Genomic DNA, 144179 nt, shown 5'->3' with positions numbered 1-144179 from the left:
TTTAGGGGATTTCACAGGCTGAGAGGTCTTGGCCAGTGAATCCTGGGGCTTTAAAAGACCCCTACGAATAAGCTTATTCTTATGCACCTGCAGGACTCTTGGACTAAATGCATGGCAGATAGAACAAGTGCACAGCACCTAAACAATAGACGCAAGAAGTAGGCCCATCTGTCAGAGACATTTTCTGACAGCATGAGTCACACTTCTTGAATCCAGACACTTTGGATTCCTTTGACATCCTGAAAGAAGGAAACAACAAATACCAAAACAGCTACAAAGTAAAATACAGTCTACACAAAAAACACACAGTACTAACTATAGCTAAAGGATTTTTTTTTAATAGGAAAAGCCTCTAACTTAAACGGCTAACCTATGAAAGAAAGGTAGAAGGAAAGCCTCTAACCTAAATGGCTAACCTGACAAGAAGGATAGGGGAAGGGGCGGGGGAGAACTCTCTAAGTTAAACGAGTTCTACAAGAAGGAAGGGATACTACAACTAAATACTAGCTATCACAAAAAACAAAACTAAACGTAAACAATAAAACACTGAAAAAAAATATTTCTAGAGTAAAAGTTATACGAAAAAACTTTATACGAGTCTGAGCCAGAAAAACGACACCTCGCAGCTGAAGCGACAAACAATATCTGGGTAGCTATCACTAGGCATAATGGGATAAGAGGTAGCCTCAAGCCAGTAAACAGCTCTCGAGCTATAGAAGATGGCTGAGTTAGAGCCGAGGATCGGCTCCGATCCCAACCAGAAAGAAGGAAGGTGAGATAGACAACTTAACATCTTAATTCCAATTGGTGGGGGGGGGGGATCCAGGGGCACATTTTAAACATTGCTTGTATAATTTTGGAAAGTTGCTTGCATAAAATGTGTTACGACCATGCATTTCACTACCAAGTCTTGAACCCAAAACTCTGTGCACTATAGTCAGAGCAACAAACCACTAAGCTAAACCAGCAGTTTCTTGAACCAGGGACACATTTTAAACATTGTTTGTATAATTGTGGAAAGTGGCTTGCATAAAATGTGTTATGACCATGCATTTTACTACCAAGTCTTGAACCCTGATCTCTGTGCATTACAGTCAGAGCAACATACCACTAAGCTAAACCAGCAGTTTCTTGAAAGAAAGGAAGACAAACTTAAATAGCTATCATATCATTTAGTGAATTCAGTTCTCACTTCTCACCATAGCTTTCACCCTCTTAGCACAAAAATACAGAACACAGCCAATAATGGGGGAATACAGCCCCAAAATAGGGACACATTTAAAATACTGATTTTATAATCTTAGAAAATTGCTAGACTAAAAGGTTTTGTTTTACCACTCCTGAAAACCAGAGGAACAGAACATAAATGTGAGGCATAAATTCACAAGTGACGGTGGCTAGGGACTTTAGGCTCTTTTTACCTGTACCCAAGGTACAGAGTTTGAGCCTGAGTACCTCTAGCCACCAGATGTATCCTGTTGGGGGCATTCACACACACACACACACACACACACACACACACACACACACACACACACACACACACACACACTATTCATTCAGATGCCAGCTTTACTCACTCTGAAAAATGTCCAGATTCTGTTTCCAGACTCCATCTTCAGTCTTCGCAGGTAAAGACATCTGTCTGTTTCTCTTCGCAGTCTCCATCTTCAAGAAAACTGTCCATTTCTCCTCCCAGCATAAGATAATCAGAAACCGTCCATTTCAGTTCCCGCTCGCAAACCTTGAAATACGTGCTCCACGCGATGATGTCAGCATACAGTTGGGAGGTTGGATTGATCTACAAAAGTGGGGGGGCTCCCCTCCCCCCTCAATCAATGGTTCCAGCGCCCATGAGAGAGGGGCATCTCATATAGGAGGAAAGATAACAAATACACACAGTAAAGTGCAATTTCCCTTAAGAGCACACAGAGATCACAGTCAGTTGGAGCTGGTCGCTCCCTTGGTCTCCAATAAGACTCCCCACTGACCCAGTTATAGGGTCCAGATCTCAGCCTAGCTGGACAAGCTAAAACCTCCAGCACCCTCTCTGTCCAACCAGTGCTTCATGCCCAAGTAGCTGACACACACACACTCTGAGATAAGAGTTTATACAACCACAAAGACACTCCTGGGAAAGGCAGGCACAGGTTCTCCAGCTGTGCCCCTATTACCCAGACTGTATGGTAGTACCGCCTACTACCACCCAGCTAATATTTATGAGCTACTCAAAGGCCCTTAAAAGGGTGTCCAATTATTACTGTGCAATAGTATTATCCAATTGGTAAGTGTGACTAAAACAGTCAAGACTTATTTGGAGTGACTTGGACAGTAAACACTATAAATATGTAATGTACTTTAGAGCTTAAATTAGCTCTACACAAAACAGCCACTGTTGAAAGGTTTTAAAATATGTAATAATAAATAATAAAAACACAAGACAATACTTCTTACTACACAATGCTAGTGAATGGTTCAGAGATCACAGACAAATACTTAAAATAATTCAGTAGTACAGTTCTGACATCACAGAAAAACATGTAGTCTAATCTTTCTAGTTCCTAGCTATTTCTACGAAAGAACACAAGTCTAAGATAAACTTACATAAGAAAATAGGAAGAGTGCTGATGAGTTGGATGGTCAAGACAAAAATGCTTAATCCTCTCTGGTTCTCTCTGTTTAAATTGAAATTGCAGTTCTGATTTACATTACATCATTCTTTACACTTTCTTGAGGTTCCCAGGCTACACATTACATCATTCTTCACACTTCACTGGGTTCCCAGGCTAACAGAAACTGCATTTACATTATTAACATCACCTTTTGTTATATTGCAGCTGGTTAGGAGCAGAGCAATAAAAATACATTTGCATGTTTAAATCTAGCAATCTAACTCTTGTTTAAAACAATATAAATAATTTCTTCATCTAGACTTTTTGTCACCATTGTCTACATCAAAGGTCACCACATGCTTTACTTTGGTCAGTAGAGTGCACTGTTGTCACATTTATTTCCAGTTCCACATGTAACAGTATTTCTTTACATTTAAGACAACAAGCCTGTAGTTTACATTCATATTTACAAATGACAGAATTATCTGCAAAATTCTATCTGGCTAGGCTGGCAGCCTTCATCTATCTTTATCCATTCTTCACATATCTCCCCCCCTGGAGAACTCAAGCTAGGTTTGCAAGTGACCCTTGAGAAATGCTGCTTGAGAGGGTTAGGTCTAACTGAGTATACCTACCCCATTCTCTGTCCTGAAAGCCCATCTGCATTAGCATTGCTACTTCCACTGCAGTGCTGCACTGACATATCATATGCTTGCAAACCTAGGCTCCATCTTAGCAACTTGGCATTTTGCTGGCTGGCTCTGTTTAACCATGTTAGCGGGTTGTAATCTGTCATAACAGTGAATTTCCTTCCATACAGATAAGGCTGACGTTTCTGCAGTACCCACATTTTGGCTAGACATTCCTTTTCTACAGCTGCATAGCATTCCTCCCTGGGTTGGAGCCTATGACTGAGATAAACCACTGGGTACTCTTCTCCTTCTGAAGAAATCTGGCTAAGTACAGCCCCCACCCCCTGGTTCAAAGCATCCACCTGCACAACTAATTATTTGCTGTAATATGGACTGGCTAACAAGGGGGTCCTCCCAAAGCTTCTTTAAGTGTTTGTAATGCCTGCTCACTTGCTGGGGTCCATACTACCTTATCTGGCCTGTTCTTCCTTGTCAGGTCTGTGAGGGGAGCAGCTATGGTACTATAACTGGGGATGAACTTTCTGTAGTACCCTGCTGTCCCTAAAAATGCCCTCACCTGCTTTTTAGTAACAGGTGCAGGCCATTCCTGAATGGCTTCAACTTTGGTAGGTTCTGGCCTTATCTTACCACTCCCCACTCTATGTCCTAGGTAGGAGACCTCTGCCATACCCACCTGACATTTGCTTGGCTTAATGGTCAACCCTGCCCTCTGTAGTCTGCCCAGCACCCCCCTTACATGCTGAAGGTGCTCTTGCCAGGAATGGCTGAATATGGCAATATCATCTAGATAGGCAAGGACAAACCCTCCTGCTCCTACTAGGATATGATCTACCAGCCTCTGGAAAGTTGCTGGGACATTCTTCATCCCAAAGGGAATCTTTGTGAACTCATACAAGCCAAAAGGTGTCACAGAGGCTGAGTTCTCTCTAACACTGGGAGTCAAGGGCACCTGCCAGTAACCCTTGGTAAGCTCAGTGGTTGTAAGATACTTAGCCCCACCCAGCTGCTCTAGGGCCTCATCTGTCCTAGGCATAGGGTAAGCATCTGACTCTGTGTGACTATTTAATCTCCTGTAGTCCACACAGAACCTGGTGATGCCATCCTTCTTTGGCACCAGCACCACTTGGGAGGCCTAGGGACTGTTGGACTCTTGAATCACCCCTAGTTGCAACATCTCCTGTACCTCCTCCTTCAGAGTCTGTTTAACTCTCTCAGGCACTCTATAAGGGGCCTGCTTAATAGGCCTTTGGGGTTCTGTATCTAGCTGGTGCTACCTCAGGTGGGTGCATCCTGGTTTCCCAGTGAACATGTCCCCAAATTTCTCGAACCTGGGCAGGAGATAGCTGCTGGGACATTGCTACCCCTTCCACTGAGGTGTCAGCTCAAGCCTCACTGAGGAGATCAGTCCCCAGATCTTCCTCAGACCCCTCCTACAATCCACTGCAAATGCTCAGCACAAGGGCCTCCCTATCATGGTAAGGTTTCATCATGTTAACATGGTACAATTTGTGCCCTGGCCTTCTGCCTAGCAGTTCCACCATGTAATTAACATCACTTACCTTTCTTACCACCTTGTAGGGTCCCTCCCAAGCTACTTGCAGCTTGTTGTGTCTGACAGGAATGAGAACCATTACCTGCTGCCTCACAGCATACTCTCTAGCTCGAGCATTCCTGTCATACCACACCTTTTTCTGTTGTTGGGCTTCTGCCAGGTTCTCCTGGGCCAAGCCCATGAGTTCCCAGAGCCTTGTCCTGAGGTTTAGGATGTATGCCACAACAGACTCCTTGTGAGACTCGCACTCACCTTCCCACTCATCTTGAATTAAATCTAGAGGTCCCCTCACCCTATGTCCATACACAACTCAAAGGGTGAAAAACCTGTGGATTCCTGGGGAACATCTCTGTAAGCAAACAACAGATGGGGTAAATATTTGTCCCACTCCCTCTTAAACTGATCTGCAAATGCCCGTAGCATGGACTTGATTGTAGAGTTTAACCTCTTAACCAGACCATTATTCTGGGGATGGTGGGGGTGGTCTTCATGTGCTTCACCGCACAGGACTTCGACTAACAAGCCAGCAGGTCTGACATGAAATTGCCACCTCTGTCAGTCAGTATTTCTTTTGGGAAACCTACCCTGATGAAAATCTCTAACAAAGCATTTGCCACCTTCTCTGCCTCAGTGGAGGACAAAGCCACTGCCTTGGGGTATCATGTAGCATAATCCACTACCACTAGGATATACTTTTTTCCTGTGGAACTTGGGCTACTCAGAGGACCCCCAAAATCCATAGCTACCCTCTGAAATTTCTCCTTAATCACAGGCAAAGGCATCAAAGGAGCTCTCACCTTGTCTCCTGCCTTGCCTTCTTTTGGCACTGATCACAGGTCCTGCAGTACCCTGTTACATGTCTGGAAATTCCAGGCCAATAGAGGTTCTGCATAATATGCCTCTTTGTATGTTTTATGCCCATATAACCTGCAAAGGGAATATCATGGGCTATGGCTAGAAGTGCCAGATGGTAGGCTCTAGGCACTACAAACTGCTCTACTCTCTCACCTTCTAGCCCTCCCTCAGGGGTCCACTCTCTGTATAGTAACCCTTTGCCTCAGTATACAGATCCCCCTTTCCTTGAGAATCAGGTGCCTCCCTAGCTACCTGCCTCAGGCCTTGCAATGTAGGGTCTGAGAGCTGAGCCTGTCTCAATTCTCTCCTTGTAACCCTTCCAAGCTCCCCTCCATAAGAAGTCTTGCATCCTCTGACAGTAGTGCCTCACTGTCAGCCTGGGTACTACTACTCACCTCTACCTTTGCAGTCACACTGTCCAAGGGACCATCAGTACCCACAAGCAGCTGTGGCTCACTTTCAGTTTCACTGCTACAGAGTAGCTCCCTCCCTAATGTAACCACCTCACTAGTGCTGGCTGCAAGTATGCAGTCTGTCTTTGTCTCCCCAGGCTACTTGCTTGTCTTCTAGCCTGACCACGTGTAACTGCATAAGTACATGGTACAGCCTCATCCAAATCCTTCCCTATCAGGACATCTGCAGGATGGTAGTTTGGTACCCCATTGTCTTAAGACAACCTATGATTGGCATTTTATCTTTCTCACTTACTGGCTCCCTCATCTTTTGTTCCCCACCTTGTCTCCATGGACACCTGTATGCCACATGGCCCCACTGGTTGTATTCAAAACATTTAACTCTAGCTCCTGGATGTGTATCTGGACTAGTGGCTTCCCCTGCTACTAGCAGATTCTTTTGGGGCAGTCTGTGCTGCCCACCATGGGTTCCTTTCAACCCATGAGCAGTACTGGGGGTCCCTTTCCTGTGCAGGGCTGCCCTGCTTGCCAGGTATAGGTCTCCCTTCTTCCCCAACGTATCTGAAGTAGCACATTGTCTATCAGCTAACCAGATCCTCATGTCCTCAGGCAAAGTGCTAAGTGCTTGTTCCCTCACAAAAAGGTCTGACAGCCCATCAAAAGTGGTAACCTGACATCCACTCACCCACCTATGGAAATAAGTGCTCAGTTCAGCAGCATATTCACACACACTTTCATCTGCCTTGCGTCTGTGCTTACAAAACTTTTTCCTGTATGTTTCAGGTGTTAGCTTAAAAAACTCTAATAGACAATTTGTTTACAGCAGTATAATCAAAACATGCAATGTCAGACATTTTAGACAAAACATTTATGGCTTTACCATGGAGCAAGGGGGTCAGGAATCCTACCCAGAGCCTTTGGTCAACACTATACTGTTTGCATACCCTCTCAAACATATGAATGAAACTATCAAAAGTATCCCCCTCTTTAAACTGCGGAAGAAATTTACTGACCTGTTGTGCTTCTGGGGTCCAGTTACTCCCTTCCCCATTACCTTTATGACTCTTCTAAAGATTCAGCATTTCGCTCTCATGCTTCCTCTGCCTCTCCTTTTCCTCAGCTTCTATCTCTAAACACCTGGCCTCCAACTCAAGTCTCTTTAGCTCCAGATGGATTTTTAAGTCCTCTGTACAAAGGTTGAGCTGTCCATTCTCAGGGGATATTATATCTCCACTGCCAGTCTGATTGTCCTCCTGGTTACTGTTTTCTGATGCAGCTGTAACCAAGGCTGCAATCAAGTCTGCCTTAGTCAGGTTTCCATGCACCAGTCCCCTAGCCTGGCACATCTCTGCCAGCTGGCTCCTTGTCAGCTTTCCATACTCATCTGCTGACATGCTGCCTGTTAATGAAGCTAACAAAAGAAATAAAACAATTGTGATCTGAACTCTGAGTATTTACTGTGTGGCTGATTTAGAGTATAAAGCACCTTCAAAGATCAATATACACAAGCTACAGGATTCACTCTACCCACACCACTACAAGCCAATTAGTATTTGCCAACCAACTAATATGTGGTGTGGATATCCCACCTCTGCCAAACAATTAATATATGGCGTGGATATCCCATCACTGCCAAGCAATTAATATGTGATGCCCGTGCTCTGGCCCAGCAATCAAGGAGCCTCAATCCTCACCACTAACACCAGAGAGGGTGTCTCATATATGAAGAAAGGATAACAAGTACACACAGTAAAGTGCAATTTCCTTTAAATGCACACAGAAATCACAGTCATTTCAGGGCTGGTTGCTCCCTTGCTCGTCAAGTCCCCAATAAGACTTCCCACTGGCATAGCTATAGGGTCCAGATCTCAGCCTAGCTGGGCAAGCTAAAACCTCCAGCACCCTCTCTGTCCAACCAGTGCTTCGTGTCCCTGCCCGAGTAGCTGACACACACACACACACACACACACACACACACACACACACACACACACACACACACACACACACACACACACACACTTTGAGATAAGAGTTTATACAACCACACAGACACTCCTGGGAAAGGCTGGCACAGGTTCTCCAGCTGTGCCCCTATTACCCAGATTATATGGTAGTACCACCTGCCACCACCCAGCTAATATTTATCAGCTACTCAAAGGCCCTTAAAAGGGTGTCCAATTATTACTGTGCAATATTACTATCCAATTGGTAAGTGTGACTAAACAGTCAAGGCTTATTTGGAATGACTTGGACAGTAAACACTATAAATATGCAATGTGCTCTAGAGCTTAAATTATCTCTACACAAAACAGCCACTATTGAAAGGTTTTAAAAATATTTAATGATAAATAATAAAAACACAAGACAATACTTCTTACTACACAATGCCAGTCAAGAGTTCAGAGATTACAGAGAAATACTTAAAATAATTCAGTAGTACAGTCCTGACATCACAGAAAAACACTTAGTCTAATATTTCTAGTTCCTAGCTATTTCTAAGAGAGAACACAAGTCTAAGATAAACGTACATAAGAAAAGAGGCAGAGTGCTTTTGAGTTGGATGATCAAGACAAAAATGCTTAATCCTCTCTGGTTCTCTCTGTTTAAATTGAAAATGCAGTTCTGATTTACATTACATCATTCTTTACACTTTCCTGGGGCTACTAGGCTACACATTACATCATTCTTCACACTTTCTTGGGTTTTCAGGCTAAAAGGAACTGCATTTACATTCTTAACATCCCCTTTTGTTATCTTGCAACTGGTCAAGAGCAGAGCAATAAAAATACATTTGCATGTTTAAATCTAGCAATTTAACTCGTTTAAAACAATAGAAATAATTTCTGCATCTAGACTTTTTGGCACTGCTGTCTACATCAAAGGGTCACCACATGCTTTACTTTGGTCAGTAGAGTGCACTGTTGTCACATTTATTTCCAGTTCCACATGTAACAGTATTTCTTTACATTTAAGACAACAAGCCTGTAGCTGGCTAGGCTGGCAGCCTTCATCTATCTTTACCCACTCTTCACAATTTGCATCAGTGTCATATTTACCCATTATGAAGTCAGAAGTAAATAATTCAATTCAATTTGTCATTTAGTTCCAAAAAATTAAATTTTGATTTTTTTAAGTTTAACATTTTAGAGAATTAAAACAATATTCAGTGAAAGCACTGGGAAATAGTGTACAGAGTTAATTTTTCATTTCAGGAATTTTAAAAATAAATTTTCTAAATATGTTTAAACTGCTATGAATATAATTTATTCATCTTTTAGTAAAACACTTTTTTAATAAACATTTGAAGATATTTCCAGAAATTTGGATATGTTGTCTAGTTGTACTATTATTACTATTCAACCATCTAATCTCATGAAGCCTTTTCCTTATAGGTGAATAATTAGAATTTAACCACAAAGCTACAGTTATAATAACAGATGATAAAGCATACAATTCTATGTCTGGAAGCCCACTTTAAGTTTCTTCAGTCTCCCATATGATGCCCCAAAGCTAAACTAGATTTCCTTGTGTACCAAAATAATTTTAAAAGTACACTATTAAACTGTTTAATAAGGTTGTTAGGTGGGAGAAGGAAAGCTATTTGAATGATATGTAATATTTTGGTCATATAATAATTTTAATTAGTGTTACTCTTATCTTACATAGGAAAAAATATTCCATTTATTCATTAGCAATTTAATAGAGTCCAGGATATTATAAGAATTATCTGATGCTATTTCTTTGCAGTTATGTGACAAATAATTCCCAAGTATTTAATTTGCTTAGTAACCCAATTAAATTCACTGACCTTCTTTATTGACTCATTTAACAAATTATTAATTAAAAAATATTTGTCTTACTATTATTAAAACTAAATCCTGATATAGATTCATAAAATTGTAATGATTTCATTAAAAAGTTAGAGACAGATCAATATTTCTAATTGTTAATATTATGAAACCAGTAGAGTCAAATGTTTGAAGTATAAAAGTCTTTTATCTTAAAACCCATTATATCTGAAATTGATCTTATTAAATTAGCTAAAGGTTCAACTACTAAGGTGAATAATACAGGGGACAAGGGTCAACCTTGTTTTGTACCTTTACAAATTTTAACTGACTGAGAAACAAAATATCCTAATTTAATAAACTCACAAATTCTGATAAAGATATAAAGATATAAAGATGATTAATATGCTTTATGAAATTACTTGAAAAGTTGTAAGCTGTAGTACAGAAGATAAATAAAACCAATCAACAGACTCAAAGGCTTTATTTAGCTCTAAAGTACTTATTGATAATTCTGTTTTCATACTATTAGCATAATCAATTGCTATAGTTATTCTTTTAACATTATCATGTGATTGCCTATTTAGTATAAAGACAATGTGATCTTTGCTAATTAATAGTGGGAGAATATATTTCATTCTGTTAGCATAGACATAAGATTTTATAATCAATGTTTAAAAGAGAAATAGATCTATAAGAACATAAGGACATTATCTAAATTTAGTATCAAAGGAGTTATTGTTTACTCCCATGAAGGAGGGCTGTTTGATATATTTTAAACCTCTGTAAAAACTTTTAATAAAATAACTAGTGCCTCATGAGGTGATATTTTATGTAATTCTGGAAAAATTCCATCACTGCCAGGGGCTTTATTATCTTTCAACTTTTTAATTTCTTCTTTAATTTATATAATTGAAATAGGCTTTTATGTTTTTGTATTTGTTCTTGAGTTAATTTATTATGTATGTTACTATTAAACAACATATTTTAGTATTTTCTTTTGCTTTTCAATACTATTATAATTATAATATTTATTATAATAATTCCTAAAACAGTGTAAAATTTCTTCTATGTCTGTAACTATTCTATTACTACCTGGGATGGTATTCTCTTTGATATGGTTATTTTTGTATTATTTTCTTTAATATAATGGGTAATGTAAGTAAACTTTGGGGATTTAATTTGTAAGATTGTAATTTAAACTTTTCTAAGCTAATTGAAAATTTATGTTGTATAATTTCAAGATATTTTGTATTTAACTTTTTCATTTCAGTAAGTAGATCCTTATTACCTTTTTGTATACTAATTTTAACTTATCTATCTGAGCTTGTGATTTTAGTAAATCTTTATTTCATCATTTGCATTTATTAATTTATCATCATCATCTTTCCAAATAAACCAACTTGTAAAGAATCCCAAAGAATCACATTTGAAATCTCACCAATGTTATTAATAACAAAATCTACTGGAGCTCCTTAAGAAACAATTGCTTAAATTATTTTAGTCTTGTTATATACGCAGGTAGTCTGTTACAAGAAAGCAAACTCTTTTACTTAGAATTTCATATGTAATGGCATTATGATCCGATAAAGGGCATGAAATCACTTTTATATTTCCCAAACTGGAAAATTAATAATTTGAAATGTAAACCGTATCTACTCTAGAGTTGAAAATATGTACGAATAGTGGACATAAAATAACAAATCAGATTCAGAAAATAATTAATATGCTTAATATTAATTAATTCAATAAACTTTAGTAAAGCATTAGCTGTGGAAGAGATTCTGGGTCGAAGAGAAGCACCAGTACCTTTTCATTTAATAAGCAATTAAAATCACCAGCCATTATAAGGCTCCCTTTCATACATTTAAATTACAAGTTCTAAATACTTCTTAGCCCCAATTCCAAGAATCCAGTAAACATTAACTAAAATGTATAATCTCCCATGTAATTCAATTACTGCCATGCATAACATACCTTTGCTATCATTGTAATTATCAATAATTTTAGGCATCAGAATAGTGTTTCTCTAAACAATAGCACTGCCTCTTCTTTTATTTTTAAAGTTAGAGCTAACCAAAACTGTAAAATCTTTTGAATTTACTCTATTGCATCTTTTTTGATTAAATTGGGCATATTATACATATAACAAAATAACAGAAACAATTTTACTAAGTAAAAATATAAATTATATAAGTATATGGAGAATTACAAGTCATTCAGAGTTAGAAACAGTTCAATACTTGAAATAGATACAAAAGTTAGGGTGGTATACATAGTCACTATATGAACTTGTAAAGGCTATCAACACCACTTGTAGGTTTCTGCAGCAAAGATGCCATTCATAGAGGCCATTTACACTAAAGTATGATAGCCTTGAACAAACTTAAGCAAACGAAGAAATAATGAGATGTAAGCTGTTTGCGATTTATAGTCATAATTTGCACATATCAGCGTTGTCGCCTCACAGTTAGACGTTGCCCGTTTGATTCTCAGTTAGAGCGTCTTCTGTGTGGCGACATGCGTGAACGGGCATTCCTTCATTGAAGGTTGTGCATTAGGCCCGGCAAGCCAGCACGTAAAACTCTACTGCCAATCATTAGCGGACCGGAGTTCCGCTGTGGCGACCCCTAACCGGGAAAAGCCGAAAGACACAAACAAACAAGTGACATCTGCAGATTCAGTGTAAAAGGCAGAATTGAGCCTTTTCTATCTACTTTGCAACCTGCAATGATGCTTTCCCTTGCTGCTAGCCTTGCTAAGTCCCACTGTGAGCTGCTGGTCTTTACTGCAGGTGCCCAGCATCATTTCTAGCTAAAAAGGCAGAGAGATATAGGTAGAGAATTATTCATTACAATTTTGATAATCAGAGAATCTTACAGTTTCACAGTGAACACGGACATTGTGAGGGTCTTTGTGAGTATGTATGCCCCCCCCCCCACAGGAGCACTGGGACAGTGCATGGCCTTTGTATCCCTATGGATACTAAGGTATATATATTTGCCATAGAGACCTTACAGAGAGAGACTGAGGACATGTTTGATACCTCATGGATTTCTGCTCAGAGGATATTTCAGCAGTTCCTGGATGTACTCTTGGCACATGTGGATCAGTACATGCATTTCCTGGTGTCAATTCAGGACCAATCCTGGACTATGAGTGCCTTTTATGGGATGGAGCATTTCCCTGATATTCTCTGTATGACTGATTGCACCCATGTTGCAATAAGTGTGCCATGGGAGGAGCAGTACAGCAATGGGAAGGGCTACGATTCCATCAGTTGCCTGGTAGTGTGATCATAGGGGTGAATCACTAAAATGTCTACCCAGTATCCTGGCAGTGCACACAATTCCTATATCTGTCACAGCAGCTCACTTTAGTGCATCTTCCTGCACAGTAGGATGCCCAGTGGTTACCTTGTTGGTAAGTGGAAAAATATATGTATACTTTTTATTTAACTAGTTATTCAAGGTAAAATATATTGCTTACCACAAAACCACTTTTATGTTGTATTGTCTCCTCCTCTTTCTTTTTTCTTTCAGGTGATGCTGGGTATCCACTGAACTCATGGCTCATGACACTAGTAAGAAATCCAACTGGAGATGCTGAAGATAATTTTAATACAGCCCTTTTGCAAATCTGTATTGTCATTGAGAGGGTCTTTGGCATGTTGAAAAGTCAGTTTAAGTGCCTGGGTGGTCTGGGGGGGGGTGCCTTTTAGCATGAACCAGTTACTGCATGCAGGATATTTACAGCATGTTGTATTCTGCATAGCTGATCATGCTCCAATCTGGTGGCGAAATGAACCATACTATCACTGCTGCTTCCAGTTCCAGTCATACTATAACCAATGATGATAAGCTGGCGGCAGTAGTAGGGGACCCCATGCAACAGGCTACTGCATGGCATATGTTTGCACATGTAAAGAGGCAGCATTTAGTCTGGATCTGCAGACCATGACATTCAGGTGTTTCCTTTTTTTAAAAAAAAACATAGAATATAATTGGTATGTGCAGTGGTATCTATGGGCTATGCTGCGTGGTGCCTGGTCTATTGTTACTGCTCATCAGACAATTCCTCTTATCTTTATTAGTATTTTTTTTATTTTATAACAGGTACTCATATTGTTGTTTATAAAAGTCATGCCTGATGCCTGTGTTCACTGACACATGTTTAGTGATGCTGTAAGGCATCATGTAAGAATAATTGCATTTTTAAATGTTTTGAGCAAGAACTTCTGCTTAGGTGGTGCACTTAATATGCACATACTGAATCTCTTGAAGTGATACATTAAATAAAAAGCGTTATTTCAGTATTTTACTTGATTTTATACCTTGTACTTGAATGTAAAACGTATGACATGCTTTTTTTGTATTATGCAGTGTTTACTCAGTTTTAACTATTACATATTTGAAATGTATTATTGTTCTCTGTTAAAGTACTGCACATCAGATTTTTTTTTCATTTTGGCATACACAGTAAGTTGTGTCCTCAGTGATGTCATTACTGTTGCATTGCTGAGAGGGAAGTGGCATCAGTGCCAGTACAGATAAGATTCTATGTTAATCTTTTTTTTTTTTTTCTAAAGAGTGTTTCACTAAGTAGTGTGTAGTATTTGTTTTATGTTCTCAGCAATTGTCAGCTGTGACATTGAAAAATGGCTAGACCATCAATGGTGTAAATCAGTGCAATCTGAATGTTATGGTACACAGCTTTCTTTCCAGATATTTCCTTTAATAGTAAGCTATAAGATTATTGAAATTAAATGCATGCAAATGCAAAGTGTCTTAATACTGAGTTATATTCTACACTCAGATATTCTGCCCTTTTTATTTTTCATTTCTTCTTTTTTTTTTTTTGTTTGAGTTAAACTTTGACATCTGTGTGCTAAAAGTCAGATTGTAAGTACCTGAAATGTCTTGCCTGAATCATAGTTGGCCAAGGTCAAATGAGTTGTAGGCATCTTCTAAAGATGGGTTAGGTGAAGGTGCATGTGATCTTTAGGAAAGTTTGTCATTTGAGCTAGATGGTGACTTTTTCTGGTATCATGACCTACTTGATGCAGGTGATTCTACAGAAACTTATCTCACAGTGCTGAGGGACTGGGACCTTGATTGAGAGGTTCTGCTACATATAGGCGAACATTGACATGGCCAGAATGAAGCTGTTGCATTTGCTTTCCCCTATTTTCACTACTTTTTCAGATGCACTTGTAATGCCATGTGATATGCCCCTTGTGTCAGGACAGTACTACATCTCCTGCCCCTTCCAAAACTGACTGCTATTTGAGTCTGGTAAGTCATCACTAATGTATGAATAGAGGCATCCATGGATGCTTGATGTGCCACCATACTATGGATCAATGTGATCATGGCATTATCCATAGTGTCTGCCATTTACATATCATGCTGGAAATCCTCATGCACACCCTGGGGGACTCTGACCATTTCTATCTGAATCTCTGTGTTAGTGCAGCAAACCTTAGCAGTGTCATGGCACATTTGCTGTTGGCAGCCAATGCTGTACATGGTTTCTAGGATAACTGTGACATATGCCTGTGTCTAGAACCCCTTTATAATGGTGTCACTGAGGATACTGTTACCTTTGAATTTCTGACATTATCCAGAAGGTGTTCCTGTGGGTTTGGAGACACTGGTTTAGAGGTGAATGGGGTTTCTCCCTGTACAGCATGTAGTGTAATATCACCCTGTACTTATCTTTGTGATCCAGTGTCACTTTCCACAGAGTTACTAACATGTTGTGGGTTGTGAAATCCTGCCATTAAACTTGGTGACTGTGTGTCACTTTCCTCAGTCTGTCTCATAAATATAACTATGTTATCGTTGTCAATATCAACCATTCTGCTGCTGATATTCTGTAAATGTATTGGTATAGTGGAACTGTTTGTTCCTGTTGTTAACCCTGTAAATAAGTAATTGAATACATTACTAATCAAATATGGGCATACACTACTGTATGATGTGTAAGGAGGTGTGGAGGACATTTGCCATGCTACATTTTGTTCATTGTCATTATGTGCCAAAATGGAGGGTTCAATTATTAATAGTAATTAAGAGATGGTATACATAGAATTCTAGCTAAAACTTGCAAGAGAAAATTTTATAACCTCACACAAAAGAACTGTCAGCTCCAAAAATCACTCAGTAAAGACAAGACAAGAAAGACTGTGAAAGCAGACAAGGGGCAGCATCTTCATCATAGATACTGAGATATTACAGTAAAAAACTGAGGAGATTCTAAGGAATCAGAATTTCTGCACTAGAGTGGATACTGAACAAGTCACAAAAGCTTACAAGATCATTGACATCAAACTGGCTAAGCTTAAAGCAAGGGGACATCTTGACATTGATTTGTTCAGCTTTCTCACAGTCCCTCATACTACATTTTTTAGCATCCTAAAACCAGAAAAATGTGGATAACCCTTCATATCACCCTGTGGTAGCAGGAGGTGGTTCAACCACTGAGCCTTGCTCCATTTATATGGAATTTAAGATTAAAGAACTTGCTATGAGGGGTCTGTCCTTCATTTTGGGGTAACTCAATTTCTTGAAAAAAATCAAAGAAATAAAAGTACAGCCAGTGACATTACTAGTCACAATTGATGTGGAAGCCCTATGCACTCATCCCCCATAACTACTCCACTGAAGCTGTGAAAGAGCACGTGGGCTCAATGACAACATCAATAAAAGAGAAATTAAAGCTATTGGGAGTATGTTGTATATAATACTCATCAACATCTACTTTCACTTCAGTTAAAAATGGTACAAGCATACAAGGGTGATATTTATGGAAGCTGGTGTGGCCCACAGCCTAGCCAATATAGCTTTGGATAGATGGGAAGATAACACCATCTTTTCCACAGAATACTATCAATACATGGATTGTTACTATTGTTTTATTGACAATATCTTTATCACATGGACAGGCTCCCTGGACAAGCTGCACAGCTTCTTCTTCTGCTAGACTGAAAACACCACAGACCTTTCACAGTTCACCAACCACTACAGTTATAAGGTGGAATTCCTGGATATCACCATCTATAAGGACAGAAATGAGGAAAAGCTCAAGAATGACCTTTATAGAAAACCTATATGAGTAAATCTTCAACATGATAACAGCATGTATCCCAAAACTACTATGAAAAATGTCATCAAATCACGGAGAATGAGAATAGCCTGAGTATCCGGAGAGATGAACTGATTTCTTACCAACCTATATCAACTGCAGCAAGATTTTCTGTTAAGAGGATGCAATGAGAATTTGTTGGCCAACCTACTGGCGCCCATAAAACTCCTCAAACAAAATAATGATCCAGATCTGCTAAAGTCCCCCAGAAGGAAACCCGCATGTGCCATGCAACCAAGTATCAATGAAGGAAATGGCAAGCATAAAAGAAGTATGACCCTAACATATTCCAACTACAGTAGTGTAGCTAGACTGGGCGAGGGGGCAATCATCCTGCGTGTAAAGTGTTGGGGGGGAATGGATCAGTCAATCCCGATCACTCTTTAATGCAATACTGGCTTTTAAAAGCCACTATTGCATTTGCGGTTAAATGTGAGTGTTGTAGAGCATCATGTATAATCTAAACTGTAGCTACTTGCTACAGTTGTAAAAAAAATCTTTTTTTAACTAAACCTTGAGAACTGTAGTGCTCCTTGCAGCAGTTTATAACTGTACCAACTGTTTGCTACAATTGTAACAAGCAGTTTGCTACAGTTTAAACAGAATGTTAAAAAAAAAAGATACAAGCACCATAGTGCTCTACGCAGGCTGGGTATAAACTGTAACCACAGTGTGTAATACTTTAAAAAATAGTTTTTTTAATAAACTAAAACATAGGTGCTGAGGTGTTCTGTGCAGGCAGGTTTAAAGTGTAGCAACTGTTTGCATCTGTTTAAAAGAAGAAATGCTTTTTTATATAGAATATGTTAAAGGAGGGTGGGGGCAGGGCACAGAAATGGGAGCTGAATGGCTGTGACAGGAGGTGGGGATGTGTCATGCATCTGGCCACCTGGTTGATATGTCATTAGAAGGAATATCTGTTTATTTTTTAATGCTGGGGGGCACGTAGATATAACTGCAATAAGCCAATTCCATTTTTTTCCTCTTCACTTGAAGAGCTGAGGGTGTTCATAGGTTCATAGTACTGGCCCAAGACGCTAGCTAAATCAGCCTTGTTTTTGTCCAAGGATTCACTTGTAATATAAAGAAGAAAATGGTCAAAAACTACAGCATCATAAAAGGGAACCGATTAAGTCAGGTTTTGGACCCTCAAGCATACTTCATTTATCAAAAAGGTAGAAGTATTAGAAGTTGGGTAGAAAATGAAAAAGAACAATGTATCCATAGAGCTACAGATAGGAACCTTTCCTTGCAACCCCCAAGACTGCAGATACTGTGCATTTATGAGCTTAAATAATTATTTTACATGTCCAAACTCTAAAATAAATATGTCTACACTGAGAGATGTGACGGCAATAGCAACTTTGTGGTATACTGGGCAAGCTGCTCAAAATGCAAAGTATTCTGCACAGAAAAAACAATTAACCTTTTCAAGATAAGCGTAACAAAACAGCTGTCAGACATCAATAACCCACTATCGAGATGTGCTCAGGTCTGCAGGAACTATGACAGGTTTGTTTTTCATGCTATTGAGAGACTCGGATTGGACTCATTATAAGGCAATCTGAATGCAGAGCTAGACAAAAAAGAACTCAAATGGCAGATTCACTTTAAAGCTTATTGGAAGACTCAACCAGACATGCTCCATTAAGTGCATAATTGAGTTAAAGTAAAATGAACACAGCAACGTTTAGGAAAAGACAGTAATACAAGTAGTTTTGTGTTTTTGTTTTATAACTATAGTATTTCATGTTTAGGCTTGAGTTTAATTTTCATTTTTTTATCTTTACTGTTTGTGTTTTCGGCTTTTCCCAGTTAGGGTTCACCACAGCGGAACTCCGGTCCGCTAATGATTGGCAATAGATTTGTATGGTGCCGAGTTGCCAGCCCGACGCTCAACCTTCAGTGAAGGCACACCCATTCATGCATGTCTTTCGGAGGCTACTCGACCACAGGGAGGACATGCAGACTCCACACAGAAGGCACTCCAGCCAAGAATCAAACAGGAGAATCTCTTGCTGTGAGGCAACAACATTACCGTTGTACCACCGTGGCATACTACTAGATATTTAATTGTGTATTTTATTTTTTATATGAAGTTTGTTAGATTTATGATTTTTACTTTTACTTCCATTGCAAGTCTTTTACTTATATTTGGTATCTGAGGATTAATTTAATATCTAGATGAATTATTTATATTATGATATGTTTGACCAATAGTATGAACTACCACACTGGTACATGTTAGCATAGTGAGATCTGTGGAAGCCTCCCATTTTATGAGCAGAAATGGGAGAAAACATTTTAAAAATAATAACTTTATGATGAGCACAAGGTTAGACACGCATTTACTTAACACAATCACATACTCATCTACCATTTTTATGCAGATATATGTGAGTATGTGTCTATATATTTATATGTATATCTGTCTATGTATCTATCTATAGATCTATTTCTTACATGTCCTTATGTGTGGCCCATCTCTGACCGTTCCCCTCCTCTATGTTTTCCAACCTTGACACACACACACACACACACACACACACACACACACACACACACACACACACACACACACACACACACACACACACGCAATCTTCACATTTGTTCTTTTTTTTTTCATTTAGCTTGTCTTAATATTAGCCCTGAGGGAATTCTGCTCTCTTGGCTCTTTGAGACTTCCTAGACTCACACACAGTTACTAAATCCTAATTGCACTTTTGCCCTTAACAGCAGACTTCTGTTTTGAATTATGTCAACCATCTGTCTCCTTCCCTCTTCCATCACAACATTTCACACAGACTATAGTCTCACTGCTATCTGTTTCATTATATACTGTATTAATGTAATAAAATGCAGGACCCGATACCTACAATGTTATTTGACATTATACCCAGCACACTGATCAACAGCCAGATATACAGTGACCTTATACTTAGATAAGGAGTTAACAGCATCAATCACAACAACGATGCAAACTTTGAATATACCACTTTTCTAATAACTGTCATTGAATGTGACCTGTTCAAGTGCTGTTGGAGTAAAGACTTTGTTGCAATTTACATGGCTATTCATATGGAAAATAGAAAAGTATACATTGCTTGTTACTACTATGTATAACTTAGATCTGAAGAAGCTCTGACAAGGGTGAAAACACTCATCTTTTGTTTTAACTTAATAAACCATTGTTTAAATAAGCAATTCCAGCTTAAATCCATTTTCTTAGGTTCATAGGTTCATAGGTGTGTACTAGGTTAATGGCCCTGGAGCCTTTACAAGCCTAGCCCATAGGATTACCCTGGCATTGTGCCACCTGACCTCAGTTCCCAGTGCCTCTGTCGAGTAGAGCCACTGGAGTGATGCCTGGGGTGAATCTTCTATTTCCCATCCACTCATCAAGATTTCTGTTGAAGAGGGCCACTGAGGTGCTCTGCTTGACATGTATGGGAAGTGTGTTCTATAGCATGGGCAGTCTCTGGGTTATGAACCTGTCCCTCCAGCATGTTCTGAGGTCTTTGGAGTGTGTGATGTGGAGGGATTGGGATTTCTTTAGATGTAGCATTTCTAACAGAGCTGGGTCAGACATGGCTTTGTAAGTCAAGCAGAGATCGCCTCTAAGTAGGTGATATGAGACAAAGAATAGTTGGAGTTTTTTGAGTCTGTCCATATAGGGCAAGTGTTTAAGGCCTAGGATCTTCTTTGTGAGGTACTTTTGTGGCCTCTCCAGTTGTTGCAGGTGTCTAGTGAGGTACATGCCAAATGGGGCATTGTACTCGATGACTGGCCTGAGAGAAGAGTAGAAGGAGACAATGACCTCTTTCTTCCTGGATGCAAAACCCTTAGTAATGAGATGTGCCACATAGAAGGACTTTCTGAGCACAGTGACAATGTGGTGGTCAAAAGAGAGGTTGCTGTCAACCTATTTTCCCAGATCCCTTATAACACCTTCTGTGTTCAGTGGACTACCATCAATGTGGTCATTCATGGGAACCGGGTTTTTCCCAAAAGTGACACATTTTTTGGCATTGAGCTTGAGGCCATGGTTCTGACACCAGTCATTGGCCTCAGTGAGGCCTTTCTGTAGGATGTCAACATCAGTAGGGGAGTTAATAATAGCTCCCAACTTGCAATTGTCTGCAAATTTTGTCAGCCAGAGTCCCTTCGTGTTGGCATGGACTTCAGAGAAGTAGATACAAACAGTAGAGGACCCAGGACCAAACCCTGTGGGACTCCACTTCTGACTGGTCGGAAGCCTGACTTGAAGTCAGCTGCTTTCACACTGTGGGTTCTATCTGTGAGCCAGTTTGCAACCCACCTAGTGATATAGGGGTTGACGCCTAGCTTAGTGAGTTTTTCTATGATTCTTGAGTGGGGAATGGTATCAAAGGCCTTGGCGAGATCAAGGTAGGTTGTATGAAGCACCTTGCCTTCACCCACTCTGGTGACTGACTCAAAGAAGTCGACCAGGTTGAGCAGGCATGATCTACCCTTCACAAAACCAAACTGTCTGGGATCCAGAGTTTGGAAATTCCCTATATCCTTGTTTATTAAGTCCATGATGATGCATTCCATAGCTTTGCATATCAGACTCATCAGGCTAATGGGGGATAGTTCCCAGGGTCTGTAGTTACTCCTCCTTTGTGGAGAGGGATGACTGTAGCAGTGTTCCATTTGGTAGGGACAAAGCCTGAGGTGAGGCTGTGATTAAACAGGGCACACAATCGAGGTGCCAGTTCACTCTGTAGTTCATGTAGAACACAGCCAGGGATATTGTCAGGTCCCATAGAAGCTGTGTTCTTGGCCTTGGACAGTGCTGTTTTAACTTGTGCAGCAGTAATACTGGGTGCCTGGCAATCTACTGGCATTGTGATTGGCCCTTTGGGGGGAGGAGTGGAGTAAAGTTGGCACTGAATCTGTCAGCTAGTATATATTGTCAATATGTTTTGGCTCGATATAGGAGGTACCATTGTGCAGTAGCTCTGGGAAAATCTGGGTATTGCCATGGAGATTCTTTACATAACTATAGAAGGCCTTGTGGTTGTCTTTACTATCTACTGCAATTCTGTTTTCATAGTTAGATTTAAAGGATTTGATGAGGGATCTCAGCTTTTTGTTGAGGCTGATAAGGGAGTTTTTCCATTCTTGGGACTTCACCTTATTCCACATCAGTTTCCTCCTTCTGTTGTAGAGTTTGTTTATGGCAGGAGATGATCAGATTGGCTTGCTTTTTTTGTAGGAGAGCATCTTGATTCTATTGGGTATGACGAGATCCATGCATTTGTGTATGTGTTCATACAGTGCATTGTTGTATGATTTGGTGGTCATGCAACTATTCTCCATTTGCATGGGTGCCATGAAGTCAGCCACCTCTGTTTTTAGGAGCCCAAAGTTAGCTTTAAAGAAGTTTTTCATGGTGGTTACCTTTGCGGGGGGGGGGAGGGGTCTGGGAGAGATGTAGATTTCCAAGGTGATTAGTTTGTGGTAGGATCTAATCAGAGAGGAGCTGACTACTGGTGTAGAGCAACGGACGCACATGTTAGCAATGACCAGGTCAAGGATCTTGCTACCTCTAGTGGTGGTAAGAATGAACTGGTCCAGGGCAATGGAATTAATGAATTCCAGGAAACATTGGGCAAGTGTATTGGTACATGAGTAGTTTTCCTATTTAATGGAGGGGTAGTTTTTTGTCGCCCAGTATGAGAGTGTTAGGTTGGACCCTAATATTCTCCAGGGTGGAGAGTGAGTCTTGGGACATGGTTGGGAAGCCTATAGCAGGCTACGACCTGAATTGCTGTCTTACCCAATGTTAGATGAACCTCAAGTATCTCTGATGTGTTATGTAATCTACCAGTCTGGAGGTGTGTGCATCCTTTATGAATATGGAAACACCACCACCTTTGGTGCTTCGATCCAATTTCTGGGGCCAAAAGCTGTGGAATGAGCTATAGCTTGGTAGTGCAGGGGTGCTTTCTGCTGCCCTGAACTAGGTCTCTATTACAGCACAAATGTCGATGTTCTCCATTTTAAGGAGTGATTTGAGCAAGTACATTTTGAGATTTAGACTTCTAGCGTTGAGCAGCATGACCATCAGGTTGCATTTGTTTGTAGCTGTTACTGTGGTAATTTGGTCTTTAGAACACCGCCTAAAAAGGCACTATAGGGGTAGGAAAAGCCTTGGACAATATCCAGAAGCCCAGGGGTGACAGATGCAGGCCATCTCTGGCAAAGCCTCGATGTCTGTCAATCATGTCATCCCAGGCAGACAGATACTGGACCCCCTTGCAGTGACAACAGAAACTTGGCCAATTGTTGAAATCAATCATTTTCTACTTGTACTGTGGTATCATTCTGAGTGATGGTAGGATGCTGCTAAGGGCTAGGGTCATATCCGCCTGGGGCACATAATCCGAGAGCTTCTCCATGTTTCTTTTCATGTAGTCCAGGGAGGTACGTCTCAGGTCATTCACACCCACATGTACAATGACAGAGTCATATTTGTACCTGTTGTTGAGGGACCTGAGTGCATGTGTTATGTGGTGGGTCCTGGCATCTGACAGGCAGTTGACTGTTACTCTCTTCTTATTAACCTAGTGAGTGGGACATCAGTGTGCCTCACTATCAAGTCACTTATGACTAGTGTGTTGGGCATGCTGTTTTGCCTTAGGGCTTTGGTTGAGTGGCACACTGTTTAGGAGAGTTATGTGTCTCGTGATTAATGTTGTGTTCTGGTGGTCGAGTGCATTTCTGCCTTGGAGGTCTCTGCTGTTTGGGTACATTTTTATTGAGATCCTCCGTGAAGGTAGCTGTGTGGTTTGTGTTTTTATGTGATGGCAGTGCTGGTGTGTGTTCTGGAGGGCTATGTGTTCCATGTGGTGTGGTGCAAGTGTTGACCTTCACCTCTTGACCAGCTATTCCGGTCTTAGCTGGAGAGTGCATGGCTTCCAATTTGGATATATAAGTGAATCTCTCACAAGTCTGAGTGTTGGGAGGTAAGAGGAGAGGGTTGTCAGTGTACATGAGGCAGATGCTTCATTGCCTCAGGATGCCCAATTTCATCAGGTTAATAGGAGAAAGCACAGGGAACTGACCTTTAGACATGCCTGGACGGGTGGGCATTAATAATAATTACCGGAGCCCTTTCCTTGTTGAATGTTTAGTGCTGGTAGCACTTTTGTGTGCTAAAATAATTGCTACAAGAAGTTTGGTAAAGTGCTAGACTAATAAGCTAGTAAAAGTGCAGGAGGGGAGAGAAATAACAGATCTAAGGGAAAATTGAAGAGCAGACTTTGGTACTGCTCAGAAGTTTACAAACAGTCATGGATACAGCAAATCTGTATCTGTACTAGACTAGTTATAGGAAAGGTTGGAAACAAGTGCAAATAAGGGCTTTTAAACCAGAAAGTTGAATGAGATGGAAAAACTGCCCAAACGGCCAATAAACTACAATTTTTAGACCAGAAACCACTCCTCTTGTGGTAGATAGGCTACCTTGTACTTACCACTCCCACTGATAAGCTAGAAGGCTTCCCTCCAACACAGAAAGGCTTGGGGGGGCTCAGAAGCTTACATACAGTCCTGGATACAGCAAATCTGTATCTGGACTAGACTAGTTACAGGAAAGGCGGGAAAAGCGCAAACATGGGGTTTTAAACCAGAAAGTTGAAAGAGATGGAAAAACTGCTCAACCAGCCAATAAACTACAATTTCTAGGCCAGAAACTGCTCCTCTTGTAGTAGATAGGCTACCTAGTGATTACCACTCCCCACTGACAAGCTAGAAGGCTTCCCTCCAACACATAAAGGCTTGGGGGGGGCTCGGAAGCTTACAAGCAGTCCTGGATACAGCAGATCTGTATCTGGACTAGGCTAATTACAGGAAATGCGGGAAACAAGTGCAAATGCAGGTTTTTAAACCAGAAAGTTGAAAGGGATGGAAAAAAAACTGCCCAAATGGCCAATAAACTATAATTTCTGGGCCAGAAACCACTCCTCTTGTGGTCGATAGGCTATTTACTGCTTACCACTCCCACTAATAAGCTTGAAGGCTGCCCTCAAACATAGAAAGGCTTGGGGGAGCTCAGAAGCTTACAAACAGTCCTGGATACAGCAAATCTGTATCTAGACAAGACTAGTTACAGGAAAGGTGGGAAACAAGTGCAAACGTGGGCTTTTAAACCAGAAAGTTGAAAGAGATGCAAAAACTGCCCAATTGGCCAATAAACTACAATTTCCGGGCCAGAAACAACTCCTTTTATTTTATATAAGAATGCAAAGGGAAGGCACAGTTTCTACATACGAAGTTGTGACAGTTGGTCTGCTTTAGTAATTCATATGCCAGTATCAACAGGAAGTATTCCTATACAACTAATTTTCACTTTAGGTAGATTTTTTTCTTCCTTAAGGAAAGTGTGTACTACCCTTAAGATTGGAAAACTACATTTCCTGGGCATTAGGTTACATTGCCTGTTAATAGTAATTGTCATCTGTTACATGTAATCATTCCATTTTAACATTCAATTATGTCTGTTGATGCTGCAGCTGCGGGCAATAACCAGTGTTCACAACACCTCTGATTATGCCAGTGCCATTGTCATGTGTGCCACAATTATCCCGCTATAGATTGAGATGGTATTCCTCATCAGCTGTTAAAGGAATAAGTATTGGGGGTCCCCCACAACACTGCTACAAGCAATTACATGCTGCCTTACCTTTGCTCTGGCATGTCCTATCATATAATTGGCTCTCTTCTTGCACTGTGTTTCTGTGTAGTTCCTCCTATCCACATTTGTATACATAACCACTTTGTTCCAGGCCTTTCCCTTTCAGCTTATTTGGGTCCTCTTTTCCAAGAATGTGTTTGCCATGTCCTAAGGGCTGCCAAGAGGATGCAGATCTCCTCATAGCTAAAATCGTCTTTCTTTGTCTGGAGTCCTTCTGCTCATCATTAATGTATTTAAAACAACATGCTAAAGTCATATGCTGAAACTTTTAATTCAGTCATCAGCCAAAAACAGCAATGAAAGCATGCCTGCTTTCATTACAAATAACTCACAGATCTGAGTACAAAAACAGGTTTGGTGACACAGCAACCCTATTCACATACACATGCAAAGTCCCAATCCAGCAAGTTAAAGTTGTGTTGCAGTAATCTGTGCATCATCATCAACACATTCATATTAGTGCTATAAGCACTTTGGTAAGAGGCATGGATCCTTTCCCCAATACTATCCTGTCATCATACTGTCATTTTTCATTCAGGAGTGATACTGAGAAATCCCCAGTAAAGTAGCCTGTATCTTAATACAACAATATAGTCTTGAAAACACAGTACATAATACTACAATCACTTAAAATTATGTACTTATGTTGTATGCAACATAATGACTAAATGCCACCAAAATTAATTTCCAAAATATCTTTCATACTGCCGTTATGTTCATAAATGGCACTCGTTTAATAAGTATTGACAAGAATCATCCACAGACAACCATCAGATTAATAAAAAACTGAATTCTCCAAATAAACACTGTAATCTAATATGAATATGAACTACTTACTACTAATTTCTAACATTTTTACTATTTATTCCTTACTTGAGAAAGTTTGCAGTTTCCTAAACAATTTGCTGCCTCTCTCAAATGACCATAAGTTAATATTGTGGTTGTGAACTTTTTTTTTTGTAAATTCAGGGTCATTTACACATATTGTATGCAAATTAGACTTCTTTATGCTTATCTCTAGGAGTCACAGTAATACGTGAGCATGTTAGTTTAAAAAAATACATGTACTGAGGCCTTGGGCACTCGTGAATGCATTACACTGAGGTGCGGAGACCTCCGCTGTCTTCAAGAACACGTGAACAACCCTAGCAATTCTGTAATGTTCCTATGATTAGAAAAAAAAGAAAATGGAGTCAGATACAGTTGAGTCTGCATAGTCACGAAGCATAATCCATGCCCATCCTGTGTACTCTGATACACCTCATCACCTCAAATCACTCAACAGTTAATGTAAGTTCATAGTGACACACACAGGAAGATTTATTTATACAGAAATGGAAAAAAAAAGAAAAAAGGGAATTTCTATTGATGCAATACTGCAAAAGGAATGCTTAAAGAAATGATAATGCATGACATTCAGGTTTATTGTTCAAGTAAAGATGAACAACAGTAAAGCCCTGAAGCAGGAACAGTTGTAAGCAACTTTAAAAGTAATGATTACATAAATGAATTTTGTTCACTATGGAAATTAAATGCAAACGTATTCCTTTAAAAAATAAAAAGGTCTATGGGAAAAGGCATTTTTGATAAAACCAATCTACCCAGTAATAGCAGTCCCATGTCTAATCACCTTACTTGTTAAATGATTTGGTTAAGGTGATTATCATACTCCAGAGGATGTGGTTCCAAATTTGTGAACCACAGCCCTGGGCTTACATTTTTCATTCTGGTACTGGCAGTGCAGGAGATGGCGGCACTTTGAAGGTATGAGGTCAACCTTCAAGCTGGTCTGACAAAGATAACAAAATTATGCTCTATCTTTTTAGGGATTTGTACCTCCAGAAAATTGACGAGTCCTGGGTGCATGGGTCATACTGGAAAAATTGACATCTGGCAGGATGCTACCGCAGGAATGATGACCTACAAAAGCTTAGATCTGACCAGCTGGTTGAGTGGGTAGACTAGGTGACAGCTAGAAGGCCATATTTCTATAGATAGTATTTTTATCTTTTTTTAAAAAAAATCTTATCAAAAATAGGTTTAAAACACATAAATATTGAATAACTACAGGTAAAGGCAAGAAGATATTTGTGGAAGTGAAAATATGTATCTAAATGTAATCTGAAGGTATGATTAAGCATAAACATAACTGTAAACAGAAATGGATCTGTATTCAAATATGGCATGTTAATGTGCTGACATACTTTGTGTATAAAGACAAATGTATATGTATGTGAAAGGAAACATATAGTAATGGTTCATTACTATTCAAAACTGAGCACGCTGACTGGACAGAGCAACCAGCATGCATGTTGTAAATTGAGCATATAGCAATAGAAAAAAAAAGTCTAGTCGCTGAAGTACCATTGAGCAGCCAGACTGTTCTGCTGACACATAGTGGAGGATACACCAAAATATGAGAAAAATCAGATATGTTCTGCAAAATTAAAACAGAAACATAACTGACTTTCCTTATATTTTGTGTCACTGTAAGTTTATATTTTTAAACAGCTAAATAAAATAAATAAATAAATGACAAACAACAACAAAGATTATGTTTTCTCCATTGCTTCCCTTGCACTGATGTAGGGTGCAAGTGTGGGAATGCTAGTCTGATACACATGCATAGTACATCATAAAAGGAAATACAACACCGAAGAAGACAGAAGTCCCCTTATACTATTGTGTTAGTGAAGTAAGATTATTAATTTCTTTCTTAAATAATGTTATTGTATAAAAGCAATAATCTTCTCATATTTGTGGGTATATCATGATTTACCCACATTTGGCTTTATTTAATCACCCAGGCATGACTTTGAGATCAAAGCACACTAACTGTGGTAAATCCTGATATACCCCTGCACAGGTGTGGATTTTTGCTTTAAAATATCTGAAAAGAGAGATGTATATCTGCATGTGTATACTTAGAAATATTATATATACATACATACATACATACATATATATATATATATATATATATATATATACACACACACACACACACACACACACACACACACACACACACACATTTGCATTAAGACATAATTTCATATATTGTAACTGTATTGTATTAACTAGCTGCACTACAGTCAGAGAGTTGTTAGAAACAAAATATTTGGTTTGTGTAGGCTACAAAAGAATTAATATGGTAATTGTATTAGACGGTCATTTCTTCCAAAACATTAACTGCATGTACAAGATAGCTGCACTCTTTTAGCCACCACACCCTAGTCAGAGTGCAGGTGGGGGTTAAAGTAGCATGTGAATAGCCAGCAAAGCGAAAGCTGAGAAATGCACTATTTCATTAATTATGTCTGTATTTTTACTTAATCCCCTTATATGCTTACATTTCTTAAGAAACAAACTGTGAAAGCAAACATTGCCGTGAAATATTTCTTGTGCATCCACTATCTAAAAGTAAATATGTTTGGTTTAATACAAGTTGAACTGGAAGGATGTCACAACTTCCTTTAAGTTGCTACATTTGTATGGGTGTATCTGTGAGGGGAATGTTTTAGCCTGTTGCTTACATATTATTTAAAACTCCAAGTAGGGTACATAAGACAGAGTAGAAAGCAGAAATTATAAACAAATTGTAAAATAGCATAAAAGTACTTGCGTAAAGTACTCATCCCCCAAATAGACAAGCTCTAAAGAGACATAAAAATGTAACAGTTGGATGGAAGTCATGCAGTCCCTGTAGTTGAAATTGCATTGAAGAAGAAATATAGCACATACTGATTAGTTAAAATAAAAGTATCTAATTCTGAGCCTTGCTGTTTGTCTGCTTGATAAATGGAAGCATAAAGCGCAAACAATAAATCAATATAAATGTGTACAGAAGTAAGCATATGTCTTAAGCAAAGGCAACAATAACTTATGTGCGTTACTGAATAGTAAACATAATCATGTCAGAAATATTGTTAAACACATTTGAGATAGTTAGACAACCATCCATCAGGTGCTCTTTATGTAGCTGAAGAGAAGATTAATTATAATGGAGGTCAGGAGAACAAGAAAGTTAAAAGATTTACTGAGAATACTTATGAGTATGCCAAAATAAATATTTACATTTATAAAAAAAATAAGTTCTTTGATATATTTCTTATTTCTTGTGTAATTATAAATGTAGAAATAAGTAATACACAAGGATAGTAGAGTAGTAGAGTGTTTTTTTGTACACAACCGCTGCACAACCCATGTCAGCCAGACATGTCAAGTGTGTTACTATTTCTTATGTTAAATCAGCATAAGTCATTAGTATGAGTATATTGCAAATGTGAAAATCGTCACCAGTTCATAGCAATGTAATAATTGTTCTCATGTTTCCAGAACTGTTTCCCAGAATTTGCCTTTATTTGAATAACTTTTTAATGAAAATAAAAAATAATTGTTAATAAAGATTGCACTTGATGTATTGCATGTATTGCAGTATGAGTGTCTCTACCGTCTCTCTCTCTCTTTTTTAGTATTTTAATTATTTATTCTTTTGACCTTCTTTATTTTCTTTCTCTCCCATTTCAGTTCATTTTTCTGTGGGTCCAGAATCCTTAGGAGCAGTTCAACTGCATTCTAACCAGGTTAGGGTGTGTTTATCCTGTGCTCATCCTGGGACATCCTCACAGAGTTAGGGTGCTAGCACTGGTCCTGTAGACACCCTGGCACATGGCAGCATGGTAAAGCCACACAGAGCATGTGCTTTGGAACTCGGTTGATGATGGTGTGGCTCAAGTGGTTGAGAGACACCTTCAACCAGTCCAATATGTTCTTCAATGGGCTCAAGACGTGCTTCCCCAGTCACTGCTTACCACAACACCACCAGAGATCCCTGTCCCCTCAACATAGGCGTCCTCTACTGCAACACTATCAGGCAGTGGAAATGGTTGAGGTCCTGTGGACTGGGGGTTCCACCTAAGCTCAACTCCACTTGCTTCTTTCCTTATTCCTCTCCCCTGTACCCTCGAACCTATTTCCTTCTCAAACTACCCTCTGAAATAGAAAAAAAAAAGAAAAAAAAAATAGACAGGTCTGTCCCCTGCAAGAAATACAGTACCTCTCCTCTCCCACCTCCTCAAGCACAACTCTCTTGATGTTGTCCTTCTGTGTTTCACTCTTTGTTATGTCTCCCCTTTTTCTGTCTTTCCTATCTCTCCCTTTCCTCTCTTTAATGAAACCAACATGGTGTCCACAGAAGGATACCTCATATAAAGCATATAAAACCCTTTTATATTTTTTAAAAGTTCCTAATAAAAACTGCTCCGCATGCTGCTTGCCTTAAATATTTCAATCATACATGCACATAGCCATGTTCATTCATAACTGAAATATCTTATAATTAAGGGAGCACTTATATTTTCAAGTAGTATTTCATCAGTCAAATGCATGCCTGTTCTGTGACTGAAAGTCACTGTGAAATAGTCTGTGCACTCTAAGGACCTCTTACTAATTTGGTCACTGTCCTCTTTTTCTTGACCAGTAGACTATACTGCATATGTCAGTTATTTAGCTTCAGGAAATGACAGTAAACCTGTTTTATGTTGTGTCTCTTTGCTAATTGCTTTGTACTGTCTATAAACTGATTGCTCCAAGTTATACTTTGACCTGAGGATGGGAAGACCTCTATGATTGGCTTTGTTTTTCTCCCTTACTCTACCCCCAATTCCCATCCATCCCTTCTTACTCTTACATACACATTACACTTGTGACTATTATTCCAAAACTATCCCCAAATGACCTTACTATTTCCATACATACACTTCTGTTTCTTGTTTCTTACTTCCCTATCTCCATTATATTTTTAGCCCAATTCCCAGCTTTCTCCCTCCCATACTGCTTTGCACTATATCCATTCATAATCACAGCTCTCCCTAATAGTACCTATCTATTCCACATTGTATATTTTACTTTTCTCAAATAAACCCTCCTTTCTTCTTATTTTGACTACATTGTCATATTCTAGCCTTTCACTCCCTTCTAATCCTTACATTCCACAGAAGATACCAGAACAACCCAACTCTCTTCTTTTTAGAAAATACTTCTCTCCTTACCTATCTTCTACCAGCTTCCAGAATCCATCATCACTAAATCTCCTACTGCCCTGCAACTTCTTGTTTTTTTCTTTATTGTTACTTCCCCACTACCTGACATCTATAAAATGTAGATTCCTGTACTTACTTATGCTAGTCTTCAGCTTATCCTCTATTCTTCTTCTCCTGCTGTGCCATCTTTCATCCTACCATGACTCGATAACATCTCTCATCACTCCAACTCTATCCCAACCACCTATCCATACTTCCTCTTTACACTCTCCACACATTGCACCAAACCTATTTAATATTACCCCTCACCGTCATTCCAATTACTTCATCTCAGCTCAAACCAAAATCAAAATAAGTGCAAGAATCCTCTCCAAAAACAAGTATGTGCAATTCCCCAATTTACTATAATACTTCGAGGAGGAGACATACACCATAACCCCAGCCCCACCTATCACAATGAACACAAACATAATTCTCTCCCACACACTTATCTAACACCATAACAGGCACTCCTCAACCCTGGTGATCCAATTTCTGCTGCAATTAATGTTAGAAGCATAAGAACTACATGCCTGGAATACCCAACATAAACCCGACTTTCTTGCTGTAAATGAAACTTGGCTTAAACCCAGCATAAACATCTCCAAAGTTGCACCTCCTGGCTATAATATCATCTGTAATGGCAGTATAAAGAGGAAATGTGGTGGTATTCCTTTACTATTTTCCAACACCTTCCACACTTCCCTTTATAACAAACCAGTACCACAATTCCGTTTAGCAGAACTTCTTGTTGTTTTCCTCAAAATAAATAATTGTAAACAAATATGTATTACTTTCCTTTTCATCCATCCTGGTGGCAATGCAGCTATACTGGAAGATATCCTACACTGGATATCTATAATATTCCCACAAAAAAAAATACTACTAGATGATGTGAATACCAATTGGTTGGACATAAATTTCAACTCCCCTACATCTAGCATGAACTTATATGGTTTCATACAACTAATTAATAGCCCATACATTATAGCAATATATCATATTCCTTATTAGACTGGATTCTAGCATCAGACCCTAGCAAATACACCACCACAGATACAGTGTTAGACTCTTTCTCTTGGTGATCATCTTCCAATCTACACAACCGGACAACTCACACATCCAGTTAAACGGCATATTTATAAAGCAACACACAACCTTTCCAGGTTTAACCTAGAAATGTCCATTACTACACTATCATCTATTAACTGAACTTCCTAAAATCTTCCCCTTAGATGATACTGTAAATTAATTCGATATAATTTTTCTAAATATTCTAAATAGACTTGTACCTTCTGGAAGGAAGAGACTAAACACAATGCAATGTGGCTATCCAGGAAGAGTCGAATGCTAATGCAGGATAGAGAAAAGCATGGAAAGAATGACAAACATGTAAAACACCTCAATATCTTGAAAACTTCAGAATGCTTCACAATTGTACTAAAAACCAAATACATGAGAAAAACTATATTATAATAACTTTCAGAATAATACTAAACATAACCCTAATATATTTTGGACATCTATTAAAAAATATTACATCCCAGTCAAAAATTCAACCCCAACCCCTCTTCCTATAACTCATCACTCAAAACTGCAATACATTTCAACTCTTATTTTATAGGTAGTGTAGCATCTCTAACCAACATTCCTCAACATGTAATCCCAATCTTACCCAACAGACACATACTGTATCACCACATCTACTTTCACCTTCAAACTTGTGCTCACATCCTATATAAAAGCACACTTAAACAAACTTAAACTGTGCTCTCTTCAGCTGATGACCTTCAAAGTGAACACCTAAAAAGAGCAGCCAGTAGCAGTGCCTGTTGTGTGTCAATCCTTATAAATAGGTCAATCCAGGAATCCCATGTTCCTTCTCTCTTGAAAAAGTCACACATTATCCCTCTGCACAAAGGAAGAAATTCAACAGACATTAATAACTTTAGACCTATATCAATCTTCTCTCCCCTAACCAAAATACTTGAAAAATGTATTCAGAACAATTGCTAGACTATCTCCATACTTGAAAAATGTATTCAAAAACAATTGCTAGACTATCTCCTGCAGGAAGAACTCCTATCCCCTACACACCATGGCTTCCATTCTTCCCATAGTACTAGACTGCCCTTTTAACCTACATAGATACTGTCAATAAAGCTAGAGGTAATGACAAACTAGTATTTTCCTTATTTCCAGACTTGTCCTCCTTCTAATGTCCTCACTAGGTCTCTCTAAGCCCACCCTTCTGTGGTTCAAAAGCTACCTGTCCAATAGGTATCAGTCAGTAAAATGGCACTGCATGCTCTCTCCTTACCTCCCAGTCACCACTGGTGTACCACAAGGCTCTATCCTTGGTCCTCTCCTCATTAACATTTTCACCAACACCCTCTATACAGCCACACAAAAGGCCACCCTAAAACAATATGCAGATGACTCCACTCTCATTTGTACATTTGACAACATGGTACACCTCAAAAAATTACTCAGGAAGCTTTAACAGACACTGAAGCATGGCTTTGTAACTCACAAGTCATACTCAACTCAAAAAAAGACTAAACTACTACTTTTTTCCCCAAATCTCAGTCTCATGAAAAAACAAAATTTAAAGTCCCCTCTGTTGATAGTACAGCCATAGAAGTTTCTTCTCATAGCAAAGTATTAGGGGTGATAGTAGATGATAATCTTAAATTTGACCTGCATATACAAACTTTCATAAGAAAAACTCATCAAAAACTAGGGATGGCTCACAGAGCAAAAACTTTCTCACCGATGTAACTAAAACTAGACTTGCCATTACTTATCTCCTACCCACATTTCTTTATGGTGCTCCCATCCTTACTAACCTCCAGGCCTCACAAAAGTTAAAACTTGAACATTGCTAAATTTGCAGCAAATACCCCTTTCAGAACCCATCACTGGATAGTGCTGAAAAGCTTAAATTGGTTAGAACTGCCTCATCAGCTAACATAAACACAGCTTCTTACCAGCTGTAAAATTATCCAGCATCTGTCTGGCTGCCCACCACTAAAGCATTCTACATAACTATGCTCCCAATTGTTCATTGCGATCCAGTGAACAAAAACTCTTGGCTGTCTACAAACCTATCTAATCTGCTGGGCATTGTCTGTACTTGTACACGTTTGCTAAGGTCCAGAACTCCTTACCATATCGTCTACTCAGAGGCACTCTCTTCTTAACATACAAGGCCATGTCAAACCCTGAGCTGTTGGACATGCTCCACTTAAAGAAATCCCAATCCCTCAGAGCCACACTCTCCAGGGATCTAAACCTTGTCATCACAGTGAACAAAACATTCTGGAGGGATAGGTTCCTGACCCAGAGACTCCCCATACTCTGGAATAGACTGCCCATACATGTCAAGCAGAGCGCCTCCTTGGCCCTCTTCAAAAGGAACCTTGACGACTGGATGGGAGATAGGAAATTCACCCCGAGGATCACGTCAGTCACCCTGCTAGACAGGGGTCCAGGGAAGTAAATATTGTGGGAAGAAATATCCAGGGAATTGTTATGGCTAGGCTTGTATAGGCCCTAGGGCTGATAGCCTAGTAACAGCCTATGAACCTGTAGCCATCAGGTTAATATCCGCTGAACTGTCTTTCAAAACCACTCCGAAAGATTTCCTAGCTAAAATCTGGCTCTGTCTTGCTCAAAACCAGGATAAACTATATCTCTAAATATGAACAAGTACCTTTTCATTCCTTATACCTCCTTACTCTCCCTTCTTCACTTACTTCCTTACTTCTGTCAAATTCTCTTCCCTGACTTTCCCTCTAAATATACCATAAGCCAGTTTTCCCTCACTTCATATTGCAATTCCTGTTTGTATTAGACTAACTTACCTTTAATTTCTCTACAAACTGCTCAAATTTCTCCAAATATTAAATGATTGTCATACAACTTGTATCGATTCTTAACCAATGTTTCTATATTTGTCTAATTTGTTGTAATTGTTTAAACTGCAGATGTTTTTGTTTTATTTTTGAAGACTGTAAAATTATTGTTCTTAAAATGTTTTCTAATAATTTGGAGCTTTTCTCTCTGGGCCTTCGCTGAAAATGGAATTCTACCCAGTCGGACTTTCCCAGTAATCAAATGTCATTAACTAACTAACTAAATATTTCACATATACTTAAGGATTAACTTCAACTAGTTTGTCATTATTTCCATGCTTTTGTCACAAGTTGGGCATTTTTCTGAAAATGCCTTCACATTTATTTATTCAGTGTGAATAACTTACAGTCACTGAATTTGCATATAGCCACACCTTTGTGAATAAATGCTATGCAAATGCAAACCTTAGATCTATGAAAACCATCAAATCCTTTATAGAAATAGCTTTACAGGTAAAATATTTTGAAAAATAGATTAATATTAATAGTTTAGAAATAAAACAAATCTACATTTATTTATTTATTTATTTATTTCTAGTTTGATTACTGGGGAAGTCCACTGGGCCCAAATGTCCTGTTTTCAGTGGAGTCCCGGGGAGAAAAGCTCCAAGATGCATAATTCAGTGAAGATACGAAAGTATAAAAGATACATTATATAGAACAGTTTACAAATACGTACATTCAATGTTAAGCATAATCAACAAAATTCTTTGTGGTTGATCTTAAGGGTTGTACTGTACAGATTCGTTTGAGCAAACATTCTTATGTTTTAAGTGTGGAAAACTTTACATACACACATTTAAAGTAAGTATGAAAACACTTTACATGCATTCATTTAAAGTGAGATGCTATTTACAATATTTACAAAGCTGGAATCGTATGAAAGTAGCTAAAGGAGTTGCAGAGAGCTTAGATCCACTCATTAGGAAAATAGCTTGGAGATTATAGAGAGCTTAGGAACATGAGAGAAAACCTCCTGGGGGGCATATGCTTAGATAGAGTTAGGTAGGGTGAAGGCAGGTACATTTTCATTTAGTGGACAGGTATTTGAAAATACATATTGCATATTTGAAATGAGTACTTAGCAATACATAGTATTTGAAATTACATATTGTAATTGCAAATTATTTCTGATAATTATTAAGTCTTCTTAAAGTGTATGTCTCTTTATTATTCAGAATTATAACATCTAAGTCCAATTAAGACATAAACAACCTGATAAATGAAAGAAGATATTCAAGTATAAATGAAATTTATACTGTACTAGTTTCCCTCTTCTACTATCACTGTCTCACTCCTTCTCCACACAATAGCAAAAGTTTCTTTTACAAAATACACACACACACACACACATACATATATATATATATATATATATATATATATATATATATATATATATATATATATAAATAACATCTGAAGTACTTACAAGAAATAATGTTTAGCTCTATTGAGCAAGCTTTTATAATGCCAAAAAAAATGAACCAAGCTGAAACTGAAATAGACTGAAATAGGTCCATTCGGATCAATGCTCTACCCTGGTTTCCAAATTTAATGAATGAATAATTAAATAAATAAATAGAATGCAGTTTTGTAATGGTCATGGGTATAATCTATCCTACAAAATAAAACATTTCTATAAAAATGACCAATTTTAATCATTTGGAACAGGACAACATTAATAATCTACAATATTAACCTGCCAAATGTTTTACTTTTTTTATTGTATGACAATTGCACTGCGGTCATGGTGCTGCAGTAGCGTTGTCACCTCACAGTAAGACGTTGTCCTGTTCGATTCTCAGCTAGAGCATCTTGTGTGTGGAGACATGCGTGAATGTGCGTACCTTCTTTGAAGGTTGTGCATCAGGGCCGGCAACTCGGCATGTAAAAATCTACTGCCAGTCATTAGCGGACCGGAGTTCCGCTGTGGCGACCCCTAACCGGGAAAAGCCGAAAGACACAACAACAACATTGTATGACAATTACCTTCAGTTTTTGAAGAACTGAGTATACAGAACAAGAGAACAGTAAGAAAAAAATAAATAAGCAGTTCTAAGTGAAGTTTTGTTTACGAGGTAAACCTATGCACCTCATATTCAAAACACTCTATGAAACTCTTGAAATACTTGAATTAGATTCCAACCCCAGAAATGGTAGCTATAATCACTGAGACTTAACAGCAGATAGTGAAGCTTGTTGTTATATGAAAATAAAAAAAAAACTCAAAAACACCCCGCACCCCTATGTAGGGAACTGCTTCTACACTTCATCTACTTAAATATTTTAATTCTGAGATCCCTGTACTTTAGAAAATAAAAAATATTTAAAATACAGTAATTTTCAAATTAGCATCTGTTCCTCTGTCATAACGCCAGCATTCTTACTGTTCTGAGAATCACATTTACAATTCTCAGATATACAGTAAGATGCTTATGATCAACATCATGTTCCCTCTATTGCTCTGTCAGATTGAAATATACACCACTTCTTCATGTGATATTATTACACTAAGTTGTTACTGAATGCAAAAATTTGAATTATAATTCGTTGCTAGCAATTTCTAGTGTAGGCCCATTACCACTGACAGGCTCAGAAGAAGTATTTGGAACATTTGGAGATGATACAATACAGTGGACACAATTATTAAACTTTTGTTAATAGTTTTCAATTTCAGCTATGCGAAACAATAAATTAATGTTTTGTTGTTTCACAAGAAAACTAAAATACATTATTAACATCATTGTGTATTACATAATACATTTCAGTCTAGTAGCATTATTTATGCATTGAAATATTATTTAATATGTTCTCTCTATTATGAATTTAATTTATTTACTGTTCATATCGAATACATTTTTCAGATTGTGTATATTGCCCTCTCTCAGTAACTGAAGAATCGCTTCTACCATATTATAGCACTAAACAATTCTAAGAACTCATTTAAATTATTCTGTTTTTTTTTCTCTTTTATGTAGTTTTAACACCCATTTAAATACCACTGTAAACGAATGGTGCCATTTCTAACTGTAATAGATAGATTCAAATAAGATCTAAATCTCTTACCCTTTGGCAATTTATACAATTCAAAAACGATTCAGCTGCATAAGATTAAGGAATGGATGGTGCAGTGGTGCAATGGTATCATTGTCGCCTCACAGCAAGACTTTCTCCAGCTCAATTCTCAGCTGGAGTGCCTTCTGTGTGGAGTCTGCATATCCTCCCTGTGTTTGTGTGGGTTTGCTCCAGTTTCCTCCCATGTTTCAAAGACATGTTTCTAGAGTGTTTCCCTCCAGGCCTCCTCTGAAAATTGGCTTTGTTCCAAGTCAGACTTTTCCGGTTAACAAATGTTAAATAAAAATAAATCTTTAACCAAACAGCAATAAAAATGCATGCAGCAATTAAAACATATTGTAACCTCTATAAAGTTCATAATTAAGTAATATATTCCCAAGAATGCCAAAGGCATCCTGCAGCCTCTCATCCTACTACGAACACATGCAAGATGTCTGGAGTTGTAACCCAGGATGCCAGTGTACATCCATGCTACTGAAGATGACATTAGAAAAAATTCTTGGCAAAATTAGAAGAATCAGATAAGAAAAAACTTAGTAAACTCTAGAAAAAAAAGCACTGTAACACTAGGCATAGTACAGACATTAGCGTCATCTGCCAAATATTAAGAAGGTCAAGGGAAACCACGTAAAGTAAGAACAAACTGCAAGATAACCTAAATCCTATACACATGAGCAGAGCACATAAGAGATATGCATCCTCACCAAAATTAAAAAGATTGATAAATCAGTAAGCCGGCACATTCTTTATCATTACAACAATAAAAGAAGTGTGCATCAAATAGACACACATTCATATAAAAGCATATTATCAACCAACCACAACACAACAAGCAACACTAGGTGCCACAGCATCCTAGCACTATCTATCGTTATTCCAAATTTAAACAGAATATAAAGTAAACAGGATGCTTCCCTACTCAAATAGCAGTCACAACCAATACTACACATACTTATCCATCCATCCAGTCACCACCCCTTTTTCCCATATTTGCACATGAGGTTGGGGTGCACTTCAACAAAATAACAATTATCTTTAGCCAAGATTCACACTGCCAGGTGGCAAACACATAGACATAGATGTAAAGAAAAGGGCACACAGACAAGATCAGTATAACAGAGTAGATAGCAACAACATCAGCAGTGACGGCTTTTTCTAAGGAATCAAAGACTTTCTGTCCATCTAGGAGAAAAAGCCTTTATTTAGCTGGAAATATCAGATGCGTTTTAATGCCTGCTTTTTCAGTTCTTTTATTACAAGCAAACATGCTTTCCTTTTTGTAACCACCAAAGTTGAACAGTCATTATGAAGTCTAATTGTGCTGATACCTATTTTAATAGGAGTGTTAGTCCATGCAGTTTTTAACAATAAACCTTTGTCTTGGCAAGTGACAAGTCTGACAACCACAGATCTGAGTGAGCAATTCTTCTTTGTAGAAGGATTTGTCAAGGACCTATTAATACTTTCAGTCCTGAAGGACAGTGCTTCCAGTAAGTTTAAAGCCTTTGGTAACCAGGGTGTTAAATTCATCATATTTTCTCCCTTGTGTCTTTCAGGTATACCATAAATGCTAATACTGTTCCTTCTAGATGTATTTTCAAGGTTATCTATTTTGTCACTCAATGGATTGTTTTACTTCAAGAGAAATTCAATATAGATTTCTTCTTCAGGTAATCTGCCATCAAAAGCATTTAGTGCTTCTCCCATACCTGATATCTCAGTCTTCTGCTGTTTATTCATTTCATGAATTAATTCTATATGCTTACTATCGTCCTTCCTCCTTGATTGGATCCATTTTTCGTATCCAGTCTATCCATTTTCAGAGAGAGATTTGTATGTTACTAATCAGAGACTGCAGTTCTTTTTTAACTGACATTTACTGAGAAGCAGATGAATGGCTCATTTTTCAGAAATCATTTACAAGCCTTTTGTGTGTGAATTAGTCTATTAGGATGTTCAGGGCTCATGCAAACTTCTGTTCACCCACAAATGACTCTAATAATGTCTCTTGCAACACCTTCATAGGTTCTACTCTTAGCAGTGTGCTATCGATGAGGTAATTTTCTAAGGTGGCTGATTTACCAATAAGTGCTATTATACATTACTTGGCACTGAGTTTTAATGTGTAGCTTTGGCACCAGTCATTTGTATGTGTTAGTTCTTCCTGTAGGATTTGGGTTTCTTGGGAGAGAATCTATGACTACTCCTAGTTTGCAATCATCTGCAAACGTGGTCCGCCAGAAGCCCCCAACATTAATCTTGACTTCTGAGAAGTAGATGCCAAAAAGGAATGGACCTAACACAGAGACCTGAGGGTCTCCACTAGTGACCAGCCTCTTTGTGGGGGTGGTCTCCCAAATCCTAACTTCCTGTGTCCTGTCTGAGAGCCAACTGGCTATCCAGTACTTAACATATGGGTTTATGCCTATATCTGTGATTTTGTTTACAATGCCTGAGTGGGGTATTGTATCAAATGCCTTGGCCAGGTCAGGGTAGGCAGTATACAGCATTTTGCCCTCATCCATTGCCTTGGTGACCTTCTCAAAAATGTCCACCAGGTTGAGTAGGCATGATCTCTCCTTGACAAAACTAAACTGGATTGGATCCACTGTTTGAAGGTTTTCTATGCCCTTATTAATCATTTCCATGATAATTCTTTCTCTGGCTTTCCATATGAGACTATTCAGATTTATGAGATTGTAGTTCCCAGGGTCTGTTATTGGCCCGCCCTTGTGCAGAGGAATAACCATTGAAGCTGTCCATTTGTGTGTCACAAAGTCTGTTTCAGAGCCATAGTTAAACAATGACTCTGGTGGTCCCCATAGGTCATGTTTCAGGCTATTTAGGAGGCATCCTGGGATATTATTAGGGTTCATGGATGCAGTGTTTTTGATGATAGATCACATATATGACTTGCTTTTAAGTGATTGTTTTTCTTTTTCTTTTTTTTTTAATGATGATATTTCCTGGGGGGGGGGGGTAAAACTGGAGTTGAATTTATTGGCCAGCTGATTGATTTGCTATGTCTTCTGGCTCCATGTAGGTGTCTCCATTTACAATCAGTTACTGCCTTTGAGGCTTTGGATGTAGCTAAAGAAAACTTGTGGTTGTCCTTTGCTTGGGAAGCTATCGTTACCTCAAATTTGGCTGTTGTAGACTTAATTTGCTCTCCTAATTGTTTGTTTAGATTAATGAGTGTTTTCATCATGCTAGGAGTAACACTTCCCAATTTTGGCTATGGCATTTTTCTTTTGTTGTGCAACATGTTTATGTTTTGATTCCACCAGGGAATGTTTTTTGTGTTGGTTCTTTGCTTATTTCTGATAGGCACAGCTGTCTATGCATTTACGGACATAATTGTACAGGATTTCTGTGAACAATTCTGCATAGACAGCTGTGTTGTCAGGGCTTGGGGCTTGAAATTTTGACAGGTTATCATTTAGTAATAGGAATTTTGCCTTAGAATAGTTCCTAAATATTATAGGGTTCGCTGGGGTCACAGAACTGATTTTCATTATGTAGAAGACAGCTTCATGGTCTGACCTTATCAATGAGGACACTATAAGGGAGAGTGGTACATCTTTCTCATATGTTTGTGAGTACCAGGTTGAGTATGTTTGCATCCCTAGTGGGCATATGGACTACCTGGTAGTTTCAACTCTCACAGCATCTAAATTAACTTACTGTGCCACCCCTTTGTGTTTACAAAGTCCAAGAATCTCTGTGCCTGCAAGTTTGGAGTCATGAAGTATCCCAGTTTATAGTGGGTTAGTTGAAGTCACCCATTAATATGATATTGGTTTTAATGGTGAGGGTCGCCATTAACTCCAAGTATGAATTCTGAGTTTCTATGGTCATGGAGAGTGACTTATAGTTACAAGGATATGATATGTAACTTTGACTATGGGAATCTGGACATGGAGAATCTCAAACAGAGCATCCTTTTTGACTAGTCTTGAGGTGAGTTTGTTGTTGATGTAGATTGAGACACCTCAACCTGTGCAGTTGCTGGCTAGAATGTGTGGACAGCATTGGAGCCCTGGACTGCTGGTGTGCTCTCTGTGGCTTTAAGCCATGTCTCAATAACTACCCAGATGTACACATTCTCCAGAGTGAGGAGAATGTGGAGGAAGTGGAGTTTCTTGTTTAGGCTGCTGTCATTGAGCACACCACCTCTAGATTCCCGTGAGTTAGCTTTGCTACATCAGAAAGATTGTCAGTTTGGCATTGCCTAAGAAAGGCATTATGGGACAGAACAATGTTTTAGCCAATATTTAGAAGTATAGAGGAGACAGCTGCAGATCATCCTTGGCAAAGCAACATGGTCTGCTGACCATATCCTCCCATGGTGACAAATATTGTGCCCTCTTGGAATGACACCAGAAAAAACAATTATTTAAGTCAGACATCTTCTGCTCAAATTGTGACAGAATTCTTGGTGAAGATGTTTGATAGCTCAATAATGTCTCTCTTCATATTGTCCAGGGAAGTATGTCTCAGGTAATTTATAACCACATGGACTAGGACCAAGGTGACCAACAGTCCCAGTTTTTCCAGGACAGTCCCAGTTTGGAAGTCTCTGTCCTGGAATCCAAAACATTGTCTTTGGGACACAAAAATGTCCCAGTTTAGACCGCTCAGTTTGAATGGTGACTTGGTTTCCCAGGATGACCAGTCCCCTGCTTTCCCATCCTAAGCATCTTTGGGGACTTTGCTATTTTTCGGGGATGCCATTGGGTATGGGGTAAAGTCCGGTGCCTTCGCCCTGGCAGGAGCCTTCCAGGCCCTGCCACCATCAGTCAATCACTCCCTCAAGGACTTCTGTCATGGGGGGGGGGTTCTGCTTGACCCCATGCACCCAGGCAGGAGCTCTCCAGGCCCTACACTCATTTGCCTGGTGCTCCTGTGCTGACTTCTGCCAGGGCCAAACCCTACAGTCCTCTCCTTTGATCTAGCCAAGAGACCTTCACCAGCCACCCCCCCCCCATGTCAGGGGACTCCGCTGCCTGCATGCCTCCTGCAGACTGCCAAATCATGCTGGATGATTCATGCCCTTGGACCCTCTCAGGGGAGCTTCACTCTGATTCCATCCGCTTCTCTGGAACTCCCCTCAGCCAGTGAGGGGCAGATCCTCTCTCATGAAGGCTTCAGAGTCCCCCTGCATTTCCATCCAGAGCAGCTCTAGGGACTTTGAGATTTTTCAAGGATGCTGTCGGTTATGGGTTGAAGTTGGATGCCTTCACCCCAGCAGGAGTTCTCCAGGCCCCTCTGCTGTCCACCCTGGCGTTTCCTCAAGGACTTCCAACATGGGGAGCTCTGCCTGATCCCACTCACCCAGGGAGGAGATCTACAGGCCCTACCACTGTCCAGCAGTTGCTCCCTTAAGGACTTCCATCATGGGACTTGTGCCTGACCCCGCTCACCCAGGCAGGAGCTCTCCAGTCCCTGCTGCTGTCTGTGCTACTGCTCCCTTAAGGACTTCCATTGTGGGGAGATCTACCTGATCCCCCTCACCCAGGAAGGAGCTCGCCCAGCCCTGCCACTATCTGCCTCTCTCCCCCTTCCAGACTTCTGTCCCAGAGGGGGCATGGTCCTTACCCCTTCACCCAGGCAAGAGCTGTCCTGTACCAGTCACTTTCCACCTCTCTCTCCCTTTCAGACTTCCATCGAGACTGACGCCCCCTCTGGGGCTGCACTTCTACCCAGGACAGAGACCTCTTTTTGAGGGTTACAGATCTTCTAACTGCTGCCAAATTGTGCAGTGTCATGCGTGCTCTTGGAGCCTCTCAGGGGATATTCCCAGCTTCATGGAACTCTGCTGGGCCATGAAGCCTCAGACAGTCCCTCATCCAGACCTCCATGACACCAGTTCTCCACTTTGCCTTGCACCTAGGGCTTTCAAACTCGCAGGGGAAATGGCCCTAGGTCCTCCCATCTCTGCACTTTTTGCGGCACACCTCAGTCTCTCACCCCTGTGGTGCCAGGTGCCAATGAATGTGCGTCACTTCATGCCTCCTGGCATATGGCCTCTTGCCTCCTGGGTGGTGCTATTCACAGAGTGGCATCACCACAGTGCCTAGTAAAGGACAGGTGGCCAATCTGCCTGCCCTGGTGTGAGATGACATGGCTGCCCTATCTCCATTCCCATGGCGACTGGGAGAATGGGATTGCAGACCTGGCTTCCCGGGGAGGCCCTCAAGTGTCCCAGTTTAGGTCCTGTAACAAAATGGTAACCTTGACTATAACTGACTCATATTGGTGCTTGTGGTCTAATGACTTGAGTGTGTGGGTGGTTTGGCAGATCCTGGCCTCTGATACTCTGATAGACAACCAATTGTGCTTTCTCCTTATTCAGCCTGGTGAGTGGGACATCGGAATGTCTCACAATTGAGTCTCCTATGATTAAAATATGGGGTAGTGTGTTGATTTGCATTATAGGCTTTGTAGCTGGGGCTACAAAGGATGTGGCTATATGTGTTGTGTAGAGTGTTGTTTTGGTGGAGTCCTTTTGGAGTTGCTGAGGATTCTTTTTGCAGGATGAATGTCTATGAGGTCTTTGGGGTTTAGGAAGTTTACTTTTAAGTGCCTCAGCATATGTTAGTCTATATGTTAGGTCAATACTATGTGTGGTGGGTATAATGTTTACAATACAGTCAATCTGATTATTTTGAGTGCTTTTGTGAGTGAGTCTTGCCTTCAGTGACATTATGTAATTACATCTCTCACATACTATATCCCAGATCTATAAAGGTTAGTTGGTTGTCATTTATCCAGCTGCCGGCTGAGAAATTGGGAAGGTGCCCATCTATGGTGTCAGGGCTTTTTTAGGGGAACTACAAATGGGTGGTACAGCAGGCTACCTTAGGTGCTGTGAGAGGTAAAAACAAGTCATAGTCATGTCTCTAGCTACCTACATTCACTATGAGACATATTTGCTGAACTCGTGTCCCTGATTTCTTCTTAGGAATTGACTGAAAAACATAACTTTAAATGTTTTAATCATACCATTGCTTATACTGCCTGTTTATCTAACAACCTCAGAAGACTTTCAATAGTAAATGATGCATATCAAAATAATAATTTATACATACCAAACACACACAGTCACAAAACTCTAGCAAGTCTATTTCTGCTTTACTCCAAAACTGAATAAGGAATTCTCTGTCAGGTTATTTCTGTAATAGGTAGTAAACACCGAACAGTGTTAAACCTTTTTCTATATATTGTAGAAGGTTGAGGCAGCTAACACATGGAAGTTGTCGTTAGAATGGCGATCTTATTTAAACAAACATAAAGCCAGACAGCCTTTGCCAGATGAGGAAGTAAAAATGCAGTGACAGGTGGAAAATAAACTGTTTCATTCAGTAGAGCAAAGTTTATTATGGAAATAATACTTTGGTTTAACAGCTATTCCCATAACAATGATATTAAAAGGTACTCAAATACAGCTGACAGCCCCATTTGCATCCTTACAAAATATTGCTCAGTCAGCAGTCTTTGGGTAAGCTAAAATACAGGAATTAATAAAAACCTTTCTTGCCAAGTCTCACACAGTTGAGTGGTAACAGTTATGAAACCAAAATAGAGCAATTAACCAAATGTCACAAAACAAGTATATCCAGCCGACAGAGCAGAAATTTCACTAGAACTCACATTTATTAAAATAACTATTAAGACTACAGAAAACAATAAAAAGATGAGCGTTTTCACGCCTATCACAGGCACTTCCTCAGATCTAATACACAAAAGTTAAAACATTCCTTAAGTACTCACTTTTAAATCTGGGCAGGGTAAGGCCCTAGATTTCATTACAGGTCTGAAAAGGACAGAAGCATTTAAACCTTTTCCACAGTCAGTACGCAGTTCTGAAATCCATTTTATCTCTACATATTCAGTCTTAGTTTTAATGTCACCTCTTCTGATACTACGTTTAATTAACTCTAGTACCAGAAACATAAATCTATGGGTAGAATCAATAACTACAACATGCCTAGTAAGGGCATTTCTGACATCTTTCTTAGAGATATCATTAGTATGCACACATATCCTGTTCCTTAGGGATCTATTTGTTTTACCAGCATAATAGCATTCACAAACCTTGCAGACAGCAAGATACACTTAATTTGAACTTTTGCAGTCCACATAAAATTTAAATTGGTAAATATGTCCAGTCTCAACATTCTTGTAACTTTTACAATTGTTCACATACTTACACATGTTACAAGATTTACATGGATATGTCCCTTTCCGGCTTGATAGCAATTCAGTTTTATTCCTTGCTGGTTTGTAACACAATAACTGTTTCAAGGACTGTCTGTTCTTAAAACAAAAATTAGTAGTATCACCCAAAATGTTTTTGTATTTCTCATCAGCAGTGAGAATATGCCAGTTCTTCATTACTATATTGCACACAATGCCAACATCATTCAAACAGGTAAGGAGAAAACGTAGCCTTATTCATGTCTGCATTGGGTATTGATATATCATTAGTTCTATTGGAAAAGTAAGGTCTGGCAGATTCAGACCTACATCTCAACACTTCCTTCTGTGCTAAAATCAATCTCGTCTTCTGTATAGCCCATTAATAGGAAATGATTTCTCTGCAGGGCAAAGGATCTCAACATGCCACTATCATCATAGCATGAACTAGTCAACCTATAAAACTGTCCTTTTAACACATTTCTGTATACAAAATATGGATGCATGCTTTGTCTATGTAAAATATTCACTTTCTTGCAAGGCTTCTTATATAAAGTTGTACGCAGGCCTGTGTGAGTTTTATAGATAGTAACATCCAAGAAATCTATCATTTCATTTGAGTACTCCACAGTGAAACAAAGAAAGCTTCTTGTATTCTGCAAATACTCCACAAAATCTATCAGCATATCTTTTGGACCTAAAAACCAATAAACTGGAATAAATCCCAAAGATGGCAAACAAATAACCAGTAAAACAAACAACCGCCAGTAGCTGTAAAGACAGCATTTTAGCATACCAAGTTTTAATCCATGCTTTTGTTCACAGTTGTTTGTTTTATTTTATAGCTTTTGGACCTGTTCAAATAAAAAAGACATCATCCACAAAGCAAGTATAAAAGGGGATGAACTGATGAAAAATATTCTGCTCAGCCAACACATACCCAGATTCTCAATAAGGCATGACTAAGCATAGCTATTGGCACATATTGTGCCCATAGCAACTCCAACTTTCTGTAGATAACGCTGATTATCAAATACAAAAACATTATGCTCTAATATACTCTCAAGTAAAGTGCACAACAATTATATCTGTGCAGTACTATATCCTGAATGATCAGACAGAAAAAGTCTAACAAAGTCAATACCAAAGCCATTAGGAATCACTGTGAACAGTGATGTCACATCTATGGTTACAAGCAGAAAATCAGTTCCATCAAAGTCGGATGACCAATTATACAATAATGAAAGAAAGTGCTTTGTATCTCACAGTATATTGTCCACTTTATCAATCACTGGGTGTAACTTTTTTTCAACAAAAATAAAGAGCGGTTCAGTAGCCCACCCACAACCCAAAACAATAGGTGTCATGGGTAGGTCTCTTAAACATTTATGCACTTTTGGGAGGCCATAAATAATCGATATTGTGGGATATTCAACTAAAATATATATGTATCCCAATGGTGCCTTCCATAAAGCAATTCATGTAAACTCACCTGCATATTTTTATTTATTTATTTTACATTTGTTAACCGGGGGTGTCTGAATGAGCCGAAAAGGCACTTTTTCAGCAGAGGCCTGGGGAGAAAAGCTCCACAAAGAAAAATTACAGATACATTTAGTTATTTAGACATGATCAGTATACACACAAATTACAAAAGACATGTTTTTACAGTGGTATGCGGCACATCAACAGTTACAGTGGAGTGAACAAACAAAAAATATTAATTTAAAAATAAAGGTAATTAATAGATTTGTGGTGTACAGCTGAAATTTGGAACATAGGTAGAATACATGCATAGTACACAGGTACAGTACATACATTGTAGATTAGCCAGTGTTTGTGAGTAAGATTGAAAACTATTATCAAGTACTCTAGATTTAGTGCTATACCTTATCTGCTTTCACTAGCCTGGGGAGTAATCATGGCACTGCCAACTTTGCTTGAGATGTTGCCTGATGAGGTCTTTAAATGAGGCTTTGGATGATGTGTTTTTAATGCTAGTGGGGACAGAGTTCCATTTTTTAGCCACTGAACTACTATATAGCGCATCTCCAAAGCTATTGTAGCTGTTGGTGACTTTTAGTAGTAGTTTGCTTGATGATCTAAGAGGCCTTTTGGCTGAGTGATGTTGTACTAGATTTTTGAGGGCAGGACACTTATTGGGGAGGAAATAGAATGACAGAGGCAGAGCTGATTGTAGGTTAGGAGGTTGGGCAGTTCAAGCCAGTGGAGCTGTCTCAAAGCAGTACAGTGATGAGTTCTATATGAGCAATTTGCAGCAAAGCGGGCAATTCTGTTATAGCAGGCTTCCATTTTGCTTAGTTCAGTTTTGTTGAGATTAGTCAGAATGGGAGATGCATAGAGTAGGGTGGATAGAAGCTGGGAGCGAGTAATGGCTGATCTTGTATTGTTGGTAAGAAATGGTTTGATACAGTAGAATGATCCCAGTTTGGCATGTACTTTTTTAACAGTTAAGTTGAAATGACTATAAAATTTTAGGTGGGACTCAATGGTTATTCCCAATAGCTTCGCCTGTGCCACTGGAGTGATTGGAGTAGTATTTATGGAGTAGATAGTGAATTGACTGTTATCAGTGTTTTTGTTAGAACTGGTTATAATCATAAGCTGGGTTTTCCTTGGATTGAGGATAAGTTGGGCTTTAGTAAGGTAGTTTTCAACATCAGAGAATGCTAGTTGAGTTGTTTGCAGGAGGGTGGGAATGTTTTGTGCAGCACAGATTAAGGTAGTGTCATCTGCTTACTGAATGATAGATGCATGCTATGTGGAGGTATGGAGGTCATTTGTGAAGACTGTGAATAGTAGTGGTCCTGAGCTAGAACCCTGTGGGACTCCTATAGTTATGGGCAGCTGAGGAGAGAGAGAATTTTCCCATTTCACAGCTTGGTACCTGTCAGTTAAGTAGCTTTGGAACCAGATAAGAGTGGAATTTGATAGGTGATATTGGTTTAGTTTGTTTAGCAGGATTTGGTGTGAGACTGTGTCAAATGCTTTGGACATATCCAAAAAAAGAGTTGACACCTGTAGGCTTTCATTTTTGAGACGGTTTACTGTGTCTGTGAAGCAGAGGATGGCTGTAGTGGTACTATGGGCAGGTCTGAAACCATGCTGAGTAGGTGACAGGATGTTGCTGTCTAGGAGATAGTTTAGCATCTGGGTATGGATGCATTTTTTTAGGAATTTGGCCAGGGGGGAGAGTAAAGCAATGAGTCTGTAGTTATTAAGTTCAGTGGTGGTCCCACCTTTATGTATGGGTGTAACATAGGATATTTTCCAGAGTTTGGACACATAGTTTTCAACAATTGATCTGCTTATGAGAGTGGAGACTGGGATAGCAATAGCATTTGCTGTGAGTTTCATGAAATAGCTGGAGAGTAGGTCGGCTGCTGTTGATGAGATTTTTAGTTTGGAGAGCATGCTTTTGATTGAAGTGGTGGAAACTGTTTTGAGGGTAAAGCTTGTATTAGTGTTATTTGTGTTGGGGGGGGGGATAGTGAGGAAGGAACTATCCTGTGATACTAAGGATATAATTGAGTTCACAAAATGGGAGCTGAATTGTGTTTCGATGGGAACTTTAGTGTCAGGGGTGGTTGGTTTGGGGGTAGCCATTTGGGTGGATTTTAGTAGCTGGTTTACGTTTTTCCAAACTTTTTGGGGGTTGTGTTGGTATTTAGTTTGCAATGTTGTGTAGTAGGATTTTTTGTCCAGCCTAATGCATTTTTTTGCATGGTTGCGCAGTTCTTGGTACTTAGTTAGGCTTTGTGTTTCTTTGTTTTTTTGATAGTAAAGCCAGGCAGTGTCTCTGGACTTGAGGATTTGTTGGTTTCTTTACTGAGCCAGGGGTTTGTAGAGGTTCTAACCTTGATTTTGTGCAATGGAGTGATAGTGTCTAGGTGTTGTAGAAATGTTTCGTTGAAATATGCTACAGCCTGGTCAAGTGGGAGGGTTTTTAGGGGGGGTCCAGTCACAGTTACAGAGTAAAGTGTTGAGGACCTCAGGAGAGAATTTTTTTGTGTTTCTAGTGGATATATCGTTAGTGGTTTTGCATATGGTTGTTCTACTACGTATAAAGTATATTATGTTGTGGTCACTTAAGGTGTCTGGGAGACTGCTTGTGTGAGGGTACAATGTGGGGTTGTTAGGATGCAGCAAGGATGGATTCCCTTTTAGATTTTTTATCACATCTAGTTGGAATTTGGACTAGCTGCTGGTAGCCATGGAGATTTATTAGACTACTTGGTGGTTCTGATATACAGGTGAACCAATCTAGGTTGAAGTCCCCCAGAATAAGGGTTTCTTGTGAGTATGTGGAAGAACACCAGGATAAGAAGTCTTCAAGGCTAGCAGGTGTATTACCAGGTGGAATATAGATCACAATTGTGGTGATGACCTTTTTAGGGTGAAGTTGAAGCTGTGAGATAAGTATGTTCCAATTATTGGGGGAGGGGTAGGAGTTTGGTAATTGACATAAAGTTAAGTTGGACTTATACAGCAAGGCAGTTCCACCCCCTTTACGAAGTGGTCTGTCTTGTCTAATGATACTGTAGCCGGTAGGGCGAACTTCTGAGTTAGCTATGTTTTTATTTAGCCAGGTTTCTGTTAAAGCAACTATGTCTGGGGAGTAGTGTGCTATTGTGACCTGGAGTTCAGGTATTTTATTTTTGATACTTCTAATATTAATATTTAGCATTAAAAGATGGTTGGTTTTGCTGCTGTTGTTGATTTGCCCAGAGATGAAGAAAGCGGGGGTGTTATGTTCAGACATTTGTGTTGGACAGGATGGATTTGGGCCTGGGTTGGGGTGGATATCCCCACTTATGGTGAGCCTGGTGTTAAAATGGTGATACAGATGTTGGAGTTTGGTGAGGAGTGTGAGAAAGTATTTTTTGGAGTAGGAATGAGAGCATATGAGTTTAGTTCTGAATTGGTCCGTTATGTAGTTCTTGAACAATTGTGGGCAGATATTATTATAATGTGTGGTGTCTGTATATGAGAGTGCATAATGTAGTGTTGTGCTACTTAGTTTAGGGATATTGCTAGAGTGAGAACTTGTGGTGTTGTAAAGAATTATGAGAAGACAGACTAGACTTAGTTGTGTGATAGTCATGGTTATAAAGTTTAAGTCGGTTCTGGGGGGGGTCTGAACAGGAATTATAGGGTTGCACTATATGTGGATGGGGAAGTAGTGTGTGTGATGTAATAAATGCTTAGTGGGAATGAGAGTGATTGGGAGTATTTTGTGTGGAGCAAGTTGGTATGGTATAATGTGATATGACTTGAGGAGCTGTGATTGGTGGAGGTGATGTGATTGGGAGCTGTGGGTGTGGCTGTGATTACTATAAATGTAGAGGTATTGGGGGCAAGAGGGAATAGGGTGCAGGGCAGGGGAGCAGAGAGAGCCTGAGCGTTAGCGAGGGTGAACGGAGTGGGGCAGAGGCACCAAGACAAGAGAAAAAAGTAAGTATTACTTTACAAATCTGAACACTTTAAACAAATTCCTGAGGTCTAATGGCTTACCAGAAGCAGAATGTAATTGCTGAAGAGCACTTGTGTCCTGGTGTGAGACTATAAATTTAAAGATGGCTCCATGTTGAGCAGGATTCTAATATAGATTTAGTATTGGGGGAGGGAGATAGCACAAGGGATCTAAACCAGGTGGAATGCAAAGAAACCAGAGAGGCAATCAATGGAAATCAGTGAAGGCCTCAGAGGGGGTAAGTAATAATTCAAGCTACCTGTAAAGTGAAGGAGAGAAGAGACAGCAAAGTTTATTAAGGTTGGGAGTGTGTCTTCACATTGACTTGCTGATTAGTAACCAGTTTGTGCACAGATTATAGTAGGGAGATGCATTAGCAATGAAAGGGAATGTATAGAGATGCAAATAAACAGGTGGGCCTCCAAGTGATACAAACTAAGGTAGAAAACACTGAGAGGGCTACTTGATGGTTAATTTAGTCACAGGGATCTGAATTAAATGTATACTGTCTATTGGACAGTTTGGATTACTGTACTAGCTGGGGGGACACAAGGCTACAACAGTCAGTTTTATTAGCAAGCTGAGAACTACTAAGAAATACTGCTAATGTAATAGCTTCACTCTCATAAAAAATATCATTCAAAAGTACATTAACATCTACATTATTAAGTTTCTGGCAAGTAGGGACATCACTCAGCATATTAGTCATACTCTCTAAATATGTGACAGTGTCCATTGGGACAATCCTACCCCCCCTGTCAGCTGGATGAACCTGCAAATGTTTAACTGATATTAATTCATAAAGAGCATGAAATTCAGTCTCAGTCAAGTTGTAAAAAAAGTTTTTTTTTTTTACATTTGCAACTCAATGCTTCTGTAATATCTTGCTCACACACTCTAAGAAAAGCTTCAGCCAGGGGTGCATTAACTAGAACTAATTGACTGTTTTTTAAATGTGACATTCTTGGATTGTGCATTGCCATAAATAGATTTTAGAGAAATATTTCTCAAAAAAGTCTCAAATCTAATAAAACTTCTCTCAGTACAGAACTTTTAGCAGGTAAAAAAGACAGTACTTTATTAAGGACTCTTACTTGCTCTTCTGTGAGAACAACAGATAAAATGTTGAAAATCGTCTGTAGAATCTTGCTTCTGACTGCAGGTTCCAGATTCAACTGGGTTTACCCTCGGGTTCTCCTTTGCTCCATGCGATTCCCAGTAATAGAAAGTAAGATGGGGTAAACAGTTTGGATTCAGATCAGGATGCAGCACAACTGACCCGATGTTTGCAGTGAGACAGAAAGTTGAGAAGAAAGTACAGATGAGGAAATAATCTAACTGGGCATTCCTGGACTTGGAGAAAGCATATGACAAGGTCCCAAGAAAGCTGATCTGGTCAGTACTGCAGTGGTTTGAATTCTCAGAAACATTGGTAGAATTAGTGCAGGCTGTGTACATGGACCCAATGACTCAAGTATGAACAGTGTTTGGTCTCACATAGGGGTTTCAAGTAGGAGTAGGTGTACATCAGGCTTCAGCTCTGAGCCCACTGGTGTTTGTACTGGTGATGGACTACATTAGCAAACAGGTCAGAGGGGACAGATCAACACAGTTGCTGCATGCAGATGATGTGGCATTACAGACAGATTCTGAGCAAGAACTTCAGTAAAGGATAGGAGAATGTAATTCAAAATGGAAGGCTCATGGGATGAAACTAAGTACAGATAAGACAGTGGTAATGGCAGCAAACTGGTGAAATCAGAAGAAGCTGAGAACTGATATAGAAGGAAAGACAGTGGAACAGGTTAACAGCTTCAAGTATCTGGGAAGGGTGGTTAAGGAGAAGAAAGGTCTGAATGAAGAGGTCAAAGCTAGAATCAGAGGAGCTGCAACCCACTGGCACAGTGTCAGGTGTAGTGTATGACAGAAGAATGGCAAAGAAACTGAAAAGGAAGATGTACAAAACAGTGGTGTGACCAATATTACTGTATGGTACAGAAACCTGAGCAGTAAAGGCAGGGCAGATAAGGAAGCCAGACGTGATGGAAATGAAGGGCCTGAGATGAGTGGTGGTATGTACAATATGGAACACACTTAAGAAATGAGGACATAAGACCAGAAACTAAAGTAGCTCAAGTTGCAGTAAAGATCAAAGAGAAGAGATTATGGTGGTCTGGGCACATGTGCAAAAAAGCATAAGACAATCTGGTGAATATGATTTGGGAAAGACATGAAAAAGGTAAGAGCAAACTAATGCATTCAGCAAAGAGGTGCATGGATTGTGTGAGAGAAGATCTGTGTCAGTCAGGAATGAGTATCGAAGAAGGCAGGAGTGTAACACTGAATTGAGAGAGATGGCGACAGTTAACACGACACCCTGACCCCATGTAGAAAAATGGGAAAAAGGGGGATGATGATGATGATGATGGTGATCCTGAACAACAAATAAAACTCTCTGATGATAACACATCATTACAAAGATACACAGTCTCTGACATACAAATCAAGTCTTTGGCGTGCAACTTAAGCCTGTGGCATACAAGTAAAAAATATCTGCCATGTAACTAACAAGTATTTCATGTGATATCTTTTTGGTTAAGCAAAGCAGGTGTTTCTGGATCACTAATCCTTTGTGGTAAAAATGATAATGTAATCCCAGCAACCAGGACTTCACTGGCAGGGCCAAATTTTCAGATTATGACCCTCCATCTGAGAACAAACCAGTCCAGTCTTGATGCATCATGCTTTAACAGAAAACCTCTCCAGACACCTCTGGACTCTCAGACACAGACTTCTGTCAGTTTATCAGCTTTATAATGTGCTGGTTTCTAACTGCATCTGATTACCTGGGATTACAAGTAATTACCTTAATAGGACCTAGTCCTTTAATTCCTAATTCTGGGCTTCCCATAGCTTACTTCTGTTCTCTTCCTCAAACACTTCACATAACCTGGTGTTTATATCTCAGTGATAGTCCTGCCTTTGCCTACTGGTGCTATCTGCTTAGGCAGTTCCTGGTGGAGCCATCATGTAATGTTAAAATTTGCACCGATATTTCTGGGCAGTATAGCATATTATTTATATTTCACAATATCTGAGTGTGGCTCATGTGGTCTTGCCAAAAATATATTTTCTTTTCTTTGCTGATAAGATACTGTTATTTTATTTGCTTTAAATATTGAACTATGGATACAACTAATTTATTTTTTAAATGAAAAGAATGTCTGTTTTCCTTTTCTCAAATAAAAAAAAAAACCCTGTTCTGATACATATTTCTTTGCCATATCTTGAAGTACTCATCTCACAAGACATGGGACTTTATGTGTCACTGGAATTGTAAAAGCTTTTTCACAGAGGAATAAAAAAAAACATGATCATAAACAAAAAGATGTGTTGTACTTCAAGGTAAGATTTTTTTTTTCTTTCCAGTTTGGCAGACTCCTTTGAACATGATCTTTAAAACTAATTATAGGTAACTGTAGAATTATTTATCCACTTAACTTTCAGTTCATCTCCAAGCAAGGCTGCTGTTCAGAGGTTCATAGAGGCCTTTATAAGCCTAGCTATACTTTCCCATATGCGAATAACAGGATAAATTACCTAGAGGGCATATAGCTGAGTTTAGGTGGCTGAGCATTTGCAAGCTGACTCTATCCAATAGGACCATAAGTACCAATCAAGGAGTACATTTCCGATTCCCCATCAATAGGTCCAGGTTGCATTTGAATAGAGTCAGGGTTGAACTCTGCTTCAAATGGATGCGAAGCCTATTGCAGAGTAGAGGTAGTCTATGAAACACATACCTGTCCAACCAACATGTTCTTTTTATGTTGGAAGTGCTTATCCTGTCTTGTCTGTGGAATAAAAAATTTGTATGCTTTCAGCTTTGGTGGTTACCTGGTTTGTTTTTTATCATTTTGGAAGCAAGATTTAAGTCATTTGTTCACATATTTCTAATGTTGTTAGACTTGTGGATATGCATCATATTCGTTGGTACTGGATCAAGTGATGCCTTGTAAGACAGGTATATAACACATTTCAGTAATCTGTAGGAGACTGAATAAAAGCTAAAGCTTTGAGGCAGTCAATGTATTCCATGTGGTTTAGACCTTGTGTTCTTTTTGTGAGGAACCTTGGTGGGGGGGGGGTTAATCCAGTTGTTGTATATGTCTAGTCAGGTGCATATTGAAGGGAACATTGTACTCAATGATTGGCCTAATGAAGGCTGATTACATTGGGATGATGACATCTTTGGACCTGGATGCCATACCTTTGTATATAACTTGCACAGTATAGAATAATTTCCTTATAACAGTAAATACACGATGGTAAAAAAAAATTAATTGCTTACATATGTTTCCAAGTCCCTAACCACTGGATCTACTCTTAGGGGTATATTGTGTGTGTGGTAATATACAGGGGTGGCCATCTTTCAAAAGGATACTATTATATATTTTTTGGCATTCAGTTTTAGACCATGACTCTGGCACTAGTTACTAATTTGCAACAAGCCCTTGTAGAGGATATTCGTGTCTTTGGGGGAATTCTGTGACTGTGCAAAACTTGCAGTCCTCCAAAACTTGTCAACCAGAGGCATTTGACATTAGCTTTGACTTCTGGAAAGTAGATTCCAAAAAGGAATGGCCACAGCATGATTCAGACACGTTATAAGCTCACCCCTTGATATATTACCTGTGTCGTCGCTTGCATTCTGCTAGTTTGACCACTACGTCCAGTCACTTAGTACTACGAGATGACGTCTTTTGAGGTCTAGACATTACACCGTATGTATTTGTGCGACCCATGCGTTTGTCGCATATATTACATCGACTACGTTTCTACGAAACGGTTTCACACTCGATATTTCCTCAGGTCGACTAACCATCATTCGACATTTGCTGTACAAGTACTATCTGTTTTGCACAATTGCAGTTCGACCAAGTGCCGTTCGTCATTCTAATAGTAAACCTATATATATATATATATATATATATATATATATATATATATATATATATATATAGATATATATATATATATATATATATATATATATATATATATATTGAGCTATTTTTAATTGTTTTGATTTGTATTTTTAAACTTATGTCACAATGTGTGTTTATTCTGGAAATCAATGAGGTTTTCCTTTAGGTCATTTTCTTTTTGTTTGCTTAGATTTTTGTAGTATGAAACTTTGCTTATAAAAAGCTTTTATTAACTGGGACTTTGTGCACCCCATTGAATATCATATTTTCTCCTCTTTCATATGATTATGAAAATCTTCTAATAACGATAAAACTTATTTTTTAATCTTCCCCTTTTCTAATAGCATTGGGTTAAGCATCCAGTTATTTCTGATCATTATATTTTCAGACAAAATGTTCCAAACTCTGTATAATTTTATTCTAGAATGATCTAAGAAGTAGCAGGGTTCTGTGCTGAAGTTTGTTGAAGCAACAGATAATTCACCAGAAATTAAGAAGTCAGTTCTGAACCCAGATTTGTGACAATGTGAAAAATATGTATATTTATTTTCAGTCACATTAGTTTTGTATAACATAAAGGGGCCAGAAGGATCAGATTCAGTTACCAAGTCTATGATAGCTGAGGATATTTTCAAACTGAAGTATTTGAATTGCCTGTCATGAATCAGGTCTATAACTGTCTTCAAATGTCCACCGGTGATGAAATAATGTTTTCTAAATGTAATTAATAAGTTACAATTTGCATTATAAAATCTACCTGATGATAAAATGGGGTATATAGGTTTAATAAAATAATAGATTTCTTAATGAAGCTATTTTTATGGCTGACGTAGTACCACCCCCCCCCATCCTTATTTGCTTTCTTATAAAGGTTTTGTTTTAAAAAGGAAGACTTGATTAATATGGCCACTCCTGCATTGATGTTACTTTTACCTACTGTTGTAATAGAGTTTACCAATTTCTTGTTAATATTGTCCCATTTTACTGATGCCATCTGTCATGTGTTTCTTGGATAAATGTAATGCAAACATTTAACTTGTAAAATAAATGAAAAAAACTGTTTCCCTTTTTTTAGCAAGCTCAATTCCTCTGACATGCCATGAATCAATAGACCACTCAGTAGTCATACTGAAATATGAGTAAAGAAAAAACAAACTATACAACCCTTTATTCTGAAGAGTTAGTGAGTATTGCAGCTTTTATCAAAATGAGATTGTTTTGGCAAAGTCACATGAAAAGAATAGAACAATCATAAACTCTAAATAGGACAATGCATAATATAGATAATAGAAAAACATCTTCTCCCTATTCCACTGGGCCTAAATATAGAGAGTCTGAGATGTATCACACCAAAAGACACAGGAATTTATTGACATATTATATCTTTATTGGGTTAGACTGTAAGAAATAAATTTGAGACATCCTGGTAGTGGAGTAGTTTAATGCAGATTTATCAAGCTTTATCCTCTTGCTATGATTTCCTCAAAGCACAATTGGCTGATTCTATACTAATCATTCCTGCAAGTGTTTGGTTGTCCAACAATGTTGTGAAGATGACTTGAACAACCTTTATTAGGTCTGGTTGTTCATATTTCTCAGACAGAGCTCTGATAAGAATATTATTCTTTCTACTTCGAGCTTCTAGAGCTAACAGTTTGTTATTTTTAGAAGAGATGTCTTTTGATTGGTGGTGTGTCATGTTTTCAGTTTTGCTTATTATGTTTTTAGTTAGCTATGTGTTTTTTTAGACAATTCCAGACATTTAGATCTATCCTTTAACATGGTGTTCATATTGGTTAGTTGTTTGGATAGATTTTAAATTGCAGGATGAAGTAGCTGTAGAACAGTTTTTGAACCATCCATTCCAAACTGGCTGCCTGACGTTTCTTTTCTTTCTTTTACTGCCAATTTTGTATCTTTTGCTAGAAATCTTTTTTGGTATACCTACAACTGAAAATGTAGTTTTTGAAATTTGTGCTTCCATAAAGTCCAAATCTTGAGACATCTTTTTTGCGATAATTAACAATATCAGGATTTTTAGGTGGGCTGTGTTTCTATTTGTTCATTGAGCATATAGTACCTGTCACATATCTTTTCAAGTTGTTCAAAATCCTTTCTAAGGCTGAACATTTTAGGTAATCTTTGTGCAGAAATAATGATTGCAATTCAGATAAGTAGTATGAATCTTTTGGTAGTGAAGAGCATTTAGTAAATCTAGGATGCTTCTGGATTATGTATAAAACTGCACACCAATGCTGTTTACTCCTTGGTAGGCATCATGCTTGCCCCAACAAAAGTCCATCTGATAACATACAAAATACAGCTCAATAAGTCTTCTGAGAGCTACAGGTAAATTATTGGAAACAATTATAGCAAACGAACTATGCAACAGTTTTTTGAAAAATAATTCTGGAGACTGGAGACAACATGCATATAAGCAGAATGTATTCCCTGTAATTATGTTTTTGGGAGGGAACTGCTACGATACTAGACTAAGGATTCCAGGTGAATGTTATTTTCCTGAACTTCTTCAATGTATTTGACTCTGTGGCTCATGAACTGGTTATCACAAAACTTGTAATTCCCAAAATATCATCATTAATCATCAGATGGATTAAAAACTGGGATTACAACAGATAATTAATGGTAATATATAAGAAAATGTTGGGAACATGGATACTGCTTAGAAGGGTGTACCATGGAAATCATTGTCGGATCCTTTGTTATTCACTATCTCTCTCAGTGACCTTGGAATTCTATATAACATCTGGCATATTTAGCACGTAGATTATATTAAAATAGGTTCTTGTATAAATCCTGCCTCATGTTGCAGAGAGGTAAAGCCCTACTTGAACTCCAGATAACATGTGCTTGACTATCAGAAAATGGATGGACCAGGTAGGGGAGAATGGGAATGAATGTTTGACAATGCCTCACCCATTCTGGGTGGAGGGAGACAACTTGGCTCTGCATTGGCAACACCTGTAGGAATGCAGGTATATCACTGCAGAATGAAGAACTAACACGATCACACTGCAAATGGTCTGCCTTTTGGTTGGAAAGGTTGTGCATATGTGGAATTGAGGATGCACCTGAGGCAGCTGTAGTGGAGCATGCAAGACTGCCACAGGGGTGGGAATTGGATAGTTCACAGGATCTACAGACTGCTGCACTCCTTAACACTTGAGTTTCACCTTCATTAGGGAGTGAATGTGCCAGCAGGCTCTTGTCCTGATGGAGGAATGAATGGATCATTTGGGCACTAGAAGGGGAATGACAGGGATGATCCTTCTGTGGACTACAGAAAAGTAGGTTCATGTATTTCCTATTCTGAGAACTATACTTAGTTGCATTGGTTAGAAGAAAATGGGTTAGAAATGAGCCTAGAATTTCTGTTACCGTTTTCTTTCTTCCCACATTTGACCTTCAGCTGCATCTAGCTTATCCTCATTCACTGGGTCATTGGATCTGCCTTAGCCTTCCCATTGCTCACCCCAACCCATGTGTGGGTGCTGGTGAGAAGGTTGAGGACATTGGTGCAGCACCGTACTGGTGTCAGAGAGTGTGCCCTAGCCTCCCACCCTGCTTTGCAGTTGATGACTTCAAGAGGTGCATGCCCACTTCCATGCATGTACAACCTCCAGGCAAAGAGTGTGCCAGCTTGTAGTCTGCAGTCTTCTAGGCTCTTAACACTGCTATTGCATTTAACATAGGCTACCTCCTTACCTCTAGGATAGGCAAGCTGATTTCTGCTGCTCACTTCCATCCTTCCTGACATGGTCTGTCCAATACCCCATACGTCATGTAAAACACAGGTCATCTGGGGAACAGTAGGGGCTTTATGCCTCTATGCCATGGGGCCACTTTAGAACAGAAGTAATATGACCAGCATAATGTACCACTCACAATCCCAATACATTATTTATTTCTTCAGAAGTTGAGTCCCAGAGGTCTTCTTCTCTTTATGTTGAATGCCATGAAGTCTTATATGCAGACTTCTGAGGCTACATTTGTGATGGTTGTGGGGTCACAAAATCCTAGCTGACTGTCTAAGAAAGCTCTAATGTATTGGAATACTTATTAAAATTAATTCAAATTATACAGTTTAAGGTCATTAATATTCTAAAACATGCATACTTACTGGACAAAATAGTCATCTTGCCTGTTGTAAATACATTACCCACAGGAATAAGTCTAGGTGGCTGTAAATAAACTAAAGCTGTATCCTTTGTGTTCTCTGTTCAACTAACCAACAAAAATAAACCAGACCATCAACCATCAACAGAGTGGAGGGCAAACATCCACTTTTCTTAAACTTGAGCAAAAGAAAAAATAAACTGTGCATTCACTGCCAGCATATGAGAAGTCTACGTTTCATGTTCACTTCTTAGCCCAAAGTGGAAAAAAGTGACATAAACTGCTTCATACCTAGTGTACTGTCCAAGCCACAGAATGATCACATCTAGCCCATATGCAGTATACTAGTCCACTGTCAAAGAAGATGGTGGGAAGAAATTCTCAACAGAAAGAAGTTCAGAGAAGCAATGCCATTAGTTAAAAGTTAAATGATTTCTAATTTTTTTAATGACACCATTCTATAATATCAATGATCTATTCCTGTAATTAGATCATTGGGGTTCACTCTGTTGATGAAATCATGCCAGCTGTGGATAAATCTGCAATACCTAATCATAGATTATTTCTAAATGTGTTCTACCCTACAATGGCTTACCTCTTCAAAATGACCTATTGTCATTAGGTCCAAAGGTGAGTTAAGTCATCATGGCAAGAATACTACTGTATCCTGTGAGTACCATGTCATCACGAATTTTGTATAATTTAATAGAAGCCATAATCCATATACATATTTTACTAAAAAATTCTGTATTCTATTGTGCAAATGTTGTATATGTATTATATTTCTTTATGTGACCTCACAGAAAAAAAAAGAAAAGAAATGAAATGCAAATCTTGAACAGGGTATCCTCAAATTCTGACTTTGCAGCAATCTTGCATCTCCATTTGATAACATTTTCAAGCTGTCAGCATTTACTTTGAGAGTATCATTAATTTGCCACTAGGTACCCTTAATTAGTTGAACATTTGCTGTTTTCTCTAATCCCCAATCAGTCCTGAGCTGATCTATCTTACTAATAGTTATGAATATCAACGATATTTGAACAGCTGTGTGAATATCATGAAAAGAGTGTAAGTTGTGTGTTGCTGCTCAGTGCCATCTGAGAACCACACAAATACAAAACTGATGGTGATATTTGCTGTCAAAATGCTATGGCTTCAGTGATAAATAATAGTTTACAAATATTGACAATTCTAAGTCTTAATGGATTGAAATTTAAAAGCCTCCTCAGCCACTCGACACCCTAAGTCCTTACTAACACATGTTCTGTGTTTATCTCATGAGAAGATAACACCAAGTTATTAAATTATGCTTTTGCCTTCCCTGATCCTATATGCCCCTCACATGGAATAGATTTTTTTTAATTGCAAACTACTTTTATACAAACCAGATACAAAAGGATGGCCCAATAATAAAAAAAAACAGCTTTAACAATTAGAGTGCTTGGCTAAATATGGTTACATAAACTCTGAAACATGGTTCAAAAGTTTGGCAGAACTAGACAGCCTCAAAAGATATGCATCCAGTCCCCTAAAGCCCTTGAAAAACACATTCAACAAATGGAAGTGGCAGTGCTGTACATCCTACTAAGTTTGGATGTGATGTAAAAATGTTTGAACTGGTACTGAGAGCCAAAGAAACCCAACATTCAAGACCAAGTTGCATTTCTAGGGGCAGCAAAAATTTTATAACATGGATCCATGTTTACTTGAATATTTAATAATCTCTCCAACATGCCCCTAATCTTATCTACAATTTTTCCTTTTGAGAAAATCAATATCATATTTAAAATACTTATTTCTCTTTTTAATCTAGCATGGAAGTTTCTAGAATCAACTACCCAGGTGACCATTGTGACCAATAAACTTTTTAACTTTGCCAGTATTAGTATTATTGAATTTAATCATACCTTTCATGTAAAAGATCAACGTTTCTGTGGATAAGCAGTAGAAGTTCCTGAAATCCATAAATTTGGCCCCAGTTGCATAGATTCTGATAGTCCCTTAATTTCCTAACCATCTCATAAGCCCAGATACCCTAATGAGAAGGATTGCTAATAGGGAGCATGTCTGGTATCCATTTCAAAGTACCCGTGTTAGCAAATCCCTTTCATACTGAGACAATTAAAGAGTTGAGAATCTTAGGCTATATTCTTTATTGAAATTCTTTTTTTAAATGACAACTTTTTAAAAAATAATAATGGACCACCTAGGAGCTGGATTAGTACCTTAGAGCAGATATTTTGCCTGTCTGGATTTATAAATTACCCAAATACCTATACTGAAGCAGCCAAAGCATAGTTTTCTAAATTGGGCAGCCCTAAGCCACCATTTCTAGAAGAGAGAGAGAGAGAGAGAGAGAGAGAGAGAGAGAGAGAGAGAAATGGTCCCATTAAATCCTAGGTTGTTCCGCAGCCCAGAGAAACCCTAAGGTATGATTTCAATTTTAATCCAAAATTATGATGGAGGAGATATGCATGTGTCTTGTGAGGCATACAATATAAATGGCAGCACAAGCATAAATGTTTCCATTTTTTACAATACACTTTGGCCTTTCTGAGTATCTCAATATAGACGGCCTCTAATGTGGTATACAAAAATGGGTGCAACTGAATATCCAGGTAAGTTATGGCATCCTCCCCTTTTAAACAGACAATTATGCGCAAGGTGTAAAGATGGTTGATGGTTGGCATTTATCACTGTAGTCTTACAGGCATTTATCTTATACCCAGAAAAAAAGACAATCCGTGGGATTCAATAAACTCTGTGTAGGCTTCGTGCAAAGCCTACACAGAGTTTACATGTCTATGTGGTGAGCAACACTGCTAATTACATAGTCATGCTGCACACCATGTTTAAACGTAAACAAGCACAGTTTCATGGCTGGCTACAGTGTCACTGGCCAGGAAATCATGCAAAGCAACATGAATAGCAAACTTGTGTACCTATGAGCAAACTGGGATAGCAGGATTGTGCTGAATGCCACAATGATCACCAGGGTTTAACATATAGTAATGTATACGGTCCAAACACAGTACAGGACAGTGTATACAGTACAGAGTATTGTGATATCCTATTTCAGGCATTCTGTACAAAAGTTGTGTAAATGATCTGTAAGGGTAGATCGGCTGCCATTTAAAATAAACAGGCAAAGGAAGTGTGTGTATTGAATAGGTACACACAGATGAATTGTAGGAATGAACAGGGAAAGAGGGCAGGTGAAACATCTTAATGTATAGCAGATGAGAGCATGTCAATGGAAGACTGTTGTAGCTGGAACATGAATCATATATAAATATAGTGCAGTACGGACTGCACAGTGAAAATGTATATTGTGTGACTGTCACAAAAGGTGACATAACAATGGAGAAAATGTCTTTGTGAGATAAGGATCCTGACATGAACAATGCAAAGGACACCTATCAGGGATGTTATATGCAACTAGGGTTGGGTGCATATTGTGAAGCTGAGCAAACTAATTTGCCTGAATATGAGTGTAATGTCAGCAGAGGTCTCTAACAAGTGGGACACAGTTACAGGCTCATGGACAACAGTAAAAAAAGTGCGTACAATCATGGACAATATCAGAATAACACCACCAGTAATTACATGTTTCTGACACAACATATGTGATTCTGAGTCATCATAGATGGCTTTGCACAAACACACTTGAACAACTATAATGACATGTCAGCAGTCTATGAGGGTATTTAAGCACGCCATCTTGACACTATAACATCTGCTGGAGGTGTTAGGAGGGAGACTGCTATACTTGTATGTGACATTAGGACCACTACAGGCTTGCTGACTGCTGTTCATGGCAGATATATATGGCACAATCCAGACTGTCTTGATTGTCACCCATGCCATCAATGTTGTCAAACAGCTATTTATGTACTGTGTGCATCACCAGAACAGATATCACACATACATGTGGTGTAACACCTTGATGGGTGTACCACACCAACAGAGAGTAATGTTTATGCAACAAAAAGAATACCTAGGTATGGCCAATCAGATGTGTGACAGCTCACTGTGGCAAAGGTGGTACACTTGTTACATATCAACTGCATTTAGTTTGCCGGATTTGTTACTGCTTGTCAGTAGCCTGATTAAACCGATGACAGTATTCTACTGAATTGCTGCTTTATTTGAGATGTTTTCTACTTTTGTGATTTTGAGCTAATTTATCACATTTGTACTGCTTTAAAGCAATTTACTGATTAACTGCATTTCATTACTGTTTAACTGTATTGCATTGCTATTTACTGCAATTCAATAATGTTTAACTTCATTTTACTGCATTTCATTACTGTTTAACAGTATTTTTTCATACTGTAAGTTCTGTTTTTGTCTGTAAGTGGTTAATCTGTGCTTTTCTGTGAATTTTACTGTGTTCTGAACCTGTAAATTGATTAGCATAGTCTGGACACAGGCTTGCTACATTCAGAGTTGTTTGATTTTACCTTCTGTGTTTCTGGCAGCCATCTTGTGTTGGTAGGGGCCTATCTCCTCTGCTAGTGAGAGTAGCAGGGCTGCCTGGACCTTGTTTGGCACAAGCTCATTGGTAAAGAAAGCAGGAACTAGCAGGATTGGCTGGATTTCTGTGTTACTAGAATCTTCTATTTTTTGTGGTATTTAAACCTCGCATTTGAGCTGGTTTGGGCTTGTTTGCACATCATGCACTGCAGCTGCACAGTTAACATTTTGTGAGGTATTCCAGCTACAAATTTTCCCTTAGTAGAATGTAGATGGCACAGTGGTGCAGCGGTAGCATTGTCACCTCACAGCAAGAGGTTCTCTGGTTCGATTTTCGGCTGAGGTACTTTCTATATGGAGTCTGCATGTCCTCCCTCCATTTGTGTGGGTTTCCTCTGGGTGCTCTGGTTTCCTCTCACTTTGCAAAGACATGCAAATGGAGCATTTCTCCCCAGGCTTCCTCTGAAAATTGGCTTCCTTCCAAGTCGGACTTTCTCAGTTAACAAATGTTAAATAAATAAATAAATAATGTGATCACCTTGTAGTAATCCTCTTAGACCTTCCACCCTTTACTTTCTTAGCTCTCTCTGGCCTCACTCCCTCAGATTCTGACAAATATGGATGGACATTTTCCTACATTTTCTCCTGCCAGTCTGGTTGATATGGGCATCCTGAGACAGTGTAGCAACTGCCTCATGTACATGGGCAACCCTCTACTACTACCACCTAGGAACACAATTTGTGACAGATGCAAATACATTAAGAACCTAGAGTCTATGCTCTCTCCCTCACAAGCCAGTACATCTGGCACTGAGAAGGTTGTTAACACAAACACCACACCTCAGACACCACCCATACCTACACAACACACACCCACATATGCCGAGGTCCTCAACAAAAACATACACAAACAAAAGAGACGTCAGAGGCAAAAAAACAAGCAAATTCCATTGCCCACTACACCACATACCATGCATAGTACACACACCTGTGTCTCACAGCCATTAAGGCCTAAATATAAACCCAACATATTAGTCATAGGAGATTCCATTATGAGACACACAGATGTGCCCCTCACCAGGCTGGATAAGGAGAAAGTCAAAGTTAGTTGCTTGTCAGGTGCCAGAATCCTCCATATCACCCATACACTAAAGTCTCGCAACAACAGGTACTGTTATGACTCTGTCATAGTCCATGTCAGTGTGAATAGCTTGAGATGTACCTCCATGGACTATATGAAGAGAGACATGTTCAAGCTCACTGAATATGTGTCCCAGGCAGGTACATTCCTAGCCTTAAGCAGCATTCTACCATAACCCAGAATGATGCCTCAATACAAACAGAAAATGATTGACTTTAGTAATTGACTTAGTTTCTGGTGTCATTCCAAGAGTATCCAGTATATATATATATATATATATATATATATATATATATATATATAAAATATGGGTTACCATGATAAGGTTGAATGCACTGTTATCAAACACTCATTCGACCAGAAAATAACATCTAAAACCTAACATATCTAAAGAGAGGAATGTTGAATATAGTTTGCACTAAAAAGTGCATTCCATAATATCGTCATTCCCCTCTTTAAGATATAATTACCTCACCTCTGTCCCCCACACACCCCGACTTAAATATACCAACTCTGAGATCGCACTACAGTGAGGAAATGGGCTGTTCCTCACTGAAGCGTGACCTCCCTTCACAGTCTCAGTACGCACTTTCTCGACTAACCTTGTTTGACCGCTCATCATTTGATTTCCTGCCCCATACGAACCGTGACTTCGCCCATGAGGCGTTCGATGTCCTGCAGTTCAGGTAAATGATATCAACCAATAAAATAGGTACATACCTCCAAGCTGATCAAACAGTATGATGCACAGGAGACACTCCAGGTGCAGTTACGTGTTCACAAGACCCTTATTAATATCATAGCTAGCTACAGGTCCCGAAATTTCACTCAAGATGCCCACTCCACCTATCTGGACCTCTTTAAATCTATCAAGATTCAAACCTTTACCCTGATCCTGTGTGACGTTAACTATCCAACCATAAATTGGAAGAACTACTCATGCTAAAACACAAATACCCAGAGATTCCTTGATTTTGTAAGTGCAAATGCCTTGGACCTGGTCAACACCCCCACAAGAGGTGATAATATCTTGGACTTGGTATTAACCAACATGAGTAACCACTGTAGCATCTCTACACTGTCATCCTCCCTGGTAAGATCTGACCACAAAGTGGTCACTTTCGAAGTCACCATATCCCCCACTCCACTCCCCCCCCCTAGCTAGGGTCAAACAAAAAAAGTTCACCAAACCTGATTACAACCTCCTGAGGGAAGGGATAAATAGCCTCACAGCCTTCACTCCCTCCATAGGAACTGGTACATATGTCCAAATCTACACCAAAGTACTATATGAGCATTTATGTAGCTGCATGGAATCAAGAATACCCAACAGGACAAAATCATCCTCCTAAGGGAAGAGTAAATCTATCTGGGGGACTTCTGCAATAAATAAGCTGTATAATAAAAGGGAAAACATTGCTGTCCAGGACCAAGAAGGAGCAGGTGCCTAATTGGAAGCAATGTCTCCTTATCCTGAACAAGCAAATAAGAACACTAGTGAAATCCTCCAGAACAAACTTTGAGGCCGATCTGGCCACATCTACTAAAGACAATCATAAGACCTTCTTCACATATATCCATAATCTCAAAGGAAGCACTCTGATCTGCTCAGAACTGTTGGTTAAGGATACCACATACACGAATGCCATAGATATAGCCAACCTGCTTGCAGACAGATTCAGTAAAAACTTCACCCCTCTATCACCCCATCAGTAAATCAGGACATCCCCAGCACCTGCCCCCTCCCCTTATCTCTAGGGAGCAAGTCATCACTGCCCTTTCAAAGGCAAACAGTACAGCTATCATGGGACCCGATAACATCCGAGGCTGCATCCTACATGAACTCAGGCAGGAACTTGCAGCACCATTAGGCACCCTATTCAACCAAAGCTTGAGTACCATCTTCATCCCAGCCGAGTGGAGGACAGCCACTGTCATCCCTTTGCACAAAGGTGGAGTGTCCACCAATCCAGGAAATTATAGACCCATCAGCCTAACTAGCCTGATATGCAGGGCTATGGAGCAGATTATCATGGACCTTATTAACAAGGACATTGGCAACCTCCAAACACTCAGTCCCACATAGTTTGGTTTCATCATGGAGAGGTCATGTCTGTTAAATTTGGTTGACTTCTTTGAGACAGTCACCAAAGCAATAGGTGAGGGGAAGATGATGCACATCGCCTACCTTGACCTAGCCAAAGCCTTCAATACTATTCCCCCACTCAGGTACAATAGATAAACTTTCTCAACTAGGCATCAATCTGTATGTTGCCAGATGGGTAGGAAACTGGCTCACTGACAAAATCCACCTAGTCAAAATAAGGGAAGCCACCTCAAGCAGTAGACCCGTAATGAATGGTGTACCCCAGGGATCGGTCTTGGGGCCTCTATTGTTTGGGATATACTTTTCTGAGGTGCAGACCAAAACCAGTAGGCTATGGCTGACCAAGTCTGTGGATGACTGCAAGTTGGGTGCTGTCATCAATTCCTCTAGTGATGTGGACTTCCTCCAAGAGGATCTCACCCAGAGGAATGACTGGTGCCAGATAAATGGCCTTAAACTGAATGCCAAAAAATGCAACATCATCCCCTTTGGGGAGACTGATGTCCCCACAAATTAACACATTAATAACAAGGTTCTAAGCATGCAATCAGTCATGAAGGACTTGGGCACCCATGTTGATAGCAAACTGACTTTTGACACCATATTACCTTTGTTGAATAGAAAGCTTTCTACATGGCCCACCTCATTAGTAAGGGTATCTCATCCAGGGACAAGGAGGTCACAACGTCCCTGTATTCTTCCCTTATAAGACCCATTACTGAGTACAATGCCCCTTTCAGCATGCACCTCAAAAAGCACATGCAGCAGCTGGAGAGACCACAGAGGTTCTTCACCAGAAGAATCCAAGGCCTCCACTTGAGTAACCCACACGTGTGACCTAAACCTGGTCTGTGACATCAATAGAACTTATTGGCAGGACAGATTTGTGCCCCAGAGACTCCCCCTTCTGTGGAATAGACTCCCTCTCCACATCAAGCAGAGTACCTCATTAACCTTTTTAAAGTGCAACCTGGATAACTGGATGGGGAACAGAAAATACACCCCTGGGATTCCACCTGTGTCCCATTGGGTGCTAACCTGTTGGAACATGGGCTAAATTCTTGGCTAGGCTTCTAAAGCTCTTAGGGCCAATAGCCTAGTAACTGCCTATGATCACTAGAAGATGTGTAGGGAGGTACATGAAGAAGGGTGCATTGCACTCAGTTATTGGTGTGCTGAAGGCTGTGAACTATGGAGGTATTATGGCCTTTGATGTGGATGTCCATCACATACTCAGTGCTGTTATTACATACAAGGGAGTTGTCATCTCTGTGGCCACATGCTAGTGGACATTCCACGTACTATTTACCCAAGGACACAGGTCACATATCAGTTGGTCTGCTTATAGGATGTGATATCTACATTATCCTTGGGTTGTGCATTTGTTTTCATAACATAACAAATCCCCCCATATTTTTGTTTCAGCTCATGTGTTGTCATGGCTGTGGCAGCAATATTTTGTGTGTGTTGATGCTGTCTGTATTATACTAATATTACGGTGGAAGCCAATGACTGCCCACAATCTGTAGTCCTCCAGACAGCTGTTTAAACACAGGATGTGTATGTCATTCGTGACATCTGTGACATAAATAATGGACAGGAAAGGGCCTAGCAGACAGCTCTGATGTACAGACCTGATCACTGGACCTGAGATGTAGATCACTTCACACATTTCAGTATCTTTAGATCCCATGTATGTGATCCAGTGGTCTACCCACTGGTGATATAGATGTTTATGGCCACATCTGACTGTGTTGGGTGAATATCTCAGTGTAGAGTTGTGTCAAATACTTTGGCCTGGCCAAGTTCCACAGGATGATAGTGTTGTCATCATGCATGCCCTTGATGACCTCTTTGAGGTCATCTAACAGATGTAACAAACATGGATGTAGCATTAGCAACTCACACAGGTCTGTAGCACACACACAGTTATTACCAGTGACATGTTGGTCTCCCTCACAGATGAGGAGAGTCAGGATGTGTCCCTACATGCATTTATCAGGTGTTGTTCCCCCCCAACTCAGATGCATGTTGATGTACACCCTTCTGTGGGAGCATAGTCCTGGATGTGTTGAAGTGTGTATTCAACAATGTCAGGAAGGTGCATGTGCTGAGTCATGCTATAGGTGATCTGTTATGTTGTCACAGCCTATTGATTCTGTGTCTTAGGCCTGGATGAATTTAGGACAGTGCATACTGCCTATCTTGGTATGGCCTAAGGTTATGACACAATCCCCCACTAGGTATTATTAAGAAACTCTCACAGTTTGGGATTAACCCTTATGTCACTAGATGGTTAGCCAGTTGGCTCACAGACAAAGCACATACTGTGAAAGTTGGTGAATCAACCTCTATCAGTAGAGTTGTCAACAGTGGCGTACCCCGGGGATCTGTGCTTGGCCCTTTACTGTTTGGAAACTATTAGTACAGGATAAAGTATACAGCCTTTTGCTTACCAACCTTGCTGATTCTTGCATATTGGGTGCAATCATTGAGTCCACCAATGATAATATATTAAAGCAGAGGGCAACACAGACAAATGATTGGTGCCAAAGCCACACAGTCTACAAATCAATGTAAAATTGTGGTTTTATTTTGGTCTTCTGCAAAGTGGAATTCCCTGCTAATTACAACATTGACTACACTCCCCCTATGCTGAAACCCAGTGGTGCAAGACCTGGGAACACATATAGATTGCAATCTGAACTTTGACCACCAAGTGTCCACAGTGGTATAGGAAGGCTACGTTGTGTACCTCATAAGTCAGCCCATCGTATCCAGATCTCTGGATGATATGACTGGGGTTCCTATTGCCTTATCGAAAAGCCATAATATCGAATGGCTTTTCATTGAACCGGAAAAGATGAAGGCTGAAAATAGCAAAAACGTGAATGAGCGAATTTTTTCCCTGGGAAAGAAACCGCTTGGCCATCCTTGTGAGTTTGCTTTTTTTCCCCATTGTAGTGCAATCTTGGAGTTGGTATATTTAGTTAGGGGGTGTGGGGGCACAGCCCCCCACATTGGGGGGTGTGAGGGGCAAAGCCCTCACTTTGTTATGTTTTGTTAGTGGTAGGGCTATCAATTTCTTTCCCAGGGAAATAATTCACTCACTGTCATTTTCACTGTTTTCAACTTTCGACTTTTCTGGTTCAATGAAAAGCCATTCAATATTACGTCTTTTCGATAAGGTAATATAGACCCATATAACAGCATTGTACTCGAACCTCATCAGAATAGTAATAAGAGTATAATGCTCCCTTTTGCATGTACCTCGCCAAACACCTGCAGCAGCTGGAGAGACCACAGGGGTTTTTCACCAGGAAAACACAGGACCTACAAACAATGCCATGACATATTTTGATAGACCGAAATCCCTGTCACTGTAATCTGTTTTGTATAGGATGAAATGTATTTGCAAATCAGCTATAGCTGATGCCAACAGCAGTGTCTGCTAATAGCAGTGTCCTGCATGCTGGTGTAAAATGCACTCTGTATTCTCAAGCAGGGGCACATACACACACACACACACACACACACACACACACACACACACAGTTGACTGCTGTAAGAACAGAACCCCTATCTATCTCAGTATGCAAACTAGAGAACTCTGTATTTACAAGCACCACAACTCAAGTCCAATTTAGAGAGTGTCAGACAACACTTTATAGTTGATGACATGAGTAGAGTCTAGTGAGGAGAAAATGCTAATAGCAATGTCCCAAGTACTGGTGTAAAATGAACTCTGCAATGTCAAACAAGGGGATAAACAGCCACCAGTTGACTGCAGTGACAACAGAACACCTACTTATCCAAGTACACTGACTAGAGAACTCGATATTTAAGGCAAGCACTACAGCTCGAGTCTGACTTTTACAAGACTGCAGGACAACTTATGGTAGAGGACATGAACACTGGATTTTGGAGTGAAGATGTTGGCAGGCCTGCATGAAATGGATGCATAGACTTGTGCATGTGTCAAAATGCTGTCAATCCATGGAATTGGTGTGGTAACTGTCAGATACACAGTTATGCGCTTCTGGCTACACACACACACACACACACACACACACACACACACACACACACACACACACACACACCTCTCAGTTGACTGTAGTGAGAACAGAACTCCTACCTATCTAAGTACTATGACTAGAGAACACAGTACTTTATGCAAGTGCCACAGTACAAATCTGACTTTTACAAGTCTGCCGGACAACTTATGGTGGTTGACATCAGCAGTGGATGTTGGACAGAAGATGTTTGGAGGCCTGCATAAAATTGATGTGTAGGCATGTTCAGCTGTCAAGATAGTTCAAGTTCTGCATGTTACCAGCTTTGAGTGTGCAATCAATAGTATGTAGTGGCTGTGTTCCAATGTGCAGGTATACTTTAGGAGACAGCTTTGCAAACAATATGCAAACAGGTGTCCATATTACTACAGGTATTTGTACATCTGAATGTGTATTGTCATTCTAACGACGTGCATGGTATATCACCATACATCTCAACTGTATAGATTTTCACAGAATGTACAGATTTTTGCCTCATATTTTTGGTCCATTTTTCATAAAATTTTACAAATTGACAAATTAGTGGCAAATAATTAAGAATGAAGTTAGAAAATAATGACAGACATTTGACTTTTAGACTTCATACCATTCAGAAAATTCATGCTAATGCAAAACCTGTTATTCTATCAATGTTCTAATCATGTAAGAGCAATATTTAAAAATTGTCCCTAGTTTTGGGCTTTTGTGCCACTTTTATTTATGGCTTTGTCCAGAATTCTTGCTATAAGAAGTTGAGAGGTATGTATATAACAACATTTGTTATTAATTTATGTAGTGTAGTTGATATATTTGTCAACAAGTACTGATAAACCAGGGTTGCAGTACATGGGAGGAGGTAACACATTGCTGCATTGTAAATATTTGCCATATTCTTAGACAGGGCCTTCATTTTGTTATGTTTCCACATGTAGTTTCATGGCATGATGACTAAATGGACAGTAAACAGAAATGCTAATATTTACTGTGCATAGTGCAATGGCAAGCAACAGGTTTGCACAATGGATGGCAGTTTTCCCATGTAGGATACTCAGTTTTACTGCTTTCCCTGATTGTGTGTAGTCAAGCAGTGTGCAAATGTGAGGCTCATTGCTAAAATTCTGAGAGTTAGTACTGAGTGTATGAAACATGCCTGCTGCTTAGCTAACTCTGTGGCAGTAAGTGTAAATGCATTGAAACATTTCTTTTTGAGCTCAGATTGTACTAGGTTCAAATCCAGGTGTATGTAATACTTTTAAATAAATAGTGATAATGCAATGAAATTATTCTTTATACTACCTTCACAGTGTGTTAATGTGTATTACCTTAGTGCTGCATGTTTAAGCAGCATTGTGCAGAGATTACCCCTCCAAGAAAGAGGCATTCACCATTGCTTGGCATTGGTGCTCGATGCCAAACTCCACGCAAACATCGAGGCCAAAAAGTGAAGGGTTCCATTGCTTTATTTGGTACTTATGTGTGTTGTGTGTGATTCTATTTTCTGACCAGATTACAGGTGTTGAAGTGGGGTAGATAGGAATTGGTGAATTAGGGAGCAAACAGAGAGAAGAGCAAAGGAAAAGAAATACAGGAATTTGCAGGAGAGAAGTAGGAAAGAACCATAGCTATCCAGTTCTTTAACAGTGTAAAGTGAAAATATGTACAGAATATTTACTGGATTTGGATTGTCACCTCCACAAAGAGGCATGACAACAGCACAATCATGTTATATAGCCAATTGAACCAAATTAAGTGTGTCAAGAAGACACATGTGCAAAATAGACAGCTATGTATGGGACAATATTTTTTTGTGGGACAGGTGCCCATTTTTTTATTTCAGTAAGAGAGGAATGCTGGGTAAGAGACATTGGTATTTCTGGGTCAGGTAAGTTGGGTAGATGAGGAAGCAAATGCAAACAAACAAGACAAACATGTCAAGACACAGGGAGGGTGAGGGAAACAACAAGTAAGGGAACACCATGATTGGGGTGAGGGAGGGGGCAACACAAGCTCATGCCCATCAAACATGGAGACAGTGAGAATTTAGTCCTCACACACAGGACTGTCATCAATGCCCCCTTACTCTGCTGGGTGCTGGAGTGCTTGATGTCTTCTCCTCCTGTGGACTACAAGGGACACCAGCCTCTCCATGAGGCATAGGTGTACACCAATGGTGCTATGCATGACCCTACACACTAAACCATCTCCTGAAATCCCCTCCTCTTCCACTATTCCCATTGCTGCCAGGTTGGGTCCCAGATGTGCTAGGCATTGGTGCCGGAGCTGGTAAAGTAGGGGCAGGCTGACCCACTGTGATTGGCCTACCTCACTGTGCTGTGAAGCATTTAGTGATTTGTTACAGATGGATGACAGTGAGATATTTTGATGACACACAATAGAAAATAAAAAAAGAGCTAAGGGTTGGGGTGAGAGAAAAAAAGAGATAAAATTAGTATAATCATATGTGACATACAATGCACTATCACAATTATACAGTTATTTTATCTGAACTATTATATTTAAGTATACATCATAACAACTACAAATTATAATTATGGATTGCTCAAAGTAATCCTTGCACATATGCTTAGTCCAAGTATACAGATTTCATTTAACAGAAGAACATTTATGCCACTTGTATAGAGTTTAATTTATGTAATATTGTTAAAGAAATGCAGTATTATAAAGTTGATACTTGTGGAATTTAAACCCACTACCTCCAAATACAGTCTTACATTTGACTCCTAAAGTTATTTTGTACTACAGACTTATGCATGCTGTGATGCCATGCACTGGCCCAGCAATCAAGGAGCCTTAATCCTCACCACTTACACCAGTGAGGGTCATCCATATAGGGAAAGAATAATAAGTACACACACAGTAAAGTACTCTTCCTCTTAAGAGCACACAGAGATCATAGTCTGGGGATGGTTTCTCCCTTTCTCTCCAGGTCCCCAATAAGACTCCCCACTGGTACAGCTATAGGGTCCAGATCTCAGCATAGTGGGCAAGCTAAAACCTCCAGTACCCTCTCTGTCCAACCAGTGCTTTGTGTCCCTGCACAAGTAGCTGACACACACACACTTTGAGGTAAGAGTTATATACAACCACACAGACACTCCTGGGGAAGGCTGGCATGGGTTCTCCAGCTGTGCCCCTTTTACCCAGACTATACTGTAGTACCACTTGCCACTACCCACAAATATTTATCAGCTACTAAAAGGCCCTTATGAAAGGGTGCCCAATTATACTGTGCAATATTATTATCCAAATGGTAAGTGTGACTGAACAGCAAGGCTATTGGAGTGGCTTTGTACAATATCACTAAATACATGCAATGTACTCTTAGAGCTTATATTATCTCTACACAAAACAGCCACAGTTGAAAGGTTTAAAAATATTTAATAACAAAAAATAAAAACACAAGACAATACTTCTTACTACACAGTGTTAGTCAAGAGTTCAGAGATCACAGAGAAATACTTAAAATAATACAGTAGAAAAGTTCTGACATCAATACAGAAAAAAAACTAATCTAATCTTCCTAGTTCCTAGCTATATCTAAGAAAAAACACAGTTCTAAAATAAACTTACATATAGACACAGGCAGAGTGCTGGTGATTTGAGTGTTCTCAAGACAAATGCTAAATGCCCTCATTCTTTCTGTCCTTAAATTGATAACACAGTACCATTCATTTCAGATTACATAATTTCTTTCTGGTTCCCAGGCTAACAGAAACTCAGAGGTTAATAGCCCTTTTGTTTTTGTGCCTGGTCAGGAGGCCAGAGTAATAAAATAAATTATACATGCAAATTTTATCAATTAACTCTGGTCTCAAAACAATAGCTAGAATTCCTACATCCAGACATCTTGGCTTCGAGCCCTGAGATCAAAGACAGTCATGAAATGCTTGACTTATCAGCTTTTGTACAGCAGAGTGCACTGTTGTTACATTTTTTTTCAGTTCAACATCCAATGCAGTCTTTTCACATTTAAGAGAACAACCCTTTGGCTTACATTAATATTTACAAATGACAAAGTTATCTACAAATTCTATCTAGCTAGGCTGGCAGCCTTCCCATATCTTCACACATGCATACTTGCTTTTACAGTTAGGATATGCATGCTCACTTTGCTACTACTGTATAGAAAACAAAAAAGTATCATTAACTTTTAAAGCTACAATAGTACTTCTCTTGTGCTGCATACATACCACTTGCTTCCCTCAGTCTTTCCAAATGATCATCATGAGCCTGCCGATTCAACTTAATTTCTGCATTAGCTGTGAAAAGAAAAAAAAGAAAAAAAAAGAAGAGCATTATGCATACCAGTCTTGCCTATATTTTGCTGTCTATGTATTAAAAGTTCTCTTTATTAGCATACTTACACAACTGTGGGATGTCACCAGTTTGAAACTCAGTCAATCACTGGTTGAAGGTATCCCTCTTGCACCTTTGTAGGTAATTGTAGTGGTGCCTACACTGTTCTCTAGTGCATGGGATGCCAGTCGCACTGGATATAGCATTAGCCAAGCTACTTCAAGCCTCGACTTGTACTGGGAGCCAAAACAGTACTCTAGCCACTGACTGTGCACTTTACCAGGAATCCAATAAATATTCTGGACTCCTGAACACCCCACCTCTGTACCATAAATGGGGTATCTTCCTCTCTAACACCAGACATGTCTAATACCAAAAGTTGAGAAGGGCAACTAATGATTTCCTGCCAATTCCTGTTATCACATTTACTGGCTGTGCACAAACCTGAGCAATGATGCCAACTGTATTTGCACAATGTTAAGCAGAGAGCAGCAGTGCCAAGCAGGTTGGACATACATTTTTAAATTGGAACGTAGCTGCCAGGTGAGGAAACTTTGTAGACATGCACTGGAGGTGTGATGTCCAGATAATATCCTACTGAACTGTCAACAATAATGTGTCATCCCTTACTATTCAGGGCCAGTAACTAAGCAGCTTCAATCCTCACTACTGACTCCAATGTGAGACTGTCACTTAAACAAGAGTAATATTTCACAATTTTTCCCTAAGCGCACAACAGGAACATACTATATAGCCTGGGACTGGACTGTATACTTCTGTTCATACCTAATGTAACTCATTACATGGTTCAGAGCAATGTGCCCCAATTTAATACCTTTGATACACTCACACTTAAATAAATTAAATCTCACACATACAGACACTTCTGGGAAAGCCTGACACAGACTTCCAGCTGTGTCCCTCCCCCAAAGTAATACAGTAATTCTGCCACCAATCAGAGTGTCTTCATGCCCTTTTAAAAGGATGTCCAATTATGAAAATTAGATATTAAAACAAATTATAGCAAATGACCTAAGCAGCCAGGCTTTCAGAGTGGCTCGGGAAGTTATCAGGCCAAGTATAAGCATGCCCAAATCACTAAAGAAAAACACTGATTAACCAGCCACAATATAAGTTAATAAAAATATTTAATAATGAGCAAAACAATTAAAAATATAAAACAGTACTTTCCAATAAACAAGCAGAACTCAATCACCAGGAAAATTAAATCAATACTGTAGGATAGAAATCCAACATTCAGAAAAACTCTAACTGATTAGTTATAATTTCTTATCTGACTAAAGAACATTGTCCCTGATCTATACTAAATTACTACAACAAAACAAATGCAGGCTTACAGTTCTTGGTGAGTCCTTTTGGCTGTCCACTGCACAGTACATCTGTGAACATCTCACAACTGGCTCTAACTGTAGCTGACAACTTACTACTGAGTTATTTAACTGGCAACTGACTTCAGCAGGCTCTTTTATAGACTAGCCTAACTGTCATAACTGTTCCAGTTCTAATTTTCCTTTCAGATTTTGAAAATCAACTAACAGCTATTTACTAAAGTTCCTTCCTGTCTTTCAGCTTCTGACAGTAACACATAGCAACTATCAACATTCTGATGACATCATCTGCAGATCAACTGAATCTGAGACAGTTTGCCTTTAGAATCTTTCTTCACAAACATGCACAGTTAGAAATGTAACAGGGCACTTTTCCAGTCTTTAAAACATTCTGTACAAACAGATCATAAATCAACATGTAAGAACTTATTTACAATATCATAGCTAGTCATGCTGGCATACAATACACAGATGAATCTGAAATTATATGCAAAACCTCATCTAGACATGCTGGCACAAATGACAGAATAGTTAGATATGCGAAAGATGGCAAATACAACTGCACTTCAGAAAGAATTATCTATTTTGCAGTATGCTCATCTTGTCAGGCTTTTTATATTGGAAAAAAAACAACAATGCACTGAACAACAGAGTTTATCAGCACTTATATAGTATATCAAAAGGAGACAACAAAAGTGCACTATCATGGCACTCGATGTCCTGTAGCAATTTATACTAAATTTACATTTTTTGTTGTTGATCAAATATCATTGCAAGTATTTCCAGGTGACTGGAAAAACAACCTGCTGCACAAAGAGATGTTGTGGCAGCTTAGGTTTGATGCAACAACCTTGCCAGGACTAAATGAAAATATCTCCATAGCTAGCGAATTAAAATTAAGATCAAATAAAATATAAAATTATTTAAATAGCATAAAGGTACACACAGGGGTGTGTTTTAAAGAATATATATTAATGTAAGGAAATTGTGGTTTTTAACATAAAAGTTTAGTGTAATGTGTCTTTAATGTTCTAAGTTGTGGGTCACATAATTGATCCTGAGAGATGTGTGAGTGAGGGTGTGTCTTTTTTACTTTGATTTGTAACAGTATTTGAACTCACATTGCTTTTGTAAAGTCAGGTTCTGAAGATGTCTTTTTTACAAGACGAAAGCGCTTAGCCTGTGGTTTATCAATAAACATTTGTGGATTACTGGTTATCCTGGCTTTCTGTGGCTTCCAGTTTTTACTTCATGTTTTATTTTTGACTGGAATTGGTGTGTTTCGTGTCTGGTATTGAGTTCAGAGAAATATATATTTTATCCATATGTGTGATGTGGGTTTCAGGACTGTTGTGTGTATTGCTGCACTGTCTGTAGTAGTGGTACCAGTGTAAGTTTGTTAGCATACATTTGACTATAGTAGCGCAGCTACTAACTTATTTTCTGTGTTTGTTGTTTATTATCACAGGTGATCCTGACAATGGAAGTGTAGGACTCTTACCACCTGTTGTCAGAGTATTGTCAGACTCTGGTGATGATAGTGGCCAAACTGAGGCACAGTTGGGTGCAGAGCCTGAATCTGACACTGACTTTGACATTCAGCCATCCCTGTAATTCCATTGGACACAGCCGGTAGGCTTATGTCATCCCATTCTAGTGAGCCCTCAGATGTTGGACAGGTGGAGGGTGAGGCACTTTATCAGGGCAGTGTAGTTACTGCAGTTTCAGTGTCTGTTGACTCTGGCCATAGCCAAAGTGTGGGCGAGGTGCCACACAGGAGGGTTGTTAGTGGTGCTCGGAGGAGGCCTGCTGTCCATCCTCCAACAGATCCAGGTGTGTCTTCCTGTGCCACTTGACATATCTTTAGGGCCATCATGGATGCACAAGTATTTTTCTATAGGTCTTCCAGAGAAATGCTTAGGGTTATAGATGTATCACAGGCTGACATGTGTGACTGCCTCCACCTTGTTACTGATTCAATGGATTAGACAAATGACATATTGGAATGGGTAGTGTCTGTGATGGTACGTCTGCTGGGATGGGGGCAGCATTCTCCTGGGTGTAGGTCAGTCACATCATTTGCTGTTAGCTGACATGGTCATGCCCAATCATGTGGTTGAGGTGTCCACACCCAGATTTGGCAGGACATGGGATCATGGTCCTGGGCTTCCTCGTGAGGGGAGCTCGCCCAGCAGACATCAGTCACATTCAGGTAGCAGTAGTGCATCTGACTGTGGTTGTGGACATACTAGTGCAACTCCTTGCAGAGCCAGTTCTTGTAGTCAGGTATGACAATGATGAACTGCCACCTCTACCATGTATGGCTTGTACCTGTCCAACATACAAAGATGTAGAGCTAACACACACCAATTTCACCTGGAGGACCCATACAGACAGACAGACACACACACACACACACACACACACACACACACACACACACACACACACACACACACACACACACACACACACATACAACAGTTACATGGTTTAGCCATGAAGCTTAAAGCTCATTTTGTCTCACTGGACATTTGTTATTTTATCCAAATGTCTGCCTGCTTCTCTTTCTTACTCACACACACTCACCAACCTTTTGTGTCAACCTAGGCTTCCTACCCCCACACACACACACACGCCAGCACCTTGTGCAAGTGATGATAACTGTGCCATATCCTTGTTTTCTATATTTTGGATTCATTCCTCAATTGGGTATTATAGAAAAACTCAGCAGCCTGAACATAAACCCCTATGTCACAAGATGGGTTGCCATCTGGTTTACAAACAGAACTCACACGGTAAGAATAGCGGGCTCCAGGTCCGACTCTAAACCAGTCACAAATGGTGTCCCACAAGTCTCGGTTCTGGGACCCCTACTATTTGGCATATATTTCTCAGAAGTACAGGCAAACACAGGAGGACTATGGATAACCAAGTTCGCCGATGACTGCAAACTGGGAGCCATAATTGACTCTCCGGCTGACACGGACATCCTTCAAAAAGGCCTTACTGAGACAGACACCTGGTGTCAAAGTCATGGCCTCAAGCTAAATGCCAAAAAATGCATAGTCATCCCGTTTGGGAAAAACAAAACACCCATGAATTACCACATAGGCGGAAGCCCCCTTAATACAGAAGAGGTAATAAGAGATCTGGGGACCCAGGTAGATAGCAATCTCTCCTTTGACAATCATATTGCCAAAGTAGTTTGGAAATCCTTCTATGTGGCCCATCTAATTACTAAGGGGTTCGCATCTAGAAATAAAGAGGTTATAGTGCCCCTCTACTCATCACTCATCACTCATCAGACCCATCATAGAGTACAATGCCCTATTTGGGATGTACCTCCCAAGACACTTCCAACAGCTGGAAAGACCACAAAAGCATCTCACCAAGAGGATTACTGGCCTCAAACATATGTCCTATGCAGCCCGACTGAAAAAACTCCAGCTGTACTTAGTGGCATATTGCTTACTCAGAGGTGATCTCTGCCTGACTTACAAAGCCATGTCCAACTCAGAAGTGATGGACATGCTCCACCTAAAGAAATCCAAGTCACTGCGAGCCACGCGTTCTAGTGAGCAAAACCTCACCAAAACAATAAATAGAACATGCTGGAGGGATAGATTCCTGTCACAGAGACTCCCCATGCTTTGAAACAAAATTCCTAACTACATTAGGCAGAACCCCTCACTAACACTCTTCAAAAGAAGCCTTGACGAATGCATGGGTAACAGAAAATACACCCCTGGGATCACTTCATTGGCTCTGCTTGACAGAGGCTCAGTTAATTAATCAACAGGGCGGTGAAAGCCAACACACTCTGGCTAGGCTTAAAAATGCCCTCGTACCTACCTATGAACCTAAGGTTATATAGAATTTGTGTCTGATGCTTAGGGTGCATTGCTGACTTAGTGCTTAGTATATCTGCGTTTGTGATGTTGTTTTTCTAATTGTACCTTTGCCATATTTTGGTCGTAGAAAGCTAGATAGTTGATAGACTCAGACATTTTATTACTTTTTAACTTCTCTCTTTAGTGATTTTTCAATACAAAAGTATGATGCTGAACTGAGTATATTCAACGACCATCAGGAATTTTAAGAGGTATGGACATGTGAATCTTTAATGCCTGAGGCCTACTACTTGATAGAGGACACATGTAGTCACACAAGTCTCTGCTGTCCCATGTTATTTCTCTGCAAATCACCCACCTTTTACTTGTTTACATTATCAAGTAACAACATGCAAGTATATGCCATTCATTCATATTATTACACAATACACTCCAGGTTCAACACTTAGCTTGTAAATCCAGCAGTTGCAACATTTTTAATTCAGGGCTGACTCTGTTTGATGCTAGCAGTACACAGCCATTACATGGGTAGGTAATGGGTGTGAATATTTCCTGGTATCAATGTTACTATATGTATGTGTGTAGGATGAAGGTCTTAGCCACTTAGGTGGTAAATGAGTGTGCTAGGGCATATTGAGCATGCCTACATCTGCCTACACCCACAGCAGCTGCTGGTTCTCCCTCTGACTCCTCACACGTGTATGTGGCTGCAGTGACCTTGCCATTGGTGATGGGATGTGTGAACCTTCCCATTGTTGATCCTGCTGAACCTGCTTTCTCAGGATGATGTTGTGTAGCATGGCACTGGCGGAGGATATTTCCGTGCATGTACGTGGATTGTACTTCAGGACTCACATAGATGTATTTAGGCACCAGAACCATAATTTCAGCAGCCTAAACACATGCTCTTTGATATTTCTGGTATGAGTGTGTGCCTCATTATGGCATTCTTCAGCGGGTGTGTGTGCATTTCTGATGGCTGTCATCAGCCGTGGTTCCAGTGCATAATGTGAATCCCCCAATAAATTACCCTGTGGGATATCCCCTCTAGTGAACATCTGATAGTATCATCAGGAGGGTATCAGTAGCTTCACACCACTGCTCCTCTCAGAGGATGCAGACAACTATGCTGAACAGTACGCCAATGCAGTATACAAGCACCTGTACAACTGCATGGACTCAGCCATACCCAATAGAACTAAAACCTGCTCCTCAAGGAAACACAAACCTGTTTGGTGGTCATCCTCTATCAATAGACTTTACAACAAAAGGAAGAAACTGTTGTCCAAGGGTAAAAAGGAACATATTCCAAACTGGAAAAACTCCCTCCTTAGCCTCAACAAGCAAATTAGATCACTAGTGAAAACCTTCATAGCCAATTATGAATCGAAACTAGCCTCTGAAACAAAGGGAAACCACAAAGCCTTCTGCAGTTACGTCAGGAACCTCCATGGCAAAGCCCAGGTTTGTTCTGAATTACTACATAACAGTATCACTTGCACTGATCCTCTTGACTTAGCCAACCTGCTAGAAGATAGGTTCTGCACAAACTTCACCCTCCTGTCCCCCCAAAGGTCCTTTCAACATCCCTGATACTTGTCCCGCACCTCACATCTCCATAGATCAAGTGCTAAAGGCCCTATCCAAGACAAAAAACACAGCTTCCATGGGACCTGATAGTATCCCAGGCTGTAATCTGCACCATCTTCAGCAAGAACTGGCTTAACCATTGAGCACCCTATTCAACCACAGCCTAAGTACAGGTTTCATTCCAGCAGAGTGGAGAATTGCCATTGTCTTCCCCTTGCACAAATGTGGTGCCACTGTTGACCCTGGAAACTATCTGACCCTGGAAATATCACCCCATTAGCTTGACAAGTCTGATCTGTAAAGCCACAGAGCATATTATTATGGATTTTATAAATAAGAGAGAAAAATTTAGGAATAAACTTCAATTTTTCCCATGCATATGTTTAAGAGGGATCACAACCCACCCAAGTGTTTTACCTATAGACTGATGCTTCATGGCCAGTATAATTTCTTATTGCATGATTGGATGTATCAAAAAAAAGAACACTTGTTCTTGAGTTAGGGTAGACAGAGGAAGAACTTCCAAATATTCCACTATTTATGAAAAAGAAGCACCTGTTGCCACATCTTCAAAGTATAATGTGGAAAAGTATTTTGTGAATGCAGCAAGTATATGCTTTGATCAATGTCTTAAAGGGTTGGGGTTTGGCATAATGGTGAAGGTGTTAACCTGTCTGACACAAGGTACAGGGTATGATTCTCACCTTTGAATGGAAAGTGGTTAGGCTTAAATGGCCTGCAAAGGCAGTTAGCCTAGCACTTATCTATGAACCTATAAATCCACTTCTGGTAAAGCAATCCCTGTTGTCCAACCTGGACCTCAAATTATCTGAAATGCTGAACCAACTAGAATTCCTAATGCAGGATAATGCAAAGAAATAATCTGTAGTCTGAATCTTGCATCAACCCTCCCTTCAGGAGGAATAATGTGTACTTAGTTTAAAAATATACTTTTATGTATTATTTGATGAATAAGCATCATTGTTTTAAGAACTCTATATTACATATGATCCTCCTGTTGTTATGAAGGTGATCTTGGGAGTGAGAGTCAGAAAAGATAGGGGGGTGTTAAGATGTAGTTTCCAATCTGGTGGTTTGAAATACACCTCATTTGAATAGTAATGAGGGTGGGCCAGTAGTCTGGGTCCTTTCTGATCCTTACATTCCCAGATTATAACAGATGCATTTACATAATCATCCACACTCTCTGTCATTATGTCATTTTAGGAATGTTCTATGTAGTTTGGGACTAGGCAGGACTCAGCAGTGTAAACCGGTCTTGGTAGACCAATATTTGACGAGTTGTACAGTGATGCATTTTTGTGAGCCTTACCTCAAGTTTTATATGTGTGTGTGTGTGTGTGTGTGTGTGTGTGTGTGTGTGTGTGTGTGTGTGTGTGTGTGTGTATATATATATATATATATATATATATATATATATATATATATATATATATATATATATATATATATGTCTACTTTGATTCGCTGAAAACTCATTTCACTGAATTTCAAAACACTCACACCAAATTGCTGAAAGCTCAAGTCACTGAAAACTCACTTCACTGAATCACATTTCACTGAATGTAAGTACTGTTGGGCAAATAAAATGTATATGCCCTTTTCCCCACTGTAGTGTGATCCTGGAGTTAGTACATAAATATAAATATATATATATATATATATATATATATATATGTATGTATATATATATATATATATATATATATATATATATATAAATATATATATATATATATATATATATATATATATATATATATAGTTAGGTGGGTGTGGGGGGCATAACCCCCCCCACCTAATTTTGGTTTTATATTGGTAGGCTTCAGTGAAATGAGATTCATAAATATAAAAGCTAAGTACTTTGCCCCCACACCCCCCAGTGTAGGGGGATGTACCCCCCAACTACATATACTAACTCCATGATCATACTACAGTGGGGAAAAGGGCATATACATTTTATTTGCCCAACAGTACTTACATTCAGTGAAATGTGATTCAGTGAAATGAGTTTTCAATGATTTGAGCTTTCAACGATTTTTTGAGGGTGAATTGAAATTCAGTGAAATGAGTTTTCAGTTAATCAAAGTAGACCCATATATATATATATATATATATATATATATATATATATATATATATATATATATATATATATATATATATATCCACTTTCTGCCTGATTCTTAATCTGTGAGGTACATTGTAAATGAACCCTAGAGTTTTTTTCTACAAGCAAACTGCTGTATAGTAGGTAGAAGATGGATGTTTGTTATTCACTTGAGTTCATCATTAATTAGGTATTCCACTGCAGCTGTTAGGCAAACGATAATAGGTATATAGAGAATGACAGACCTCCCAGGAGTGTCTAAGGCTTGGCGCCAGAAATGAAGGCATCCTTCATCCCTGTAAGTCCCATTACTCCTATTATACTCTTACTCTGGAGGGTATTATTATGCTTAGGAAATGACTCCCATGCTTGTTTTAACTGACCTTTTAATGCATGGTTTTGTAATTTTAAAGGATGTTTTTGTTTGTTGATGTTTTTTGAGGAAAATTAACCCCTTTCATTGCTTCCTCTATCATATCATATCATATGTGGTGCATCTCCTCTGGGGCTGGCCCTTGGTGTGTTTTGTAATGTGTATCTGGCAAGTCAGTAATGTATGGAGTCTTTAGTTTTTTTAATAACATCACAAAATTAGCATGCATGACTTATGATGCTTCATCACAGAAAATGTTTTTCTACTGATCACATAATTAATTTAACACTGGGAAATAAAAGGCTTCACTACACTTTGGTTGAGTGCAAACCGGACAAGGTCCTAACAGGATGAGTTAAAACTGGTAAGACTGAATTTCTCCGTTACTATTTTTCTTAGAAAATCACTGCTTGTGTGTTTTTTAAATGGGTGCCAGTGTTGTTGGGAATGGGGCTTGCCCCTTACATTGAGATGATGCAGTGGGGTTTGCACACTGAAAAAAATGATAATTGAATTTGTTTCATTGGATTTAATTCCTGCCTAATTGTGCTTGGAAAATTCCTCACCAAGTCGTAGCTCAGTAAGTCATAATGGAGATAGTATAAAAGGCTCTTAGAAGCACTTTCCATGAACAACTATCTTTAAAGCTATTTGTGCTAACATGCACAGAAGAAAAATTGAGTTTGGGGTAAGTCTTATTCATACCATATGAGAACATTTCTGTGGGAAATGCACTCTAAATAAAATATAATGTTCTAACCTAATGTTGCAATATCTCTGTGACAGTATTATATAGAAACAAATAGAACTACTCACAGCATAAGTAGGTGCCAGATTTGTTAAAAGGCTATGAAATTAACTTATTTTTGGTTCTTCATTTTGGCTGTCATTTTTTATGTTACCACTGAGACAGTGTAAAATTATACTGAAGCATGACAGCAATACAGGAGTCTCTTAACTTCCTCTGTCCTAAACGTTATTTATGGCTTAGCAGTGTGGTGCTACAACCTGCCTGTAACAGCCCTGTACAAAAAGGAAACAAAATCATTCAGGCTGAACCATCATTCAGTCAGTCTTAGTTAAAACCAATATAACCACAGCAGAACTAAGAAGCACCACTGTACTGATGTTCCATTTCAGTTTAACTTTACTCTGCATTTGTGGTAAAAGCATAAGAAATGTTGGGAGGAAGACAGAAATCAGAGAGAAGAGTGTCCTCCATTTCATTTTTAAACAATTTTTGCTTTTAGGACATGCATGTTGCGATGGTTTAAGTATGTTATCTCCTTACAATGACTAAACTGGTGTACCTTAAAACTGAGCCAGTGCAGCTTATGTGACTATTTCCCACTTAATTTAGTCATTATATCTACTTAATTGCTACTTACATTCTTGTGACATATTTTATCTGAAGTTGCTGGTAACAAAAGTAACGTATGAGTCATTTGCACAAAAAAAAAAAAAACTCTGAAGAGTGGTCAATGTCATTGTTTTGTTTAAACTATGCCTTTTTTGCAAATGCACAGCTAAACTAACTTTTATTTTTGTAGAGAATGCACATGCTAACTAATGAAATCTGTAAAATTTTCTGCTGTTTTATTAATTGGTTTCTTACTAATATTAAGTGTAATTTACAAACATATAGATTGCAGTTTTTAATCAGGTTTATTTATGTATGTATGTGGGTATGTATTTATTTACTGGACAAGTGAACTGATCCTTGGACCCTTTTCAGCCACGATCTGGGTGCATAAGCATAATTTTTTACATTACAGCGTGGGAATTAAATTAATATAGTGAACTTTTGTGACAGGTTACACAAGTAAAACTAGGAACATACATTCCAGGATGGGGATTACAGGAAAGTGAGGGAGTTTTGTTTCAGGGCATTCATAGACATACTGATGTAATTGAAATGATGCACATATATATAAAGAGTTGCCCTCCATATCAAATAGTTTAACAGGGTTTGGCTGTCATCATATATGACTGGCTTGCTTTGTATTGCTGTTATCTGTAAAAGTCTCACTTCATTTTAAAGTACGCTATGCAATTAATTATTTTAGACATTGCATGTGTAGTGAATGTTCGAGTATGTGTGTACTTTACACGGTTTGGTCATGATCATGTTAAAATATTTTAACGTAAAGCTTTTTTATAAGCAGTAACATAGAAATGGTGTGGCTAAAGGGACAATTGCCCTGGATGCTGTACTGCAGAGGGAGAGGGCACAATTTATGCTAAATATATGTATATAGTTCTGTTTTTATTTCCCTTTAAGGGAAGCAGGAGAAAGAGCAAAAAATGTCCTATGTGGATGTCCAAGAGACTGCAGCATACCTGCCACCCTCTTTTCATGTCATCTTGAGTAGGTACTGGATCATCCTTACATATTACGTATAGGATGGGCCTCTGGCACCACTTAAAGGTTTCTGATTGGGCAGGTGGAGGGGGCAGTACTGACAAAACAGTTACTGGGCTTTATCTTTGGCACCCACTGCAAGTGAAATTCAAATACCTATTTGTTTTTGTTAATCTCTTGCTGTGGATACTCTAGATAGGTTTAATAAAATTAATTTTTTTCTGAAATTTGAAAGGTAACCACCTACACAAGCCTAGAAAAACGAAGCAGGATGTCCCAAAAATTGGTACTTTATTGAGCCACGACACTGAAAGCACACCATAAATGCCTTTATCACATTCAAGTGCGTTTTCGTCATAAAACCATTCGACTTCATCAGATGCTGGCAACTGTACAAAAACCAATTTTTATTTAATTACTTACTAGTTGCAACATTGAAGCATTCTGATAGGTTGCAACTAGTAAGTAATTAAATAAAAATGGGTTTTTGTACAGTTGCCAGCATCTGATGAAGTCGAATGGTTTTATGACGAAAACGCACTTGAATGTGATAAAGGCATTTATGGTGTGCTTTCAGTGTCGTGGCTCAATAAAGTACCAATTTTTGGGACATCCTGCTTCGTTTTTCCAGGCTTGTGTAGGTGGTTACTAGTACTTTTGGCTTGGATTCTGCTTTAATTTGGTTATTGTGAAATTTGAAAGGTACTACTTCGTACAGTGACTGCAGTCAGAAATTGCAGTTCAGTCCTTTTTTTCTTTTAATTATCGGCTAGTGAGTACTGAGTGGAGTTAGTGGACAGTTGACTTGGGAATTGAGCCTGCTTTTTTATATCTGGGGCCTTGGCTCTGGGTTGGTGGAAGGAACAGAACTGGAAGAAACTGGCGAAGGATAACTGGACAGTAGAGGAGTAAATGTGTGTGAGTGTGTGCTCCTACACAATGAAAAACTTAGTGAATTAGTACTGTCTTGTCTCTGTTGAATGGGATAAAGGCCAAATAATAGGAATAGATTTTAAATATTACTCCTATAAACTTACAAAGTTGCTAGAGTGAAAGGTCAGGTGTTACGTTAGCATCCATTTTCTGAAGGAGGAAGTCTGAAACTCAAATGTCTGTCATTATCTACTGACTTCAATCAATAATTGTAATGGGGAAAGGCCTAAAATAGGAACAGATTTTAAATGCTGCTTTTATAAACTTAGAAAGTTGCTAGAATAACAAACTTGTATTAGCATGCATTTTCTGATGGATGAAAATCTGAAACTCAAATGTCTGTCATTACTGACTTGAAATTTGGGGGAATGAGCTGAGGGACAAACTTTAAAATATTGCTGTTAAAATTTATAAACTTATAAAGTTGCAAGGATAATATGTTTTGCAGTATATATCTTCTAAAGAATATGAGGTCTTAAATTAAAATGTCTATCATTTAGTGAGTTCAAGTTAGAGAGGGATCATATGAGGGACAATGTGTAAAATATGGATTGCTGTTATTATAAATGTAGAAAGCTGCTAGAATAATATGTTTTGCACAACTATTCTTTTTATCAAGGATGAAGTCTGAAACCCTAATGTCTGTGCCATTATTTGATGACTTGAAGTTGTTGGTGCTGGGGGGATCAGATTAGGGACAAAATTTAAAATAGTACTGTTATTTATAAACATAGAAAGTTGCTAGAATAATGTTTTGCACTAATATGCAAAGTTGAAAATATTGGTTGCTATTATAAACACAAGAAAATTGCTAGAATACTTTTTTTTTGCTCTTAAGGTCTGGGAGGGTCAAATGAGGGACTCACCCTGGACTCCCAATGGCCTAGCTATTTCTCTGTTGTTAAGTTTCTAGTAAGAAGCCTTGCTTGCCCTGAAGCCCATCCATGTGAATCAGAGTCTATCCCTAACCCTATTTAAGTATAACCTTTACCAGTGGGCTGGAATTTGGAAGTTGGGCCTGGCTCCCATGTCTCTGGTAACAAGGGCAGAAAGTAATGTTCAGACTAACATACCCCCACCATATAACCTCTAGAAACTTCCTAACTAACATAACCCCTCCTAAGAAATGCCCATGATGCATAGGGAAACAACTAGGTTGGGTTGCATGTTTAGCCTTATAAAGTCCCTGGTGGTCATTAGCCTGGTATATACCTACGAACCTATGAATCTAAGCAGCACAATTCGTAATCACTTAACATAGAGCTGTCATTATAATGCTTAAATATTAATTACATTTGTGCAACCTTTTCTTGATGAAAATCAGTATTAAAAAGTTTTTTGTTAGTTTGTTAGATATGCATAGATATTGACCAGCAGCAAGCCAACTGTAAGAGTAGTACTAATTAAAGTATGTGGTAAAGGGAAAAAATGCATTTTTTTTTTATGGAGAAAAACACATGGAAGCCATAATTTGGGAAATGGCCCCTTTAAAACAAAATGCCTGCAGGTGAGGTAATAAGTATCAGCTGTTCTCGTATGTCTTTTTTTTTTAAGGTCAGAGAACTGAAGTATGACAGATGTTATATGATACTGAATCTATAGGAGTCTGGAGATCTTTATTATTTTTTTGTAAAGAATTGACAAACTAGGCCAGAGCAATTGACTCTGAGATGTGTCCTGGAAGAGTTTTGAGTTCTTGATCTCCATATGTTTAGCCTTTGATATTAAATGCAGTGGTTATGTTGGTTGGAGTAGTTCACTTTGTTGGATAATGAGTTGTTATTTTTTTTTGGAAAGCTGAATTTGTTTGTATTCGGGGAAGGTTTTAAAGCCATATCCCACGATGAATGCAGTTGTCCTATGACACATTTGATCTAGCTTACTTTGCAAGATTACTGTGATTCTGGTATAGATAATCCATTCATCAGAACATTTTGATTGGATGAGTGAGATTGCTAATTTTAGACATCCTACAAAGGGTACCTAAAGTAACAATACATCTGTTGACAGTGGTAATCACTGATGTTTGAAAGTAAAGGTGTCATCAAAAATAATTCCAAGATGTTTAGTAAGACTGTAGATAATGAAGCCCCTTAGGAAGCTATACTTTGAGCTGGGTTAGAATGCTGAATTAATTTAGATATGAGACTTGTTGATGGGCGACATGTTGCTACAGATAATATAGTCAGTAGTGCATTAGGCCTTTGAAGGGAGTAATATGTGATGTTCTATTGCCTCCTGCTATGTATTTGTTTATTAGATGTGTTAGAGCGGTATCTAAGGATTGTGAGGCCAGTTTTAAGAATTTTGGAGCCAGATCTTCTAATACTGGAGAGTTTATACTGTTTTTTTTTTTTTTTTTTTTTGAGGAAATTTCTTAGAGTGGGGTGGATAAAGTACGTATGCCTCTGTCAAACTTTCTCAGTTTTGCTGTACTTTTGTCATTGTTGCTAGGGAATATGGGGTTATGGGTGCCTGGTTTTAGAATTTTATATATTACATGCTGGACATCGTTAAGTAAGTTATTGGATATGTTTACCGAGTCAGATTATCTCTTTCTACATTTTTTGGTCAAGGTCCTAGATTTTCTTCTTAAGTATATGTTGGTCTTTGCCTGACAGAAAGTTGTTTTTGTACATTTTAGCCATGCTTTATATTTGGTAGCAATAAAAGCTTTTTATGTTTTGTCATTCAAGCCTGTGGTGAATTTTTGAGTCTAACAGACTTTTGTGGAACTAAACTGTTTAGGATCCTTTTTATAAAAAGAACACAAGTACTTTGTTGCCTCATTTATTGTAAGGACTTGTTGTAAAGGACTCAGATGGATTAACTGGATAAAGTGTTTGAAGCTGCAGACTGTTCAGTACCTGTGGGTTTAATTGGTTTGCATCAATTCCATATAGTGAGCTGTGGGTAGTGATCACTGCTAGAATCAATTATTCCAGTAGAAGTTAAATGACTTTTGTTGGACACTATGATCCAACCTAGGATGCTCACCCTTGTAGATGTTTTATAATTTCATGTAGGTAGGGCTATCAACTGGAATAAGCCATGAAGGCAGATTTTGACAATTTTTTATTGAATGGTGTACCAATGTACATTTATAACAGGCTGTATATGACTTAAAAACTATTTATAATCTAGTTTAAAGTGTTTTCGAGATCTGATATTTTTTCTTTGACAAAACTAGTTTGAATGATTTATGTAGTCCTACCTGTGCTGCTATAGTGATTGCAATACAGGTAGGACAGGATTGTCCCTTTGGGTGCAAGTTAAGTGATTTTAATAAGTAGGGCAATGCTACCAGCACACTTTTAGGATCTGTCTTTTCTGGAAATGTTGTTTCCCATAGGTATGACTTATTGAGTTTTATAATGGATTTCAAACAGTCATATGTCAACACTATGATGTCTGGTTTGTAATGGTCTACAAAAAAGCCTGTAGATATTCTGTCTTGATGCATATACTTTGTATTTTAAGACTATTTTTAAGCCTTTAGAATTTCTCCAGTACTGAGCATTTGTGCCAGCCAATTTTATGTTAGGTTGACAGATGTAATTGCTGGCTAATGTTTTTGCATCATTAATGTCTGCAGGATATATAGGACCAGAGATTAGGTGATTAACTCCTGACTGCTTAATGAGTTAAAGAGTTTTGCTAGTTTAGCAATTTTAGATAAAAATAAAATCTCTTTTTCTTCTAATGTCTGTGTTGTAGCTATGATGTTTGTTAAATCCTTTGGTAGTACATAGCTATGTTTTCAAAAGGTTATAACTAGGTATTGGTTGCATTATTTTTGCATGAATTGCCTAGAGGTGAGCAAGTGGCTGCTGCAGAGTGTAGGTTTGTCACTGTATATTTTAATATTTGTTTAGTTTTATGGTTGTACTCATTTCTGAGATTGTTTCTGGATTTGGGGAGTTCTTTGTGGTGTGTGTAGTTAGGTTATAGAATGCTTAGATAGTAGAACTATTAAAGTAAACTGTATTGCTTGGAAGTGTTTAGCTGAGCAGGGACATTTTTCAGAGTTTAGCTTGCATGTTGCTGCTTGATAGCTGAGTTTGTTTTGATGCTTTGTGGTATGATGGGCTAAGTTGTATATATCTCCAAAGATGCTTGGGAGGGAGAGCTGAGGAAGGAGAGCAAGGTTTAGTGCAGTGATGTGAAATTATGTAGTGTCCGCCTAAGGCAGGAACCCTCTGGAAATGATCAATAGGCAATGATGAGGAGTGATAAGCCAGTAAGTTCCCTTATGACAGAATAACAGAGGGCACAGGATGAAATTGAAGAGAATGTGCCACAGGAAGATGCTATAGAACTTTCTATAGAATGCCCTCTTGAAATGGAAAACAAGGGATGTACCCTCAGTTTGGAAGGAAATGAGTTAAGACAAGAGTTGCTTGATTTAATACACACAGGTAGCTATATTAAGATCAATGAAAGAAATTGACTGCAGAAGGTCAATAAAACCCAAAAAGTCAGAAGCCTGATAAAACAAATGAACATAGTAATTAGGACTGTCCATAGAGATCCATGCGATATAATAGAAGTAAACAGGATATATTACTATGCAGCCAAATTAATAACTGATAAAGTTCTACCACAAGAACATGGGATAGTAAAAGAAAGGAAGGGGAGAAATCGAATACCATCATGGACGTATTGAATAGAGAAAACTATCACTGTTAGAAGACTGTAGAAGAGGGAATAGATCAACAAAAATACAAAAAAAAGATGTGACAAAAGCAAGGCACAGCATTTGAACAGACAAGGATCTATCATGCACTATTGCAAATAACAAACTAAAAATTTCAGCACAGGTGGAAAAACTTAGAAGATACGCAGACAAATATAAAGGGAAAGTACAAAATAAGCAATTTATTGATGACCAAAAAAAGTTTTATAGAGAATTGTGAAACAAGGTAAAAGGAATTAAAAGACCACCAAAAAAAGAAGAAACAGATACATTTTTATCTATGAGGATCCTGTGGAACATAACAAAGATGCTAAATGGATAGAAGAAGTAAAAGAAAGAATAAGAAGTTTAAATATACAGGAGATGAAATGGGATGAAGTAACAGCCAGAGAGATTGAAACAAAGTTAAGAAAAGCCTCTAGTTAGAAAATCCCAGGGCCAGATGCACTGCCTAATTTTTGTTTAAAAGTACTAACATCTTTGCATGAAGATTTAGCTATGAGTAAGAATTATTTATATGCACACCCCGAACAGACACCAACATGGTTAACAACAGGATAAACAATGTTCCTACTTAAGAGTGAACCTGGAAGCTATCCTAAAAATTATAGACCAATAACTTGCTTTCCGACAAAGTATAAACTGTACACAGGAATTGATGCTGACAGAGTTTATAGTCATTTAGAAGAAAACTCAATTATGACAGTAGAACAAAAGGATAATAAATGAAAGTCATATGGAACAAAGGATAATTTGTTGTTAAATAAAGTCATAGTGGAGAACTGTAAAAAGGGGAAGAATATAAGTATGGCATGGACTGACTACAAAAAAACATTTATAGTATCCCATATTCATGGATAAAAGAGTGCTTAACAATTTCTAAGATGCATCCTACACTGATCAATTACATTACAATGACCATGAAACAGTGGCAGACCACTTTGTAATTAACCCATGATAAAGGACAAATTATTATCCCAGGGATAAAAATTCAAAGGGGGATATTCACGGGTGACTCTCTGTCATGGTTCCTATTCCGCCTTGCCTTTAACCCATTAATTTCTTTATTTAACAGCTTAGGCCATGGCTATAATTTGGCTCCTAGTAAGCAACAAAGTGTAAAGACTTCTCATCTTCTCTTTGCTGATGACTTAAAACTGTATAGCTCATCAGATGAGGAACTGAAAGCACAACTGTAGGATGTTAAAGCTTTTTCAGATGATATAAGAATGTCATTTGGTCTTGATAAATGTGCAAAAGCGACCTTTGAAGCAGGAACACTGCAGCACCAGGAAAACATCAGTTTGGGACAAGAAAGTGATATAAAATAATTTGAGCAAGAGGGAGTGTATACATATTTGGGAATTGATGAAGGATAAACCATAAAATATGAACAAATGTGAATAAAACTTAGTAAGGAATACTTTAGAAGACTTGAATTAATCCTGAAAACAGCACTGACATCTAGGAACAAAATCCCGTCTATAAACCAATTTGCTCTTCCTGTCCTAACTTACACTTTTGGAGTAATTGACTGGCCCCAAAACGTGTTGGATAAATTAGATAGGAAAACAAGAAGGATGTTTCATGCTCACCAAATGATTTATAAAAATCAGTGTATACCAAGATTATGTATTCCTCATTTCGAAGGAGGGATGGGCCTCCTTGAAATTGATTATATGTATAGATCTGCAGTCATGGGACTCCATGCATATCTGCTGACCTCACAAGACCCAAACATAGTGAATGTTTTGAAACACGAGGAGAATTAATCTTAAGATGACTTTTCTGCTTAATCTAGCAGAAGCATATCGGCATCAAGCAGGAATGAAAGTCAGACCAGAAGTAGATAAAAATCAGGCAGCAACTGAATATGCCAAAAAAACAAAAGAAAGAATATAAGGTGAAGGACCAGATGGGAAGGCAAGAAATGTGAAAATTCATAAATATAGTTGCAAGTATAGAAAACGTCTGGAAGAACCTGGTGTTGATGAGGAATGAATGCAGGTGTGATGCCCCTGCACTAGCCCAGTAATCAAGGAGCCTCAATCCTCACCACTGGCAACAGTGAGGGGATGTGCACAATGGGAGGATGACAAGTACACACACAGTAAAGTGCAATTTCCCTTAAGAGTACACAGAGATCACAGTCAGTCTGGGGTAGGTTTCTCCCTCTTTCTCCAGATCCCTAATAAGACTCTCTACTGGCACAGCTATAGGGTTAAGATGTCAGCTGAGGGGTTAAGCCAAGACCTCCAGCACCCTCTCTGTCCAACCAGTGGTTTGTGTCCCTGCCCAAGTAGCTGACATACACACACACTTTGAGATTTGATTTATATACAAACATCCAGACACTCCTGCGGAAGGCTGGCACAGGTTTACTAGCTATGCCCCCTTCTGCCCAGACTATAAGGTAGTTATCACTGCCACCAACCCCTACATATCAGCTACTATAAGGCCCTTACAAAGGGTGTCCAGTCCTACTGTGTAATGTTACTATTATCCAAATAGTAGTTTTGACCAAGCGCAAGGCTATTTAGGAGTTGCCTGTACAGTGTTACCAAATACATATGCAAGTACTCTGAGAGCTTAAATATGTCTCACAAATATCAGCCACAACAATAGGTTTAAATATGTTTAGTAATAAATTATAAAAGAAGAAGACAATACTCAGAAAACAAACATAGTTACTTTAGAGTTCAGAATCACAGGAAATATTTTAAAACAACATTGCAGGACAGTCTCCGATAAATACAGAAAACATCTAAACTAATATTTACTATATTCCTATCTATATTTAAAAGGAATTACTGTAATCTAGTTACTTACTATTAGCAAGGCAAGTGCAGATGATGATGAGTAGATGTTTCCAGGTCAAAGACAAAATACAAAATGCAAAGTGTCTCTCTGTGAGAGTTCTTAAATCAATATCACATATTACTACTGGGTTAGCTTGGATGACATCACGTTTTGTCACCTGACTTTTTTTCCAAGCTAAACCAGAAACTAACATCTCTGTGTTAAAAATACATATCTCTCAGATGTGCAGATGCTAGGAAGTCATAAAGCAATAAAACACTTTTACATTTTAGAATTGGTAATTACTTCTCTCCAAGACAATAGAAAAACATCTAGCTCTAGATATTGTGCCTGTTTCACTGAAACTAAGAGATTACACAATCAGAAAACAAATTTCAACATATTTTCTTGAAGTTTTGTAAGTTAATCTTATATGTTCCAGCAGGGTATGCTGTGGTTACATACTTGAAGCTCAGTATATGACATACAGTTCTGTATAAATCATATCAATATTCTCAAATAACATAGAATTATTTACAAAATTCCAAATAGCTGGGACAGCAGTGTCACAATTCCCCCCTCCCCCCCCAAAAAAAAAAAAACTCAAGCTAGTTTTTCAAGTAACCCTTGAGAAACATTGCTTGACAGGGTTAACCTATCTAGGAATACACTACCCCATTCCCTGTCCTAAGAGCCCATCTGTGTTTGCATTGCTAACCCTACTGGGGTGCTGCACTGTCATATATTCTTGCAACCCTAGACTCCACCTTAGTAACTTGGCATTTTGTTGGCTGGCTCAGTGTAGATATGTTAAGAGTTTGTGGTCTGTAACTACAATGAATGTCTTTCCATACAGATAAGGCTGAAATTTCTGCAGTGCCCACACTATGGCTAGGCATTTCTTTTATTCTACTGCATAGTATTCCTCCCTGGGTTGGAGCCTTTGACTGAGATATACCACTGGGTGCTCTTCTCCCTCTGAGGAAAGCTGGCTGAGTACCGCCTCCACCCCATGGTTTGAATCATCCACCTACACAACAAATTCTTTGCTGTAATCTGGAGTTGCTAACACAGGGGCTCTTCTCAAAGCTCCATTAAGATTCTGGAATGCCTACTCACATGCTGGGGTCCACACTACCTTATCTGGCTTGTTTTTTTCCTTATCAGGTCTGTGTGGGGGAGCATCTATGATACTATAATTGGGGGGGGGGACTTTCTGTAGTACCCTGCTGTCCCTAAGAATACCTTCACCTGCTTTTTGATAACAGAGAAAGGCCATGCCTGAATGGCTTCCACTTTGGTATATTCTGGCCTGTTCTTACCACTCCCTACTCTATGTCTCAGGTAGGAGACCTCTGCCATACCCACCTGACATTTGCTGGGCTTAATGGTCAACCCCACTCTCTGTAGTCTGTTCAGCACCTCCCTGACATGCTGAAGGTGTTCTTGCCAGGAATGGCTGTAAATGGCAATATCACCTAGGTGAGCAAGGGCAAAATCTCCTGCTCCTTCTAGGATATGATCTATGAGCCTCTGGAAAGTCACTGTGGCATTTTTCATCCCAAAGGGCATATTTGTGACCTCATACAAGCAAAAAAGGAGTCACAAAGGCTGACCTGTTTGTAGCACTGGGAGTCAAGGGCACGTGCCAGTAATCCTTGGTAAGACACTTAGCCCCTACCAGCTGCTCTAGGGCTCATCTGTCCTAGTTATGTGGTAAGCATTTGATTTAATTTCCTGCAGTCCACACAGAACCTGCTGCTGCCACCCTTCTTTGTTACGAGAACCACTGTGGAGGCAGAGGGACTGCTGAACTCTTGGATTACACCTAGTTCCAACACTTCCTGTATCTCCTCCCTCAGAGTCTGTTTGACTCTCTCAGGCACCCTATAAGGAGCCTTCTTAATTGGGCTTTGGGGTCCTGTATCCACCTGGTGCTGCACCAGGTGGGTGCACCCTGGTTTCCCAGTGAACATGTCCCCAAACTCCTGTAACACTGCTCAGATTTCTCGAACTTGGGTAGGGAATAGCTGCTGGGACATTGCTACCCATTCCACTGAAGTGTCAGTCCAAGCCTTACTGAGGAGATCAGTCAACAGATCCCCCTCAGACTCCTCCTGCCATCTACTGCAAATATTCAGCACAAGGGACTCCCTATCATGGTAAGGTTTCATTATGTTAACGTGGTACAATTTGTGCCTCTGCCTCCTGCTTAGCAGTTCTACCATAGGTTCATAGGTTCATAGGTAGGTACTAGGCTATCAACACAAGGGCCCAAGTAAGCCTAGCCAACAAGGTTCCCTGGCCTGTGGCACCCAAGAAAGTTATTTTCCTGTAACCCTGTCAAGCAGAGCCACAGAAGTAATCCCTAGGGTGTATTTCCTCTTTCCCATCCACTTATCAAGATTTTTCTTGAAGAGTGCTAATGAGGAACTTTGCTTGACATAGATGGGTAGCTTGTCCCAGAGTATGGGAAGTCTCTGGGACAGGAATCTATCCCTCCAGCATATCCTGTTTATTGTGGTGACAAGGTTTAGGTCCCTAGAGCGTGTAGCTCAGAGGGATTGGAATTTCTTTAGGGGTAGCATGTCCAACAACTCTGGGTTTGACATAGCTTTATATGTTAGGCAGAGATCACCTCAGAGTAGGCGATATGCTACGGAGTAAAGCTGGAGATATTTGAGATGGTAAGTGTAGGGCATCTGTCTGAGGCCAGTAATCCTCTTTGTGAGGTACTTCTGTGGCCTTTCCAGCTGCTGCAGATGTCTTGTGAGGTACATTCCAAAAGGGGCATTGTGCTCTATAATGGGTCTAATGAGTGTCGAGTAGAGGGGAACAATGGCCTCTTTTTTCCTAGATTAGAACCCTTTTGTGATGAGGTGTGCCACATAGAAGTATTTCCTGACTACTGTGGCAATGTGAGACAATTGTCCACCTGGGTTCACAGGTCTCATCACACATTTGGCATTAAGTAGACTGCCACCTATGTGGTAGTTCATGGATACAGAATTTTTACCAAAGGGGATGACAATGCAGTTTTTGGCATTGAGCTTGAGGCCATGGCTCTGACACCAGACATCTGTCTCAGTGAGGCCCTTCTGTAGGATGTCCACTTCATTTGGGAACTCAACTACGGCTCTTAGTTTACAGTCATCTGCGAACGTCATTAGCCAAAGGCCTACCATGTTAGCCTGTACTTCAGAGAAGTAGATACCAAACAGAAGAGGTCCCAGGACTGAACCCTGTGGTACTCCACTTGCCACTGGTTTGAAGTCAGATTTGGAGTCTGCAACTTTTACAGTGTGGGTTCTGTCATTGAGCCAATTGGCAACCCATCTTGTGACGTAGGGATTTATACCTAGTTTAGTGCATTTAGCTATAATTCCAGAATGGGGGATAGTGTTGAAAGCCTTAGCAAGGTCAAGATAGGCTGTGTGAACCACCTTACCCTCTTCTCCAGCTTTGATGACTGCCTCAAAGAAGTTGATCTGGTTCAGGAGGCATGATATACCTTTCACAAACCTGAACTGAGTGGGGTCCAGAGTTTGGAGGTTACCAATGTCTTTGTTTATGAGTTCCATGATGATATGTTCTTACAGACCAGGCTCATCAGGTTAATAGGGCAATAGTTCCCGGGATCAGTGGTAGCTCCCCCTTTGTGGAGTGGGATAACTGTTGCTGTGCGACATTCAGTGGGCACAAAGCCTGGTGTGAGACTATGATTGAACATGGTGCTTAGGTGGGGAGCCAGTTCATTCTGAAGTTCATGTAAAACACAGCCTGGGATGTTGTCTGATCCCATGGATGCTGCGATTTTGGCTTTAGAGAGTGCAGCTTTTACCTGCATAGTTGTGATTACAGGGACTCTGCATTATTCCTGTATAGTTATGGGCCCTTTAGTTGGTTCTGTAATTTTCATGCCATTGTGCTGTAACTCAAAGCAGATCTGGGTGTTGCCACTGAGATTCTTGACATAGCTATAAAATGATTTGTGGTTGTTCCTAGAATCAGTGTCAATTTTGTTTTCATAGCTAGCTTTGGAGGATCTTATAAGGGATCTCAGCTTCTTACTGAGGCTGACCAGGGAACTCCTCCAGTCATGGGATTTTACTCTCTTTTGCAATAGTTTCTTCCTTCTGTTGTAGAGTTTGTTTATGGCAGGGGACCACCAGATTGACTTCTTTTTTTTGGAGGATAGTGTCTTGGTTCTGTTTGGGATAGCACGATCCATGCACTCGTGTTGTAGGGTGCATCTGTGTAGGATTCAGCTGTTGTAACTGTATTGTCCATCTGCTTGGGTGTCATGAAGTTCACCACTTCTGTCTTAAGAAGCATGAAGTTAGCTTTGAAGAAATTTTTTACCATGATTTTCTTAATGGGGGTGGGGGCGAGATGTGGATATCTAGGGTGATTAGTTTATGGTCGGATCTGACCAACGAGGAGTTGACTTCAGGTGTGGAACACTAGTCACTCATGTTGGTAATGACTAGGTCTAGGATATTGTTGCCCCTGGTGGAGGTGTGGATAAGTTGATCCAGGGCATTGGAATTTATGAATTCCAGAAAGCATTTAATGAAGGAGTTGGTACATGAGTTGTTTTCCCAGTTAATGGTGGGGTAGTTGAAATCGCCCATTATTAGGGAGTTTGGTTGAACCCTAATATTTTTCTGTATATCAAGAAAAGAGGAGTGGGAATCCTGGGGCATGGTGGGGGATCTGTAGCAAGCTACAGTTTGGATTGCAGTTTTGCCCAGAGTTAGTTGCACTTGGATAACCTCGGATGCATTATGCTGAGCAACTAGCCTGGAGGTGTGGATATCCTTAATGAATATGGATACACCTCCACCTTTGGTGTTCCGGTCCAGGTTAGGTGGCCGAAAAGTGTGGTATAAGTTATAGTCTGGTAATGCAGGGCTGCTTTCTGGAGCCTTGAACCAGGTCTCGGTCACTGCACAGATATTGATGTTCTCTATTGCCTCGAGGGAGTGCATTTTAGACTTCTAGCATTGATTAGCATTACCTTCAGTTTTTGCTTGCCTGTTCCTGTTATGGTGGTGAATTGTTCATTTGAACCTTGCCTAAAAAAGGCACTATAGGGGCAGCAAGATACTTAGCCAGTATCTGGATTCCCAGGGGCGACAGGTGCAGGCCATCTCTGGCAAACCATCGTGGTCTGTCGACCATGTCGCGCCAGGCAGACAGATACGTGATCCCCTTAGAATGACACCAGAAGCTTAGCGAATTGTTGAAGTCAATAATTTTGTCCTTGTACTGCAGTATCATTCTGGCCGATGGCAGGATGCTACTCAGGGCTAGGGTCATACCTGCCTGGGCTACAAGATTGGAGTGCTCTTTCATGTCTCTTTTCATATAGTCCAGGGAGGTACGTCTCAAGTCATTCACACCAACATGGACAATGAAAGAGTCCTATTTGTACTTGTTGTAGAGTGACCTGAGTGTGTGGGTTATGTGGTGGATCCTGGCACATGACAGGCAGCTGACAGTAGCCTTCTCCTTGTTTAGCCTGGTGAGTGGGACATCAGTGTGCCTGACTATAGAGTCACCTATGACTAGTGTGTTGGGTACATTGTTTTGCCTTATGGCCTGTGGTTGATGGCACATTGAGTCTGTGGGCTATGTGTCATTTGGGTTGTGTTGGGGGGGTGGAGGTTGCTTGTGTTTCTGCTTTTGAGGTCTTTGTTGCTTGAGCAGATTATTACTGAGAACCTCCGTGAATGTTTTTGTGTTTCTATGTGTGGATTTTGGTGGTGTAGGTTTAGTGGGACTATGTGATGAGTGTGATGTGGTGCAAGTGTTTACCTTCTCCTCTTGACTGTCAAGTTCAGTCTTGGTTGGAGAGAGCTTTACCTCCAGTTTGGCTAGATAAGTGCATCTCTCACAGGTTGTGGTGTTGGGTGGTAGGAGGAGAGGGTTGTCTGTGTCCATGAGGCAATTGCTACATTGCCCCAAGATGCCCAGATTCATCAGATAGACAGGAGAGAACACTGGAAGCTGACCCTTGGACATGCCTGAATAAAAAATTACTTTCCTCTAGACAAGTGAGAAAAGTGAGTATAAGAGCTGTTTTTCTCTAGGGAAGTGAGGAAAGTAAGTACGAGAACTGTTTTCCTCTAGGTAAAGAGGAAGGTTGAGAGCTGTAGTAATTTGTAGCTTATTTAGTGCTAACAACAAGTTCTGAACAAATGCGGAGCACAAATAAGCAAATTCAAATGCTAAAACTAAGACTCTATACCTGGATCTTGTGGTAGATAGGCTACCTAATGCTTATCACTGCCACTGGTAAGCTAGAATGCTTTCCTCCAACACAGAAAGGCTTGGGGGGCTCAGAAGCTTACAAACAATCCTGGATACAGCAAATCTGTATCTGGACTAGACTAGTTACAGGAATGGTGGGAAACAAACACACCTAATAGGGTTCCTCCCAAGCTGTCTGCAGCTTTTTGTGTCTGACAGGAATGAGAACCATTACCTGCTGCCCTACAGCATGCTCTCTAGCTTGAGCATTCCTGTCATACCAGACCTTTTTCTGCTATTGGGCTTCTGACAAGTTCTCCTGGGTCAAGCCCATGAGTTCCCTGAGCCTTGTCCTGAGGTTTAGGACATATGCCACAACAGACTCCTTGTGGGATTCACACTTACTCTCCCACACATCTCGAATCAAATCTAGAGGTGCCCTCATGCTATGCTTATGCAGAAAATCTGTGGATTCCTGGGGAGCCCCTCTGTAAGCAAACAACAGGTGGGGCAAATATTTGTCCCACTCCCTCTTAAACTGGTCTGCAAATGCCCATAGCATGGACTTGAGTGCAGAGTTTAACTTCTCAACAAGACCATTAGCCTGGGGATGGTAGGGAGTGGTCTTTAGGTGTGTCACCCCATAGTACTTCCACAGACAAGCCAGCAGGTCAGACGTGAAATTGGCACCTCTGTCAGTCAGTATTTATTTTGGGAAACTTACCCTGCTGAAAATCTCTTAACAAAGCATTTGCCACCTTTTCTGCCTCAATGGAGGACAGAACCACTGTTTCAGGGTATCTGGTAGTATAATCTACTACCATGAGGATATACTTTTTCCCTGTGGAACTTGGGGTACTCAAAGTTCTGAAAATATCTATAGCTACCCTCTGAAATGGCTCCTCAATCACAGGCAAAGGCATCAAAGGAGCTTTCACCTTGTCTCCTGCCTTGCCTACCTTTTGGCACTGCTCACAGGTCCTGCAGTACCCTGTTACATCTCTAGAAATCCCAGGCCAATACAAGTTCTGCATAATACGTCTCTTTGTATGTTTTATGCCCATATGACCTGCAAAGGGAAGTATACAGATTCCCCTTTCCCTTGAGAATCAGGTGCTTCACTAGCTACCTCCCTCAAGCAGTGTAATGTAGGGTCTGAGAGCTGAGCCTGTCTCAACGTTCTCTTGGTAACATTTCCCAGTTCCCCTTCCACAGGAAATCTGGTCATCTGACAGGGGTGCCTTACTGTCAGCCTGGGTACTACTACTACTCACCTCTGCCCTTGCAATCACTCTGTCCAAGGGAACATCCGTACCCACAAGCAGCTGTGGCTCACCTTCAGTCTCACTGCTACAGGGTAGATCCCTCCCTGAAGTAACCACTTCACTAGTCCTGGCTGCAAGTGTGCAGTCTGTCTGGGTCTCCCCAGGCCACCAGACCCACATGCTTGTCTCCAGCCTGACTGCGTGTAACTGCATGCACAAACAGTACTGCATTATCAAGATCATTCCCTATCAGGACATCTGCAGGGATATCCTCAAACACACCTACTTGCTGGCTTCCTTTTCCACCTCCCAGTCAAGGTGAACCTTAGCCAAAGGTATTTGGAATGGGGCCCCTCCTAAAGCTCTGACTGGTGTAGACTGCCCACGCAAGTAGTGCTCCTCTGTAACCACTGCAGGCTTCACAATGGTTAGGTTAGAGGCTGTGTCTGTCTTAGCCATGGCCTCTGTCCCATTCACTAAGATAGGACATAGCCTCTTATGGTAGTTTGATACCCTTGTTGCTTGAGGCAGCCTACTGTTGGCATTTTGTCATTCCCACTTACTGGCTTTCCCATCTTTTGTTCCCCACCTTGCCTCCATGGACATCTATATACTACATGTCCTCACTGGTTGCATTTAAAACATTTAACCCTTGGTCCTGGACATGTACCTGGACCAGTGGCTTCCCCTGCAACTGGTGGACTCTATTGGGGCAGTCTGGGCTGCTCACCATGGGTTCCCTTAGACCCATGAACAGCACTGTGTGTCCCTTTCCTGCGCAGTGATGCCCTGCTTGCTAGGTATAGGTCTCCCTTCTTCCCCAACTCATCTGCAGTAGTGCATTGTCTGTCAGCAAACCAGATTCTCATGTCATAAGGCAAAATGCTAAGGGCTTGTTCCCTCACCAAAAGGTCTGCCAGCTCTTCAAAAGTGGTGACGTGGCATCCACTCACCCACCTATGAAAATAAGTGCTTAGTTCAGCACTCACAAAACATTTTCCTATAAGCTTCAGGTGTTAATTTAAAGCATTCTAAAAGACAGTTCTTTACAACATTATAATTTAAACAATAATTATCAGACAATTTAGAAATAACAATTACAGCTTTACCATGGAGTAAGAGTGTCAGGACCCATGCCCAGAGCCCTTGGTCAACATTACACTGTTTACATACTCTTTCAAACATATGAATAAAACTATCAAAATTATCCTCCTCTCTAAATTATGGAAGAAATTTACTGACCTTTGTTGCTTCTGGTGTTCAGTTACTCCCTTCCCCATTACCTCCATGACTCTGGAGAAGAGTCAGCATCTCCTTTTCATGTTGTTTCTGCCTCTCATTCTCCTCAGCTTCCAGGCATCACAGTTTCTCATTTTCCTTAGCCTCTAGACATCTCAGTCTCTCATTTTCCTCAGCCTTCAGACATCTCAGTCTCTCTGCTGCTTCTATTTCCAAATGCTTGGCCTCTAGTTCAAGTCTCTTTAACTCCAGATGGATTTTTAAGTCCTCTGTGGAAAGGTTGAACTGTCCATGAGTTGTACATCTCCAAGGCCAGTCTGACTGTCCTCCTGGTTGCTATTCTGTGATGCAGCTGTGACTAAAGCTGCAATCATGTCTGCTTTAGTCAGTTTGGCATGTGCCAGTCCTTTAGCCAGTCCTCTGAATGTTCACTGCCTGACTGATTGAGAATACAAACACCTTTGGTGACCACTGTACACAGGCTACAGGAATTTAATATCCTCGCCACTGCAAGCCAACTAATGTGTGATGTGGCTATCCCACCACTGCCACCAATTAATATGTGATGCCCCTGCACTGACCCAGTAATCAGTGAGCCTCAATCCTCACCACTAGTAACCATGAGGGACATGCACAATGGGAGGGTGATAAGTACACACACAGTAAAGTGCAATTTCCCTTAAGAGCACACAGAGATCACAGTCAGTCTAGGGCTGGTTTCTCCCTTTTTCTCCAGATCCCCAATAAGACTTCCCACTGGCACAGCTATAGGGTTAAGATCTTAGCTGAGGGGTCAAGCCAAGGTCTCCAGCACCCTCTCTGTCCAACCAGTGCTTCTGCCCAAGTAGGTGACACACACACACACACACACACACACACACACACACACACACACACACACACACACACACACACACACACACACACAAAAACACTTTGAGATTTTATTTATATGCAAACACACAGACACTCCTGGAGGTTTACTAGCTATGCCCCCTGTGATGCCCGTACACTGGCCCAGTAATCAAGGAGCCTCAATCCTCACCACTAGCACCAGCGAAGGGTGCCCACATTGGGAGGATAAGAAGTGGACACACAGTAAAGTACAATTTCCCTTAAGAGCACATAGAGGTCACAGTCTGTCTTGGGCTGGTTTCTCCCTTTCTCTCCAGATACCTAAGAAGACTCCCCACTGGCACAGCTATAGGGTTTAGATCTTAGCTGCGTAGTCAAGCCAAAACCTTCAGTACCCTCTCTGTTCAACCAGTGCTTTGCGTCCCTGCCCAAGTAGCTGACACACACACACATTTTGAGATTTGGTTTATATACAGACACACAGACACTCCTGGGAAAGGCTAGCACAGATCCACTAGCTACACCCCTTCTGCCCAGGCTGTAAGATAGTAATCCACTGCCACCAACTACTCTTATCAGCTACTATAAAGGCCCTTACCAAAGGGTGTCCAATTCTACTGTGCAATCTTACTGTTAGCCAAATAGTAAGTGTAACCCAGGGTTAATACTATTGGAGTGGCTTATACAGTATTACCAAATACATGCAAGTACTAGGAGAGCTTAAATTATCTCTGCACAAAACAGTAACAGTTGAAAGGTTTAAAATATTTAATAATAAATAATAAAAACACAAGGCAATACTTATTCATTCAACACACTGACATTAGAGAGTTCAGAAAGCACAGGAAATACTTTAAAACAGCATTGTAGGATAGTCTCACATAAATATAGAAAACAGATAGACTAATCTGGCTATATCTCTATCTATCTCTAAGAGAAGTCACTGTTCTAAATACTACTTACAGAGCAAAGGCAAAGTGCTGGTGAGATGATGTGTTCAGGTTCAGAACAAAATACAATATGCCAAATCTTTCTCTCCGAGAAAGTCTTAAATTGATAATACACATTACTGCTGAGTTATTTCAGATTACATCATTCTTAACACTCCTACTTAAGTTTCCCAGGCTCATAGAACTTAAAATTTTAACATTTCTTTTTATAATCCACACCTGCCAGGAAGCCACAGCAATAAGACACTTTACATGTAAAACCTAGTAATTATATCTGTCTTAGAACAATAGAAAGAATTTCCTAGCCCAGACATCCTGTATCTGAGCTTGAGATCATACACAGTTGTAAAATTCTTTATAAGCTTTCTTCCAGCAGGGTGCACTGTGGTTACATTTCTGAATCTCAACATATAACACAGTTTTCTTTACATTTGTGAAACAAGCCTGTGGATCATATTAATATTTACAATGACATAAAATTATTTACAAAATTCTATCTGGCTAGGCTGGCAGACTTCACACCCCCTTCTTCCCAGACTATAAGGTAGTTATCACTACCACCAACCCCTACATATCAGCTACTATAAGGCCCTTACAAAGGGTGTCCAATCCTACTGTGTAATGTTACTATTATCCAAATGGTAGATTTGACCAAGAGCAAGGCTATTTAGGAGTGGCCTGTACAGTGTCACCAAATACATATGCAAATACTGTAAGAGCTTAAATATGTCTCACAAATATCAGCCAGAAAGATAGGTTTAAATATATTTAATAATAAATAATAAAAGAACAAGATAATACTCAGAAAACAAACACAGTTACTTTAGAGTTCAGAATCACAGGAAATATTTTAAAACAACATTGCAGGACAGTCACAAATAAATACAGAAAACATGTAAACTAATCTTTACTATATTCCTATCTATATCTAAAATAAATTACTGTAATCTAGTTACTTACTATTAGCAAGGCAAGTGCAGATGTTGATGATGAGTGGATGTTTCCATGTCAAAGACAAAATTCAAAATGCAAAGTTTCTCTCTGAGTTCTTAAATCAATATCAAATATTACTGCTTGGATGATATCACTTTTTTGTCATCTGACTTTAGTTCCCAAGCTAAACCAGAAACTAACATCTCTGTGTTAAAATACATATCTCTCAGATGTGCAGCTGCTAAGAAGTCATAAAGTAATAAACACTTTTACATTTTAGACTTAGCAATTACTTCTCTCCAAGGCAATAGAAAAACCTCTAGCTCTAGACATTGGGTCTGCTTCACTGAAACTGAGAGATAACACAATTGTAAAACAATTTCAACTTATTTTCTTGAAGTTTTGTAGGTTAATCTTCTATGTTCCAGCAGGGTATGCTGTGGTTACATTCTTGAAGCTCAGTACATAACATACAGTTCTGTTATAAATCATATCAATATTCACAAATGACATAGAATTATTTGCAAAATTCCAGATAGCGGGGCTGGTAGTGTCACAGCAGGAATGGTTAAGGAGAGGCAAATTCAAACCAAGTGGGCTATGTACACACTGGTTTACAAAGTTCATTGAACATGTGGGAGAAACAGACAAATGTCATTTTTGTAAAACTGAATTGGAAACAGTCGCACACCTCGTTGCTGGTTGTGACATACTAATGGCAGAAGGACTGTATACTGAAAGTAATAATAATGTGGCAAGACTGTTGCACTGGGAATTGTGCAAACATTATGGTACTGAAGTGGCTGAAAAACACTGGAAACATGAGCCACAAATCATCATAGAAAATGATGAAGTTTATATCACATCAGATCACCCATTTCCTACAGTTCAAAAGGCAGATGCTAGAAGACTGGATTTAGAGGTCCAAGAAAAGAAGACAAAAGTAGCATTGACCATTGAAATCGCCACACATAGTGACTACATTGTGTTGCGTACAGAGAGACACAGTTATAAAATATCAGGATTTGCAGGCAGAAATGAGAGCAATGTGGAAGGAAGATAGCAAGACAGTTCCAAAGTAGGAACAATGGGTCTTATAAAAAAAATGTACAATCATATTTAGATATGTTACCAACTGATGTAACCCCACGGTGGTGCAGCGGTTAGCATTGCCACCTCACAGCAAGAGGTTCTCCGGTTTGATCCTCAGCTGGAGTGTCTTCTGTGCGGAGTCTGCATGTCCTCCCTGTGGTCATGTGGGTTTCCTCCAGGTGCTCCAGTTTTCTCCCACATCCCAAAGACATGCTGTAGGTGGATTGGACACTCTAAATTGGCTTTAGGCATGAGTACATATGTATGCCTTCTGTGGAAGGTTGGGCACTGGGCTGGCAACTCAACACTGTAAAAAAACTCCACTGCCAATCATGAGCGGACAGGTGATCAGCTGTGGCGACCCCTAACTGGAAAAAGCTGAAAGAAGAAGAAGACCAATCGATGTAACCCCGTACGAATTGCAAAAGGTGTCATTACTGGGCACATTGCAGGTGCTGCAAAGGGCACTTCTGACATCAAAGATTGATTCAGTACTAATTTCATGAACTTTAATCATTCTTTGACTTAGGAATAGGGTCCATTCCCGTCATGGTATTAGAAACCCAAAACATTTGAAGAAATTAAAAAAAGGGAGAGACCTCTTTTGGACTCAGGGCATATTTATACTGAGAGCAACTCTTTTGGACTCCATCCTCAAGAATCAATGTAACTATTTTATTGTATTACTTGACTAATGATTAAATACTACACCTATTTCTAAGGACATGAACTCCCTAGTATGTAGAAATGGGCTGGTAAATAAGTTTCCAGTTATTCAGTTACATTGTTCTGAAAAATACTAATACCATAGTGCAGAGGAGGAGTTGTCAGTCCTACTGACTATTATTTTTAGCTCGGCAGCATAGAAGTAAAGTAAGGTATCTATAAGGCCTAAACTGTCCACACCTTCCTAATGAGATTTTGAAAAGGTTCCTTTTATGCTTTTATTTCCTTACATGAATCTGCTTATTCATTTTGATACTTACTTAAATGTAAGATAGGCTAAGTGGGTTGAATTGTTTAAACTGCAGATAAAATAAATGGAAGCATAACTATCTGAACTGCCTGGACACTCAATAGCTTTTTTTTTGGTTTGTCTAAAGATGAGACAAGTTTTTGTTACAGCTTCTTTGAAACTGTGATTCATGAAGACTTTAGGGTATATAAAATGATTCATTTCTATTTAAACTAAAAGCTTACATTGATCTCATCGGAAGGAAATAGTTTAAAATTACCTGTGTTTTTTTCCGTCTTTGTTTTATAGCCCTATATAGTAATGGATGGATGGAAGCAGAATGTTTCATTGAATCTGAGAGAATTGAAAGGCACCTCATCATTCACTTAACTGAAATTCTGTCTACTGAGAACACATTTAACTGGTGCCTGTGAAATGGATGTTTTGTCTTAATCAGCATTTAATTTATATATTTATTGCTTTTTTGGTTCTACTATGAAATAACAAATTCTTGAAAGTTGATGATGAAAAGATTAAAAAAGCCTGAAATTGAAAAGGGCAAAAATGAAATGATTTTACCTGTTTTTTTGAAGGGTGCCAAGCTCCCACAACTTGAAGAAGGGAGCAGTTTCCCAAAACAAGTTGATCATTGCCGATGCACAATTAGAAATTACACCGGCAATAATTTCCTGTAGGAAACAATGTTCGACATTAAGCTGTTCATCTTTTTTTTTTCGTGCTACTGAAGCTCTTGGAATTTCACTTTGAACCCTGTTTTTACTGTGAAAGTCTGGCTGGACTGTTCTATCCCCTTTTCAGCAGAGGCCCAGAGAGAAAAAGTTCAAGGAATTACAGTAACAATACAATACAAAACAATGAAGTACAGTACAGTACAATACGGTGAGAGGTTCATCACAAAACTTATTTGGGGAACAAAGTTCTTTTTCATTTTCTTTATTATCACAAACACATTTTGCTGTTCAGATTCAGCAGTAATTTAACTAATGCTATAATCTACAGATAAGAGATTACAAGATGTAGAAGGACCAGGAATTAGGAAGGAGAACTACATAGTTCAGAGAAAGTGGTGAGGCCTGAGCAGCTGAAGAGTATAGCAGGTTTTAAAAAGCCATGATAGTGGAGGGAGTTTTATCTGGCGGTAAGAGATACAAGGCAATAAGTCCAGAGGAGAGATGTTGGGTGCCTGAAGAATTGCTTATGTATGAGGTAAGGAAGGTAGTAAGTAAAGGTGAGTAGTGTGGGATATTGGAAGTATAAATAGAAAAAAACAGTAGTCTTAAACAAACAATGAGCCTATGTGGAATAGGCCTTTTGGTAGATTTATACAATGAGGCCACCCTAACACAAAAGAAGGGAAAAGTAAGGACAGTTGCATTCTAACTTACACCTGTAATTATAATACAATTAAATCCATTATTAAGGAGCATTGGGCCATTCTCACTGACAATCACCAGCTTGTAGGGGTTTTAGGAGATCACCCAACTTTTGTATATAAAAGAGCAGAAGCATACGTAGCCATGTGAAAAAGAAAATTAAGAAACACCAGGATGACTTGAGCACTAAAATATGTGGGCCACCTAACTGCACTTTCTGTGAGTACTTGATGAAGTGCGACTCATTTGAGTGGCTTTATCTTAAAAAGATGGAGAAATCTTCAGCAGCTGGTAACTGTAATGCTGAAAAAGTTGTATATAGGGTCAAGTGTAATGACTGCCCTGCATTTTATGTGGGTAAGACTATGAATAAACTGAAAAGGAGGATTTCAGCTCATCTTTCTGATATCAGACATAAATGCCAGAGAAATGCCTTACCTAAACACTTATTAGAACACGCCAGATATTCTGGTTTCAAATTTATCATTCTGAACTGTGTGGAGATGGATGAGCTTGAAGGAGATGTCACTGGTGTGTTTGAGAAAAAAGAATTATGCTGGCAGCTGAAACTAAATGCATTCAGAAAATGAGGACTTAACTACTATTGCTCTATTAAGAGTGTGTTGAATTTATGTAAGCTGCCACACAATTTGTAAAGGTTTTTTTAGGGAATTTGTGAGGAAATATTTTTATGTACTAAAGGTGCCAAACATAGTAAAGATAATAAAAAATGATGTGTGGAATATATATATATATATATATATATATATATGTATATATATATATATATATATATATATATATATATATATATATATATATGGTTTACTATCAGAGTGGCACTCCTTCGACTGTCATATACTCGAACATGGAAGGTCGTAATCGGGAAGGTCGAAGGCAAAATAATCAATCTAGGAATGGTTTTAACATGGGTCGAGGTAGGGGAACTGTTTGTAGTTTGGAATAATACTGAACACCTACCTCGACCCATGTTAAACCATTCCTAGATTGATTATTTTGCCTTCGACATTCCCGATTACGACCTTCCATGTTCGAGTATATGACAGTCGAAGGAGTGCCGTTCGCACTTCTGATAGTAAACCATATATATATATATATATATATATATATATATATATATATATATATATATATATATATATATATATATGTTTAGTTACTGTAACCTCAATTCTGATTTGATTAGATTTAGTGCACTCCTGCATCACACCAGAGATTTAAACAGTAGATTCAAAACACGCATTTTTTCATGCCGCTGTTACCATAAAGTATTGGTATAATTCCCCCATTTAGCATACTGGTGCACACTCATGCACACACCTGCACACGTTTCTACATTCATTACTAGTTTACTTCATCTACTGTTTTTTGTATTTTTGTGTGTTTTTCCAACTGCTTTTCATTGTATAAACAATATTTGGGGGTTGTAAACATGAAAAATGCCATGACAGATGTTTTTTAAATAGCTATGTGCGTTTTTTTCTTGTATCTAGCTAGTTAGCTCTTTTTACTTATCTATGTAGGTATATGATTTTAATTCTTGTCACAGACCTGATGAAGGCTTTATTGCATTAGTTAGCCGAAAGTGATTTTAGTTAAAAGTCAGTCCTTTTATATGTATGTTATGTTTTTCTTAATACCTGATTTTGGAATGTGGGTTGCAGATAGATAGGTAGTGTTTTCCTTAACTAGGATTTAGTTTGATCTAATGAATAGTAGTGTGTGGGGTGGGTACTTGCTGTTCTTTAATGCACTTTTATGGCCCTGTTTATATTGTTTGCCTGGAATAGACTGGCTTAAAATTAAACGATACATATATTTTCCACACCTACTTCTAAGTGTATAAAACCTGGTATGTTTAACATTGTAAAGTAGTTCTGATTTTTTTTGTTACTGAGGATCGCTTGTCTGTGATGAATAAAGGCTTACTAGTTTGGAATACTGTCTGGGTTTCAAAATTTTTGAAAATTACAGTAAACTCTCAGTTACCCGGCCCAACACTTCCTGAAGAGGTAGCAACATACTTGACCTGGTCATTACTAACATGAGCGACCGTTGCTCTTCACCAACAGTCAACTTCTGCCTGGTTAGATCCGACCACAAACTTATCACCTTAGAAATTCACCCCCCCCCCCCGCAAAGGTAACCACCATGAAATCTTTCTCCAAAGCTAACTTTGGGCAACTAAAAACAGAGGTGGTGAACTTCACGGCACCCATGCAAATGGAGAATAGTTGCATGACCGCTGAATGATACACCAATGCACTGTACGAACACATACACAAATGCATGGATCTCACCATACCCAATAGAACCAAGATGCTCTCATCCAAAAAAAGGAAGCCAATCTGGTAGTCCTCTGCCATAAACAAACTTTACAACAGAAGGAGGAAACTGATGCGGAATAAGGTGAAGTCCCAAGACTGGAAAAACTCCCTTATCAGCCTCAACAAAAAGTTGAGATCCCTCATCAAATCCTCTAAAGCTAGCTATGAAAACAGATTTGCTGCAGATAGTAAAGACAACCACAAGGCCTTCTATAGTTATGTAAAGAATCTTCATGGCAATACCCAGATTTGCTCTGAGTTACTGCAGAATGGTACCTCCTATACTGAGCCAACAGATATTGCCAATATACTGGCCGACAGATTCAGTGCCAACTTTACCCCTCTCTCCCCCAAAGGACCAATAACAATACCAGTAGATTGCCAAGTACCCAGTATTACTGCTGCACAGGTTAAAACAGCACTATCCAAGGCCAAGAATACAGCTCTGTGGGACCTGACAATATCCCTGGCTGTGTTCTAAATGAACTACAGAATGAAATGGCACCTCATCTGTGTGCCCTGTTCAATCACAGACTCGCTTCAGGCTTTGTCCCTACCATATGGCGCAGTGCTACAGTCATCCCTTTCCACAAGGGAGGAGTGACTACAGACCCTGGGAACTATCGCCCCATTAGCTTGATGAGTCTGATATGCAAAGCTATGGAACACATCATCATGGACCTAATAAATAAGGATATAGGGAATCTCCAAACTCTGGATGCCACATAGTTTGGTTTTGTGAAGGGTAGATCATGCCTGCTCAACTTGGTCGACTTCTTTGATTCAGTAACCAGAGCATGGATGAAGGTAAGGTGGTTCATACAACCTACCTTGATCTGGCCAAGGCCTTTGATACCATTACCCACTCAGGAATCATAGAAAAGCTCACTAAGCTAGGCATCAACACCTATATCACTAGGTGGGTTGTAAACCGGCTCACCCACAGTGTGAAAGTAGCTGACTCCAAGTTAGACTGCCGACCAGTCACGAGTGGTGTCCCACAGGGTTTGGTCCTGGATCCTTTCCTGTTTGGTATCTACTTCTCTGAAGTCCAGACCAACACCTTCAAAGGGATTCTGGCTGACAAAGTTCGCAGATGATTACAAGTTGGGAGCTACTATTAACTCCGCAAGTGATGTTGACATCCTACAGAAATGCCTCACTAAGACCAACGACTCGTGTCAGAATCATGGCCTTAAGCTCAATGCCAAAAAATGTTCCGTCATCCCCTTTGGGAAAAACCTAGTTCCCACGAATTACCACATCAATGGTAGTCCATTGAATGCAGAAGGCATTCTAAGAGATCTGGGAACACAGGTTGACAGCAACCTCTCTTTTGACCACCACATTGTCACTGTGGTCAGAAAGTCCTTCTATGTGGTGCATCTCATTACTAAGGGTTTTGCATCCAGGAAGAAAGAGATCATTGTCTCCCTCTACTCTTCCCTTATTAGGCTAATCATCGAGTACAATGCCTCATTTGGCATGTACCTCACTAGACACCTGCAACAACTGGAGGGGCCACAAAAGTACCTCACAAAGAGGATCCTAGACCTTAAACACTTGTCCTATATGGACAGACTCAAAAAAGTCCAACTATTCTCTGTCTCATATCACCTACTTAGAGGCAATCTCTGCTTGACTTACAAAGCCATGTCTGATGCAGCTCTGTTAGAAATGCTACATCTAAAGAAATCCCAGTATCTCCGCACCACACGCTCCAGAGACCTCAACCTCATTACCACAATCAACAGAATGTGCTGAAGGGACAGGCCCATGCTATGGTATAGACTTCCCATACATGTCAAACAGAGCACCTCACTGGCCCTCTTCAAGAGAAATCTTGATGAGTGGATGGGAAATAGAAAATTTACCTGGGGATCACTCCAGTGGGTCTACTCAACAGAGGCACTGAGAAATAAGGTCGGGTGGCACAATGCCAGGGTAATCCTATGGACTAGGCTTGTAAAGGCTCCAGGGCATTAGCCTAGTACACACCTATGAACCAATGAACTCAAGCAACCGGCAAAGAAAATCAAAGAAATACAGTACAATTTTCATGTGTTGCACTTTCTGTTTTCCCTCTGCAGAAACATACCTTACGTTTTTAGAGTTTTAGAGTTTTAAGAAGGAAGATTAGAATAAATTCCCTCTCTTCCCAACCTGATTACAAGTCAAAGCAAACAAACAGTATAGTGCACAGTATTAGTCAGGCCTATTTTAAATAGTAACTCTCAAGCAACTGAAAACTACAGTTATCCAGCATCTACCAATCTTCATGGGTGTCGATTAACTGAGAGTTTGCTGTATTGTGAATGAGCTCATCAACAACGTTTTAAGACTACTAGTTTCTATATTTATTCTATTTTTTATCTATTTTTTCCTTAACACTTGTGTTGGTGAGGTTGGAAGTAGACAGATCCCTGTGCTTGTTCAGTTTTTATAATGGAAGTATAACTTACATGTAGGAGAGGTTGCTGTATAGGTAATAACTTAGTTATCTATGGGATGTGCACAAGCATAGCCAAGAAGTGGGACTAGTATTGTTTTGGCTGTGCTTTGAAAGTGGATGGGCTAGCTTTTTTTTCTGATTGTAAATGTAAGAGAATTACAGGCCTTGGAGACACATTTGGAATACAGTGACAGGCCTGAACAGATGTGAGTTTTGACTATAGTTATCAGTAGTTTATCAATGGATCATAATGGGTTTTTAGGGGAGTAAGCTTTAACTACATCTAGTAAGGTAGGACAGTTTTGAGGCTTACAAATTATTTTGCGGACTGTTAATTGGGTTAGAGAAAGGTTTTATGGAAGCTTAAGATAGTTTAGTTGTTTTAAGGCCTGGCAGTTGAGAGTTTTACTAGCATGGTTGATAGCAAATCTAGCTATCTTGTTGTAACATTGTTCATTTTTTAGGAGTATTTAGTGAAGATTGGGAAGGATGGGAGAGGGATTTAAAGATAATGAAGGAATATGGAAGCAGTGGTTTTCCTAGCATTCAGTTAAGAAGTGATTGTTGCTTGGAGGAGATCACTCACTGAGTCGGGTATGGTCTCAGAGGAGATGATTTGTTTTGGTCTGATGTGAGGGCCAGTCTAGGGTTGAAGATATAGTAGCTGTTTTGTTAAACCTGGTAGGGCTGGAAGTAAGGTGTATCTAGTTGTTAATAGCAGAGATGGGGTCACAATGTGTCTTCAAGTAATTGTTCCATGCAATCATTTAGATTAGCTCTATTTTACATTAACAACATGCACCTGTCTTTTGGCTTATATCATACTGCCACATCAAGAAAGTGCCAACATTCAGCAACATAATTTACAATCATGCAGGTACTTTATGCAAATGGTTTACGAAAATGCTTTTTAAAGGAGTGTGATCTGTTTTTGCTATAATGTGTCTCCCATGTAGGCATTCATGGAATTCTTAAAATCCAAAGACTATGGCTAGATGGATATATAAGGAAAAGGTTAACACTGTGCTTTTGCTTGAAATCTGCACATATCTAGTTTGTGTATCCATCAAAATTTGCCCTTTGACAGTAGTACTGCTCCTAACTCTTTTTGACTTGCATTTACTTTAAGTATTGTACATATTACTACCCCAAAACATATAAATGTAGGCGCATTAGTCTCTAAACTGTTTAGTAAGTCAAAACTCTTACGTTTGCTCCTCTGCTCATTCTCATGCTATAGTCTAAGGAAGTAACTTTCTGAAAGGTGCACTGATATCTGGCAAATGAGGTCTGAGCTTACACAGGTAGTGTATCCTTTATAAGAACTGCAGTATGAGGGTAAATCTGATTGGTGTTACATATTTGCAATAGCATGTTCCTTGTCTGCATCTGGTTCCAAACCTGTAAGAAGATAACCCATATATTTCAGATATGACACCTAACATGATAATTTGCTTTATTCAGTTTCAGACTGGTGCACTTAGTCTGTCCACTAGCTTAATTGGTCTAGGGTCATGTTGCTGCCTGGTAGAATCCCTGATCAACATATCATCAAGTATGTTCAACTGCATCTAAACATTCAATCATATCAGCCACAAGTCTTTAAAGACCTGTGGAGTTAATGAAATACTGAAAAATAGTCTTAGAAATTTCTGTCTATCCAATAGTGTGTTAATTGTCCATAGCTTTGTGCTTGTGTCATCCAGTTTAATTTGTCAAACTCCCTGAGTAGCATCTTGCATTAAAAATAACTTTGTATTATTAGCAATTACTTACCCTCTGTAAAGGATAATGTTCCCACATATTACATTTGCCAAAGTCTTGTGGGTTTACACAAATTCTGACTTTGTTTTGCAATATATGAATCAATAGTCTGTTCTGTGGTTGTGGTAAAAAAAAAGTTTAGCTTAAAATGTACCTGGAATTCAGATTAGTCCTTCTAAAATTCTCTTTTTTTCTTATTTACAGTAAAAATATTAAATAACTTGAAATATGGTTCACTTGACTTTCACCATTTATTCTGAGACACTTACTGCAAATCTTTGCATCCAAGTCTTCCAATTTTCTGAGTTTCCATTCATTTTCAGAGCATTCGGAGGTTGACTTGTTAGTATTTTGATCCAGAAACCGATGGAAAAATCCCAAAAATCAGAGAAGTGGCTATATGTATATGGGTAAAATAAAAATACATATTTTAAGCATTTGCAGGCTAGCATTTTAACTTTGACTGAAATTAATATTTTGAGTCAGACTGTGGTCAATAAATGAAAAACAAAGCATATTCTGCTACTAGATATAACATGGTGGTTAATAAAAGGAAGCAACATTGAAAGTGAAGCAGAAAAAACATATTGCGCCTGGTGTCTACATGTGGAAAACCAAAATAAATGACTATCTACTATCAGGCCTTTCTGTCAAACTATGAGGCTTATTCTGTTTGTTCATACATACTCAGGTTCTACAATATATCAGACATCTTGGGTAGACACAGCGCTTTAGGAATGGATGACCATGAGAGAGACATACCGTTATTTCAAGTTTGCATGCAAGTGTCCAGACACACCAGGTCTCACATCTCAAATGCTAAGTGACGCTACTTTTTAAGTATACTAAACTGTGATTATTCTGATCACTCCATCTATAATATATTTTTCAAGGTTTAGTCTAAGATTCAAGACAAAGAGAAAAAGTTAAATTATAGTGTGTAGCTTCTCTTCAGATTTTTGTGACCCTAAGTTCTATATTTGCAACTTGAGGCTGTACTTTCTCTAAAGGACAATAAGATGTTGATGCATTTAATTACTGTCTTTTGGCATTTCATTCCGGATGTCTACTTCCTATGTGGTATGTTAGACAGTTCTATCCTTAACAAATATAGAGATGCCCACCTGACTGAAATGTACATTTACAAATCAAGATTGTGACTAATGGGGACACTACTGTGACAAAGAGGAAATACTGCCAGCCCAGCTAGCTGGAATTTTGTAAATAATTCTATGTCATTTCTGAATATTAATATGATTTGTATAGAAATGTAACAGAAGGAGATAATGCCAGCCCAGCTATCTGGAATTTTGTAAGTGGTTATGTGTCATTTGTGAATGCCAGCATGTTTCATGTAAGATGCTTGGGCTACAACTGTGTTCGAACTGTATGTTCTGTACTGAGCTAAAATGTAACCACAGCATGCCCTGCTGACTTAGAACAGAAATGTATATAAACTATTGTAATTGTGTAAATGTATATGTTTTAACATTGGAAACTAGAACATAGAGGGTTAACTTGCAAAACTTCAAAAAAAATACTTGAAATGAAATTGTTTTATGATTGTGCTATAAAAGTTATCTTTCAGTTTCAGTCAACAGAAGACAGGATGTCTACACTAGGGGACTCTCTTTGATGTTTTGTAAGTGTTTTATTACTTTATGTCCTCTAGCAGTTGCTATGTATTTTCATAGAGAGATGTTATATGTTGGTAGTTCCTGACACTGGAGGTTTAGCTTGGGGACAAAAAGGTGATGTCATCCAAGCTAACACAGCAATAATATTTGATATTAATTTAAGAACTCTCTGAGAGAGAGAGAGAGAGAGAGAGAGAGAAACGGAACATTTTGTATTTTGTTTTTGACCTAAAACATCCATTCACTACATCTGCCTACTTGTTGTTTTGTAAGTACGTTTTTAGGGCATAGTAACTCTTTTAGATTCAGATAAGAATATAGTAACGTATAGCTTAGATGTTTTCTTTATTTATGTGAGACTATCCTGCAATGTTGTTCTAAATATTTCCTGTGATTTTGAACTCTGATGTAATTGATTACTTATTTATCATTGTCTTGTTCCTTTATTATTTATTATTAAATATATTTAAACCTTTTAATTGTGGCTAGTCTGTTTAGAGATATTTAAGCTCTTAGAGTACTTGCATATCTATCTGATGACACTGTACAGGCCACTCCTAAATAGCCTTGCTCTTTGTCAGACTACTATTTGGATTAATAGTAACATTACACAGTAGGATTGGACACTCTTTGCTAAGGGCCTTAAAGTAGCTGATAAGAGTGACTGGTGGCATTTGGAACTACCTTATAGTCTGGGCAGAAGGGGGCATAGCTAGTAAACCTGTGCCAGCCTTTCCCAGGAGTGTGTGTGTGTGTTTGTGTGTGTGTGTGTGTGTGTGTGTATGTTTGTATATAAATCAAATCTCATGGAGTGTGTGTGTCAGCTACTTGGGCAGGGACACGAAGCACTGGTTGGACAGAGAGGGTACTGGAGATCTTGGTTTGGCCACTCTGCTGAGATCTCAACCCTAAAGCTGTGCCAGTCTTATTGGGGATCTTGAGAAAGTGGGAGAAACTAGCCCCAGACTGACTGTGATCTCTGTGTGGTGTTAAGGGAAATTGCACTTTAATGTGTGTGTACTTGTCATCCTCCCAGTGCTCCCAGTGTGTAAGTCCCCCACTGTTGCCAGTGGTGACGATTGAGGCTCCTTGACTACTGGGTCAGTGCAGGGCACCACAACTACTACCACCTAGAGTTGCACTAACTTCTGAGGCGATTGTAATAAGGAAGGAAGACAGAGGGGAAGCCTGGTGCATGATGTGCTTGTTTGTGGGTGTGTGGTGAGGCTTACCCCACCCTACAAAATATATTTGAGAAATTTGTTAAAAGATTAATCAAACTTTGTTTTAATTCTTTATCACTTTTTAGAAAACTAGTTTTGATGACTTGTCCTGGAACCTCCTTTCAGAGTAGGCCTAACTCTACTAGTGAGTTTGGTAGTTTCTTCTGACGTCTGAAGGTGTTGATTCTCTGTTTAGACTTCCAGTTTTGTGGGGCATAAGTGAAGAACATTTTCCAACATCTTATCCTCTTATTTTTCCTTTGCAAAATTTACTTTCTCACGTAATCCGACCTGCAATTAAAAATACTGATTAGCAATACATTCCAAAAAAAATCCTTTCATGACCTTTCCATTCTGAGATGCAAGGACTCTTTCATCTTTTTTCACCTTATCTGATTGACTATGGATCCTTTCTGATTTTTTAATTTAACTGATCACACTAAGTTCTAATACAAACTTGACTATTGTTTAATCTCTTTCTGCTATCCACTATGACTTTTCACAAAGATCGCTGCATGTTCAGTAGTTGTTATGCTGTTTACTTTTGTAATATTTGTTAAAAATCTAATCCTAATGATAGGAAGATAGAAAGACAGGTAACTTATGACAAAAGGGAAAGGAATCCCAAGCAGACATTAATATTTTCCACATTCATACATCACTGAGATTGAATTACTACATCTTAAATAACAACATTATGCAGTTAGATTTTTTTCTTTATCTTTTTCATTACAAATATTTTAACCCCTAATATTTAAAACAGCCCCCTTCATTCTACATTGTATTACCCAATCTATTTCAAACATTTTTTTTAACATCTGTGAAGCATCCCATAATATAAATCTCTTGAATCAGGGTAATTCCATTCCTGTACACCGTGCACAACCACATTTTCTGCTTTTTCAATCCCTTGTAAAACATTTATGAGCTGCAGTGAGGACATCTCAAAACAAAATGGTTTGGGAGCTCTGGATGAGCTCTGATAAAGGAAATGCAAATTGGTCCTGTCCATTATTTAAATTAACTCCAGTGACTACAAATACTTGTAAACCCTCTCAAAACTTCATCTCAAAATAGAGTAAAATATAATTTTACGAATCCACCACATCGAATGTACAGCATCAGCACTGAATAAAGTTCCAGCAAACATCCAATCTACAGTGTTAGGAGTAAAAAAAAACAAAAGTGAGTCTGTCACCAAGAGAATAGCTTGAAAGAGGAAGGAGTTCATAGGTTCATAGGTGTGTACTAGGCTAATGGCCCTGGAGCCTTTACAAGCCTAGCCCATAGGATTCCCCTGGCATTGTACCACCCAACCTTAGTTCCCAGTGCCTCTGTCAAGTAGAGCCACTGGAGTGATCACCTAGGTGAATTTTCTATTTCCCATCCACTCATCAAGATTTCTCTTGAAGAGAGCCAGTGAGGCACTCTGCTTGACATGTATGGGAAGTCTCTTCTGTAACATGGGCAGTCTCTGGGTTATGAACCTGTCCCTACAGCTTGTTCTGTTGATTGTGGTAATGAGGTTGAGGTCTCTGGAGCATGTAGTGTAGAGGGATTGGGATTTCTTTAGATGTAGCATTTCTAACAGAGCTGGGTCAGACATGGCTTTGTAAGTCAAGCAGAGATCGCCTCTAAGTAGGCGAGATGAGACAGAGAATAGTTGGAGTTTTTTGAGTCTGACCATATAGGACAAGTGTTTAAGGCCTAAGATCCTCTTTGTGAGGTATTTTTGCGGCCTGTCCAGTTGTTGTAGGTGTCTAGTGAGGTACATGCCAAATGGGGCATTGTACTTGATGATTGGCCTAATGAGGGAAGAGTAGAGGGAGACAATGGCCTCTTTCTTCCTGGATGCAAAACCCTTAGTAATGAGATGTGCCACATAGAACGACTTTCTGACCACAGTGGTAATGTGGTGGTCAAAAGAGAGGGTGCTGTCAACCTGTGTTCCCAGATCTCTTATGATGCCTTCTGTGTTCAGTGGACTACAATTGGTGTGTAATTCATGGGAACCGGGTTTTTCCCAAAGGGGATGACGACACATTTTCTGGCATTGAGTTTAAGGCCATGGTTCTGACACCAGTCATTGGTCTCAGTGAGGCCTTTCTGTAGGATGTCAACATCACTTGGGGAGTTAATTATGGCTCCCAACTTGCAACTGTCTGCGAACATTGTGAGCCGCAGTCCCTTTGTGTTGGCTTGAACTTGAACTTCAGAGAAGTAGATACCAAATAGGAGAGGACCCATGACCGAACCCTGTGGGACTCCACTCATGACTGGTCGACATTCTGACTTGGAGTCAGCTACTTTCACAAGGTGGGTTCTATCTGTGAGCCAGTTTACAACCCACCTAGTGATATAGAAGTTGATGCCTAGCTTGTGAGTTTTTCTATGATTCCTGAGTGGGGAATGGTATCAAAGTGCTTGGCCAGATCAAGGTAGGCTGTATGAACCACCTTGCCTTAATCCACAGCTCTGGTGACTGACTCAAAGAAGTCGACCAGGTTGAGCAGACATGATCTACCCTTCACAAAACCATACTGTGTGGGATACAGAGTTTGGAGGTTCCCTGTATCTTTGGCTATTAGGTCCATGATGATGCATTCCATAGCTTTGCATATCAGACTTGTCAGGCTAATGGGGTGATAGTTCCCTAGGGTCTGTAGTTGCTTTTCCTTTGTGGAGAGGGATGAAAGTAGCAGTGCACTATTTGTTAGGGACAAAGCCTGAGGTGAGGCTGTGATTAAACAGGGCAAACAGGTGAGGTGCCAGTTTACTCTGTAGTTCATGTAGAACACATCCAGGGATATTGTTAGGTCCCATAGAAGCTGTATTCTTGGCCTTGGACAGTGCTGTTTTAACCTGTGCAGCAGTAATACTGGGTGCCTGGCAATCTACTGGTATTGTGATTGGTCCTTTGGTGGGGGAGAGAGGGGTAAAGTTGGCACTGAATCTGTCGGCCAGTATATTGGCAATATCTGTTGGCTTGGTATAGGAGGTGCCATTGTTCAACAGCTCCGAGCAAATCTGGGTATTGCTGTGGAGACTCTTTACATAACTATAGAAGGCCTTGTGGTTGTCTTTATATCTGCTGCAAATCTCTTTTCATAGCTAGAGTAATAAACAAAGTAGGACGCCAGTAACAAATAACGTCTGTCATGAGGGGCCAGTTCTTTACCACAGAAGGTTATTTCTTTGCCAATAAAATATTGTTATCATAGTCAACATATATCCCAAATGAGCATAATTGCCTAAAACTTGACAACATTTGGTATCTTTACAGTTAGCACCAGATACCATATGTAACTAACAAACAATGACTTCATTATGTTTGATTTCCTAGACTTTATAAATCTTTTTATACAACCTATAGTTCTATAACTATCATTAGCCAATTGGTTGATATGATTAGAAAAACTCATAGCTGAATCTACCCATATACCAAGGTCCTTAAATGAGTCTACAGTTTCAATCACTGTGTGCTGTATTAAATATTCACCTTTCAGTTTTTGTCTCCCAAATCTCATATGCTTAGTTTTTGATGTATTTATCAACATATTATTCTCCTGTGCCCAAATGGTCAAGTTAGTCAAATTATTTTGCAGACATGCCTTATCTTTAACACTTGTAATCAGTTTACCCAATTTCAGGTCATCAGCATATAGATTGCAGAACACCTCAGGTGAAAAGGTAATGTCTGAAAGATACAATCTAAACAGGTAAGGGCCTAGTACAGAGCCCTGTGGGACACCTTGACTGTAACCAAGGATTTTACCTGTCCAGTTGGTGTGATACTTGCCATGTCCTATTTGTAAGCCATGCAGCTATCCATCTTATCAACAGTACATCAATACCTAGTTGTACTAATTTATTGATCAGTGTTTTGTGCATGATCCTGTCAAATGCTAAAGTTAAATCTATATAAATCACATCACAGCACAATTTTTCATTCATAGCTGTTATTATATTGTTATAGAACATCATGTTACAGATGGTAATATATCTATTTTCAACATATGCATGCTGATATATGGTTTCAAGTCCCAAACTATCCAGTTCTGACAATAACTCATCCAGTATTACCTTCTCCATTATTTTCCACAACATGAAAGTAGACTTAAAGGTCTATATGATTCTGGGTTTGTCCTACTCCCCTTTCCCTTAAAGACAGGTTTAATAAGTGCATGTCTCCAATCTTGAGGAATCTCCCCATATTTATATGACCTAGTGAATAATAGATGTAATGGCAATGTAAGTTCTTGCTAGTGTTCTCAGGTCATTGTTACTTATTCCGTCTTCTCCCTGCACTTTGTTTGGATCCAGTTTGCACAGTTCTTTTTCAATATAATCTAATTTGATTCCAGTGTCTAGGGTTACCTGGATGTCACTAGGACAACTTACCACCCCTTTTGTGGAGCCAAACTGTTTTGCATAAGATTTTGTAAATATATCTATAATATTTTGTGTCTGAGAATAAATTGTCGAATCTGCACACAGTTTATCAATTTGTCTATCTTTACTCCTTCCACATCTTACGTATCTATAAAAAGGTTTCCTATTATGCTCAATATCTTTATATAAATTTTCTTCAAATTTTTCTTAATCTTGTCTAATACTATGCTTAATTTGTTTGTCCAGCTCATTTATTTCAGTTTTCAAAGTTATAGTTCAACCTCTCTTCCATTTCTTATATTTTTTGTCTCTCACCTTAATCAGGTATCTTGTTCTTATGGAAATATACCCCCCTGATGTTGCATACCTAGATCCTGATGTTAAACATTTTTTTGACTTTTTGCACTCAAGCAATTTCTCCTTCAAGACTTTCCACATTCCATCTGCAGTTTTTCCATTGAAGACCTCACTCCAGTTAGTTTTATATAGTAACCATTTTGCTTCCCTATAATATGTAGTTGACCTTCTGTGCATTGGCTTAGATTTCAGTTTGGCAGAATTATCTAGCAACAAATTAACCTTTATGACCCCATGATCACTGCACATCAATGATGGTAAACTTTGACTTGAAGTTACAGTAATTTCTTTGGGAACACAAACAGTATCTAGTATATTCCGTCCCCTGGTAGTTTTTTTTACAATCTGAAGCATTTGTTGTTCCTGAATATACTCTGAATAATTTCTTTACTAACGTTGTTGAATCAATATTATTCCAGTCTGTTTCTGGTAAATTTATGTCCCCAGCTAATATTACTCTTTCCTCCTGTGTTTCATGTAAGACATATATGAATTCCTCTAGGTCATCTGTACTTGACTTTGGTAGTCTGTACACTCCAGCAATTGTTATATGTTCCAGTGTTGTCTTTATTGTCACAGTTACACAGCCTATAGTATTGGTGTTATCATTGAACATGTAATAATCAGAAGTCTCATAGCTACCTTTAATCCCTATCATAACACCTCCACCTGATTATTTGTTAGAATGTCTGTTACAGTAACAACATTTATACCCTGACAGAACCGGTTTCCAGTCACTGTTCTTTAACCATGTTTCACAAACTATAACAATATCCATCTTGTGGGAACGTAGCAAATTTTCTAATAAAAAACTTTATTATCAATGCTCCTAGCACTAACAACCATCACAGATGCATCAAATGTTGCTATCTGTGAACTGTTACATTTTTGACTTGGCAACAATCCTGGCTAGTGTTTGTCAAATATTGCAAAATATCTGCTGCAAAATTTCTCTTCCCTGATCTAGACAAATGCACACCATCCTGTCTGAACACATGTGTGCCCAAAAGAAGGCTTGGATGCTCTACACATTTCCATTTTTTAAAACAGGACATTTTTTCCATGTAGGTGTTTATCCAAAAAAATCTTTTCATTCACAGTGACCTGACTATCCTTTCTATAGGTGATTTGTAAAAAATATGTCCTAACACCAGTACAAGCTATACTATCTAGAAGGACTGTCAGTTCCTGACTAACAGTCGGAGAATCTTTGTTGGTGACATCATTTGTACCAACATGAGTAAAAACAGATCCATACTTCCTTACATTAAGGCGTTCCAAGGCTTGTTTCACATCTTCTATTTTTGCTGCTGGCAAGCATAACACTACTCGATGTTCATTATCATCTCTGCAAATATATGTATCAGTTCCTCTAATAACTGAATCTCCAGTTACAAGAATATCTTTGATGATCATCTCTGAAGACTCTTCAGCTTCTAATACAGTCATTTCTGCTCTATCAATTGTTACAAAGGATAGATCTTCATCACTATTAGTCTTATTAATTCCACTGTTTTTATTACATATTAAATTCTCATCCAGCTGGCATTGTAAATCCAAGCTTGAGCCATGTAGTCAACATCTGTCTTTCTCTTCTTTCATCTTACAGTAATGTTCTTTAATCCTGTAGGAAGAGTGGAAGTGTTTTTTTTATGACTTCCAGAAGCTGCAACAGATCTTAGCAAAGCTCTATGTGTGTGTATTATTGACACATGTGTGAGATTCTTAATCATTTGCTAGAAAAGGGGGTAGTATTGGAACCAGAAGTCAGATGACCAGATGCATGTGACATCATTCTGTAATCCAGGGCAAAAATGATGTTTTAATACTAGATGAGACTGAAGTCTCAGAACAGTCTGTTTTTGAAAGAAAGACCCCTCACCTTCTTCATCTTGCCTTGCTCTAGTAAATGACCAGGGAATAGCAATTCTTTAGATAAGTCAGGAAAATATACTGAGATTAGTTAAGTACTGTTTTTCTGTATATGTGTGAATCTATTCATCTGTTATTTTAATATTTCCTGTGATTAAAACTCTTGTGTTTATTGTAAATAGATATTTAATATTTTCATATTCTTTTATTATTTATTATTAAATATATTTAAACTTTTCATTGTGGCTGGTCCTTTAGAGAATATTTTAAATTTTGAGAATGCTCATATCTATTTGGTGACTCTGTAGCTACTCCTGGAAGCCTTACTGCACTGGTCAAACACTATCATTTGTATTAATATTAGTTTCACTCAGTATAACTGGGTACCTTTGTAAGAGCCTTAGAGTAGCTGGTTTGGAGTGTCTGGTGGCAGTATAACTACCTTATAGTCTGAGCAGGAGGGGCATAGTAAACCTGTGCCAGCCTTTCTCATGTGTGTGTGTGTGTTTGTATGAAAATCAAATCTCAAAGAGTATGTGTCAGCTACTTGTAGCAGGGACACAGAGCACTGGTTTCACAGAGAGAAAGGTGGAGGACTTGGCTTGGACACTTGGCTGAGATTTCAACTCTATAGCTGTGCAAGTGGGGAGTCTTACTGGGGACTTGGAGGGAGGCAGAGAGAGAGAAACCCAGACTCTGGACTGAGTGTGTTCTCTGTTTGCTCTTAAGGGAAATTGTGCTTGATGCAGATAGCTTTATCTGGAAATACTGTGTGTATCTATTTTCCCTCTCCAGTGTCAGTGGTGAGGATTCAGGCTCCTTGATTACTGGCCCAGAGAGGGGACATCACAATCTGCTTCACCTATGATTAGTGCCTTTAACAGTACTAGATTTCCTTTCTTAGCATCTGCTTTGCTTCTGACTAGTGCCTTTGAACACTAACTTTTATTTCCTTAGAATCTGCTTTGCTTCTGATTAGTGCCTTTAACAGTACTAGTTTTCCTTTCTCAGCATCTGCTTTGCTTCTGACTAGTGCCTTTGAGCACTAACTTTTATTTCCTTAGAATCTGCTTTGCGTCTGACTAGTGTCTTTAAGAGTTCATCAGCTTAACTATTGATGACAAATCTTATAGGTTCATAGGTAGGTACTAGGCTATTGGCCCTAGGGCCTATATAAGCCTAGCTAAAAAGTACCCTGGCTTTCCCCACCCAAGAAAATTATTTTCCTGTGCCCCTGTCATGCAGAGCCACAGAAGTGATCCCCAGGGTGAATTTCCTATCTCCCATCCAATCATCAAGATTTTTCTTGAAGAGTGCTAATGAGGAGCTTTGTTTGATATAGATAGGTAGTTTGTTCCAGAGTATGGGAAGTCTCTGGGACAGGAATCTATCCCTCCAGCATGTTCTGTGTATTGTGGTGACAAGGTTTAGGTCCCTAGAGCATGTAGCTTGGAGGGATTGGGATTCCTTTAAGTGGAGCATGTCCAACAGCTCTGGGTTTGATATAGCTTTGTATGTTAGGCAGAGATTGCCTGTGAGTAGGCGATATGCAATGGAGTAAAGCTGGAGTTTTTTGAGACGGTCTGCATAGGGCATCTGTTTGAGGTCGGTAATCCTCTTTGTGAGGCATTTCTGTGGCTTTTCTAGTTGTTGTAGATGTCTTGTGAGGTACATACCAAAAGGGTCATTGTACTCTATAATGGTTCTAATGAGTGACGAGTAGAGGGGAACAATGACCTCTTTTTTCCTGGATGAGAAACCTTTTGTGATGAGGTGTGCCACATAGAAGGATTTCCTGACTACTGTGGCAATGTGATTATCAAAGGAGAGACTACTGTCCACATGTATCCCAAGGTCTCTTATCACACCTTCGGTGTTAAGTAGACTATCGCCTAAGTGGTAGTTCACGAGTACAGAGTTTTTACCAAAAGGGATGACAATGCACTTTTTGGCATTGAGCTTGAGGCCATGGCTTTGTCACCAGACATCTGTCTCAGTGAGGACCTTTAGTAGGATGTCCACATTGTTAGGAGTTATGATTATGGCTCCTAGTTTGCAGTCATCTGCGAACTTCGTTAGCCAAAGAACTTCTGCATTAGCCTGTACTTCTGAGAAGTAGATACCAAACAGGAGAGGACTCAGGACTGAACCCTGTGGTACTCCACTTATCACTGGTCTGAAGTCAGATTTGGAGTCTGCTACTTTCACATTGTGGGTTCTGTCAGTGAGCCAGCTGGCAATCCATCTTGTGACAAAGGGATTTATACCTAGTTTAGTGAGTTTATCTATAATTCCAGAGTGGGGGATGGTGTCGAAAGCCTTGGTGAGATCTAGATAGGCTGTGTGTACCACCTTACCCTCATCTACGGCTTTGGTGACCACTTCAAAGAAGTCTATCAGGTTTAGGAGACATGATCAGCCTTTTACAAACCTGAACTGGGTGGGGTCCAGAGTTTGGAGATTACCAATGTCATTGTTTATAAGTTCCATGATGATACGCTCCATAGCCTTGCAGACCAGGCTCGTCAGGCTAATGAGGCAGTAATTCCCAGGGTCTGTGGTGGCTCCCCCTTTTGTGGAGCAGGATAACCATTGCTGTGCACCATTCAATGGGTACAAAGCCTGAGGTGAAGGCTATGATTGAAAATGGAACTTAGGTGGGGTGCCAGTTTGTTCTGTAGTTCATGTAGAACGCAACCTGGGATGCTGTCAGGTCCCATGGATGCTGTGTTCTTGGCTTTGGAGAGTGTGTATTTTTATCTGTGCAGCCATGATTACAGGAACTTTGCATTATTCTGGTATAGAGATGGGCCCTTTAGGGGGTGAGAGGGGGGTAAAGTTAGCATTGAATCTATCTGCCAGGATGTTGGCAATATTAGTTGGTTCTGTATATTTAGTGCCATTGTGCTGTAACTCAGAGTAGAGTGTTGCCATTGAGATTCTTGACATAGCTATAGAATGCTTTGTGTTTGTCTTTAGAATCAGTGGCAATTTTGTTTTCGTAACTAGCTTTGGAGGATTTTATGAAGGATCTCAGCTTTTTACTGAGGCTGACCAGGGAGTTCCTCCAATCTTGAGATTTTATTCGTTTTTGCAACAGTTTCTTTCTTCTGTTGTAGACTTTGTTTATGGCAGGGGACCACCAGATTGGCCTTCTTTTTTGGAGGATAACATCTCGGTTCTGTTAGGGATTGCACGATCCATGCACTCATGTAAGTGCTTATAAAGTACATTTGTGTCTTTCATGGCAACTTTGTCTGGAAGGGAGTTGTTGTGCTGTAAAGCCTGGTTGGGGAAGGGCAGCTAGGAAAACAGACTCAGCTACAGTTTAAGAATATGGATTCTTTTTCAAGCATATATTCTCACAAAGATTGAAAAAAACTTGAATTTCTTTCTCTGAAGATGCAAAATAGAATACAATTTTTGAGCTCCTCAGAAAGAACTCCAATGCAACTGCATTGGGAAATTCATTGAAGAATATAACCTTGAATTTGTGTATATACCAACAAAATTACTCCAGTATTTTTTAAATGTACTCAAAACACTACTGAGGTTTTCTTTAAAAAAAACTTCTGATGAATCCCTTATTTTTTGTACAGAGTTGTGTTTTGGCGATTATTCTAGTTTTGTTTATCCTTCTCCCTACTTACCCACTCCTCCTTCTCAAATTTAAAAATTTGCACAAATATCTGAATTCAGTACACATAAACCCTGCGTATACAATTGCTTGAAATTAAGTGGATAGTGGCAACTTTTTATGGGGTTTTATAAGAGTTATATTTGATTTGACAGTATTTGTTGGGTAAAAAATACTTTGTTAACTAATAATGCTGTACAAATAACTCACAGACGTTTTCTTCCAATTAATGCTACATTGCATAGTATTGAATTAGAACTGGCATTCCCCCAAAACACCTTGACCCAGAATCAGTTTTCCATTAACTTTCTTTAAAATTATCAGCAGTTTTCTGACCGCACTTCATTGCAAAGTCAAAAAAAATATGTTTGTGTGACTAACCCTTGGTAAGGGTATCAGAACATGAAGTAATATCTTACTCCTTCCTATCAACAGTTGACAAGAAAATACCCAAATACCCAACTGACTGTCTAAGAAACCACAGCTATATTACACTTTTAGAAACAGATGCAATGTTAGTTGGAATGCTTCCACCTTCAAAATGTTCTTGTACTCTGTACTACATCTTGAAGACATTGGTGCATGAGTCTGGCTTGCAGTGGTGCAAAAAGGGAAAAAGAGTGCCAAGGTAATTAATAAAAGTACTAGTGGAGGGTAACATTTAGTCCTGGAAAGGGCAAGTATGTGCTGAAGCTATTTGAGTACTACATTTTGGATTGTTCATTATTTGTCGTTCAAACCTGTTTTACTACTATATTCCATAAATATGTATTGTTCCATATTTTGAAACTGTGTTGTCAGTGCACTTAAAATGTGTTCAACTGTTTCATTCCAAAACTGCTTATGTCACTGTTTCCAGGCTTGTGCATCAGTGCAGTATTTTCAAACTACGAGAGGACTGCTTTTATACTTATGGATCTGCAGACTATTTAACAAAAAAGGCATGACTGATAGTCTTCAGATTTAGTGACATTGTAGTCTATAAGCTCTACCATGCTCAAGGGCTTGTACTTTGTTATAAACCCTTAAAAAGTATACAGTAAACCCTCATGCACATGTGCATGTTGAGCTAAAAGGAACATACTTAGAGAGGTACTAGTTGGATGTTTAATACTTAGCTATCAAAGCAAGCACTTTGAAGGATTCTTCTCTTTTGCTGTGGAAAGTCAGAGAGCAGTTACAGCACCAGATTAACAAGATCAGTAGGATTTATCTCTCTCTTCACAAGCTCAGTTTGCTGTTGTCAGTATCAGTAGCATTAATAACAAAAAGATCACCTTAGAAAGATGTCTACTTCAAGAAAACCCAGATATTGTAGGAATAATGATATCCTGGCTAAAGTCATACCAACATATAGTCTTAAAAAAGGACTCCTTCATACCAAGATATATTCTTAAAAGAGGCTGCATGACAAAACATTGCTGCACTAGTGTTCAACAGACAGTGTCAACATGTATGTGCAAAGAAATGCAAAACAGTGAAAATCAAACCTTGTGTTAAAGTAATTTTTGCAAAGGGATTTACCCCCTAAACCTTACTCTCTCTCACCTCAGGCAATGCCCCACCAGCATTTAAGCACACAGTTAAAATTCCTCACTTCTCCTAATGGGCTGAAACATTACAGACCTGTTTCTACTGTGGGCCCTATTACCAAAATATTTAAAAAAACTTTATACAAGCAAACACATTAACAGCTACAGTCTATTAGGTGATGCACAGTAGCATGGCTTTTTTATTGCCTTCAGTATGTTTACTTCACTGGTAATGACCACTGATGCCATTAACTGCAACTTGAATAAGGGACTTACTACTGCAGGTCTCTTTGACAAGACAAAAGTTTCTGAAATGGCCCTTCCTCTCAATAAATACAAAAGACTTATCTTTGGAGATAACACTATTTGCTGGTTTAGCAGCTGTCTAAAAGACAGCACCTTACAAGTCCAAAGCAAAATCTCATCCCCTACTGCTGGAAAACTTAATACAGGTATACCACAAAGGTCTGTGGTAGGTCTTCTTTTCTTCTATCTCTTTGTTAATGAACTCCCCCTATAATTACCAAATCTTAAAACTACTGCTAAAAATTTCACTGTCATACTCCAACATCCTGATTTTGCATACTTTCTTTGTTTAGAAAGTAATTAATAATGTATACAGATGATGTAGTGCTCCTGCAGTCCAGTACTAGCCACTCTGACCTGCAAGCCAACTGACCGGATAATTTCAAGCAGTTATACAACTGGTCCATATTAACTAACTACTAATGAACCCTAAGAAAACCAATGTCATGGTCTTTGTCTCAGCCAAGAAATTACCCACTATTCTTCCTATTGTCTTTTTTTCAAGGCGTTTTTATTTGAGAAATTTAATATATAATAAAGTTAAATGAAATGATCTCTTTTTTTTAAAAAACGCAAATAAAATGAATTTTACATGAAATAAAAACATAGCAATAAACAATTTATAACTATATACAATATGTTCACCTTAGATCTAATACATTTAAGATATTTTATAAATATGTAAATTATATATACTGTAATATAGAAAAACTTTTGTAACAAATCATATATTTTATTCTAACTGTGAAGTGTAGAAGTATTTTTAGAAATTCTATTCTCGATGGTCTGTTTTTCCAAACAACAAACTTCATTAAGAAGATTTTTAAATTCTTGTAATGATGGAGAGGAATTAGATTTCCAATTTCTAGTAATTATTTTTCTTGCTATGGCTAGCATAGACCAAATCAAAGGGTAATCAGATACCTTAATACAGGTTGGAACTGGAGTATTAAATAATATTAAAGATTTAGTTAAATTGAAGTTATCTGTAAAATAGCTTGCATAAAAGCATTTATATCTTCCCATAATTGTTTTAATTCATTACAATCAAAGAACATGTAGGACCAATCAGCATTTACATTATTATTACATCTCCAACAATTTATATATATATTTTTTCAATTTTACTCATTATAAGAGGAGTAATAAAGGATCTATTTAGATATTTCCATCTTAATGAGGAAGTAGTCATACTGGATGATTTCAAAATAGTGATTTTGTCTTTGTCTGTGGGAGAATGATTATTAATAGAAAAGAAAAAGTTCCAGTAACTGTCAGGGTAAACATCTAGGTCCAATTTTATAGTTTTATATATATGCGAACGTTTATTGGTGGAAGGAGAATTATTCTGAAGAGATAAAATCAAGTAATGTATTAAATTTGGTATAACTTTCTTAACAGAAGGGGGCATTAAATCAATTTTATTTTGTATAAAATTCTTTCCTTCATGTAGCTCCAACCAAAGAAGGGAACCAAATCTGAATTCAGCATCCAGTAAATTTACTGATTTCAAATCATTATTGGACATCATTTGATACCAAAAGAATAAGTTTTTATGTTTAAATGTACACATTTTATTAGAATCAGATGTAAAAAGAATACCTGATGTGTAGGCTATGGGAAAGAGAAGGAATAACCAGTCTTTATATACATTATATTTAAATATGAAATTTCTAAAAGATTTTAACAGAAGTGTTAAATAATTAATTTTAAAGTTTAGGGAACAGAAGGTGAAAAGCTGGTCTTTTAGGACCCAAATTGAAGGTTTGTTTATAAACAACAATTTTTGAGAGTTATTTTTTATAGTATCCAACATTAATATTTTAAACAATTTTTTTCCATTTAGCTTGATATTCAGTATCAATTAAGAGAGAAATCAGTTTTACTATAGATGAAATTGAATAACAGTCTAAATCAGGCAACGCTATGCTTCCATTATCCCAGCTTTTCATATGGTGAGATAAAGCAATTCTAGATTTATTTGGAAACCATAAAAGTTTTGAAAAAATGCATTTATTTTTGTAATTATCCAGTATGGGGGAGGTACAGAGATGGATTGAATATTATAAAGAATTTTAGGGAGTAAGATCATTTTAATAATAGTGAGTCTTTCATCCATAGAGAAAGGTATTTTATTCAATTTCTTTGTTAAGTTGTCTATTATTGTAAGGCAATTGTTATAGTTAATTTGTACAAGATCTTTAATATGTTTAGCAATTGAAATACCTAAATAAAGAATTTGATCAAATTGAGTTAGATTTTTTTATAATCATCTTGTAAATTAAATTGTTTTGGGCCAATTAAGAAAATTTGTGTTTTATTATTATTAAAAGTTAGACCAGATTTCCTTTGAAAGATATTTATGTTATTAAAGAGGGCTCAAATAGATGTGTTTTCATCAGCCAGGGTGAGAAGAATGTCATCAGCAAACAACTGCATTTTATATAGTGAATTGGAATTTAGATTATAACCTATTATATTGTTATCCCATCTTATTAAGTTCGCCCATGGTTCCATAATTAGTGTAAATAGTAAAGGAGACAACAGGCAACCTTATTTAGTGCCTTTAACTAATGGTATATTTTGAGAGATAATTGTGCCAATTTTAATGTATGCTTGATTACCTATATATAACTGGGTAATGAGATTTATAAATTTATAGGAGAAATTCAGTTCCTCTAATAGGATGAATAAATAATCCCAGTTAACAGAATCAAATGCACTGTTAATATCTAAATTAATTAACGTCAATTTTTTATTTAATTGTTTAACTGATTCAATCAAAATTAAAGTTCTTTTTATGTTATCATATGAATTCCTATTTACTATGAATCCTGTTTGATCATTGTCGATCAGATTAGGTAAGAATTGTTTTAATCTGTCAGCATAAATGGACATGATCATTTTGTAATCCATGCTGAGTAAAGAAATGGGTCTATATGAGGAACATTTGGTTGGATCTTTGTTAGGTTTTAATATGGGTGAAATAAAAGTGTATTTCCATGAAGAAGGGTTTTTGATAAAGTTTTGGGCAATGTTAAAGACTTCATGAAGTAATTTTAGTGCCGAATTGGGTAATATTTTATAAATTTCTGGAATGATTCCATCATTTCCTGGGGCTTTATTTTGTTATAATTTGTTAATTTGTGTTTGAATATCTTTAAAGGATATAGATTTGTCTCTAATATATTTTTGTTCTATAGATAGTCTTTTATCAGTATATTTTTTAACAAAAGTTTTTATATCTTCTTTAGGATCTACTGTATTAGAATTTTGGTTGATATTGTTAAAAAAAATTCTAAACTCCGATAGAATGTTATGTAGGTTTGTGTGTGTGTGTGTGTGTGTGTGTATCTAAGCAGAAGAAGAGAAAAAAAACATAAAGAGATACATATATTACTTATATGCTACATACATTTTGAAACAATTCCACTCAGGAATTCGTCTAATTCATTTTCAAAAGGACAAACCATCCTAAGTGATTTTTCCTCAAAAACAACTCTGCTGTATATTCAAAATACAAGGTATATAATAAAGGTGTTTTAAGAATTGATCTTCAACCAAATCAGCTTTTTTCTTTCTTCCTCCTTCTCCTCTTTATCCCTGAGAGCAATGATCAATGTGAAGTACTGCTTACTGTTTCAATTACCCTGACATCATGGCTAGCTGACCCATGGTTAACAAAATGCATATAGCAGACTAACTATCCCCAAGTGCTTTCTAAACAAAATCAGCAGCTTTCAGATATATCCAATTTCCATAATGAACAAATTGCTATAAGTACTCATACATATGTTTGGCTATTTGAACAGTTGATTTCATATGGCAGTCTCCCTAACAGCTCTTTTCCTATTCAGTACCCTCATGTGTGAACAGTTTGCATGACTGCACATTTGATGTGTTGCTGTCACAGGATGCAGGTGTGAAATACCATTTGTGGATTTAACTGAGCCATTAATCATTAGCAAATCAGTTAGACCATCTTGTTCTTTACATTCTCTGGGTATTTTGCAACACATCTGCATCTGTGGCATTTAAACATTATTACATTAATGTGCACACTGTATTCTAACAAGTTAAAACAAGAAACAAAGGTAAAAGAGCCTGGTTTTCAGCAACTATACATGGTGTTAGGAAAAATTATAAATTCCCTGTTGCTCACATATTTTGTAGTCCTTCATTGAGTCAGAAATACTTCTGCTAAGAAACCAAGATCAAATAACTGAAACATCTAAAGAAAACAAATAAAGCAAAGTAACAAAAGTTCACATTCTAATGGTCATCCTTCATACATTAATATATGTGCAAAAGCCAAATAAAGTCATATTAATAATACTGTTGTGTCTCCCGTTGCTGCATTCATTTAGGGAATTAGCCATTTCACCCACCACTTGCCAGCTTCTCAATGTTCCACGCCTACGTAAATAAAGTCCAAGGTCAAATGTCATTGCTGGATGTTCATTTATGTGACGAAGCTTCTCATCATGCAGCAAAGTCATTGGCAGCAGGAATTAACCTCTCAAGCTCAACCCAAATGATGATTTTTGTAAGCTGAGATGGGAAACCAATGGTAAAGTTCTACATAGGATTCTTCTCTCTCTCTCTTTTTTTTTTATCAAATACTGCACGAGAGCTTGACAACACAAACAGACCAGTCACAGGGACTTAGCCAAAGCAAGCAACCATCACCAACAAAACCTTCCACCATATCAGTCACAGTCTTAACCATTCCCAACACCAATTCAAATAAGACAGAATAAAGAAATCCCAACTAGCCACTACACTACACGCAAATACAAAAAATCAACAGGAACACGTTCCCAAAACACAGCCTTTAACATCAATCCTTTAGTCAAACTCTGCAACCATTTCATTAACAGCAAACGGGCAGATAACTAGGATAACAAACAGAGGAGCAGTTAACACTTGCCCAACATACAGCATCGCAATAAAATCTTAAAAGAGTTTATAACTTATCTCAAACTAGCGACATTAATTTAGTATGAAAGACCACACATAGCCATTCTTTACAACACTGCTATACTTGTTCTAAATGCAATGCAAGCATTGGACCATATTTGTTCAGTTTTATAAAGCATCTACAAAGCAACAATGCAGCAACCAAACAAAATACTAGCAAAGGCAACCTTTCTATAAGCAACAAATAAAATGATATCTCCAAACTATCACAATAAACAAACCATTAGGTGTAAACAACAAACAGAAATACAAAACCTATAAGCAAAATGGAATACAGCACAATACCACAAGATATCACTGTAAAACAAGAAAATAACATACAATACAATAAACAAAATTAAATAGCCCACCTGTAAATCCAGATTAATTTCCTCGATTTATAGGGTCATTACAGCTGAAAACTTAATTTCAGAAAGATTTTCATCCGAAGTAAAGCATTCTGAAGCCAAAAAGATTCAAATGACAGTAAGTGAGAAAGTCATTTCTTTAGCTTCTTTTTAGGATCAAAGGTTTTCCAAGTGTTGCTTTCAGCATTTCTTTTTAAGGCTAGTGGTATCCATATTCCATATCTTCAATTATTTCTATTATTTTATTGTTTTTAATAAATGAAATTGCAGTATCCAGATCTTTGAAGGTTTTTTGTCCATCTTGAAAGAAGATTTTTAGTTTTGCTGGGAATAAAAGGCTAGCTTTAATTTGATTTTTCTTAAGTTCTTTGAGTAAAGGTAAAAATAATTTTCTTTTAGAGATTACAGCAGGGGAATAATCATTATCAAATCTAATGACTTTGTCTTTTATTTTGATTGGTGATTTTGCCCAAGCTGGTTTTAATACTAGTTCTTTATCATGAGAAGAAAGAAATTTCATAATTACAGATCTAGTAAAATTGGACTTGTTATTTTTAGAAGTTACCAAGGATCTATGCGCCCTTTCGACACCATATGAGGGAGCCTCTGGAAGTTCCAAAATTTGAGGTAACCAAGAAGAAAGAAATTTCACCATATCTGTCCCTTCTATACATAGAAGCCAAATATTCTTATATTACTTGTTCATGATCTGTTTTCAAGATCATCCACTTTTAATTGAAGAAAAGTGTTTTATTTTAATAGAAATTCAATGTTATGCTCACTGTTTTGTGTTTTGGTATCAATGTCATTCAGAGCAGTTTCTATTCCTGATATCTGTTTTTTCTGTTGAGTGAGGTCTTCATGTATAAAATCCATTTGCTGCGTATATTTCTCCGTCAAATTATCTATTTTCATATCAATTATGTCTAGTTTTGAAGAGAGTTCTTGTAAGTTGGTTATTAATGATTGAAGTTCTTTTTTAAATGATGATTCTTGTTGAGAAGATTTGTTATAGCTCATGTTGTTCTGCTGCTGAATATGTCTAGTAGATTTTTGACAGGAAAATTTAATATTTAAGCAAATTGTTTTTTAAATTATCCTAATATATTGTTTAAAAAATTAGTTTAGGACAAAAAATCCAATATTAGGATAAATAGGATTTGAAATACCTGTCAAGAATGGATTTGAAAGACAGAGCTGGTAAAAAATGCTACTACACTGTGGACATCTTGGCCATGCCCCTCCTCCTCCTATTGTCTTAATAGATCTTAATGGAACATAATACCTAATGTCACCGATCAGAGAGAGACTTAGGCCTAATAACACACTCTTTTCTTTACCACCCACACAGATTTTGTAACTAATAATGTCCTTGTTCATTTAAAACTATGTTACAAGATCAGTTACCTCCTTTTACCTACTGCTTGAAATCCAACTGCTAAAAATATTTTAATACCCAGACTTGAATAGAGCCTTCCTTTTCTCATTATTCATTCAGCCCACAAGATACACCATTGCAATTTGCTGAAAAAATGTCAAATGGCTTTCAATGCCTTATATGGCCAATTTTCTTCTAAGTACTATAATTTACAAGATATTAAGATGCTCACTGCCACCTTTAAGAGTGAAACCACCTTTACAAGACAATCTTTATGTACTCAGAAGTACACAGGACAGCATGTTCTCTCTAGTACATCCTCAATTTAAAACTGCTACAGGTGAGTGAACCTTCTCTGGGCTTGGATCTGCTACCTGGAACTACCTCCTTACAGAAATCAAAAATCTGGAAACCATTAAAAGCTTCAAATATGCACTTAAGAGCATCTCTTTACTAAATCTATTTAAAACTGTTACCATGAAAATGGTTAGGCAACTTACCATCCCATATCATGAATACTAGAGTACATTTATGAAACTTTTCTCATCCTCTAAATGTGGCACCTTGTACAAATATGCTTCACATGCATATAAGCATTTATGTATTATATGTATGATTGCACTATATTTTATACATACCTTAGCTTGCATTTTGTATATATTTTTTTCTTTTCTTGATGCATACCAGTTGGATCTTTTAATCTTATACTGTCTGCATTCAGTAATGCCATTATGTTCTGAACTTTGCTATGTACTCATTTGGTATATAATATATTTGGTTGAAAGAGTGTGATGTATTTTCTGTTCTGTGAGCTTGGGTTGTGGCTGAAAAGGGTCAATAGACCAGTTCCCTTATGCAGTGAACAAATAGTAAATACAAATAAATAAATGCGAGAGTGCTCTATTATTTGTATATACTAATTCTGAGAATACTCTGTTTGCAGTTTTGAGTGCTTAACCCTAGTGCATTGAGCTTATATTGCACTTCCTCTAAAAAATGGATCTACTTTGGAAGCTCGTAATTTCAAAACTTTGAACTTCATATGGTCGAGACCATAACAGTGAAGTTTGAAAGTTCAATTTAAAAATATATATATTTTTTATGTTTATGCAGGGGGTAAGCCCCTCTGCATCCTCCACACCCCTGCTAATTTTCCCATTCTGAGCTGTACCGCAATCTCCATTTAAACAGTTCAAAGTTTCAAACTTTGATCTTATGAAGTTCAAAGTTTTGAAACTTGGAGCTTCCAAAGTAGACCCCTAAAAAACGTGTATACTAAAATGATAATCAGCTAGTTCTTACAACTGGAAGAGGAAGAGTTATTTATTTATTTTACATTTGTTGACCAGGATAGTCCGACTGGATATATGTCTATTTTTAGCGGAGGCCCAGGGAGAAAAGCTCTAGATAACACAGATAGAACATAACAGATATGAGTCAAACATATTTACAAAGTCCTCTAGTAGGTACTCACAATATACACAGTGTGTAATAGTATACAAAAATAACAGGTTGCAGCAAGCTATTATGAGCAAGAGATGCATATAATATTAATTTAAATAAGGTATTGAATAATTAGTGATTAATCAGGGTTAGTACAGGGACAAAGCCAGTGCTCTTTAAAATACTATTTGAGGCCTTTTTTGAAAAGACTTAAAGAATGTTCGAAGATAAGGTTAGATGGAAGTGAATTCCAAGTTTTACTAACAACGTTGGCAAACAGGGAGTCACCGTCTGAGTTAATGGCTTTGTGAGTTTGGACCAACAGTTTATTGGATGATCATAGTTGCCTTGAATTACTGTATGGCTTTATTATATTTTTGAGTGCTGGAGTATTTTTGGGGTGGCACAGAATTTTGTGTGCTACTATAAGCTGATTGAACAGAAGTGGGCTAGGCAGTTCTAGCCACCCGAGAAGACTGAGGTTTTGACAGTGATGTGTCCTATATGCTGAATGTCAAAGGAAAAAACTTCAAAGACCAATACACGTAAGGTTCAGTTAAGGCACTTTAATTTACTTGCTGCAAGGAGACAAAATCATGCAAATACAAGGATTTGTCTCCTTGCAGCAAGTAAATTAAAGTGCCTTAACTGAACCTTACGTGTATTGGTCTTTGAAGTTTTTTCCTTTGATAGATTGGTCCTTCGGGCCAGAAACCTTCACTTCGCCTCGGATCAGACAGGCCAGGTGGCTAGAAACCATACGGGGAAGAAACCACATCGGTTCTTCTTATTTGAAAAGTCCTCTGACTGAATTGTCATACAAAAGAGGCCAGCCACTTTCTGATCTGTGACTGAAGGACGGGTTTACCTCGAACGAGGTGATCAATCACGAAGGCTCAGGTAAGGTAAATTTACCTTCTCTCTTTTTTTCTGTTTTAGATCAGGGACTTGATTAGCATTGTTTTGTCAGGAGATTTGTTTTGTACAGATCAGGGACAAAAAGATTGCTGTCTTGTCATAGATCAGGAAAACAAAATAGGTAGGCAGTCATTCTGGAGAGACTATAAAAAAACCCCGTGGTAGCACGTAAAAGATAAGAAGGGTTACGTAACATTCTAAAGGTTAGAACAAAATGGGAAATAAGTGGACAAAAAGATCCCAAACTCCGCCGTTAACCGAAGACGCAAAATTTATGCAATCACAACGTGCCAATGATGTTAAGTACTACTCAAAATTGGTTAAAAAGTATGAATTCGAATGCTTTCTGACCTTGTATTTTGTCAGCACAGCTAAAATCTTGTTTATGCCTTTGGAAATTTACTGAGAAGCAGATGATTTTCTGCTGGATTAGAAAAATAATGAATAAAACAATACCGCTTTCTATAATGTTATTAAACTTAGACAATTAGTTCTGTTTGTGCTATAAAAACATATAGCTGCAGGAAGGATAGATAAATAGAACAAAGACTGCTTGAAGAATATGAAGTATAATCAATGTTTGCTTTATGCTTGAATTAGCAGAGTACCTTGAATTGTAACACAGCACTGTAGAAATAATTGTAACTAGCTAGTGGTCTCCAAGGCCATGTTGTTTTTCAGCAAGTTTCTCACAAATCTAGTAATGTCAGCAGAAAATCTTGAACAACATCTGCTGTGAAACAATATTGTAGGCTTGTATTTGATTACGTCAGCTTTAGAAGGCAATGTCTTGTGAAACAGTATAAAAATGAACATACTTCCTGTT

This window comes from Protopterus annectens, chromosome 3.part0 (genome assembly GCF_019279795.1).
Source record: "Protopterus annectens isolate FY-2018-M chromosome 3.part0, PAN1.0, whole genome shotgun sequence".
NCBI classification, from domain to species: Eukaryota; Metazoa; Chordata; order Ceratodontiformes; family Protopteridae; genus Protopterus; species Protopterus annectens.
This window is presented reverse-complemented; position numbering follows the sequence as displayed.